Source organism: Phoenix dactylifera, unplaced genomic scaffold, assembly GCF_009389715.1.
Source record: "Phoenix dactylifera cultivar Barhee BC4 unplaced genomic scaffold, palm_55x_up_171113_PBpolish2nd_filt_p 000182F, whole genome shotgun sequence".
NCBI classification, from domain to species: Eukaryota; Viridiplantae; Streptophyta; class Magnoliopsida; order Arecales; family Arecaceae; genus Phoenix; species Phoenix dactylifera.
This window is the reverse complement of record NW_024067712.1, coordinates 692,151-836,329: the sequence shown is the minus strand read 5'-3', so window position 1 is coordinate 836,329 and position 144,179 is coordinate 692,151. Positions and strand designations below refer to the sequence as shown.

General features: G+C 40.4%; 1 protein-coding gene across 2 annotated transcripts; it reads left to right on the top strand.

The window, feature by feature from the left end:
- The first annotated feature begins 39,449 nt into the window (after positions 1–39,449).
- On the top strand, positions 39,450–139,954 carry LOC103723150 (folate transporter 1, chloroplastic). Of its 2 annotated transcripts, XM_008813971.3 has the most exons (11): positions 39,450–39,702; positions 39,777–39,853; positions 46,580–46,656; positions 63,539–63,632; positions 76,920–77,010; positions 95,174–95,247; positions 110,898–111,008; positions 137,418–137,489; positions 137,657–137,677; positions 137,858–137,925; positions 139,627–139,954. In XM_008813971.3, the coding sequence occupies exons 1-11, from the start codon at positions 39,585–39,587 to the stop codon at positions 139,757–139,759; spliced, it is 936 nt and encodes a 311-aa protein (XP_008812193.1). In that variant the 5' UTR covers positions 39,450–39,584; the 3' UTR covers positions 139,760–139,954. The 2 variants fall into 2 exon arrangements, with proteins under 2 accessions (XP_008812193.1, XP_008812194.1); XM_008813972.3 differs by lacking the exon at positions 110,898–111,008.
- Positions 139,955–144,179: the final 4,225 nt, after the last annotated feature.

The following is a 144,179-nucleotide window of genomic DNA, read 5'->3' as shown; positions in this document are numbered from 1 at the left end:
TCTAGGGCATACATCTAACAATTTTGTGATTAGAGGTCATGATTCACAGATGATTGTTGTGGGCGGGCGGAGTGCTGATGAGCTCTCAACGATAAGGGCATGTTGCGAACCCGCCCATGCCGCAGAAAATTAAAAAAATTTCAGATGCAGCGGAATTGGCATAAGCGGGATCGACGTTCATCTTATGAACGTTGTTCAAAAACCGTTCGTAGATAGATTAGGATTAAAAAACTTTTAAAAATATTAGCAAGATCAGATCTTCACCTTGTGCGGGTAGATGATCTCCGCAAACTGAAGTTCGTGGTTTAGGAAGAAGGCTCGCTTGAAGCCGCACACGTATCCGGCCTCTACGGATATCCACACGAAGCAGAGGACCAATCCAAACGCTCCAATCTCCCCGGGGTGCTAGCTCCCTTGCAGAGATATGTTTTGATTGCTGATCACCTCCCTTTCAATCAACCCTTGATTGTGCTTGGGAGGAGGAAGAAGAAGGATGAAACTTGAAGAAGAATCAAAGCACCTTGCAGCCCTTTTCTTTCCCTTGCGTTGGATGAAGGAAGGGAAGAGGGAGGAGGCCGCCAAGACCTTTCTTCCTTTTCTTTTGCTTGCGGCTGAAGACGAAGGGGAGGAAGAGGGGGAGTACGGCCATAAGGAGGAGGGCTTCAATCCTTTCCCTAGGTGCCGCCCACATCCCCTTTTAAAAGCATGTGGAGCTCCTAATTTATTAGGAGCTCCTTGATAACATTCCAAGAGGGGCGCCGGCCCCTCTTGTTTTGCCGCACCAAGGAGGAAAAGGAGGAGGGCATACGCCCCTCCTTCTAGGTTAACCTAATCCTCCTTAGATACCTAATCCACTTATGGTTAGGTCCTAATCTAATTAGGCTTAGACCAAGGGTGAACCAATTTTGGGGTTTAAACAATGCTAGTCCTAATTCAATTAGAACTTGAATGAACCATGACTCAATTGAACTCTTCAATCCTAACCCAATTAAGAGTCATGTTAATTCATTAGATTAATAATTAATTGGGACTTAAGAAATCCTAATCCAATTAGGACTTATTTAATTTTAGTCCTAATCCAATAAGGACTCGACTTTGAATCCGAAGTCCTAATCTAATTAGGACTTCTAGGAATCCTATTCTAAGTAGGAATTCATATTGTATTCAAAATCCTAATCTAATTAAGATTGTAGGGATCCTACTCCAAGTAGGACTCCCAGTCCTAGTCCAAGTAGGATTTCCAGTCCTAATCCAATTAGGACTACTCCAAGTAGGATTCGTGTTTTAAGTCCAATTAATCAATTCTCATTATTCCTTTTTCAACTGATTATCAATCGAATTGATTTCTCGTGATTCATAATCACATTTTAACCATCGGATCGGTCAATACCTCTAGTGTGTGTGATCCCATAGGTTCTATTCTGACTGGTAGTGAGATATATCGCGATCTCTATCACAATATCATTGAAAACTCCTTTCAATGGGTGGGAACGATTCCAACTTTACTCATTAGGATTTATCGACCATCGAGATATTTCCTGTGAGTCTCACCATCCACCATTGACACCTAGCAGCATGTAGCGGCTATCCAGAAGAATGGAATGATGAACCTCTAGGTGCAGTTATCGTATGATACAGTCCTTCTACCGTAGATCCCTACAGGATGGAGGTCATGGACAACTCATCAAACCTCATCGTCTGTCATATGTCAAGATTTATTCGACTTAAGTTCGAGAGTGGAAAACTCTTTCTCCACTGTGTATACTGCCCCGGCCGAAGTCTTACGAACTCAGTCTTATAATCACATAGGATCTCTCTTTATCTATCAAGATCGATAGATTCTATATAGGTGCATACCTTACTCCTACAGTGAACCTACTGCAGCCAATCTACACTGCATGGACCCATATGTCTAGAGACCATGTATACGTGCAGTCAAACTACAATAACCTCACTGTGAGTAGCCGAAGCACCGTAGGTCAAAGGACTAGTCATACTACTGCAACATCAAGCAAGTCACTGACGAGTGGATAGACATCCAAGTGACTTCTTGTTTTGGTCACGCTCAGTACCCTTGTTCTTTAACAAGCATCTGCACTATTACTTCAGTGTCACCACACCGTGGACTCGAGTCTCGTCCATCCACAAGGAAAGCAATGTGTGCACTGAACTCATCGGATCGATCACCGTCCTCGTGATGTGGTGCTCTCGCAAAATTGCTCTCCCAAGTGCAGGAGAATCGCACAAGCAGTAAAACTCGAAAGTCCGAGGTCGATTCCTCAGGGAACGGTCTATGAAGTATCAGTTTAATTTCAGATTTAATTTTGGTAGTTTAGAGAAACTAATCAATAAATTAAGTTCGATAATATGGAGATGGCTAGGGATCCGGAATCCCCCCTTGACAATATTACTTTCAACAAATAAACTCGACGATTCTCGATTAAGGATCGAATAGATAAAATAGTTTTAATCATGGAATATATCGATTGAATACATGAACTCAATGTCTAAGCATTCATCGTGCTAGTTATGTTTACGACAAATCAATATCAGAGCGATACATGCATCAATAAATATAAAACATGATTAATTTATCTAATAAATAAATATGTGAGAATCATAATATACCAATGGATATTAAACAATTAGAATACAAGTTTAGAGTGTACTTGATGAAAGCAACATGACAAGGGTTCATCCATCACCCTTTGCCAAAGGAGTTAGCCTCCCATTACAAGCATCACCTCTTCCTTTATTCTATTTTTTTTCTTTTTCTTTTCGGAAACAGGGCATCCTCTGTTTCTCTCTTCTCTTTTTTATTTTTTCTTTCCGCTCCAGCAGCCCGGGTCCTCCCCTGTTTCTCTTCTTCTCCCAAAATGAGCCCCCTTTTGCCTCTCCCAGCCGAGAGAGCTATATAGTTAGCATTCAATCCCACCCTTTGCACGCGATGGAGATCGACGGAAGGGCTGCATCTCGGGCGATGATCTCGGGATGCTGGAAATGGGTGCGGAAGATCAAATCACGGATCCGGGAGCTAATTGCAGTCGGCTCCGACGCTAAGAACGGATGCTGGGACGATCGCGAGAATGGATCATGGAGGCTGATTCGAGGGAAAGAGGCAGACGCGGATTGAGGCTTGTGAATGGCTGGGAGGTGAAGCGGAATCGGTGGAGGAGGCGGACTGCTGGGAGGCACTGATCGCTGGCTCACGGATGGCTGCAAGCGGGATGGAATGCGTGAGATGCGCGGGAGAAGAAGATCGGACGCCGTGGATGCTGCTGGGTGGTCGCTGAGATGCTCACGAATGGCTGGAACGGAGGAAGAAGCGAGCGTTGATCTCGGCTGGATGCGGTGAAGATGGGGTGGCTGGGAGAAGCAGAATGTGGCGTGGACGGCTTGAAAATGAAGCTTGGACTCGCGGACGCTTGGGATTCGGATGACTGATTGCATGCGAATGGCTGAAGGAGTGGATTCCGAGAGATTGTGGATGCGCTCGGAAGATCACGATCGCTTGCATCGCGGGATCATCCTAGATGGCGAAGATGGAAACTTCACGGGATGCTGGGAGGATGTACACCGATCGGGATCTTTTCGCTGGTCCTCTGAACGGAAGAACTGGGTACACAGAATGTAGATCGGAAGGCTAAAAACATATGGATGCCACATGTCGCTTGGGTACAAATATACTTGATGAATGGTGAATTCGATCAGACCATGACGAGGTTGGGCATACGCGATCTGAGTTGTGCATCTGTCTAAGCCCAATCTGTACTGAATGCGCATTTTGGCCTCGATTTACGATCACCTACACTCAACAAAAATATAATATTAATTCAGTAAAATTAACATTATCTTGTTAGCAATAATACTAATTTAAGTGGTATGTAGATCGCACTTTTGTGCTCTCATCATGATGATCCATCGATCAGGAGTATTTAGAAATTAATCACCAATGATACATGGCTCAAATTCTCAATCCTTGAGAATATGCATCATCATCTTATTAATTCCTTGGACGATTCATAGACACATAATCAATATGAATGAAAAAGATGCCTTTTATTTATTCAATAATAAATAGTCAAGTACAAAATTATGTCCTAAAATTAACAATGTGTCAGCCAGATTGGCTTCTAGGGCATACATCTAACAATCTCCCACTTGCACTAAATCCAATCAGTCATATATCTAAGTCCCATTTTCTCAAGGTAGGCTTCAGTCTTTTGCTGACTCAGCTGCTTAGTGAACGGGTCCGCCACGTTGTCCGCGGAGTCTACTCTCTGTGATGAGAGCACAAAAGTGCAATCGTCAGACCATTTTAATTAGTATTATAATTAATCATTAATAATAAAATTAACTAATTAACGTTGTATTTGTGTTTGAGTGCAAGTAATCCAAGAGACCCAATAACATTGGGTTTGAGTCCAATGTCCGACAGCCCGAGCTCAACAAATTCTCCAGCTGCCATACAAGCATGAAATCCTGCGCCATCCATCAGGTCACCTACCAAATCAGTCCCGCATCAAGGCCCCGTGATCATCTCCTTCTCGGCCATCTGCCCAGCCAATCATCAACATCTCAAATAAATCCACTCCGTCCGCATCGTCAACGAGTCCTCCTAGCATCTCACGGATCACGCCATCATCACAGCCGTCCATCTCGTGATCGGATCAAGCTCCCACACATGTGAAGCATCAGCGCCTCACAAACCGCGCCCAGCTTCATCCTCCCAGCGATTGCGTCCGGCTCCTCCCACCAGCTCGCCTCTCAACCGTGGTCCAAAGAAGGAATCCCGAGCCGGAATCCCAGCGTCCCACGCCTGCTCCATCGATCACGGCTGACCCCAGCTCTTCCGCGATCAAGACTGCAACTCCTCCGCCTCAGCCAACGTCCCAGCCGTTCGTGAAGCACACCATCCCGTGATCCACTCCTTCCGACTGCAAGCATCCCATCCCTCCATGGCCCAAAGAACAAAATCCGGCTCCTTCCGTCCGTGATCCAAGCAACCCGGACGATCGCCTCCTCCCAGCGATCCCGTGTCCGTTACCTCCTTGCGCATGTCCGCCCTCTCCTTCCTTACGTCTGCCATCATTCACGTCCGAGTCATCAGGATCCATCACCGGCTGCAAGGGGTGGGGGCGATCTATAAAAGAGGAGAGGAGGCTCGGGGGAGGAGGGTGGCCGGCGGGTCCAAGGAAGAAGAAGAAGGAAGGAGAGAGCTCGGTGGGGAAGAGAAGAACAGAGCAATCCTCTGTTTTTGGGGAAGAAAAGAGTAAAAAAAAATATTTTATGTTCTAACGGGAGGAAGAGGCTTTTTGTTTTATTTTTTTTATGTTATTTGCAAAAGAGAAGAAACATTAGGTTTCCAATCTCCACTTTTATTTGTAATGAATTTTCTTTTTAGTAAATCTATCATTTCTCTTTCATGCAATCCTTGTTCTAGGCTTAGTTAAATTTCTGTTTTCTTTATGCAACCGTTTATTTTTTCTTTTTATGCAACACATCTAATTTTTCTTTATGCAATTTATGTTCTAGGCTTTCAATCTTACTAAGCACTGTTTTCATCCATGCCAAAGTTTTTCTTTGAATAGTTAAATATTTTATTAAATTTATAAATGCTCCTCGATTCCAAGTATCTGTCTTTTAGTTAATTTCAATTAAAAAAAATATTCTCCGGTAGACTAGATCATCCATCAACATGTTGGGAATCCGCCCATGCCGCAGAAAATTCAAAAAAAATTCAGATGCAGCGGAAGAGGCATGCGCGGGATCAACCGTTCATCGCATGAACGTTGTTTAAAAACCGTTCGTAGATAGATAAGGATTAAAAACTTTTAAATAACATTAGAAGATCAGATCTTCACCTTGTGCAGGTAGATGATCACCGCAAACTGATGATCGTGGTTTTTGGATGAAGGTTCGCTTGAAGCCGTTCAAGTGCCCAGCCTCTACGGGTATCCACACGAAGCAGAAACCGATCCAAACGTTCCAATCTCCCCGGGGTGCTAGCTCCCTTGCAGAGATATGTTTTTGATGGCTGATCACCTCCCTTTCAATCAACTCTTGATTGTGCTTGGGAGGAGGAAGAAGAAGGAGGGATCTTGAAGAAGAATCAAAGCACCTTGCAGCCCTTTTCTTTCCCCTGCGTTGGATGAAGCAAAGGAGGAGGGAGGAGGCTGCCGCCAAGCTTTCTTCTTCTCACCTTTTTGCTGATGGCGGCTGAAACCAAGAGGGGAGAAGGGTGGCCACGAGTTGGAGAGGAGGAGGGCTTCACCTATCATTAGGGCACCTCCTTTCAAAGCCTTTTAAAGGCATCTAGGGCTCCTATTTGGTTTAGTCCAAATCATAAATCAATTAGGTTCAATCTATGCTAGTCCTAATCCAATTAGAACTTGAATGAACCATGACTCAATTGAACTCTTCAATCCTAATCTAATTAGGAGTCATCTTGATTCATTGGATTAATAATTAATTGGGACTTAAGAAATCCTAATCCAATTAGGACTTGTTTAATTCTAGTCCTAATCCAATTAGGACTCTAATTTGAATTCGAAGTCCTAATCCGATTAGGACTCTAGGAATCCTACTCCAAGTAGGAATCCAAATTTAATTCAAAACTCCTAATCTAATTAGGATTATAGGAATCCTACTCCAAGTAGGAATCCTAGTCCTACTCCAAATAGGATTTCCAGTCCAAGTAGAAATCCCAGTCCAAGTAGGATTCCTAGTCCTAATCCAATTAGGACTCTACGAATCCTACTCCAAGTAGGACTCTTGTTTTAAGTCCAATTAATCAATTCCCTTTGTTCCTTCTTCAACTTATTATCAATTAAATTGATTACTTGTGATTCCTAATCACGATTCAACCATCGGATCGGTCAATGCCTCTAGTGTGTGTGACCCCATAGGTTCTACTTTGACTGGTAGTGAGATATATTGTGATCTCTATCACAATATCATTGAAAACTCCTTTCAATGGGTTGGAACGATTCCAACTCTACTCATTAGGGTTTATCGATCATCAAGATAATCCCTATGAGTCCCACCATCCACTAGTGACACCTAGCAGTATGTAGTGGCTACCCAGCAGAATTAGAATGATGAACCTCTAGGTGCAGTTATCATGTGATACAGTCCTTCTATCGTGGATCCCTACAGGACAGAGGTCATGGATAACTCGTCAAACCCCTTCGTCTGTCATATGTCAAGATTTATTCGACTTAAGTTCGAGAGTGGAAAACTCTTTCTCCACTATGCAATCTGCCCCGGCCGAGGTCTTACGAACTCCGTCTTATAAATCACATAGGATCTCTCCTTATCTATCAAGGTCGATAGATTCCTTGTAGATGCATACCCTACTCCTACAGTGAACTTACTGCAGCCAATCAACACTACATGGACCCATATGGCTAGAGACCATGTATTTGTGCAGTCAAACTACAATAACATCACTGTGAGTAGCCGAAGCATCGCAGGTCAAAGGACCAGTCATACTACTGCAACATCAAGCAAGTCACTGACGAGTGGCTGACCCCAGCTCTTCCGCGATCAAGATTGCAGCTCCTCCACCTCAGCCAACGTCCCAGCCGTTCGTGAAGCACACCATCCCGTGATCCACTCCTTCCGACTGCAAGCATCCCATCCCTCCGTGGCCCAAAGAAGAAAATCCGGCTCCTTCCGTCCGTGATCCAAGCAACCCGGACGATCGCCTCCTCCAGCGATCCCATGTCCGTTACCTCCTTCGCGCCCGTCCGCCCTCTCCTTCCTTGCGTCTGCCATCATTCACGTCCGAGTCATCAGGATCCATCACCGGCTGCAAGGGGTGGGGGCGATCTATAAAAGAGGAGAGGAGGCTCGGGGGAGGGGTGGCCGGCGGGTCCAAGGAAGAAGAAGAAGGAAGGAGAGAGCTCGGTGGGGAAGAGAAGAACAAAGCAATCCTCTATTTTTGGGGAAGAAAAGAGTAAAAAAAATATATTTTATGTTCTAACGGGAGGAAGAGGCTTTTTGTTTTATTTTTTTTATGTTATTTGCAAAAGAGAAGAAACATTAGGTTTCCAATCTCCACTTTTATTTGTAATGAATTTTCTTTTTAGTAAATCTATCATTTCTCTTTCATGCAATCCTTGTTCTAAGCTTAGTTAAATTTCTGTTTTCTTTATGCAACCGTTTATTTTTTCATTTTATGCAACACATCTAATTTTCCTTTATGCAATTTATGTTCTAGGCTTTCAATCTTCCTAAGCACTGTTTTCATCCATGCCAAAGTTTTTCTTTGAATAGTTAAATATTTTATTAAATTTATAAATGCTCCTCGATTCCAAGTATCTGTCTTTTAGTTAATTTCAATTAAAAAAATATTCTCCGGTAGACTAGATCATCCATCAACATCCTCAAAATAATGTTTTCCTTTTATCATTCAAAAATCAATTTCAAATTCGAGTGAACGTTCTAATTTTATGCAACTCCAATCGCCTCCCTGTGGATCGACCTCTTACAACCACTATTCTTCGAGTAGAAAAGGTAAGAGTAAAATTTATTTAAACTTTGTTTGTCGGTTCTAACAACGATCTGTTTAGCATATTTTTAGGTAAATAGGAATCGGACGAACACTCTGCACCTCGACATATTTTTTCTCAACATAGTCGCGTATGAGGTAGAAGCGCCGCTCTATATGCTTGGACTTCTGATGAGACCTTGGCTCCTTAGCAAGAGCTATGGCGCCATTATTATTGCAGTAGAGTGTTATGGCATCTGATGACATTACATCCAATTTCGCAATGAATTTCTTGAACCAGAAGCCTTCCTTAGCAACTTCAGAGGCGGCGATATATTCAGCTTCCATAGTAGAATCAGCAATGATCGGTTGTTTAGAACTTTTCCAATTCACCGTACCATGATTGCACAAGAACACATATCCAGATGTAGACTTTCTATCATCGATATCAGTCATGAAGTCTGAATCTATGCACCCTTCTACCTTTAACTCTGATGTTCCTCCAAAGATCAAGAATAAATCTTTAGTTCTTCTTAAGTACTTAAGAATATTCTTCACAGCTGTCCAGTGCTCTTCACTTGGATTCGACTGATATCTGCTAGTGACACTCACAGCAAGGGCTATATCAGGTCGTGTACGCAGCATGGCATACATGAGGCTCCCTATTGCTGATGCATAAGGGAGCTTGCTCATGCGTTGAATCTCTTCAGATGTGTTGGGGCTCATCTTCTTGGAGAGATGAATTCCATGCCTAAGGGGTAAGAGACCGCTTTTGGAGTTTTCCATGCTGAACCTTTTCAGCACTTCCTCTATGTATATTTTCGGTGATAGGCCAAGTATCCTTTTAGATCTATCTCTATAGACCTTTATTCCCAAAATATAGGATGCTTCCCCAAGGTCTTTTATGGAGAACTCTTTTGATAACCAGACCTTGACCGAGGTTAGTATGGGAATATCATTCCCTATCAAGAGAATGTCGTCCACGTACAATACGAGAAACACGACAACACTCCCACTAACCTTCTTGTAAACACACGGTTCCTCTTCGTTCTTGATGAAATCGAACATTTTGATTGCATCATTGAAACGAGTGTTCCAACTCCGAGATGCTTGCTTTAGTCCATAAATGGAACCTTTGCAGCTTGCAGACCTTGTGATCTCCATCACTGGAAGTGAAACCCAAAGGCTGCTCCATATAGATATCTTCATCAAGATATCCATTCAGGAAAGCAGTTTTCACATCCATCTGCCAAATTTCATAATCATGAAATGCTACAATGGCAAGCAATATTCGGATGGATTTCAGCATGGCTACAGGTGAAAAGGTCTCCTGATAGTCAATGCCTTCGCGTTGACTATACCCTTTCGCTACTAGCCTTGCCTTATAGGTCTCTATCTTTCCATCCGAACCTATCTTCTTTTTGTAGATCTATTTGCATCCAATAGGTACAATACCTTCTGGTGGATCCACTAAAGTCCAGACTTGGTTGGAATGCATGGAGTCTAACTCTGACTTCATAGCTTCCAGCCATTTCTCGGAATCAATATCTGATATAGCCTCGTCGTAGGTTTTGGGATCTTGTATATGTTCCCTATCTCCCATGAGGAACATTTCCTTAGTATCCTCTTCAAGCATACCTAAGTATCTATCAGGAGGATGGAAAAACCTACTAGATCTGCGAGGTGGAGGAACAACGTGTACTGGCTCTCTATGAACGGGTTCTATAGGATCCATGACTCGTTACTTTTCAGAGACTTTCTCTTCAAGCTCAATTTCCTCCCACTGCCTCTATCAAGGATAAACTGTTTTTCCAAGAAGATGGCATGTCGGCTCACAAACACATTGTGATCCTCTGAGACGTAAAAATTATATCCTAATGACTCTTTAGGATATCCTATAAAACGAGAACTTATGGTCCTAGCCTCTAGCTTGTCCGCCTGTAGTCGCTTGACATGGGCCGGACATCCCCAAATCTTGAGATGATCAAGACTTGGTTTCTTACCATGCCATATCTCATACGGTGTAGTAGGAACGGATTTAGAGGAAACTCTATTCAGTAGATAAATTGCGGTAAGTAAGGCATCTCTCCAAAGAAACATAGGTAAATCAGTGAAGCTCATCATGGATCGGACCATATCTAATAGAGTCTGATTTCTCCTCTCTGATACCCCGTTGAGTTGAGGTGTACCCGGAGGAGTCTATTGTGAGACTATGCCATTCTCCTTGAGATAGTCCCGGAATTCTCCACTAAGGTATTCTCCTCCTCGATCTGACCGAAGAGCCTTAAGGGGTCTTTCAGTTTGTTTTTCTACTTCATTTCTGAACTCCTTGAACTTTTCAAAAAATCAGATTTATGTCTCATTGATACATATATCCATACCGTGAATAATCATCGGTAAAGGTAATGAAGTACGAATAACGTCCCCTAGCTAGCACATCGAATGGGCCACACACATCTGTGTGTACCAGGGTAAGTATTTCAGTGGTCCTCTCCCCATATCCTACAAAGGGCAATCTAGCCATTTTTCTTAAAGATAGGACTCGCAAACTGGATATGACTCGGAAGTCAATGAGCCGAGAAGCCTATCTTTATCCATTTTGTTCATTCTATCCTCTCCAATATGGCCAAGCCTGAGGTGCCACAAATACTTTTGGTTTATCTCATCCCTGGATCTCTTGGATCCTTTGGCACTCACTTCTGCTCAAACACATTTACAAACACATCCATATGCAAATGGTAGAGACTATCAATCATAAAACCACGTGCGACTATTTTATTTCTGAAATAAATAGAACAGCAGTCTTTGTCAAATGTAAAAACATGACCTTTCTGTGCTAAGACATGAAACAGAAATCAAATTTCTGCTAGCAGCAGGTATATAATAACAGTCTCTAAGTAATAAACTAAAATCAGATGGTAGTCGCAGAGGGTAGGTGCCCACAGCCACAGCAGCAACTTTTACCCCTGTTGCCAACTCGAAGGGTTACCGCACCTTCTGCCAGCCTTCTACTTTCCTTTAGACCCTGCATAGTAGTGCACAAATGAGCACTAGAACCAGAATCTATAATCCAACTAGAAGTAGAGAAAACCATAAGGTTAGTTTCAATTACGAGCAAGTCTAGCATACCTTCTGAAGGTGTGTCTGCCTTCTTGTTCTTCAGGCTCTCGAGGTATGAAGGACAGTTCCTCTTCCAGTGGCCATCGACATTACAGTGGAAACATTTTCCTTTGTCATTAGCCTTTTTCTTTTGAACTTCCTTCTTTGGCTTCTTGTCTTTCTTCTGCTTCTTCGCAGGTTTCTTTTTCTTCCAAGTAGACTTTCTCTTGGAACCAGAAGTCAACTCAGCAGCAAGGACATTGCCCCTTGAACCTTTCAAGGCTCCCTCAGCAGTTACCAACATGTTTAACAGTTCAGTCTTAGTGCATTCAATCTTATTCATGTGGTAGTTACTATAAACTGTCCAAATAAATCAGGAAGGGATTGCAGGATCAGATCTACTTGCAATTCCTTGTGCATGTTCATACCGAGCTTCTCAAACTCCTCTAAGTCCTTGATCATAGTCAAACCGTGATCATGGACAGACTGCCCCTCGCGCATCTTTGCCTTGAAGAGTCTCTTGGACACTTCAAAACGAGCTGTGCGACTCTGCTCACCATACAACTCTTGCAGGTGTGCCAGTATGTCCCTAGCAGTCTTCATATTCTCATGTTGGCATTGGAGTTCATTGGACATAGATGCCATGATGTAGCACTTAACCTTAATGTCATCGTCTGTCCACTTTTCATGCGTCGCACGCTGATCAGCAGTCGGACGTGCTGGTAATGTGGGGATATCATGTCGAGCACATAGTCTATTTTTTCGCAATTCAGAATAATTTTGAGATTACTAAGCCAGTCTCTGTAATTGGTACCGATCAGTCGGTTGGTCTCAAGAATACGGGTCAAAGGATTTGAGGTTGACATTGTGATCTGCAGAGAGTAAAGATTCTAGTTAGATTTTGTACTTGATCCTAATTTGTTCTAGGGTCTTTTAGAACAAATGTACCTCCCACTATTTTCTCGAATTCCTCACACTCTCCTAGTAGGACAATGAAAATCCTACGCGACTAGGGTTTCTAGTGGATACTGCGGTCCCATCGATTTACATGCCACCTCACCTAACAGTTATTGGTGACACATAAATGGATGAGTGTACAACTCTTGTACAATGCTTCTTAAGCATGTTGCAGTGCTTCTTGGTCTCTAAATCATGAAGACCTCACCTAACAGTTATTGGTCCCATTCCTTAGTTAAGTCAGACCCACCTTATAACCGTAGAAATAAAGTTGCCATTGGGTCCTCACCTAACAGTTATTGGTGCCCAACCCCATCTTTATCCCTACAACATCACATGTCTATAGAGAGGTCCAGCCCCCCGATGCAACTTGCCCACTGTGTTCAGCCGAGACAAGTCAACACCAGAAAGACCTTAGCAGCTCTACTATGGTGGAAGACCTATGGACTTAATATTGGTTAATTATGTCTTAGTGTTTGCAACTTGAGCTCTTCATAAGAGGTAATCGAACAATTGGTCAGGTAAGCAGGTGGGAGGCTCCTCTTACTCAGAGAGTAAGGTCCTAATTAAGTAATCACCTTTCATGCTTTCCTAGACACCAATTAGATCAATTAATCTAATATGACTTGCTCATGTTGGTTCACTCTCGACTTGATGGAAGAAGTTTTAGTTTAGGTCTCATTGGAATTGGTCTACTAGATTGCATCATATGTAAATCTATCTACCCCGCTCACATTCACATCACATGCAAACGGCACATCGCAAGCAGTTATAATTGCAGCAATAAATAAAAACTGAATTTAGATAGGTGATGATCATGGATTCTAATTAGGTCATATTACAAGCACATGCACGTCAATCGTTCAACTTGTCTTCAACTCTTGAATTGGTCCCGAGCCTCCTTGATTCGATCCCTGATCAACTCTTGATCCAATTGCCATCAACCGCTCATCTCATGTACTGTCTTCGACTTGATCGTTGACGTACATTACATCACAGAAATACAACCAGATATATAATAATAAATTACATCCCTTTTAGGAGGCACGCAGGCCTCTCAAAACATCAAATAAGATGCATGCAAGCATCTGAAAAATTACATGACATTACAGATCACATCGCAGGTCTTTACATTTGATACCAAAAGGGTTTGAATCCTATGATCATCACCATATGCAGCAATTATAATTTTCAGATCCGAAATCTAATTGATTATGTCATGACATGGGTTGCTGATCATGCTAGACATGATTCTAAACTTTGTAATCCCTATTAACAATGCAATAGAATCATCAACTTATCTCATAAAAATCAGCATGCAAAAATCAGCAATCCCTGAAAATCTGCATGCAGAAAATTTTCAGCATGCACATCCTTTTAAATTTCAGATCTAACGTGCCTTTTAATAATTCATCCTTACCTTAATCTACGAAGCCTGGGCTCTGATACCACTGTTGGGAATCCGCCCATGCCGCAGAAAATTAAAAAAATTTCAGATGCAACGAAATTGGCATAAGCGGGATCGACGTTCATCTCATGAACGTTGTTCAAAAACCGTTCGTAGATAGATTAGGATTAAAAAATTTTTAAAAATATTAGGAAGGTTAGATCTTCACCTTGTGCAGGTAGATGATCTCCGCAAACTGAAGTTCGTGGTTTAGAAAGAAGGCTCGCTTGAAGCCGCACACGTGTCCGGCCTCTACGGGTATCCACACGAAGCAGAGGACCAATCCAAACGCTCCAATCTCCCCAAAGTGCTAGCTCTCTTGCAGAGATATATTTTGATGGCTGATCACCTCCCTTTTAATCAACCCTTGATTGTGCTTGGAAGGAGGAAGAAGAAGGATGAAACTTGAAGAAGAATCAAAGTACCTTGCAGCCCTTTTCTTTCCCTTGCGTTGGATGAAGGAAGGGAAGAGGGAGGAGGCCGCCAAGACCTTTCTTCCTTTTCTTTTGCTTGCGGCTGAAGACCAAGGGGAGGAAGAGGGGGAGTACGGCCACAAGGAGGAGGGCTTCAATCCTTTCCCTAGGTGCCGCCCACATCCCCTTTTAAAAGCATGTGGAGCTCCTATAAATTAGGAGCTCCTTGATAACATTCCAAGAGGGGCGCCGGCCCCTCTTGTTTTGCCGCACCAAGGAGGAAAAGGAGGAGGGGCGTACGCCCCTCCTTCTAGGTTAACCTAATCCTCCTCTAAGGAGGATTAAGAAGGCCACTTATGGTTAGGTCCTAATCTAATTAGGCTTAGACCAAGGGTGAACCAATTTTGGGTTTAATTAATGCTAGTCCTAATCCAATTAGAACTTGAATGAACCATGACTCAATTGAACTCTTCAATCCTAACCCAATTAGGAATCATGTTAATTCATTAGATTAATAATTAATTGGGACTTAAGAAATTCTAATCCAATTAGGACTTATTTAATTTAAGTCCTAATCCAATTAGGACTTGACTTTGAATCCGAAGTCCTAATCTAATTAGGACTTCTAGGAATCCTGTTCTAAGTAGGAATCCATATTGTATTCAAAATCCTAATCTAATTAGGATTGTAGGGATCCTACTCCAAGTAAGACTCCCAGTCCTAGTCCAAGTAGGATTCCCAGTCCTAATCCAATTAGAACTCCAGGAATCCTACTCCAAGTAGGATTCGTGTTTTAAGTCTAATTAATCAATTCACATTGTTCCTTCTTCAACTGATTATCAATCGAATTGATTTCTCGTGATTCATAATCACATTTCAACCATCAGATCGGTCAATACCTCTAGTGTGTGTGACCCCATAGGTTCTATTCTGACTGGTAGTGAGATATATCGCGATCTCTATCACAATATCATTGAAAACTTCTTTCAATGGGTTGGAACGATTCCAACTCTACTCATTAGGATTTATCGACCATCGAGATATTCCCTGTGAGTCTCACCATCCACCAGTGACACCTAGCAGCATGTAGTGGCTACCCAGCAGAATGGAATGATGAACCTCTAGGTGTAGTTATCATATGATACAGTCATTCTATCGTATATCCTTACAGGACGGAGGTCATGGACAACTCATCAAACTCCATCGTATGTCATATGTCAAGATTTATTCGACTTAAGTTCGAGGCGAACAGAGCTGCAGACTGGGTCGCTTCTTATGCTGTGCAGCACTCTAAAGAGATATGTTGGCCACATCAGGGGCTCCCCTTGCATTTGTGTCAGATTGTAGCCCTTGATTCTACTGGCTGCTCCTACACAAGAGTAAGATGAGCAGCCGTTGTACCAAAAAAAAAGAAAAGAAAAGAAATATAAAACATCAAAATCAAAATAGAGTAGGATAAGAATTGAAATGATCATTTGATTCGTATTTGAAATCAAAATCAAAATTCAAAAAAAAAATCAATACTATAGAAGGGTCAAAATCAAGTTTTGAAAAATTAGAGCAATTTCATTCTTTCTAAAATAGAAAAAAAATAAAAATTCTTCTAACCAAATGGCAGGAGTAGGAGTCACTTATTTTCATCACCCCAACCAAACATACCCTAAATATTTTCTCACGATTGCTAATAGTAAATAAATATTTTAATAATATTTGAAAATAAGGAGTCTAAGAGTTCCAAGATCTACTCTTTATATTATATTGAAAATTCTAAGAGTTGAATATATTTATAAAAAGTGAGGTCTTCGTATACCTTGTTTAATTAAAGGAAAAGTTTAATGATAGAGTACGTGTCCTATGCCCTTTCTTCTCCTGTATTTCCCTTTGCCACGTTTCTCAAAAGTCACATGCATGGCAAGTATAGTATACCAAGATGATATAATTGCACCAAGGAAAAAGATTAGATGAAGAAACTTGGCTTGCGTACCCAAAAAAAAAAAACCTTGGCTTAACTTGATTTGGTCCGGCCCTAATTAAAACCTAATAGGTATAAGTCTTGTTGATATTTCAAGTTAGATTTGTCAAAAGTGAAACAATCATGCATCTCCCGTTTGTGGCATGCCCCCGACCTGAGATCGCAAGCCAAGAGTCGTAATAATCGTCGCATACTTATAGAGAACTCTCTCCATAAACATGCAAATCATCTTAATATAATATCATATACAAGCAACAAAATAAATTTAAATAATCAACATTCAAATACTAGTTTAAATAACAAAATTAAAAGTCTTATAAAACTAATAATATTTCAAAATCTTGCATCAACTCTAAAATAAAATATAGTCTAAATTAAGATGAAAAATTTTTGTCTTTAATCGCTCTCTCATAATAAATCTTCGAGTCAAATTAATTCTTCAAATCTGTAAAAATAGTAAAAAATTGTATAATAAGCTAGACAATCTAGTAAATAATGAATATCTTAACTAGATAATTCATGTAATAACATATAATATAATAGTAAAACACAAATGATCATGAATCAATGTAAAGACATAACTAATTCTGCTTCGAAACATAAATCCATTAAGATTCATATCTTTCAAATATTTATATACATAATCATAAATCTGATTTGAAACAAATCATATTAACAGCTTTTAACTATGACCACACTTATACCCTATGGCTAGGCCAAAAATAGAATCACACTTATGCCCTACAGAGTGGGCTAGAATACCGCATTTATACTCTGTGGTAGAGCCAGAAGCAAAATCAATGAGCTCAATAATAATTGAAGTGCCAATACATAGGGGTGGCAAAATATGACCCGACCCGCCAACCCGACCCATGTTCGGCCCGCCATAAACAGGTTCGGATCGTAAACAGGTTACCCGTTTAACTTGTTTATTAATTGGGTCAGATACATATTTTAGTTGTTTGACCTATTTAACCCGTTTATAATTTGATGCAAACAGTATTTTTTTTTCTTCTTTTTCTTGTGGTCACTGTTCGCAAGCGTTTGTCAGCGATCAAGGTCCTGTGGAATTCCATCTACGGTTGAGTCAAGGTGATGGAATTGCAACTCCCCATCCTCTTTCGTTTCCCCATTTCCCCCTTCCTCTCTAGTCTCTACCCGAAGCTCCATGGCACCCTCCTCCTCCTCCTTAGTCAGCGATCAAGGTCCTAAGGACCCTTGGAAGGCTTGGAAGCCCCCCTCCATATCAGCTCCATGGGACCCTCCTCCTTCTCCTTAGTCAGCAATCAAGGACCCCAGGAAGGCTTGGAAGCTCCCCTCACCATCCTCGGCCCCGACGACCCTCGCAAAGCCCCTGGATGCCGCCGACCTGAAATCGAATGGCGGGGAGGACGCCGGAGATGAAGGGTACCGGGAGTTCGAGTCATTTGACGACCTCCGGGAGGGGGGGGGGAATCCGAGAGCACGAGGGCGGCAGCAGGGGCAAGGGTTAGGGTTTCATGCCCTCCCCTCTCTCCATTCTCCTTCTTCGGCCCTCAAGACCCCGAGCTAGAGATTGTCGTCGTCGAGCCAGAGATCGTCGTCATCGAGCCAGAGATCGTCGCCTTCTTCCAACCGAGAGAGTAGGGCCGGAAATCGTTTTCCAACCGAGAGAGTAGGGCCGACAGATTTGCGGGTTTGCGGAAGCATGGGAGGAAGAGACTGTAGGGCCGATGGATTAAACGGGTGGAGAAGAAGAATGAGTTCAGTGGGAAGTCTGGGGATTGGGGATTGGGGAGTGGGAACGAGATGAGAGAATTTTTTTTTATTAAACAGGTTAAACGGGTCGGGTCGGGTTACCCGTTTAATAAACAGTTCAGGTTCAGATTGTAATTTTCTGACCTGTTTAATAAATAGGTTGGGTTTAGGTTTATGATTTTTTGACCCGGCCTGTATCTGATCCGACTCGTTTATGTCCGACCTAATTCAATTGCCACCCCTACCAATACATAATCCCCAATTGGTAGGATCTCAAACATAGTTAGACTAAGAGTTCAAATTTGATACATATCAAAGTACTATTACAATATATATATATATATATATATATATATATATATATATATATATATATAATCCAATCAAAATATACACACATGATGTAAGATCAGTAAACAATATAACAATAGTCTGAATATTATTACTCCAAATTACAAATTAATTTTTCATTCAAAACACCATATCATAAAATTCTTAAATCATATATAAATCGTTTAACAATTTACTCAACATAAAAATAATAGTATATAAATTAAAAATCTAGAAAAGACAGATTATTACTTACTTTGTGAGCAAAACCAAACTACAGATTCAAATAATTTCAAAAACATCTCTCAGAACCTAAGACTTCAGCGAGCGCTCAACTAAAACCTTCGGTGAGCATAGTGAGCCCAGATCGTTGGAAGGAATTAACAGTAGTCTAGCTGTGGTGATCGGAAAAATCTGTCAGCAGTGAGGCGAAAGGAGGTGTATGGGTCTTTAAATAGAGGCTAGTTTTTCTAGTTTTTGTAGAAAATCAAGATGGAGGAGGAATCTGTTGAAAGTTATTCCTAGGTTCTTCGGTGTTTAGCATGCTGAATTTTTTTTTTTTTGAAAACCATGGCTGAACCTGATCGGGTTGCCTACGTACCCCTTCACAAGGGGAATCAAGCCACACGTAGTTCTTTTAAAGTTTCAAAAATACAACGGAAAAATGAATCAAACAATTTAATTCATGCATGCTTACAAGATCAAATCTAGAAATCAGCACATTAAGAACACATAGGATTATGCAGGAATCGTTTAAACAATTATCCTAAAACTTTTATGCATGATTAACTATCAGATCTGAAACTTAAGAACTCTATTCCAATTAATCTCCGAATATCCATCGAATGGATTCTGGAGATATCTCCGTGAGGAGCCCCAAAAGAGGGTAAAACCTCGGGGAATCGGACCTAAACCTTGACACCATAATAAATGATTAATGCTAGATTAATACCTTTTATGATGGATGAAAGTTGTGAATCTGATTCTTGACTTCGCAGCCACACACACGAATGGCCTCTACGAGAAGTACACACGAAGTCCTGAAGGATCTTCTTCCGCAACAGTGCTAGCAGCTGCAGAACACTTGAAAGTTGAAATCTGCCCGCCGGGATTCAATCAACTCTTGATCAATCGTCTTGAAGCAGATAGAGATGAGGTTTGTAAGAAAAGTAGAGGACTCAGATCTGATCTTGAATCTTCTAGATATTCACCCTGAAAACCCTATCTAAAATGGAGAAGAAGAGGAGGAGGAGGCGGGTGAGGAAGAAGGTTGCAATGGATATGTTTTCGATGCCCATGTTTGATCCCTTTTAATGGCCTCCGAATTTTCATTCAAAATTCAAAATTTATTTTTAGAAAACCTCCTATAGTTGGCGCATGCAAAGGAATAGGAACAACCCAAATTAGATCTCAACCAAATCTGATTTAAATTCAAATTTAAACACATGTGCAAGAGGGGAGGAATTTGAAATCCACGCAGCAGAATTTTCCTACCTCTTGTCGCATATATTTCATTTGAAATTTGAATTTAAATGATTCAGAGGTTCACACGCCAGCTAGAGAAGTTATTTGATGGATGAAATTATTTAATATATTGCTTAATATTTGAATTCAAATTCAAACAACAAACAATGTTGCCATGTGTCAAGCAATGGGTCCATGCGCCATGCAATAATTTTGGTTTATTTAAAATTCATGAAATCCAATTCCATGTCACCACTAATTGCCACATCATCTGAGCCTAATCCTTGGGTTGCACCTAATCAAATTTGGTCGAACCCGGATTAAAACAAAGCAATTTGGTTGAACCCAATCTAATCAGGTCAGACCCTGATTGAGCTCAAATTGAATCCAATTCAATTTTTGGCTCATCCATACTCAATCAAATTGAATTAATTACTTTGTGTTGGACCTAATCTAATTAGGTCAATCCCCAATTAAGAACAAATTAATTTAAAATTAATTTGATCAATTTAAGTCCTTTTTGGTTCTGACCTAATCCAATCAGGTCAAAACCCTGATTGAGTCCAAACTTGAATCCAATTCAATTTGGCTCATCCTTAGCACAATTACTCAATCAAATTGAGTTTATTAGTAATTTAATTACTAATTAATCCTTCAATAATTACTTTAATTATTTTATAAGATAATTTGCCAATCAAATTGACCAAATTACCTCTAAATGATTCTTAATCATTCATCAGCTTTCTTGATCAATCAGGAATCTTCTATGCGTGTGACCTCATAGGTTCGAACCTAAGCCGGTAGTATAGGAACAATTTCCTACACTAATCGATGTGACCGTCTAGCAATGGTACCCGATGTCCGGATAGGCCGAATATATGCGAAGCAAATATTCTAGAATCCTGAACTATGGTTACTATATAATTCAATCCCTTTGACTCCTAATGCCAGGATGACTTAGAGCTCACTGTCAACCCTATAATTAGTACATCTATTATGTGATTAACTTTAGATATCCCGTGACTCCTCACTGGGATTACCCTGGCCAAGGTTTTGCTAAATTAATCACAAGACATTATCTCCTGTTTTCAGGAGGGGTCAATTCCATCTTGACTCATAACTGACTACGCAAGTACTTGACTGCACCCAGTGACCTTCCGTCACTGAATTAGAAATTCAGGTAGTCCGGTACCAAAGTACAGTGAGTTGCTTGCTAGTCACACGTTGCGGTCTCAGGTCAGAGGGCCAAACTTATATCCATATCCACTCGAAACATCTCTCGACAGTAGAGCGTTCCGGAATTGGTCACGTTCAGTAAAATGTACTCCTACACTTCACCTGTGTGGCATACCAGTGTCTCCACACTCCTTGGTTAAGAGGACAACCAACGTATATGTCACACAACGACCTAATCTCGATAATGCTGTCGTCCTAGTAACAACATATCATTTGGTCGCGAACAAGTTTAAGGACTCAAAGATAAATCCTCCTTTATCGTAACATAAGTCCTAAGGACTTCATCATATAAGAGTTCATTTGAAGATGAAATGATGAATAATGCCAAATAACACTTTATTAATTTGTCAATTCATTTACAAAATTCAATCATCAATATGCTGACAATTGACATTTAGGATACAAATTCCAACAACTCCCACTTAGCCTAATGCCAATCGGCACAGTATCTAATACCCATCTTCGACTTATGTTCGTCGAACTCTTTGATGCCGAGGACTTTGGTAAATGGGTCAGCCAGATTTTTTTGTGTCAATCTTCTGAAGATCAATATCACCTCGATCGATGATCTCTCGAATCAGGTGGTAGCGACGTAGAATATGCTTGGTCCGCTGATGTGCTTTGGGTTCTCTTGCTTGAGCTATGGCCCCAGTATTGTCACAAAATACAGGCACTGGACCATCAATGGAGGGTGTCACTTCAAGCTCGGTGATGAACTTCCGCAACCATACAGCTTCCTTGGCGGCATCAGATGCTGCGATATATTCTGCTTCACATGTAGAATCTGCCACTGTATGCTGCTTGGAACTCTTCCAGCAGATGGCCCTACCCTTAAGAGTGAAGATATATCCTGACACGCTCTTGCTATCATCTTGATCTGACTGAAAACTTGAATCAGTATATTCCTCAAGTTTTAAGTCAGAATCACCATAGACAAGCCACTGATCTTTAGTATTTCTCAAATACTTAAGGATGGTTTTTACAACCTTCCAGGGGTTGCTACCTGGATCAGACTGGTATCTGCTCACTACTCCTAGTGAGTATGCCACGTCTAGTCTAGTACATGTCATGGCATACATTATAGATCCCACTGCCGAAGCATATGGAATTCTATCCATACTCTCTCTTTCTTGAGGGGTTGTCGGACAATCCCTTTTAGAGATGTTAATTTCATGGCCCATCGGAAAATAGCCTTTCTTGGAATTAATCATACTGAACCTCTTCAGTATAGTATCAATGTATATGGATTGGAATAATCCAAGCAATCTTCTAGATCTATCTCTATAGATCTTCATCCCTAGGATGTAAGATGCTTCTTCCAAATCCTTCATGGCAAATTGAGATGATAGCCAAACCTTTATTCCTTGTAATGCAGGAATGTCATTCCCGATTAAAAGAATGTCATCCACATACAAAATAAGGAATATAATAACGGAACCATTTGCCCATTTATAAATGCAAGGTTCCTCTTCATTCTTAATGAACCCATATGTTTTGATTACCTTATCAAAATGTATATTCCAACTCCGTGAAGCTTGCTTTAATCCATAAATGGATTTTTGAAGCTTGCACACTTTAGACTCATCTGCAGATGTAAAACCTTCAGGTTGTATCATATACACTTCCTCTTCTAAATCTCCATTTAGAAATGCGGTCTTTACATCCATTTGCCAGATTTCATAGTCTAAATGTGCTGCTATCGCAAGCACAATCCGAATGGACTTGAGCATTGCCACAGAAAAAAACGTCTCGTCATAGTCAATACTATAACGTTGACGATAACCCTTGGCAACCAAACGGGCTTTATAGGTCTCTACCTTTCCGTCTACGCCCCGTTTCCTTTTGAATATCCACTTACACCCTATGGATTTAATTCCTTCGGGTGGGTCAACTAATGTCCAAATATCATTAACCTTCATGGATTCCATTTCGGATTGCATGGCTCCAAGCCATTTATCAGAGTCATACCTCTGCATTGCATCCATATATGTGATTGGATCCTCATCGTTTTCATCAAGTTCGATAGGATCCCCATCCCGGACCAAGAAACCGTAGTATCTGTCCGGCTGACGTGGTACTCTACCCGATCGCCTTAATGGTGCATCTAATATGGGTTCTGGATCTGATCTAATCAAATCCGACTCAACTGGTTCAGTAGATGGTGTCAGATCCTCTACATATTGAACTTCTCTAAGCTCAACATTAGAGCTATTTGTTCCTTCACCAAGAAATTCCTTTTCTAAGAAAATTGCTCTATTGCTTACGAACAACTTTTGTTCTTCAGCAAAGTAGAAGTAATATCCTTTAGTTTCTTTAGGGTAACCAACAAAGAAACATTTGTCAGACTTGGGTTCAAGTTTGTTTGTCTTCAAACGTTTGACGTACGCCGGACACCCCCAAATCCTAAGGTGAGAGAGCATCGGTTTGCGTCCAGTCCACATCTCATGTGGTGTTTTATTTACAGACTTACTTGGAACCTTATTTAGAATATAGCAGGCTGACTCAAGAGCATATCTTCAAAAGGATATAGGCAGATTAGCAAACCCCATCATGGATCGAACCATGTCTAACAGAGTTCGATTTCTCCTTTCTGACATACCATTATATTGTGGTGTACCAGGAGGAGTCCATTAGGAGAGAATCCCATTTTCTTCTAGATATGTCAAAAATTCACTGGAGAGGTATTCACCTCCTCGATCTGATCGAAGAGTTTTAATACTCTTTCCAGTTTGTTTTTCTACTTCATTACGATATAATTTGAACATTTCAAATGATTCAGATTTATGTCTCATTAAATAGACATAACCATACCTAGAAAGGTCGTCTGTAAACGAATGAAATATGAATACCCACCTCTAGATCTGTGCTCATTGGCCCACATACATCAGAATGTACAAGGGTCAATAAATCACTAGCTCGTTCACCTTTTCCGGTAAAAGATGATTTGGTCATTTTACCAAGAAGACATGATTCACAGGTTGTCAATGATTCACAATCATTAACATCAAGGATTCCCTCTTTACTTAACCTATTCATCCTGTTCTTGTTAATATAACCTAGCCTATGATGCCAAAGGTAGATATCCGTGACATTATCTATTCTAGGACGCTTATTGGATTTATACATTACTTGAACAGGCTGTGACAAAATGTAAATGCCATTACTTAGAATTCCATTCATTACAACAACACCATTCCAAATGACATTACAATAATCCTTTTTTATTGATATTTCATAACCATTTTTGGCCAAAAGGCCTACAGAAATGATATTCAATAGAAAACTTGGACAATAGTGACAATCACTAAGCACATTTACATAAGAGCTGAATTTAAGTTTAAGAATTCTTAAAGCTAGAACTGGAACTGGTCTTCCATCTCCAACATTCAGGAACCTTTCTCCTTCTTCAAACCTCTTACTGACTTGTAGCCCCTGCAACGAATTGCAAATATTAAAAGGACTACCGGTATCCAATACCCAGGTCGAATTATCACAAATAGAAAAATTGCAAGGTGTTATCATATAAGTACCTTGATTGGCAACTGATTGCCCACTTTTCTTAGGCCGGTTCGGATGGAGGGATGCAATGTAAAGAGGACAGTTCCTCTTCCAATGTCCTTGCTTCTTGCAGAAGAAGCACTCCGCCTTGCTCTGATCAGCCTTTTTATTCTTTTTCTGACTAGGCTGAGCATGGTGCACCTGTTTCTTTTGGATTTTATTTTTCTTTTTCCCTTTCTTAAAGGAGCGACCCTTGGATGAACCTCCCACTAAGTTCACCGTCTTCTTAAGAAGTTGGTGATCATTCTCAAACGTCTATAGTAACCCCAACAATAAGTGATAATTCACTACAGGTTTCGTCATACGAAAATGAGTGAGAAAAGGATGGTATAATCCAGGCAATGAGTTTAGTATGGCATCCTTCCCCAATTGATCATGAAGGGGAAAGCCAAGAGAGCTTAGACGCTCGATCAACTCAATCATGTACAGTACATGATCAGTTACGGAGGTCCCATCTTTCATTCGGGCGCTGAAGATGGCACAACTAGTTTTGTGCTTCTCAACGTCGTCAGAAACGCCGAATGATTCATTCAACACTTGAATGATATCTTCCGGCTGCGTATTCTCAAAACCCCTACTAAACTCATCACTCATTGCTGCCAACATGATGCATCGAACAGTGATCCGGTCACTGAGCCACTTCTGATAAGTGTCTCTGGCCGATCTTGATGCATTAGCAGCGGGCTGCTCAGGTGCTGGATCCGTTATCACATAAAGGATCCTCTCATGCTCTAGCACTATTTTCAGTTTCCTATGCCAATTATTGAAATTTGGACCAGTGAACTTGTCATTGTCCAACAATGAGCGAAGTAACAAATTAGTGGTCATTTCTGCATAAAAAAAAAATTTGGCTATTAGTATATGAATTGACTAAACTCAATAGACTTGAACTTTAGTCTAAAGGTATTCCCACTATTTTATACAAATTGATAGCCTCTACCTCTAATTCGAAAAATTACTCCTAATTCTTTAGTGGGCACTAGAACCTAATAGATCACATATAGGCCCGAGTGTGGTTCGGCCAACCCATATGCACCTATTGGTAGGTTCTTAACCAATTGCTTCACCAAGCAACTTCTAGTGATGATTTTGCCCTAGGTTTTCCGGCAGGCGTGTGGCGCCTCCACCGAATACCCTAGTCAAGTCCAACCATTAAATGATAGGGTTAAGTCTAATCAACTAATAGACGACCAAGCCCGAGTGTGGCTCGGCTCACCTGATCGCCTATTGAAGGTACACTTAACTCATCATATATTGAATGACAATTTCAATGCTTGATAAGTACCAGGCGTGTGGCGCCTCCAATAATTATCAAAATATTGGACCCATTATCACCCAACTTAATGGGAGGCTATGACCTAGTTATCCCCATAACCATTTCATTTTAAGGACCTAATAATTTTAGAGGATTTCATAATTAGGATAGATGAGAAGATCCGGTTAGTCTAATTTCTCCCACTGACTTCACCAAATCAGATTAAACTCAAACCAGTTAAGGAGACACCTAAATCAGTCATACTGATTTTCCTTAAGGTATGGGCTAACTCGAATCATTAAGTGATCCAATCAAAATGTGATTGATCATGTCGGCCAGGTAAGTGAGATCGGTGGAAGGGATATGCCATTAACTCGACAAAGATGAATCAGTGCGAGTAGCTCCCAATTAAAAACCACCGGTCAAAACTGCCAAACTTACCTTAGACACCGACTGGTTAATCAATTTTGATTTGATTACTCAAATGACTTGAGCTACACCTCTGAGCCTAAATCAAGTTCCATCTTGGTCTAATCAAAGACATGGAATTGATCAATCTACAACTATTGTATTTAACCTAGAGTTTCCTTGACCTAATCTAGTTACTACTTAATTAGATTTGATCAATTAACTCTAATTAGACCATGTTTGATTCTAACCTTAGGTCTAACCCAATCCTAAGAACTTGATTCAAGCTAACCCATATGCCCAAAGAATTATGCAATGTCAATTAATTGAGTTACAATTTTATTTCATAACACTTAATTCTCAATTAAGTTTAGACTTATGAAAGTTTTGATCATTGCATATTTCCTTTTAATTACATATTAATTACAATCTTTCAGTTCTTAAAACACATTTTCAGATCTGAGTTTTTGTAATTAATCACATGTAATCAGATTTAATTCATGTTTAAGTCATTATGTTTTATGTTCATGCATCACATATACATAACAACATGAATTAATACAAACAACATACATCTTATGTATTTGTTTTTTTACTTTTATTTTCAGATCTGATTTGTTCATTAAAATCAGAGATCATATGAATCATAAACTTAATTTAGATTTAATCTAAACAATATTATGATTTCAGATTTATTCATGTTACTAATCCTAACACAAACATGCATCATATGCATCCAAAATTTCAGATCTACTTAATCATGCATAATCAGCAATTAAATCAATCATAAAAAGCACTTTAGATCTAATCTAAACATGTTAATGATTTCAGATTTAATTGCAAGAATTAAAACATAAAAGTTTAAACATAAACCTGGCTCTGATACCACTGAAAGTTATTCCTAAGTTCTTCGGTGTTTAGCATGCTGAATTATTTTTTTTTTTGAAAACCATGGCTGAACCTGATCGGGTTGCCTACGTACCCCTTTACAAGGGGAATCAAGCCACACGTAGTTCTTTTAAAGTTTCAAAAATATAGCAAAAAAATGAATCAAACAATTTAATTCATGCATGCTTACAAGATCAAATCTAGAAATCAGCACATTAAGAACACATAGGATTATGCCGGAATCGTTTAAACAATTATGCTAAAACTTTTATGCATGATTAACTATCAGATCTGAAATTTAAGAACTCTATTCCAATTAATCTCCGAATATCCATCGAATGGATTCTGGAGATATCTCCGTGAGGAGCCCCAAAAGAGGGTAAAACCTCGGGGAATCAGACCTAGACCTTGACACCATAATAAATAATTAATGCTAGATTAATACCTTTTATGATGGATGAAAGTTGTGAATCTGATTCTTGACTTCGCAGCCACACACACGAATGGCCTCTACGAGAAGTACACGCGAAGTCCTGAAGGATCTTCTTCCGCAACAGTGCTAGCAGCTGCAGAACACTTGAAAGCTGAAATCTGCCCGCCGGGATTCAATCAACTCTTGATCAATCGTCTTGAAGCAGATAGATATGAGGTTTGTAAGGAAAGTAGAGGACTCAGATCTGATCTTGAATCTTCTACATATTCACCCTAAAAACTCTATCTAAAATGGAGAAGAAGAGGAGGAGGAGGCGGGTGAGGAAGAAGGCTACAATGGATATGTTTTCGGTGCCCATGTTTGACCCCTTTTAATGACCTCCGAATTTTCATTCAAAATTCGAAATTTATTTTCAGAAAACCTTCTATAGTTGGCGCATGCAAAGGAATAGGAACAACCCAAATCAGATCTCAACCAAATCTGATTTAAATTCAAATTTTAAACACATATGCAAGAGGGGAGGAATTTGAAATCCATGCAGAGAATTTTTCTACATCTTGTCGCATATATTTCATTTGAAATTTGAATTTAAATGATTCAGAGGTTCACACGCCAGCTAGGGAAGTTATTTGATGTATGAAATCATTTAATATATTGCTTAATGTTTGAATTCAAATTCAAACAACAAACAATGTTGCCATATGTCAAGCAATGGGTCCATGCGCCATGCAATAATTTTGGTTTATTTAAAATTCATGAAATCCAATTCCATGTCACCACTAATTGCCACATCATCTGAGCCTAATCCTCTTGGGTTGCACCTAATCAAATTTGGTCAAACCCGGATTAAAACAAAGCAATTTGGTTGAACCCAATCTAATCAGGTCAGACCTCATTGAGCTCAAATTGAATCCAATTCAATTTTTCGCTCATCCAAACTCAATCAAATTGAATTAATTACTTTGTGTTGGACCTAATCCAATTAGATCAATCCCCAATTAAGAACAAATTAATTTAAAATTAATTTGATCAGCTTAAGTCCTTTTTGGTTCTGACCTAATCCAATCAGGTCAAAATCCTGATTGAGCCCAAACTTGAATCCAATTCAATTTGGCTCATCCTTAGCACAATTACTCAATCAAATTGAGTTTATTAGTAATTTAATTACTAATTAATCCTTCAATAATTACTTTAATTATTTTATAAGATAATTTGCCAATCAAATTGACCAAATTATCCCTGAATGATTCTTAATCATTCATCAGCTTTCTTGATCAATCAGAAATCTTCTATGCGTGTGATCTCATAGGTTCGAACCTAAGCCGGTAGTATAGAAATAATTTCCTACACTAATCGATGTGACCATCTAGCAATGGTACCCGACGTCCGGATAGGTCGAATATATGCGAAGCAAATATTCTGGAATCCTGAACTATGGTTACTATATAATTCAATCCCTTTGACTCCTAATGCCAGGATGACTTAGAGCTCACTGTCAACCCTATAATTAGTACATCTATTATGTGATTAACTTTAGATATCCCGTGACTCCTCACTGGGATTACCCTGGCCAAGGTTTTGCTAAATTAATCACAAGACATTATCTCCTGTTTTCAGGAGGGGTCAATTCCATCTTGACTCACAACTGACTACGCAAGTACTTGACTGCACCCAGTGACCTTCCGTCACTGAATTAGAAATTCAGGTAGTCCGGTACCAAAGTACAGTGAGTTGCTTGCTAGTCACACGTTGCGGTCTCAGGTCAGAGGGCCAAACTTATATCCATATCCACTCGAAACATCTCTCGACAGTAGAGCGTTCCGGAATTGGTCACGTTCAGTAAAATGTACTCCTACACTTCACCTGTGTGGCATACCAGTATCTCCACACTCCTTGGTTAAGAGGACAACCAACGTATATGTAACACAACGACCTAATCTCGATAATGCTGTCGTCCTAGTAACAACATATCATTTGGTCGCGAACAAGTTTAAGGACTCAAAGATAAATCCTCCTTTATCATAACATAAGTCCTAAGGACTTCATCATATAAGAGTTCATTTGAAGATGAAATGATGAATAATGCCAAATAACACTTTATTAATTTGTCAATTCATTTACAAAATTCAATCATTAATATGCTGACAATTGACATTTAGGATACAAATTCCAACATCTGTCTCCTACTTCAAGTCAAATAGGGCTTTATCCTTTTTTTTCATGTCCTACTCCACATCAAACAGGCCTCTATCTCCTTTTTTCGGTCTCCTACTCCAAGTCGAACAGGGCTCTATCCTTTTCTATCTACTACTCCAACTCTTACATCTGGATTGGTCAAATGGACTACGCCAAGTTCTTTATTAGCTGAGCTGGGTGTTATATTTTTCCTTCCTTAAAAGCAATTTGGTCCTTGAATTTTCTTTTACCCGAGTCGTCAAAGAGTTGAAGATGCTTCTCCCATATCAAGTCATAACACTTCTCAAATCAAAGTTAACATATTTGATGAGTTTCAAAATAATTCAATTCACCATGCTTTTGTTGTGCAACTCTAATTTAAACCATCAATATTCTCTGGATTTACTAAATATCTTTAAATGAAAAGACCTAAAAGTATCAAATAGATAGTGTACATTTTTTTTTCTTTATTTAGGAATTCTCGAATAAGATATCTGAATTCTTCAAATAATTTATTATGTAATCAACATGGATTTATATCCCAATATCCCTAGTGTCTACCTATTCACACTCATACTATGTCAAATTTCTTGTCTTAGAATTTATCCACTTATGCTCTAATGCCATTATAATTGTCACGCCCCTGACCCACGATCACAAGCTAGGGATCGCGACAACCACCACATACTCATAGAAAACTCTTCTTACAAGCATGCAAGGCATTTTAACATAATATTTTATACAAGCAGGAGAATAAATATAAATAATTAACATTCAAATTTTAATTTAAATAACCAAATTAAAAGTCTTACAAAATCAATAATATTTCAAAATTTTGTATCAACTCTAAAATAAAATCTAGTCTAAATAAAGATGTTAAAATCTTGTCTCTAATCATTCTCCCATGTTAAATGTCCGAGTCAAACTAATTCTTCAGAACTGTAAAAATAATAAGAAATTGTGTAATAGGCTAGACAACTCAGTAAGTAATGAATACCTTAACTCGATCATTTATGTAATAACATATGACACAATAGTAAAACACAACTTACCATGAATCAGTGTAAAGACATAACCAATTCTATTTTAAAACAAAAATCTATTAAGATCCATACTTTCAAATATTCATATACGTAATCATAAATCCAATTTAAAGCAAATCATATTCAACTCAATAGCTTTTAACTATAGCCGCACTTATACCTACAGCGAGGCCAGAAATAGAACCACACTTATACCATGCGGAGTGGGCTAGAATATTATACTTATACTCTATAGATTGGTCGAGAATACCATATTTATATCTTGTGGCAGAGCCAGAAGCAGAATCAATGAGCTCAATAATAATCGAAGTGCCAATGTATAACCCCTAATTGGCAAGGTCTAGAACATTGTCACGATGAGAGCTCAAATCTAATACCTACCAAAAATTCTTTTACAAAATACCTATTGTTGTGGTTCAAATTTGGCCCGAGGGTGACCACGCCGATGAAGTCGAGAGGGGCCGCCGGTAGTCAGAAGGAGAAGACGGGAGCCACCTCCTATGCGACGGCTGTGAACCTGCACAAAGCCTCACTGGTGTTTCCGGTGAGGGCCCTCCGACGATCAAGTTAGAGTAGGGTAAATTTTGTCCACCCAAAAGTCCTTTAGAAGTTATCTGACCGAGCTATTTATAGTCCCGGTGGAGAGGCCCAAGTAGAAAAGGCACTGTCAGCCCTCATAATAAGGGGGCATGGCTTTGAGCCGGATGGCGCACAGCTTACGCTGGTTGGTGGCATGTAGTACTGCCCGTTCTTGAAAACGGTAGGGTGTTGACAGTCGCAGCAAGGTATGGCCGAAGTAGTCAAGGTGCCGTCTAACTATTGAAGACTGGTTATGGAGATATGGCACGGTAGTGTTGTAATGTACGACCACGTAGGTGGGCGTAGGCACGCACATGGGTGTAGTCGTTGGCGAGGCCGAGCTCGTTGGAAGGTCGCATCATGCGTTTGACGAGGTCGGCTTGACGGGTGCTGAGAGTAGCTTGGCTTTCCGCATTCCGAGGTATGCTCGGTGGAGCATCCCGAGCTCGAAGGTCGGGGGGTACTGCTGAGGTAGGCGCCCCGAGCTTGGTCGGGACGGGTCGGTGAATACTGGAGGCGCCCTGAGCTTGTTTGAGGGAGTCGGCGATTATCTGAAGTTGGTGGAGCTTTTGGCGGAGTCCCAAAGTCGGACTGACTCGGGGCCGAAGTGAGAATTCAGCCGATTGGCGTTGACGTTTATTGGGCCGAAACTGGGCGGCCTTTTAGTTGTGGGTTGCACTATCCATTTTGTCCCCCATCATTTGCCCCCCACTTTCGAGGTCGAGCTGCCCTGCAGCTTGGGCGATGGAAGTAGGCAGACTCCTGATCATACAGTGCTTCAATCACGTAGGCAAAAAAGGATTGCATATCGAGCTGGGTATATCTCGGCGCATTTCATAGCTGGAAGCTCGACGTCAGGCTTGGAAGGTTTGAGCTGCCAGATTTTTCTGAGTAAGGTCTGCCGTAGGAATTTTTCAGTGTTTCACATGGGCATTCCTTTTGGGGGGGTTGCTGGAGTAGGTCGAGGAAGGTTTCGACTATTAATTCCCCATCTCCCGAAGCATTCCGTCCGGCAGAGTGCAAGAAGCCAGCCATTAATGTTACCTTCTTCGAAACATCTCATCTGGCAGAATGCAAGAGGCCAGCCATTAACGTTTCGAGCTCCGGAGTGCCCTCCATAATGATCAGCATTTAGTGGAATGATTCGGGAGGATTTGTTGAGGCCGTCTCATGGCCCGCCATGTGACAAATCCCAGATCGTCGGATCATTTAGGCTACTTGATTGGGGCGATGCAATGGCCTATATAAAGCCTGAAAAGGGGTCCTAGGATCATTGCTTGACCCTCTCTCGTTCCTTGTTCTCTTCCTTCAGTCGCCATTACCGTGGTGTCGGAGCTTTCTTCCGGGCATTCTGGGAGCTTTCAGTCAGCTGCTTTATCCTCCCGGTGGGCATTCTCCTTCTCTGTCTGTCCAGCCTTTCTGGCGAGCTTTCGGGTAGGCATTTTATCTCTCCTTTCGGTCGCTCGGAGAGTCTTTCGTCTTCCCCCCTTTCTATAATCTTAAGACCAAAGCAATGGACTCGTCGACAAGGGCATCGATATTTGATGTAGGTCCATTGTGAGCTCAGGCCTCTTCTGAGGTGGGAGAGGTTGAACTCGAGGTGGGCCCGAGTGTTGGGAATTGTGTTCCAAAGCTAATTTTTTAATTGTAAGAAATTGGTATATATATATATGTTTATTAAAATAAATAAAAATTTATTCTGGCATTTTTCTATTCATCACAAGTGTTACATCTTCAAATTGAACTCTTATGTATTATGATGAAGTTCTTAGGACTAATTTAGAGGATAAAGGAGGTTTTATCATTTAGTCCTTAAACCAGTTCGCAACCAAATGATGAGCTGTCAATTGGACGATAGCTATGTCAAGTATAGGTCATTGTATGCCATTTAGTTGGTTGTCCTCTTAAACCAAGGAGTGTAGAGACACTGTATGGCATACATGTGAGATGTAGGAGTACATCGTCACTGAACAGTGACTCACCTACGTAGCACTCCACTGTCGGGAGTTAGCTAGCAAAGCGTATGGGTATAAGTACCCCTTAGACCTGAGACTGTCACGGTGACTTGCAAGCAACTCACTGTACTTAGGCACTAGATGACCTGAATTTCTAATTCAGGGATCGGAAGGATGCTGGGTGCAGTCAAGTACTCGCGAAGTCTATGTATGAGTCAAGATGGGATTGACTGCTCCAGATTATAGAAGTTGATGTCTCGCTGTATTTCAATTCAGTAAAACTTTGGCCAGGGTAAATCAAGTGATAGGTCACTTGATTTGATTATTTAAAATACACTATGGATGACCGGATCCAGAGTTCGACAATCCACTCTGAGGTCATCTTGAGCATCGATGGTCATAGGGATGAATTATGCAATAACCATACGTCTAGGTTCTTGAATGTTGCTTTGCATATTTGACCTATCCGGACGTCGGGTATCATTGCTAGATGGTTACTTTGATTAGTGCATAGAGTAGTCCATGTACTACCGGCTTAGTGTTCGAACCTATCGGAGTCACGCATATTAGTCAAGCTAAGTAGGAAGGTCTTGACCCAATTTAATTAAGAATTAAATTATGGGTCATTTGGAATTTGGTTCTGTCTATGTTCAGCTAGCACTGAACATGAGGTACATGCTAAATTTCATGGATGAACAACTAATTAAGTCTGTATTCAGGGTCAATCAAGTTTCATTTAATGTAATTGAACTTCATCAGGACTCAATTGTTGAGATTGAGTTTGATTGGGTCTCAATTAGAGTAATTGGGCTCGATCATGATTTAATTGGGATTTAATTTCGTATTTGTTTTGATCTAAGTTGGACTTGGATCGAGCCGAGACTGGACCCAATTGAACCTTCTATGAGTCGGACTTATGTGGAATTTTTTTTTGGTCAAAAATCATTCAATTGGGCCATCAATTTGGTTTAGAACCAAGTAGGCTAACCCAATTGATTAAACTACTGACCCAATCCCAATTTAAATAACCCATGGACCCGTGGACCGTTAAGCTCCCATAAAGCTATGGACCCTTAAGAAGTGTCTGTGAGCCGCGATGAGAGAAAGCCAGGGAGAAAACAAAGGACTTTCCACCGATGCTTCAAAGCCACGCCATGTCTCCATCCAAACTCCATTTGGATTGCTGTTTGGACTGGAATGTCCGGTTTTGAACCGGCTACATTCCAATTCAATTTGATTTTTGAAATACGGCAGTTATCGGCATTAATCGCTGTTTTTTCCCCATGGTTGTTTTTGAAACAAACGTTATGAAATTCATTCATATTAGATAACGAATGAATACAATAACGCTCGGCCATTTACGCCTCTTAACTCCTTTCAGCATTGGCCTATTTGTAGGCCACCGTTTCCTCAAAGAAGGACAAGAAGAGAGAATTTTTTTCTTGGGAAGAAAACGTCAAACAGAGAGAGGTAGTCTTGATTCAGTGAAGAAGAAGAAGAGAGAGGAAGAAGTTCTCTCTCTTTGGTGGTACGGAGTCCGGCTCAGATCTGGCGTTCTCTCCTGCCTTCCCTCTTCCTTTGTGATCGGGATCAAACTCAGGCGTCACTGCTCTCGGGCGTGCCGTGAAGAAACGCAAGACAAAAAAAACAGTGATTTGCTGTTAGGGAAAAGGAAAACAAAGAGAAGAAAAGAAAAAAGGGAATTTCTTTTCTTCTAGGGTCCCTTTTGCAAAAGATGTTTTGCACGAATATCAAAGTCATCCTACCTTCCTACGAAGCTCGATGCGTGCGAAGTAGAGGGCCTGCAGATCCAGGCCTCGCAGAGCTACCTTCAGGGATCCAGATCTAGATCCAAATCCCGCATACCTCATCTAACTTCCGTTGCAGGATCGAGTTATGTTTTACATTTTAGTATGTTTAATATTTATAATTGTTATAAATAATAAACTTTAGTTTATCTAACCTAAATCTTGGTTAATTTAGCTCACATTCTAGTCTATTTGACCTTAACCCTAGTTTATCCAGCCCGAGCTTAGTCCATCTAACCTAAATCTTAATCAATTCAGTCTAAACTCTACCCTATCCAATCGGACATGATCCACACAAAATCGACCATATCTTTTTCAAATGTATCCAATTCAACCCTAGAACATACACAATATTGATCGATCAATATGATCATATCTAATCATGAGCAATCATGCCTAAACATACTCAATCATACTTGATCAAATCCCATCCCACCTGATCCGACCTTTTCTTAAGTCTATATCATGCATTCTACCTTAATTCACCCCTTTTTGAGGGCCAAACATAACACAAGCCTAATTTGCCCCTAATCTTATACTTGTACCAAAATTGAGCTTAATATGAATCCAATATAGGATTGCGTTAAGCTTACATCTTATTAGATTCCTTAATATCCTCATCCCAATATCCATACCTTCTTATCATGTGTGTACTAGAATAAGAAAATATTCGTACTTATAGGGTATGATAAAACAACTCTTAACCTACTATCCCTTTCTTCTTTTAGGACCACTGTCCAAGTGTTATCCCAAAAGATTTCCGCCTCAATGTTCTCCTAAATAACTTGATTCTTTCTTTACTCTTCTTTTTTCAAGTGTCCACCTTCACAAAATCCTCTCGCGCTCCCTTCCTTCCACCTAATTGTAGCTCCCCTAAATATTAAGTTAAGATTCTTTTTCTTTATAACCGACCTTATCAATAGGATGTCAAATTATTAACATACATTAGTTTAATTTTGATGCCTCATATTTGACTCTCATATCTTCCCTAAAGGCCTAAATAACTCTAAATGTTCTCTCTAAATCAAATGATATTCACACCAATGCCATCATTAATCTAAATTACTGGATTCTTTTTTTTCTTCTCCTACAATATCCTAACCATTTATTCACCCTTCATACCACCTATTTCTATAAGGAGAGGAAGATCCAATCAAATTGCTCTTTCCAGCTCTCCTCCTGACTCTTAGGTTAAACTTTTTTTCTAATTTTAACCTTTCTTCATCTCCTCTAATCTTGGCCTTCCAAAAAAAAATATAACCAAATAAACACGCACCCCTTAAATATCCACCATTCACCTCCTTAATCCTCTTCATTTTCTCTCCAGCCAATAGAATCTTGCCATCTCAAATCCATCATAACCAGTAAGTTCTTTTAAGATTTAATCATGACCAACATAACAAACCCCCTCCTTTCTATGCAATCCCACCTCTCTAAAAAAATTCATTCCAAACAAATATACCCTCCTTAAATCTCTACCATCCACCTCCTCAATTCTCCCTACTTGCCTCCAACTAATGAAACCATACCATCTCAAATCTATCATGACCCTTAGATCCCTTAAGATTTAATCATGACCATCAAATCAAACCCCTTACTCTTTTTGCACTCCTAGTTCTCTAAAGAAACATAATCTAAACAAACACACCCTCCTTGAATCTCTACTACACACCTCATTAATCCTCTCTTCTTCCTCTCTAACAAGTTAAACTATGTGTAGATGCCCCTAGTCGTAGAAGAAATAATTTTCTCACATGATGATGGTAAATCTTAATCCAATATAAATTGTGCTCTATTTAGCTGAAACCTAGATCATCTAACCTAAATCCTAGTCCACCTAATCTAAATCCTAATCCACCCAATTTTAACCACAATCCATCTTGAAAAAATCCTAGTAAATAAGAAATTCTAGTAGTGGAACCTAAATCTTGGATCATTTGATCCGAACCCTGGTCTGTCGAGCCTAAACCTAGATCATCTAACCTAAATCCTATCCAAAACAAACTAACACTATCCTATCCAAATGCAAACCAATTTAAACCCCTAATATATCCAATCTTGACCAATCAAGTATGGTCGTGTCCATTCATAACCGATCATGTCAAAATATACACTCAATCATAGTTTATTGAATCTAATCCAGACTAATTCAACTATTTCTTAGACCTATATCATTCATAATATCCTAATTTATCTCTTTTTGAAGGCAAAATATAGCATATAAGCCTAGTTAATACCTAAGTTTTATACTTGCACTAAAATTAAGCTTGACAGAAACCCATATAGGATAGGATTAAGCTTAATGCCATTGGATCCCTAATATCCTCATGCCATGACCCATACCCCTTATCATGATTGCATTTGAAGAAAAGTATTATTTTCTTACTTATGGGGATGCGCTATGATAAAATTACTCCTATTTTAACCTACCATCCCTTTCTTCCTTGGGACCACTTGTCAAGTGGCATCCTAAGAGACTTCCACATTGGCCTTCTCTCTATATAATTTGGTCCTTTCTTTGCTCTTCTTTTGTTGTGTCTAATCTCATAAAATTCTCACAAAATGCTCTCATACTCCCTCTTTCACATCTAATCTTAGCTTTGCTGAATGACAAACTTAAGGAATAAGGAATGCCATTAGTGCGACATCTTGAAATACTATCAATATACATCCCTCACCCATAAAAATCAATGGGACACATTTCTTTACTATGGGCCCAACTTATGAGATATGATTTATTTTATACTATCAAGAAGGGCAAAAGTTCCACTAATGCATATGGTGGACACAAACATAAATGCCCCACTAGAATGAGCCATTCTAGTAAGAGTGGGAATTTTGAAGAATTTTTTTTATATTTTTTGTTAAAAAATATATATTATTTCTGTGCACGACATGTGTGGAATGCTAATCCTGAAAACTATATAAGCACAGGAATAACTATGTGAAAACTTTGATTATTCTCAAAATGCTCTATTCTGCAATACCTCTATAACATAATATTTGAAACTCTTAACTATTCTTAGCATACCTTTTAGTTTTGGAAAATTAATTTTTCTAGAAAGATGGACTCTACTTAACCATACCCAATTCTCTCTAGATGTTCATAATGCCCTTGTTCGAAACATCTGAAGCCTCAATATCATCATGTGGAAACATTTAATTTTCTAAAATAATCCTATTTTCGAAATATCTTGCATTAGATTTCTTAGGGTCTGTTTGGGAGAAACATCCGCTGGATCTAGAGGGCTCGATTGGAGAAGAAAGAGATGACATCGTGGAGAGCCTAAAAGGGTTGCTGTCAGGCCCACCAAGCATGATTCCCTTAGGATAAAAAAGTATTTCTAGAGATATTTTTCTTTCTTTTTTTAATCCCATGGGGCCCCACAATAACCCTCGCTGGCTTTTGTAGGCACCTATTTCATCTTTGGCTTTGCTTCCCCTACCGATCCTACTAGATTCAGTAGGGTTTCTCCCAAATAAGTCCTTAAATTTATCATTTCTCCAATATCTCCCAGTCTCAAAATAATCTCATATAAATGACTTATGAGAGACAATCTGGTCTATCTAAAGTACCTCCTTGGACTTGATCAATTTAGTTTTAAAGTTTTGATTTTTCTACATGGATAGTCTCTCTGATGACCTTAACTAACTCAATTCTCTCTGAACCATTCCAATGCTCTTGCTAATAGTATCTAATCAAGTATGTTCCAATGCTTAGCCCTTTGATTCGACAATCTCTTTTGGTCTTTAGGGAATTAAAACATCGGTTTGAAGATTCTTAAATTTTTTAGATTTACATGGTTCAACATTTTGGGCAAGCTTCTTTTAGGATCCAAGATATGTAAAAAGAGAGGTGGTATTAGAGCTTTTTCTAGCTAGGAGTGTAATTAAGCTGAGGTGAGTCGAGTAGCTAAAGGCTCGAGCTCGACTTAATTTTACATTTGACTTGAGATCGATCGAGCCTTAATATTCAAGTTCGAATTTGACTCGATCAAATATAAGCAATACTCGAGTATATTCTAGTTATGAAATATATTGATTTCTAAATATCATCACTTGAATCAAAACCAATCCAAAATGATGCTAAACAAATATATAATTTTTTTCTTAATTTTTTAATTTTATAAAATATATTTTTTAATTTTCTTCCATCAGCTATTAGATCTGGTACTTCTAAATGGGATCAGCCCTCCAATCGAACAAAATATGTGCACAGCGCGTGCCGGGACCCTGTAGTTCGGGAACCCTCGACGGTCGGCACTAAACGTATCCAGGCCATCGGGCGACCAGTCCAACTTTAACTCCTGGGACCGTGAAGTCGCTGGCGTCGATGCCGGCGATCGACACGGAGAACTGGAAGTGGGAGAACGCCGCTGCCGGGGCCGTCGCCGGCTTCGCCACCGTTGCAGCCCTCCATCCTCTCGACGTCGTTCGTACGAGGTTCCAAGGTCTCTCTCTCTCAATTTCTCTCGTTTGTTTACTGCTCGAGCTTCAGAAATTTCATTCATTTTTCCGTTCTCAGTAACCGATGGGCGAGTCACTAATTTGCCACTCTACAAGAACACGGCCCACGCCATTTACACCATTGCGCGAACGGAGGTTGGTTTCTCTGCTCCTCCCTTTCTTTTTCTCCTTTCAATTCTTGTATTCAATCACAAATTTAGTTAGCTCCAAGAGCATCTCAAAATAAAACCTTTATTGGTTATTGGCATTTTTTGTTAAAAATTTTTCCTTCAAATTACTAATCTGATAGTCCAGAGAATGATCAGCCGCACGGAAGATAAGGAAGCTGCTATCTGGAAGCCGGATGATTTGATTTGTTTTTCGTCATCCTCTCTGTTTGACTTGTGGTTTTCAATAGCAGCTTGATGATAAATAAGTAAATGAACTATAAACCATTCAAGTCTCATGTGGATGCTCAAGTCTCATGTCTAGTCATGCTAGGGAAAATCCTAATCCAAGCAACTTGTCAATGATAGGCTTCACTGTTGGAATTTGACACTGTATGGAAGGTTAAGTTGGATTAACAACCATATGCTTTTACACCATTTTGTCACCCTAGTAAAAATTAAAAAGGCTGTTTTTCGTACATTAAGATCATTTTGTTGTAGTCTGCACATGTTAAAAAAATATTATTCAGAGGTTCTCTATTGTAATGACTTTTACCTTCATACTTTAATTGACGTGGAATTTTCTGTTGCCAGTGATTTTTGGACCCTTTTTTGGGGTAAAACGGAAATATTATACCATGTGTGCATAGATACATCCATGGAAATCAGAAAATAAAATATTCAAAAATTAAGCCGGAAGATTAGTAACAAAATCCCATAATGTAGTCCCAATCTGGTTGGCCACATAAGCCGCCATTCAGTCTGCAGCATTATTAGCTTCTCTACAAATATGTGGTGCATATAGTTCTCCTGTAATCGTGTACAAAAGGATGAGATCTGGCATCTGCTGAAGGCATGCCAGAAAGCCATCGGATAACTTTTTTTTTTGACCCATTTAAAGATGCTTAGTTTAATGCCAGTTGCATCCAGTGGGCTTTCTTAAATTGCTGCCTCCACAATCATTGGGCTTAGTTACTTGATCCCAAGTAAATGGTTGAATCCTTTGTATTTTTGTGCTTGCCATTGAAATTTTGTCATATGCAATCAGCCTTCTTAAATACATACTTTCAATTTTTGAAGCTTCTATGACATGAACAGGTATAGCTTGATTATTGGATTCATAAATGTCATCTTGCTTCAGATAAGAGGCTTGACTCCCATTTGACTATTTCTTATCTTTCCTTTCCGAGACATAGGTGAAGTTTTTTCTTGTGATGCAGCCATATATAATATAGATAACATGATAACATCACTTTTAGTAGTTTTTTTTTTATTTTGATGAAGAATAAATTTTACAATTTCATCAACATGCAAAAATAATTTTTTTAAAGATGAAGATGACTATACTGGTCTTTGGCTGATAAAAATCGAAAAATGGACATACAAAAATTTGAGTTTTTGTTGGGATTCAAGAAAGACTTTTAGATGTTTACATTATTCTTGAAGCTTAGATGATAATTAATTTGTGAAACTTCTTTAATACCAAACTTATGGTTCTAATACATTACATTGAATTTATTTTAACATTATACACCCTTGTCTTGAATTTAGTGATAGGGGCTAATCAAGTCTGTTTAGCTTTGATAAAGTAAGTAGGCCGCATCAACTCCAAATTGAAATGTCTATGAACCCAAAACATAGAATTTCAGCCATTCACGACATGCCAAACCTACTCTTTATTTGGTTAGATCAAATTTAAGTTGAGCTGATGATTGATTATCAACCTGGTTGACTGCAATTTTGGCAGAAAATGATCCAAGCTTGATCTTTATGTGAATTAGATCTAAAATCTTAGTTCAAAGTCTAATGCACTTCCATTGGTTTGAACTTTGAACGGCAGATTTGCAGGTTTCTTTTTTAATTCATCAGACCTTTTGATTAGAACCAGGTCTAATGCACTTTTATTTGGTTTGAGCTGGGGTTGATGTTTATACTTGTTGACTAGGTCAATGGGACAAGAAGAAGCCAACTCCTAGCAGATAAGAGTCTAGGGAAGGTCTATAATATTGGATAGAATTGTTTTCATTCCTACTTAAAGATGTTTATTTTTTTATTGTAAATGGAAAATGTCATTATATATTTACTGCATGCAAAAAAAGGACGAATTTTGGAACTATATTAAAAGTGTTATAGTCAAAGAATATATGATCCCAAGCAAAACTTTAGATACTGGACATAGATATTACAATACTTATACATTGTCAGTGCAGTATTTACAAGTGAAAATTAGCAAGGTTGGATAAACACAAACTTTGAGAAGAACAAAGGTGGGGAAGGACTGAGATAGATTTCTTAAAAATTGACATGTATAACTTTTAACTGTAAATTTAGCAGTTTTAAAAATATTTTTTTTTGTTTCTAATGACCTTTTAAATCAATAATCTATTAAATTGCTTTCTTTGCTATATAAGAGTGTCCGTTGGTTGAATTAAATCCATTTTGTGTTAAGCATTACTTGGATGATAAAATATACAGCCATGATCAGATTCAATTCTGGAATCTTTGATCCATATATACCCATGAGTCAATCCCTATGTGTGGGATTTACAAGGTTTACTTCAGTTTACCGCAAGTCCATGAGTAATTCTCAACTTTGCTAGTTAGATTTTTTCCTCATTTTATTTTATATTTGGTTGTTTGTTGTATTATCTACACTTGTTGATTTACCCCCAAAGTACCCAGACCAAACACTTAAACATGGTATGGGTGTATCGGTTGTGTAAGGATCTGAAAGTCATCTGTTCTCTTTCCCTTTAAGAAGATGGTGCAAAAAGTTTCAAGATTAAATTTTCAGAAATCAGATGAACCACATGGCATCATGCCCTTGAGGACAGGTTTCCCAAAAACAAAAGTTAATCTATTCTTTATAAGAGTGAGGATGAACAAGTAGATTCTCATAATTATTAGTTGGAAGACATTGATGCTAGTTGTGAACCTTGACAATCAGCTTGTAGATATTTTGCTAAAATATCTAAGCTGTTATAGATATAATGGCACGCAGAGATAATGGCACGGAGAGGAGGACTTGGTCAACGACCTCTCTCCCTTTCTTGTGATTAGGTTAGGGATTTCAGCGGAATTTGAAACTAAGAATTGTTATAGATATTATATCTGATGTCTAATATATACTTTTAAATGTTTGAACTAAGCCTGGAGCCTACTAGCCTAGCACAGCTCAATTCCTAATTAGGCATTGAGATCTAGGCCTGACTCAACTTGCGGGACTAAAGTCCTTAAATAGACCCACCCACAACAGGGTTGGCAGATCATGCCTGAAATGCATGAGCCTACAGTATTGAACGAAGAGTTATATCCATGATGCTGGCTAATATGCCAGTGCTTAGAACATCGCGATGCTAGTGTAAGAAGTGTTGGTAGGGCATGAAAGACATGATATGTACCAGTACCACACTGGTTCGAGGGCAGTGTGGCACCGGCATATGAAACTTTAATTCTTGTCGTAACTAGTGGCTGGTTATGCATGCCCTTGTAGGCCATACAAGGGGTCCATCAATTGTCTCTGCCTAGGATTTTTAACAACCATTTGGATTATTTTGGATGTGTTACTTGACACCCATAGGTCATATCACATGTTTGAGTCTCACTCTTTCCTAAAATAGACTGGGCACCTTTTTAATTTTTGTTCATGTGCAAAGATTTTGACTTGTACATTCTGCAATACTTCTTGGAGGATTTAGAATTGTACTAGCCCACAGTAACAATGTATCTAGAAATGTAATAGGGATAAAGAAGGGGCCTTATAACGATAAACATTAGGATTTGGCCTTGTAGTGATTCTTGACTTCATAAACTCTCTAGCGTACATTCCAAAGAATCCATCACTATTTTTTTTCTCACTTATTCATCTTTCACTATAAATAGTATATTGGTTTTGTTTTATTTGTACAGCAACCTGGTTATTACAAATTTTTGTCTTTACTTTAAAGTGTTGGGGCAATAATTCTTGAAGTATAGTGACCCATGAACTCGGTAACTGATAGTCAACTTTAAAGACCACGCAATAGCACGTATCTGGTAGGATAGTGATTGCGGATATCGATCCACAGGGATTGGGGTACAGTTGTTTTCTTAAAAATATTTGAAAAAGGAAATTTGTAAAGACTATTAAATTAGGTAATTTAATAAGAAATGCAATTAAAATGATATCAGTTTGGGAGAACCTAGGGCAAGGAATTCACCACTAACATCAGAACAAGGATTAATTGTATTTTAATTTATTCTTGGATTAACATGCAAATTGGCTACAAGCCTAATAAGCATTTAAATAAAAATTTCACAAAAGTAATTTAGGAACATCCATCTTCGGTTGGCATGAAATGTCTACCCTAAACTAATGTGGCAGGACACTGCATCTTCCCTAAGCATGGGTGATCTTCTATTAACTTAGTGATCATGAAGAACAGTTGTATAAACATCATATTTAAAATCACAGAAATTAAATATGAGATAAAAGAGGATATCCATTAAAAACAATAAGTTCATACAACTCCAAGAATATAAAATTAAATACATAAAACCCGTATCCCTTTGTTAGGGCTGCATCCGGCCCTAGTGCAGAGCTCAGCCTTCCATGGTATGGGGGGTAGCAGCAGCGATGTAGAAAGCCTTCATCACGACTGGGTTCTCCCTCTTTTCTCCCATCGGCTTCCACTCCCTTTTGAACTTCATTATTTTTTTTCTTTGGGAAATCATTCCCAAAATACCCAAACTACTATCTCTCCTTTTATTTCTTCTTCTTCCCGTGGGATTTGGCCTGAGAGAGATGATTCCAAGGAAGAGATGCTTCCTCCTTTTATAGGCTGCAAACTCCTCATCCTCTTTCCTACTTCATGTTGAGATAAGGATGGATCATAGCGGAATGAAGCTTGATCTCTGGACGCTAGGATTTGTTGGATTTGGTTCTGATGCTGGAATGTATTGGATTCGGCCGGGATGGTTCCGAAACAAAGGAATCCGTGAAGCTCGGTATGCTGTGATTGAAATTTATCCCATGGATGTTGGCAGCTGCGAACGGGAGGATAGTTGGATTGAATCAGAAGAGGATATCCAGAAGATAATCTATGGAATAAATCTAGAAACACTGGGAGGAAAGCTGGAACTCATTGGGTTCATCTCGGTTGGCTGGAATGAACGTGGACTGTTAGCATTCTGTTCTGAAGCAGGGGAATCCGGAAGAAAATTTGATGGCTGGGAGCTTATCCGTGGAGGGGGAAGCGGTTGTTTTGATTCTTGATGAAGAGGAGATGATTTAGGAGTAGGGGATGTGAAGGAATCGGCTAATTAGTTGCCATTTGTTGGGAGTTTTGCTTTTCACGGCTGAAACAGGGGATTTGGTTTGAAGAGAAGATTACGAATGGGATGAGGGCTGGTTGCTTGATCTGCAGACGTGGAAGAAGTTTAGATGAATCTGGAACTTAATTCCGAAGCAAAGAAAGATGTGGAGGACTTTGTTCCGTTTGGGAGGATCTCGGAGGAAGGGGATCACGGAGAAGATGGGAGGAAGTTGGGACTCGTTGGATTTATCAGGCTCTGTTCCTTGGGATAAGGTTGCAAACTGGAACAGGGGAAGAATGAATCACGGACGCGGGGAAGATGAGCTGGGGCGTGATCCACGGAATGGGGAGATGAAGATGAACCGCGGGCTGGGATGCAGGGGATTCGGATAAGATGAAGCTGGCTTCATGCGGATGAAGGATGAGATGAAGATGAATCTATTGGATGCAGGGGATGCCGTGAAATCTGGGACTTGGTTCCGAACGGGAGGATGAGACGGAATGGTTGAATGCGAGTGGATGTGGCTTGGATCAAACGTGGACGTGGAGGGAGCTTGGATGCGGCTAAATGCTGGAATTTGAGGTTGATACGGGACTGTGAACGGCATGCAAATGGGATGGAGATAAGACTTGATTTTTGGAGAAGATATACTCTGGGAATCCGGAAGAAAAGAACATTGTGAGAATCTCGGTTTGGGATGCATGGGATGGCGTTGGAGAAGACTGGGAGAACGTTGGGTTCGGTTGAGGACGTGGAAGTTGAAACAGGGGAGAGAACTCATCCGTGGATGGAGTTGAACCCAGAAGAAGCGGGATGCTGGGGAGCTGAAAGATGAAGCTTGGCTTAGGGAAAGCTGGAAGAGGATAGAACGCGAGCTTATCCCGTGGATCCTGCAGAGGCTCTGTTTGGAATCCGGAAGAAGAGATTCTCGTGGCTGACTCTGTTCTGCTGGAATGGGGTGCACGTAAATAGGAAGATGAGACTTTCGGGAGATGATCTAATCCGTGGGTTCATGGGATTTGGGTTCAGGAATTATCCCAAATGAGTTCGAATCGACCTGCATACATTAGGCTCAATTAATAAATAACTAAATCAAACTCGAATTAATTTATTAAACTGCAATGATGAGGGTAACACATTTTTTAGTTGAATTTACAAAATATGTGAATTAAAATAATGATAAGTGCTATGAATAAGATATTAATTTATGCATTATTTAGCACTTATCAGTAACCTTTTAATCACTAATGATATCGATGACCATAAAATCGGTATATTTGGTACTGAAGTTATCCAGATGCTGGATTCTATTATTTTTCATACTTTCTGGCTGTTTCTTTTTTTCTAATTTTACAGTACTCATTTTCACAGCTTAAGACTGAATGATCTGACTTCAACTATTGTACTTACATTTTTCAAGGGTTTGAGAGGGCTCTATGCAGGATTCTATCCTGCAGTTTTTGGATCTACTCTTTCATGGGGACTGTACTTCTTCTTGTAAGTGATATTAGATCTCATGTTGGATCTTATTTTTCTATATACAAGATGCATCAGATAGGTACACTAAATGCTCATCCACTATATATGACAAACAAATTTTTCATGCTTCAAAAAATTATCGATTGTTACAAGTTAGTCTTTAAACATATAAAATTTATCATTCACATGTTAAGTTCAAGCTTTGTGGCTTCCCCTTTTTTTATCATCTTATCTCACATTCTGGTCCTATTTTTCTTGTTGAGAATCGACAGTTTTTTTATTTAATTTGGGTTCTGTGTTGGTTTTCTTTCAAATTTTCACCTAACCTGGTTCTTAAGTGTTATTGGTTGATCAAACATGACATTGGGCAACTAATATTGGGGTAGAGAACTAAAGTATGAACTATGAAGAACAAAGTTTAAAATCTGGGATAACTACTCTCTTGGGCCAGAAATTGGATAATCATGATTAGGCCAGACAAAACATCTCCCCAGCCACTTCCAATAGCATAAGCCCAAGTTTTGGCCTAAGTCCATATTGATGTGGTTGTAATTCATGACATCCAGCTTTACAAAATAAAGGCCAACTTGAAGTGGCTTGATGTAATCACTTGATGATGAACCATATGAATCAAGGTTTATATACCATGGGCCTGAGCTGTCTTGGTTTTTCCATGGAATGGGAAGTCCTGCATATTGACATCCGGGGTAGTGGATGTCTTGTCCCGCCCGGTCCATGTCTCGACCTATCCCATCCCAACTGTCATGTTCAAGATCCCAATTTACTCGAAATCCAACATGTGACCACCAAAATCAAACAAATTAAGGTTGAATCATAATCATCCTCAATAAATGCTGATCAAAATAACATGAATATTTAACATCCTTGATAGTACCCACATATTCAAATAAATCCAACGAAAAACCTATTTACAACCTCAAACCTATCATACATAATATTATACCTTCTAGGTACATACTACATACTGAGACATCGCTGACATCACTCCAATGATCATTAGATCTAAATGTTAAGTTCAAAATATCAAATCCAGTTCCTCTGATAAGTCCAGTAAAGTTCTCACCAACCACTCTGAAAAATTGCGTCATAAATAAAGTGAGCTACAAAGCTCATCAAGCAACTACCATGATCAAAGAACTTAAAGGTCCAAAGGAAACATGACTTGGAAAAGACATGTGATACAAACATCACTGGAATGTTCGAGTGAAAATTCAATGACATTATTTTGTCGCAAAATGCAACTTTAAAAGAGTCCAAAAGCTTGCATAAAATCAGAAGTTCATTATATATTCAAAATCAGATGGGTGATCATAATCTATTTGCAAAAGCTTTTATATTCTGCATAGTTTTATATTTTTGCACATAGTTTCATTTATGCCTCGTGGCCACATAATTCGTTGCTGTGGATGAGGCCACATAAAATCCCCTCCAGTGGATTGGACGAGGCCACATAAATCCTCATCGATCAACCAGTAAACTGCATGAGGCCACAAAATCTTCCTTGCTAATGTAGATGAGGCCACAAAATTCTTGTGCGCACGTATACTGCTTGGCCAAAGGTCCACATGTCTTCATCGATAATTCAAATGGGGCTGAATACTACCTAGAGATAAAGGGTCCAAACTCCAAAGAAATCCCCACTATAATTCATTTGGGGCCGATAGACCACCTGGCAACTAAAGGTCCAAAGAAATTGGTAATTCAAATGAGGCTACACGTACCAATTAGCCGGTAGTTCAAAGAAATCCTAATCTGTATTTTGAATGAGGCAGATATATCACTTGGCTAGGAGGCCAAATATATCTTTTATGTTTCTTACATTTTTAAGTTACAAAATTTTATATATTCCTTGGAAAACACTAATGTTATACTCCAATGAAACAAATTGTTGTAGAAATTCAAAAGTAGAATTAAGTTTTGCAGTATAACACATGAACATATGTTTCCAAAATATCAATTTGAAATTCTATAAAATCTAGAGTTTCCATACTAAAATCAGAGCACAACTTTGGGTTAATATAGTACCAGATTCATAAGAAAGAATAAGTCAACACCTTCGCAACAACTTATAGGTTTGAATGCCAAAACAACTTTAAAGTGAAAGCCAATTGAAGAATCCAAAATATCGAAGGAAAGACTTAATCTTGATGTTTAGAAGCCTTGAAACAACACACAAACTTCAAATTGATTCAAAATTCAGAAAATAGAAGGTAAATGCTAATCTTTTAGAGTTGACTAGGGTTTTATAGTTTAAAAATGTTACTTAGTTTCGAAGTTAAAATATTTTATTAAGAGACCTAGGCTTTCGAAATAAGAGAAAGCATAACTTGGATTGAAAATACAAAAAGGTTACTTATAAAGGAAGTCATAGCTTTTGAATTAGATCATATAACTTAAAACATTTTGAAGTCCATATATAAGCTTAAAACTGTCTATGGGATCAAACACTAGTTAAATCACAATAGGTTCAAAGACATGTAAAGATTTGCTTAATGTGCTTCTTGCAAGTTCTCATATTTAAATGGTGATCTCCTATTTCCTGCTTTTGGTAGATTTTAATAGCTAGTTCTAGCTTTCTGATAACATGTTGTATCTTGCAGTCACTTTATAACATGTTAATTATGAGTAAGCCAAGTTTACTTGGAAGCCACTATATAGTAATTAGTCAAATGGAGTCTGCCATATAATCAAGCTACCTTTTTAATTTTTTTTACCTTTCTACTTGAATCCCCATAAGTAAATAGGGAAATTTAGATTATTGAAACAAAAATTCTATACTATGAAACTTAGTTCGCCGAACCATGTCGAACTGGCCGGTTCAGGACGTACCGAATTAGACTGGTCAGAGACTAGCATGGTTCAACCTCTCCAATCGAGATGGAGCTAGTTTGGCTATTAAAATTGCTAACCCGATTGGCCCACTTGCTAATTGTATTAAAACACCCCCCTCTCATTTTGTCCACTCGGGAGAATGTTCAAGACAGCGAGAGTGCCCCCAAGACCCCCCCCTCCGGCCGCTCACAATAGTCCAAAAGTGCCGCCGGTACCCCCACTACCCTTGTTCGATGGTTTTCGATAAGTCCCTCCCTCCTTCCCTTTCTCTCTCTCGGGGGAGGGTTAGGGTTTCTCTCCCTCGCTCTCCCTCTTCCTCTCTCCATCCTTCCTTCCTCTCCCTCCCTCTCCCTTCTTTTGGATGGATGACGAGGGCTTTCAAACCTTCTCTCTCGGCCTCTATCTCTTCCCCTCCCTCTCCCTCCATTCCTCCCCCCTCTCTCTCTCCCCCTCTCCCCACTCCCTCCAAAGGACGACAAGGCCTTTTGAGCCCTCTCTCTCTCCCCCTCCGGCTCCGGTTCTCCTTGTTTTGGTACACCTTGAAATGACATGGCATGGATCTGGGTTGCGCCGAACCATCGCCGGCTGGTATGCCTTCTAATACTGGTTCGACGAACGTTGCTATGAAATGCTTAATCAAACCCTTACTTTAAACTGGTTGAAGTTTGAACTTAATAACAACCTCCTAGGCTTGGTTGAACCCAGTGTCTGCTGAACCAACCTGTACCGGTCGGTTCAGCCCGTATCGGACCGGTACAGGGGTAGAAAATGGTTCCGACCCAATTTGGGTCGGAACCGTTCGGTATATGGTTCGTACTGGTGCGAATCGACTCGGTTCGCACGTACGAGCTCGAACCGGTGCGAATCGAGCCGGTTCGCACTGGTTCGAGGTTTAAAATGAGTGCCTGAAAGTGCCACAGCGTTGGCCAGAGGCACTTTGAAATTGCCACAGCGCTGGCACTTTCAAAAGTGCCACACTGGGGCACTTCAAAAGTGCCGCGCTGTGGCAAAATGTGGCACTTTTCAAAGTGCCACAGTGTCTCAACGGTTGGCTATAAAAGTCGAATAAATGCTAAAGCCAAATCCGTCAGCTTAGGTGAAGGAAAGGCAGAGAGAAATGAGGAGGAAAAGAAGAGAAAGGCAAAGACAAAGGCGTGAAAAAAATTTAAAAGGGTTGGAGAGCGTCGTTTTTCTTGAAGAAAAATTCAGCAAAAACTAAATAAGGTAAAATTTCTTTCCACTACATTGTTTTTTTAATATTTTATTTAAATTGCTTAAAAAAATTAAGTCAAAAATTGCCGAAAAATAGAAAATGATTCAATGATTCCATTTCGTCTTGAATTTTTTATATATTGTCGATATATGAACGATGTTAATGGTGATATTAACTTTTGTTTTTACAGAATTTATATAATTTATAATTTAATTAAAAAATTAAAAAAATTAATTTTTCATTACAAAAAATTAGAAATTGAAAAAAATTAATGTGGTTGTAGGAATGGAGCCATCAAGGAGAGGGCAACCCCAAGAGCGTAATATTGGCTGGGAGCATGGGAAGATGCTCCATGAACGACATCAGTTTCAGTGCAATTATTGCCACAAGTGCTTTAAGGGAGGAGGGGTAACCAGATTAAAGCAGCACTTAGCCGGTAATTCTCGTGAGATATCTGCGTGCTCGGAGTGCCCACCGAACATTCGTCTGCTGATGAGAAAAAATCTCGCTGAGAACAAAGCAACCAAGGAGGGCTGCCAAGCAGAAAGCGGAGGTGGAATGCCAAGCTGTAGAATCACCTTCCTATCACTTGATGGAGTCACAGGAGGTCGAGGGTACAGATGAGGAGGAGGCACAGATCCAGGCTGCCATGTGGGCGAGTCTGGATGATCGGTGGCAGCAGGAGGAGGTGGCGAGGCATCGGGCTCGATTTGGGCCCTCGTTTTTCAAGTCAGGCGCCGGTTCTGGTGAAAGCAGACAAGATCCAGAGTTTCAAAGAACAACCTCAGTCAGAGAGGGTGAGGGCAGAGGACGTAGCCGGATTGCATCTATCCTGGATGGTTTTGGTGGCCGAAAGAAGTCTTCCGGAGAGATTCCACTAGGTGCGTCAATCCATAATTCTTTTGCTGGTTTACATTCTTAAGGTTTTGTCGACCCTTTAGGACCGCAGCTCGTTGCTACACGATCAGTCAAGCTAAGCGAAGAGAGAAAAGCGGCAGTCCTTCCAATCAAACAAGCGACCAACCAATTCCGCATGCTTTTCCCAGAAGAGATTCGAAGCAGCAAAGGGTAGACACAATATGGAAAAAGGAGAAGAAGAAGGATATATGGCGAGCTATTGGATCCTGGTTCCACTTCAGCCACATTCCAGCGAATGCTGCAGAAAATACATACCACAAGTCTGCCATTTCTGCCATACAATCTGCCGGTCCTGGTGTCAATCCTTCAGGCCCGAAGGACATCTATGGTGAGCTTCTTGACAACAATAAGGAGGAGCTACAGAATTGGATTGGCTCATATAAGAGCAAGTGGCCCACATATGGGCTCACTCTGATGTGAGATGGTTGGACCGGTCCGACAAAGCGGGCCATCATCAACTTTCTGACAACTGTGATACGAAGACCTTCTTCCACAAGTCAGTTGATGCTTCGGATAAGGTGCACAACGCCTCATACATCCTCAGACTTATGGAGGAGGTAATTGATCAGATTGGAGAGGAGAATATCGTGCAGGTCGTCACTGATAACGGGCCACAATATAAGTTGGCCGGGCAGGTCTTGATGGAGCGGCGACCACAAATTTTCTGAACCCCATGTGCTGCACATTGCATCGACCTCATCCTAATGGACATTGGAAAGATCCGTAGGGTGCAACAGATGGTGGAAATAGCCCAACGCATCACCAGGTATATTTATAGCCATACTTGGGTTCTTTCATTAATGAGAAAGTATACAGGGGGATAAATTCTTAGACCAGGAGTTACATGGTTTGCTACGAATTACATTGCACTTGATAGCCTTATCGAGAAAAAAGGAGCCCTACGTCAGATGTTTGTCAGTCCCGAGTGGCAGGAAAGTAGATATGCCCAGGCCGGCACTGAAGGAAGCAGGATGGAAGACTTGATAAGCAGGAAGTCATTCTGGCAGTGGGCCAATGCGATAGTCAAGGCTATCAAACTATTATATGAAGTGCTGTGGGCCGTGGATAGCGAGAGGTACCCGCAGATGGGCTTTTTGTATCACATGATGGAGAAGGCAAAGGCTCAGATCATAAAGGCAGATGTAGCCCATGCCCAGGAGTACATCGACATCATTGAGAGGCGGTGGGGAGCCCAAATGGGTAAGGAACAGGTAAGCGATAATATTGATAATTATACTGATTGATATATTTGTATAATTATACTAAGATGGTGTCATCTATGTGCAACATACTACCTGAATCCCCGATTTCAGTACGAGAGTGGAATTGGTATGGATAATGAACTTCTTCATACTCTGCGTAATGTTATTTATAAGATGGAGCCTGATCTAGAAGTCGCCGCGTCATGTATAGAAGAGGTAACTATGATTTAGTAGCATATGTAAATATATCGGATCTTATATTATTGACATATTACAACAAGCTTTTTTTCACAGACCAAATTATTTAGAGAGGGCAGCCACAGCTTTGGACAGCGACCAGCTGTCGTGAGCAAGACAACTATGAATCCAGGTACAATACAAATCTGCAAGATATTTTTGCAGCTGAATTATCTTCAACTATGAGGCCATCATATATGTAAAATGTAATTATCTTCAATATTTTTGCAGCTGAATGGTGGATTCATTTTGACGGATCCGCAAAAAATCTTAAGCGGATAGCTATTCGGATCCTCTCTCAAACGGTCTCCTCGAGTGGCTGTGAGCGCAACTGGTCCACCTGCGGCCTCATCCACAGCAAACAGAGGAACTGTTTGATACAAAATAGCCTCAACGATCTAGTTTATTTGCACTACAATCTACGATTGAGGCTAAAATGTATTCAGGAGGAAGTGGAGCTCAAGTATGTAGATCCCATCTATAGGACTTTTACAGATGATGATGATAATCCTATGCTCGACTGGCTTGCGGCCCAGTAGCAGGAGCCCGAGCTTGATGAGCCAGGATCGTCTCGACGACCAGCCAGCATCATAGCCACCGAGGCTATGGTCGATCCACAACAATGGGCTGAGCGCAACATTCCACGCACTCCTACAGCTGATAGGATGTGGCTAGAGGGGAGTCAGTCACCGCATGACTGGTATGACGCTCCCGTTCAGAGAGATGATCCTCTCATGCGAGGACGAGGACGCTCTAGTACCCAGTCGAGTCGATCAGGAGGGCGTCAATCCCAGCAAACGAGAAAAGGAAAGGAAAGGGCCCCAATGGAGAGTGTCGAGGAGACTTGGACCAGCAGCGATGAAGGATCTGGTGGTGATGGATCTACTAGCCATGGAGGAAGTGGAGGACAGTATGGTACTACTTATGAGACACAGCCGGAGGGAGGTTTTCGATACACCGGTGAGTCTCAGTTTACACATGCTACACAAAATACGGATCATGGTAGGCCGTCTGATATAGGCCGGTCGGATACCATTGCATATCGAAGAAGAGCTCCTCGAGGTCGTTCATGAGGCTAGGATGCAACTGCATATGACCTCCCATGTGGAGTCAGATTCATTGATGTATCAAGTTACGAGTCTTCCTATTATCCGCGACCTCAACCACTCTATGGATATGGTGCATCGGAGTTATCTTCCGGTGGCTACTATCCTGCGCAGCCCAGAGTGTCTTACGGGTCGGATTTTGGTGCCGGCATATTCGGATGGGCCCCTTCACAGCTATATTATCAAGACACCTCTCAGAGCCAGAGCTTCAGCGAGAGATCCGAGAGTTCTTATGACCCGACGCGCATTCCTCGAGGATTGAGCATAAAGACTACAACGCCGCTTGGTTAGAGGGATGGGTTGATCTGCCTCCATATTATGTTGATGATCCAGATATTGACGAGAAGCATCGCCACTCGATCCGATTTTAGATATCCGAGAGTGCTTAAATGTATGTAATTGATTGTATCTTAATTTGAAGATATTTTATGTTCTTCATCTTATTATTTGAATCATTTGGAAGTAATAAGTTACATCATCTAGTTTTAACCTTCAACCTAAACATAAAAACATCAAAAAAAAATTCAAAAGTGAAGGAACTCCAAAAAAAAAAAAAAAACGACGATGGGGTCGAAACCAGGCCGAATGTGCCCTATCGGTACGGTATCGGTTCGGCTCAGTTCGGCACTGGTACCGTACCGTTACCAGAGCCGATCGGTACATCGGTACGCTCGGTATCGCAAACCTTGGTTGAACCGATGAATCTCAAAAAAACGCTTCCAATGTAGGGAGTTTTTTATTGACTTTGAATAGATCCAAACATTATGTGAACTCTTGGTCTTGACCTTTTTCATGGTGGGTGCAAGGTGCTTCATACATCAATTTCTGACTTGTGAGAAGCCTGATCATACATTAAATACTTCTGATTACATGCAACCATGGTTTTAAATATAGGTACTGAACCCCGTATCTATGTCCATTGGAGCAATACAATATTGATATGGTACTGATATCGACTATATGCACCAAAGCTAACATATTTCGAAAAAATTAAAAATTATTGGTACTGACCAAGGTTCACCGAATCGGTACCGAGAGCTGTACCGATCAACGCCGGGTACTGTTTGGTACCGGTTTGGTACTGTACCAAACCGGTACAGATAGGGCATACCAGTTCACAAACTGGCACACTCAATTTTTTGGAGTATTTAAGAATATTTAATTGGCAATCACTCTTTTTGAACATTTTCAATTATTTTAAGTCTAATTTGATATTTTGTTAATATTTTTTTGATATTTTTTGATGCTTTTTGATGTTTCTATGATTCCAGTTTAATTTAGATGATGCATCTTATTGCTTTAAAATGATATAAATTATGAAATGAACAATATAAAATATCCTCAAATCAAGTAGTGATGTAAAAATTTTAAAAAATAATACAATCAATTACATACATTTAAAGTCCAACATGCATACTGATATCTAAAATCAGGTCAAGTGGCGATGCCTCTCGTAGATATTCTGATCATCAGCATAGTCAAATGGCACATCAGTCTACTCTTCTAATCAAGCAGCATTGTAGTCTACTCTCAGATCTCTCACTGAAGCTTTGACTCTAAGAGGTGTCCTTTAGCTGATAATAGGACTATGGAGGGATCCATCCGAATATGCTGACAGCAAAATCCGACTTGTAACATACTCCGGGTAGCATAGGATAGTAGCCATCATAAGATGCCTCAGACGCACCATATCCATATTTGTATCTGTATGGGTCATAAGCTACTTGTGGCTGTGGGTAATAAGATTTAATATACAACTCAGAATCTGATACGTCTATGGCTCTTACTTCACGTGTGAGGTCATCTGTAGTTGCATCGTGTCCTCCTAAATGACCTCGAGGAGTCCGTCTCTTATATGCAATCATATCTTTGCGTGCTCTATCAGATCGTGCACTGTGGTCCGTATTCTATATAGCATGCGTAAATTGAGACTCATCGGTGAATCAAAGACCATCCTGCGGCTGTCTCATACACAGTGGTCTTCTGTTCTGGTTGGCAGATTCAGGACCACCAGAATTATTATCGTTTTTGCTCTTAGTTTTTGAATCTGAGTGTACTGACTTTGTGAAATCCCGTGGATTGGGCCTGATCCACTTGATTGGCCCAGCCACATTTGGGCCATAGCACGTGCGACACACGTGAGAGCAGTGGGAGGAAGACTCCGGCTGGAGTCTTCTTCCTCCCCGATTGCGATGAGCTAGGGAGTTCATCGCGATTCGGAGACTGGCCGGATAGGGCCGGGGATCAGCTATTTAAGATCCCCTTCCCTTCGAATCCACCGAAGTTTGAGCTGCCAATCCCAAGCTTTTTCTCCGACATTCTTCCTCGTTTTGTCGCTAGAAGGGCTGCCAGAACCCTCACCGGACCGAGGTAAGCACTCCCTTCTTCTCCTCTCTCTCCTGATGTTGTAGGATGTTTGGCCTTGAATTGGGACGGCGACTCGCTGGAAAAACGCCGAAATAGAGTGTTTCGGTTTGTTTTCTCTTGCTGCCAGCCCTTGTTCGCCGCCACGGCTGCCGAGGTTGGCCGAGCTTGCCTCGCTGCCTCCTGTCGCCATTGGGGTTAGCCACCATGGCTGCCCTTGGATCCTATCGAGGAAGGGAGAGGTGGTTTCCCTTATTTTGGAGAAGAGAGTCTTTCTTCTTTCTCTCTTCTCTTTTTCTCTCTCCTTTCTCTCTTGCTTTTCTCTCTCTTGTTTCTCTCTCTTTTCCACTTTCTCTTCTTGACTCGTGGACCGGATATACTGATGATCCAGAATGGCGGTGTTATCGACGGCCAAACCTAGACCCCTGGTTGAACCCGAGCTGAGATTCTCTCTCCTTTCCCTCTTTCTTTCTTTAGAAAGGCTTAGGGATCCTAGTGTAAGTTTTGCTCTCCTTGTTGCTCGGATCCAAGACCCAGTTTGGAGATCCTGAGCTGCCCCGGTATCCGGACGGTAGACCGGCTCATTACTTCAGCCCCGGCTAGATCTTTCAAAATTTGGGCCACTATTGACTTTTACTAGGCTAGTTGAATTCTCCTTGCTTGGACCCACTTGGGCAGTCGTGAACTGCCACCTAACCGACCTGATTTGGACATGAGGCTGTATCCCCAATAGTATTTTGATTTTTTACTTTGCTTGGCTTTTAAGATATTGATAAAAGTTAATTATATTTTAATGATATTAAAGCAGGCGAATCTGACCCGTCTAATTGAAGTGGGATTTTGAAATGATAGGAGGTAAGTAACCTAATGTTTCAAAGTGTATTTTTCCGAATTTTTGGTAAAAAAATAAATAATTAATTAAATTTAATTATGATATATTTTTATACGTACTTAAATGGATCAGGCATGTTAATGTTATGATATTTTAAAATATATTATGTGCTATGTTATGAAATCTGGAAAATGTGACTGGGCAATTCATGGAAAATCTGTTTTATAAGTATGCATTTTCAGCACGACTATGATCTGATTTGGCTACGCCAATGGAGATTATTGATTGGCCCTGTCGATTTATAATTTGTGAGAAACTGATTTGTACACCGCACCATCGATGACTAGAATGGTGGTATTTGGGACATCGTGCCTCCGATGGTTAATAATAGTAGTTTTTGGCACTTTGTGCATCTGACCCATGCCACTGGGTTATGTGGCCATAGCCTGATATCTGGTTTCTGGTATTTCTTGTAAAACCTATAGTATACTTCAACAAAAAAATATGCATTATTCGAAAAATGATTTATTTTTCAGACAATATTTTATGCTTTTAACTAATTATTTGGCATGCTTTGACTCTATTTGGGCTATTATATTGCTTACTGGGTTAGTGTAGCTTATTATTATGTTTTCTCTATTTTTCAGATCTAGATGCATAATTGCTCGGGACTTGGGGAGTGCGCTAGTTCTTTTGAAAATACTTTCAGTCATTGGAGTTTTAGTGAGACTAGTTAGAACACTTTATTTAATTTATGTTAATAGTTAGCAAATGTTGATTTATGTCCCTTTGGAACTATTGTAAAAACCATTTGGATAAATTCTTGATTAAATAATTTTTTTAGAAATTATTATTGCTTTGATATGATCTGTAGCTTTGCATGCTTGTATGGTCCGCTATACAGGTATGCGACATTTGTTACGCTTTGGGTTCGAGGCGTGACAGATTCCTAAAGCGTAACAGATTTAGTGCTATCAGAGCTTAGGTTTTAGGATCTTTAGGATTCGTCGAAAAAGTTGAGAGATGGGTAGGAACTAGACAAGGAGATAATATTAATTGCTTTTGTTAATAACCTTGTGTTATTTTGTTTGAATGTTATTTTTCTTTTTTGGTGTGCTGGGCAGCTGTCTTCTTACCTTTCGTGCCTTCTTTGCCTAACTATGCTGGAAGGATGTAAATCGCTTTTCTGATCGAGTCGACCGGATAGTATAGTGGCCTCGTCTAAGCGTCTCTTGATCATATCTCTAAAAGGATGTCTCGGATAAGGAGTCATGTGGTGACTAGTTCTCTTGTGGCTATGACTGATCAACTGAAAGAATACGTGAAATATTGCGCTCAGCCCATTGCTCTGCATCGATCCTAGCCTTGCTGGCTACGAACTGGCCAGTCGTGGAGGCGATCCTCGCTCATCAAGCTCCGGCTTTTGCTGCTGGCACACAAGCCATCTGATCATGGGATCATCCTCATCATCAAGGAAAGCACTATGAATCGGATTCATATACTTGAGCTCCACTTCCTTCTGAATGCACTACAACCTCAACCTCAAATTGTAATGAACATATACAAAGTCGTTAAGGCGCTTCTATGTCAAACAGTTACTCTGCTTGTTGTGGATGCGGGCGAAGGTGAACCAATTGTGCTCATAGCCACTCGAGGAGACCGTCTGGAAGAGCATCCGGATAGTTAGCCGCTTAAGATTTTTTGCGGACAACCCAAAATGAATTAACCATTCAGCTGTATAACACCTTGAAGAAAATTATATATAAGATAGTACCATATTAGTAGCCATCTAAGGCTAGGTAAATGTCTTTCTGATGTGTAACATTCCTGGATTCATACTTTTTTTACTTGCGACATCTATTGAGACTCCAAAGCTATCACTACCCTCTCTAAATATTTTGGTCTGTAAAAAAAAGCCTTGTATTATGTTAATAATAGAAGATACCAATTAACTTACACATGTCACTTAAGTTAACTTACCTCTTCTAGACATAGGGTCACAACTTCTGGATCTTGCTCCATCTTGTAAATCATATTATAGAGAGCGGCTAGAAGTTCGTCATCAATATCGATTCTAGTTACACTTTACTAGACTGAGGGTTTAGGTAGTATGCTGCACATAGTGTTAGTTATTGTTAGTAAAATTATACAAGTATAGGAGCAGTCTAATTTTCAATGTTTTTGCTTATGTGCTAGATACAAGTTCCTACCTATTTGGTAGTCCCATCGTCGCTCAATGATGTCTATGTACTCCTAGGCATGCATCGAATCTGCCTCAATGTCATGCGTCCTTGCCCTCTTTATCATATGATACAGGAAGCCTATTTGGAGATATCTCTTGCTGTCCATAGCCCGAAGCATTTCATACAATGGTATAATAGCCTTCACTATCGTAGAACTAGGATCCAATGGCTCGCCATATATACTTCTTATCCTTCTTCAGCATTGAGTCAACCCTCTGCTGCTTCAAAACTCTACTGAAAAAAGCATGTGGATCTAAATCATTGATTGTTGCTGTTGGTGGAATCTCTCTAGATGACTTCTTTCTGCTACGAAAAGTCTCCAATATAGATGCAATCCGGCTACCGCCTCAGCTGACGACCTCCTTGACTTAGGTGGTCCTTTTGAACTCTGGATCTGTCTTGTTGCTCGCAGAACCGTAGCACGACTCATAGTACGAGGGCTCAAATCGAGCCCTATGTTTGGCTACTTCATCCTGCTGCCACTGATCATTCAGGCTCGCTTGCATGGTAGTCTGGATTTGTGCCTCTTCGTCATCTGAAGCGGATGCCTCCTCTGACTTCCTGGAGTGATAGGAAGATGGCTTTGCCACTCGACGGTCCACCTCTGCCTTCTTTTTGACAACTCTATTTTTCGCTGCTCTGAAATCAGTGAAGTGCTTCTTTAGCTGCCAAATCTCCTATGGGCATATCTGACAGATACATTGGGGTAACGACCACTTAAGTGCCGCTTCAACCTAGTTACCCCTTTCTTGAACTCTGTGTTGCACCAGTTGCACTTTTAATAGTGCCGGCCCGAAAGCATTTGCCCATGATCCTAGCCAATATCACGCTCTGGGTCCTTTTTCTTTGATGGCTCCATTCCTGCAGATTTATCAAGTATGTCAGTTTATTAATTATTTAAAGATTGCAAAATTAATTTATGATGAAGTTAATTTTTTTCTCTTAAAAAATATATTAGATTTGTTTAATACATAACCCTAATTTATTTATTTATTTATTTATTTATATATTTTTAATAATTTTTAAATCTAAAAATATGTTTAAATATCATAAATTCAGAAAAATATGATTTCTATCTCAGAAATTACTTTTGAATTATGTAATACGTACCAAAAATTAATTTCAGCTTAAATTTGTGTTGAATCCAACAATTGATGCTACATATATTTTTCTAGACCCTCGGGCATGCATCAAAGGCTACTGATTTCTCAATTTTTTTCAAATTTAGGCCTAGGCCACTGTGCGCATGATTGTATCAAAACTTGAATAAATGGACACCACAATTCTCGGCTAAAGCCCTTTCTTAAGGCAGTTCAGTCGCTTTGAGATGAGCCCACAATGCCAATAGACACCAAATTTTTATGGAGAGTAGCTCGCCGACCTTGCCTGCTGGAGGTATGATTCCGATCTTTGTGAATCGAATTTGATCTTTTGTCTTCAAGTGAGGGCGGTGGTTGGGGAAGGAAGCTTACGATTTTTTTAGTGTGTGAGGTGGCCCCGAGAGCTGAACCAAAGCCGGCCGTTGCGAGACCAGATGCCTATTCACAAACTGAAAGACAGTCGTTGGGCGCCGTTATAGCGTGATTTCGTCTAACAAGTTATACCTTAAAATGACACCTTTTGTCATTACAGCGCATAGAAGAATTTTTTATGGAAGAAGAACAAGTTATTTTATATTTTTAATATTTATTTATTTTTTAAAAAGTTATTTTTTATTCAAAAATATATTTTTAATTTTTAAAAATTATATATAATCTAAAATTTTTAAATTTTTATGCCAGCGTATAGATCGTCCATAGATCTACAATATATAAAAAAATAAGTCCAAATCGAAAATTTTGGCTCGATGCCTTTTATTTTGCCATTTTTGAGCTATTTTTTGAAGTCCTTCCAAAAAAGGAAGAATGAGATAGGAGAGAGGAAGCACACCTTTTATATTCTTAGATTTTTCTTTTGATAGCCTAAATCGGTGTTGTTTTTGCTGTATTTGAAAAGCGAAAGTGGCAGAGAGACTCGCCACTTTCAAAATATTGTTAGGAAGGCCAAAGGCTTTCCCAACAGACATCTGCAGTCCACAGTGTCAACTCGGTTCGGAACCGGTTTGACTTGGTGCGAATCGGCTGGTTCACACCGAGTCTGTACTGAGCTGACCGGTTTCGGCCGGTTCGGACACTTACTAGCCGGTTCTGGTCGGTAAAGGATCGGTTCCAGTAGGCTCAGTAGAGGTTCCGGTTGGTACGGGGCCGGAACCGAATGTATTAGGCAAACCAACCCGATTTCGCACTAGGTTAGTTTGGCCTGGTTCGGCAGATTGGGTACCGACCGATATGGTTGGTGTGGTACCACTAGTACACCAGTGAACCAATACAATAGGTACATATTGCTACAGTTGTTTCTGTATCATATCGGTGTTGATTTCATGCTGGAATGGCATATTACTAGTTGTACCATCTATTTCAGTGGTTTTTGAAATCATGCATGCAACAGTATTATATAATTGCTAATTGATCACCAAAGACATGACTAATCTACCTTGTAAGGAGTAATTTTCATATAATTGTTAATCTTGAAATAACATATTGGTCTCTTGACATTTCAGGCCATTTTGATGTGTAATTGATCTAGCATAAGCAAGGTTCGCCATACCGGTACCGATAGGCGGACCGGTTCCCGTAGGCGGACCGGTACAGTTCCGGTTTCCGTAGGCGGACCGGTACGGTTCCAGTTTCCGTAGGCGGACCGGTACGGTTCCGGTTCGTACACGAACCAGCCGGTACGAACCGGCCAGCTCTTTCCTGCCGGAGCCGGAAAAGAAGGGAATGAGAGCGCGTGAAAGAGAGGGAGGAAGGAGACTTGTGGCCGCCATCAAAGAGCCGCGGAGGGGCGACGGAGGCCGAGGGGGCGCGGCGGAGCCTGCGGGGGGGCTAGGAAACCTGCGGGGGCGCGACGGAGCCTGACTCCGCTGCCGTGTCCCCTGTTTCAAAAGAAACATAGGATGCGGCCGTGGCATCGGGCTCCACCACCGCCCCTCTGTGGCTCTTCGATGGCGGCGACAGGTCTCTTCCCTTCCTCTCTTCCCCGCGCTCTCTCTCTTTCTCTTCGTCTTCTTCGTCTTTGGCACAGAACTGGCTCTTACCGGTTTTCACTGCTTCGCCGTACCGGTAGCTGGCCGGACCGATCCAATACAGCCGGAATCGGCCGGTACGGCGAACCATGATCACAAGCAATAAGAGTCTTCATGCTGGTGATGAAGTAGGATAGGCATTTTGATTAGAAAAAAGAAATTGAGCTCTTACAATATAGAAGCCAGTATACTCTATCCTAAGCATAATCTTAAAATCTGAGCTTAATCTAAAGCCAGAAAAGTTGATACACGATTCTATACCGAATCGGACGGTATGATGCATATGGTACCTTACTGGTTCAGTACCGGTATGCGATACAGGAGGATTACTGATACTCGATACACTGAGCCGGCCTCTGTACCGAGCGTACCGAAATAGTGACAAGGTGGCACCAATACGGGGCTCTGTACCGAGATGACGTACCTTGCAGAAAACAAATATGTACGAAAGAATCTGATACCTTTCTAAACTTGTTTCGGTACATCTTGCGGTGATTTTCTATTTAAGTTGCAATGGTATCTTTCTTTTGCAATCTTTCTCTTCTTTTGGGTGTCACTAATATGTGGGTCTTCTAACTTCTTGCTAATTATCATGTTCTTGATTCCAAACACAATTTTATTTTGATCTCTTCTTAAGGTACCATTCTTTTATTTTATTCTTACAATAAAAATATGATGCCAAAACGCATGCCTGTCAAACTGTTCAACTTAGATGTTTAACTTCATTTCTTATAAATTGCTGTCTGTTTGTTAGTTTGTTTTGTGCATTGAACAACTAACTGGACTTGAAGGGTTGTCTATTTTATAGCTATAGCAGAGCAAAGCATAGGTACTGCAAGGGGAATGATAGGCAGCTCAGCCCTGGATATCATCTTGTTTCAGCTGCAGAAGCTGGTGCTTTGGTTAGTACTTGATCTGCTCCTTTGTGATCCTTTATTTTCTGATGTCTTTCAAGATGTGTGTAGTATGATTATCAATTAGTCCTTCAATTAGTTCTGTGTCTCAAACATTATATACTTTTGATATTTACAGGTTTGATATGTCTAATGCCAGAGTAACTAATGTATTCCATCTTGTTTCTTCTTTCTATTATTGAATTTTCTGTTATTACTGCTGAATCTTCACATCATGTGTCTCTTGGAAGCTTAGCAACAACTCATTTATGAAACTGTAAGGTCTTGAAACCAAGGTCTGTCGTACCGGTACCGGTGGCGGCCCGGACCAGTATGTATCGGTCCGGTCTGGTCTTGTACCGTCTCGGTTGAATGGCCGGGTTTTGAGTTCTGGTGTTTTTTTTGCTTGAAGTTCTGTCTCTGTTGGATCTCATTTTGTGAAATTAAGTGAAGTTTAATGTTTTTTTATTTTTTTATGATTTTTGATGTTTCTATGTTTAAGTTTAGGGTTGAAGATAAATGATGCATCTTTTTACTTCCTTCCGTTTCAAATGTTACAAAATTACAAATGATAAAATGATACACAAATTATTTTCAAATTAAGATACAATCATTTACATACATTTAAAGTACTCTCGGATATCTAAAATCGGGACGAGTGCCGATGACTCTCGTAGATATCCGGATCATAAATATAGTCCGAAGAAAGCAGATCAACCCAATCAGAAGGAACGCGCGCCAGGTTATAAGAACTGTCGGATCTCTCGCTCATGCTCTAGGTCTGAGAAGTGTCTTTTGCTTGTGTAGGGGCCCATCCAAATATGGCGGAAGCAAAATCCGATGCACCATATCCATTTTCGTATGCCTGAGGCTCTAGATAATAGAATCCGTATCCGTATGCAAGCTCATCTGCAGCTATATCCTGTCTTCCGGATCCACCTCGAGGAGCCAGTCTTCTATATCCAATGATATCCTCGTGGACTCTATCAGATGGTCGACTGTGGTCCGTATCCTGTATAGCATGGATAAATTAGGACTCACTGGTGAAATGAAGACCATCCTTCGGCTGTCTCATAAGTATCATATTGTCCTCCGCTTCCTCAATGGCTAGAAGATCCATCACCACCAGAACCTTCATCGCTGCTAGTCGTAATCTCCTCCTCGATACTCTCCATTGGGATCCTTTGTTTTCCTTTTCTGCCCCTCTCTGCTTGACTATGTTGCCCTCCTTTGCTAAGCATCTCTCGATCAGCTCTCTGAGAGGGTATCTCGTACCAATCATGTGGTGACTGGCTCCTCTGTGCCTGTGGTTGTTCAGCTCTGGGAGTGTGTGGAATATTGCGCTCTGCCCATTGCTTTGGATCGATCCTAGCCTCGGTGGCTATGAAGCTGGCTGGTCGTAGAGGCGATCTTGGCTCATCAAACTCGGGCTCCTGTTGCTGGCCCACAAGCTAGTTGAGTACTGGATCATCGTCATCATCGGTGAAGGTCCCATAGATCAGATCTGCATACTTGAGCTCCACTTTCTCCTAAATGCTCTTTAGCCTCAATTGCAGATTGTAATGCACATAAATAAGGTCGTTGAGGTGCTTTTGTGTCAAATAGTTCCTCTGTTTGCTGTGGATGAGGACGAAAGTGGACCAGTTGCGCTCACAGCCACTAGAGAAGACCGTTTGTGAGAGGATCCGAATAGTTATCCGCTTTAGATTTCTCGCGGATCCGCCAAAATGCACCCACCATTCAGCTGCAAAAATATTTATGAAAATTACATATATGATTGTGCCATATTAGTAACCAAGTAACACCAAGTGAATGTCTTTCTGATGTGTGACGTACCTGAATTCATAGTCTGTTTGCTGACTACAGTCGCTTATCCAAAATTGAGCTGCCCTGTCTAAATATTTTGCTCTGTGAAAAAGAAGCGTGTTCTTCGATGTTAATCGTTAAAAATGTCGGTATATTTACACATGTTGCTAATTACTAAATCATAGTTACCTCTTCAAGACATAGGGCCGCGGTTTCTGGATCATGCTCCATCTTGTAAATAACATTACGCAAAGCCTCCAGAAGTGTGTCATCCATACCAATTCTATCTATGTTGTACTGAAACCGGGGGTTTAGGTTATATGCTGCACATATATAAGACTATCTTAGCATAATTTTACAAGTACATCCATCACTATAATTGTCAACGATCTTGCTTACCTGCTAGATGCAATTTCGTACCCATTTGTGCTCCCCACCATCGCTCAATGATGTTGATGTATAACTGGTCATAGGCTGGATCTGCCTTCATAATCTGAGCCTTTGCCTTGACCATCATGTGATATCGAAACCCCATCTGGAGGTAGTCTCGCTATCCACGGCCCGCAGCACTTCATACAATGATTTGATAGCATTGACTATTGAAGTAGCCCACTGTCAGAGTGACTGTCTCGTCACTAAGTCTTCTATCTTGCTCCCTTCACTGCTAGCATAAGAAAATCTGCTATCATGCCACTCAGAATTGACAAACATCTAACGTAAGGTTCCTTTCTTCTTGAGAATGCTATCAAGTGCAATGAAGTTGGTAGCAAACCGTATGATTCCTGATCTCAGAATCTCTCCCCCTGCATACTGATTCATCAGTGAAAGGATCTAGGTATGGTTATAAATATACTTGGTGATGCGTTGGGCTGTCTCCATCGTTTGCTGCATCCTACGGATCTTTTCAATATCCATTAGCATGAGATTGATACAATGTGCAGTACATGGGGTCCAGAAAATATGTGGCCGTCGCTCCATCAAGATCTTTCCGGCGGTCTTATATTGCGGCTCATTATCAGTGACGACCTGTACGATATTTTCCTCTCCTACCAGATCAATCATATCCTCCATAAGTTTCAGGATGTACGAGGTATTGTGCACCTGAGCCGAAGCATCAACCGACTTGTGGAAGGTCTTTGCATCACAATATATCAGAAAGTTGATGCTCCGCCTGGTTGGACAGGTCCAACCATCGCACATGATGGTTAGTCCATATATGGGCCACTTGTTCTTGCAGGAGTCAATCCATTTCTCCAGCTCCTTATTGTTGTCAAGAAGCTCACCGTAGATATCATTCGGGCCTGGAGGAACTACACCGGGATCGGCAGCTTGTATGGCGAAATGGCAGACCTGTAGTACGTATTGTTTGCCACATTCGCTGGGATGTGGCTTAAGTGGAATCAGGATGCAATAGCTCGCCACATATTTTTCTTCTTATCCTTCATCCACATTGAGTCTATTCTCTGCTGCCTTGAATCTTTGCTAGGGAGAGCATGCGGATCTCCATCATGGATTGTCGCTCCTGGTGGAATCTCTCTAGATGACTTCTTTTGGCTACCAAAACCACTCAGCATAGATGCAATCTGGCCATGTTCTCAACCGACGCCCTCCCTGACTGAGGTTGTCCTCAAGAATTCTGGATCTTGTTTGGTGCTCACAGAGCGGCCGCCCAACTCGTAGGTAGAGGGCCCAAATCGAGCCCTATGCCTTGTTGCCACCTCCTGCCACCGATCATCCAGGCTTGCCTGAATGGCAGCATGGATCTCTGCCTTCTCATCTAGATCCTCAACCTTCTCTGGCTCCCCAAAGTGATTGGAAAGTGGCTCTGCCGCTCGGCGATTGACCTCCGTCCTCTTCTTAGAAATCACCTCCTTCGCTTCTTTGACCTCAGCGAGATTTTGTCTCATCAGCACACGGATCTTGCTTGGGCAATTTGGGCATGTAGCAACCTCACCGGAATTTCCGGCTAAGTGTTGCTTCAACCTGGTTACCACTCCTCCCTTGAAGACTTTGTTGCAAAAGTTACACTGAAACTGGTGCCGCTCCCCGACTCTTCGCCCATAAGACCAGCCAATATCACGCTGTGGGATTGGTTTTCCCTTATGGCTCCATTCATACCATAAATCTACAACATATCAAAAAATTAAGCCAAAATAGTAAATTTTGGCATGATCTTTTTTTTGGTAATTTCTAAACTATTCTTATTAATGAAATTAAAGAAATAAAGAAATCACACCTTAAATAGTTCTGCTTGATTTTTTTGGGAAGGACTTGCTCCTCAATTTGTGGGCTATCTCTCAAATCTGCCCTTCTCTGGTTACCCTTCAGAGACTCAGTGGCCACTTCATTTATGTTGGATAGCTGAGGCTCTCATTCGGTTTTTATAGCCGAACGAGAGTGACAACCTTTTACTGCATCTGTGGGTTTTTTTTTTTTAACAGTCTGTCGCCGTTTCGGCGACAGAAACTTTCGGCCACACGCTTTGACGAACTGTGGCCGAAAGGGGCACAGCGCGTGGCCTTTCGGCCACAAAAATGTTTAAAAGAAGTGGCCTTTATCAGCCACTTCTTTTAAGTTTTAAAACTTTACTGTGGCCTTTCGGCCACAGTAAAAGAAGTGGCCGTTGTCGGCCAATTCTTTTTTTAAACCACAGCGCGCGGCGCTGTGCTTTTTAAAAAAAAAACTACGTACCGGTGCGAACTGGCCGGTTCGCACTGGTACGTCACCGGTACTGACTGGTATGGCATCCGTATCGGTCGGTTTTTCAAAAATAAACCTGCGGTATCGGATCCCACGCTGATCCGATACCGTTTTGCTTTCGGACCGGTTCGTACCGGCCTGTACCGGCCGGTACAGCATACCCTGGTTGAAACCGTATGCATTTTCATGTTTATTTACATGCGGCCAGCATACTAGAGTCTTGGAGGTTTGCTAAGTCAGACAATGTTCAGTCTATCTAGTGACCTCTCTTATAGCTCATTGCATTTTGTTTTGGCTGAGGTAAGATATCAGGTCGATAGTGTTCAAAATGCGAACAGAAACTAACTATGAAAAAGAAAATTCACTTGTTCGCACAGAATATAGAATGCCTACAATTTCGATGCCATTGCAAAATGAGGCTCCCACCCTACCTAATGTTTCCTAACATATCTCATATACATATCTTGTACAAGGACTTGCATGTCATTGGCATGGAATAGCTTGCCCTTGGTTTCCATGAAATGTGTGGTGCCATGCCAGTACTTCATGCTGGAGGGAGGGGGATTTTGAGAGTCCTTTTGGCACAGGACGAGTGGCATAGGTAGATACAAGCTGTCGCTTCTCGATGCAGTGAGCTTGCTTGGCAGAAATGGACTCTTACGTTGTATAATAAAAATAGTTTTACTTCTGTGGACTCTTTATAGTTTATTATTAAGCAGTCCATATAAAGTAACATACAGAAGATTGTGAAATGTCATCCTTTATTATACATTTTGCTTCTTTTCTTACGTACACTAAAAACTTAAAAAAATTATTTCTATTAAAATAAATTCATGATAAATTATGATTGTTGACAAATTCTTGTACCACTTCAAAAATTTCAGCAGATATCTAACAGGTAAATAGCAGATATGCATCCTAGGTTCATACATCTTTGATAATTGACGAGGAAGCGTGGATATTTGTACAACATAGAAATATAACAAGATACGGATATATCAATATGACAAATCCTGTAAAAATAAATTAGAATATAGCTAGGATACGGCAATAAATTAATATTATTTTTAATATATATTCCACAAATTATCCAAAAAAGCATGATTGGTTTTGTCATAGAATACCATATAGTCATATTCAACATCACAAGTTCTAAGAGAGTTCACGAAAATGTAAACTTAATAAATATTTAGCAAAATAAATCTAGTAAACATGTCTAAGTTAGTAGACATAAATGTAGCAAACATTCTTTATCCTTGAAATATAAAAGCATTGAGGCAGCAATGTAAAAGCATGCTAATGAGAATTTATATAGAAAAAATATATGATAATAAAAACTGTGGCAGCAAATATTCAGCGAGTCAGCTACAAAATTAACATAAATACGAAAGCTAGAATGAAATAAAAACAAATGCAGCAAGCCACAATACAATAAAAATCTATCGTCCAGCAACGCAAACAAAATGAGATTAGGGCACAACCCTTCAACTTTGCCATGTACCTGCCAATTTTGTGATACACATGGATGAGAAATACCAAAACTAATATTAAAGAAATGGGTCTCTAATCATGGTAGAGTTGAATGAAGGGAAAAAGCCAAAAGAAATGTTTTGAATGAAGAAGAGGGGAAAAAGGAAAACTAACCTCAATTAGGGCATCGAAGAGTAAAAGAGAAACTTACTTTAAGTAATTGCGCATCGAGACAAATCCAGGTTCAAAACATACTTGACCCAAGCCCAATAAACCATCTCTCCAATGGCCTTATATTGTGGCCCATTATCATTGATGACTTGCACGACATTCTCCTCTTCTACTTAATCAGTCACCTCCTCCATCAATCTGAGGAGGCACATGGCATCATTATTTGATCGAAACATCAACCGACTTATGGAAGAAAGTCTTCATATCACAATATATTAAAAAGTTGATAATGCTCCACTTGGTAGGACCAGGCCAACCATTATATATCACCATCGGTTCATATGTTGGTCACTTGCTCTTGTATGAGGCCATCCACTTCTCTAGCTTCTCCTTATTATTGTCAAGAAGCTCATCATAGATGTCTTTCGGTTCTGGAGGATTTACACCGGGACCGGCAGTCTGTATAGAGGAAATGACAGACCTATACTACGTATTGTCTGCCACATTCTCTGGAATGTGGCTGAAGTGGAAGCAGGATCGAATAGCTCGCCACATATCCTTCTTCTTATCTTTCTTCAGCATTGTGTCAACCTTTTGCTGTTTCAATATTTTTTGCTGGAGAAGGCATGCAGATCTAAATCATGGTTAGTGGCTCATGGTGAAATCTTCTTGGATGACTTTTTTATGCTACCTAAAGTCTCCAATATAGATGCAATACAGCCACCGCCTTTGCTGACGGTCTTTCTGACTGAGGAGGTCCTCCTGAAGTCTAGATTCGTCTTGCTGCTCTCAGAACTGCAGCCCGACTCAAATTATAAGGGCCCGATCAAGCACTATGCCTGCCCACCTCATCTTGCTGTCACTGATCATTCAGGCTCGTCTGAATGGCGGCCTAGATATATGCCTCATCTTTTGGAGTGGATGCCTCTGACTTTCTAGAGTGATAGAAAGCTCGCTCTGCCGCTCGGTGGTTCATCTCTGTCTTCTTCTTGGCAACCCTCTCCTTCGTTGCTTTGAAATCAGTGAAGTTCTTCATCAACTGTCGAACCTCCTGTGGGCATTTTCGTCATATAAATACGTCAGGATAACCACCAGCTAAGTGTCATTTCAACTGGATTACCCCTCCTTTGAACTCTGTGTCGCACCAGTTGCACTTTCTATGCTGTCAAATCCGAGAGCATTTGTCCATGATCCTAACCAATGTCACGCTCTGATTTTTTTCTTTGATGATTCCATTCTTGCAGGTTATCAAGTATGTTAGTTATCAATTATTTAAAAATAGCAAAATTTCGTTACGATGAAGATAATATTTTTTACCTCAGAAAATATATCTGGTTTATCTAATACATAATACTATTTTTTCATATTTATTTATTTATATATTTTTAATAGTTTTGAAATTTAAAAATATTTTTAAATACCATAAATTTTAAAAAAATATTTTTTATTCCAAAAATACTTCTGAAATATATATTACATACTACTAATTTTTCATAATTTTTGGTATTAATTATATATTTTTAATTATTTTTAAATTAAAAAAATCTTTTTTAAATATAAATATTTCAAAAAACTAATTTCAGCTCAGTTATATATTAAATCCAATAATGGATGCTACATAAAATTTTTCTAGGCCTCTGGGCATGCATCGAAGGGTATTTATTTCTCAATTTTTTTTCAAATTTAGGCTTAAGACACTGTGCGCATGATTTAATCAAAACTTGAATAAATGGACACCAAACTTTTCTAGAGAGTAGCTTGCGTGCCCCTAAATGCGCTTCGGATTTTACGGAAAATGGCACCGTCCTAATCATAATTCCCCGGATCACATTTTTTTAAAATTTTATTTTTTTATTTTTTATTTTTTAATCCAAAAATATATTTTTAATTTTTAAAAATTATATATAATCTGAAAATTAAAATTTTTTATGTCATCGTATAGATCATCCATAGATTTACAATATATCGCAAGATCAAGCCTAGATCAAAAATTTTTGCATGATCTTTCTTTATTTTGTAAATTTCGAGCTATTTTGGAGCCCTCCCAAAAAAATAGAGAGAATGATATAGGAAAGAGGTAGCATATCTTATTTAGGGTTGGATCTTTCTTCAATCGCACTGAATCAGTGTGATTTTGCAAATTAGGGAAAAGGGAGAGCCATTAGAGTGTAAATATTATAGAGAAGAGATGTTAGGAAGGCCTCGGGCCTTCCCAACATCTTCTTTTAACAAAAGAAGAAAAGGGGGAGGAGGTATGGTTCCGAACCGGGCCGGCTTGGTGCGAATCGGACGGTTCACACTGAGTTCGAACGAAACCGACTGGCTTTGGCCGATTTGCGACTGGTTCCGACCGGCTCAGTCCGATTCTGACCCTTTCTGGCCGGTTCGAGATCCGGTCCGGTCGATCGAGGTCAGTCCCAATTTTATTATGCAAACCGACCCGATCAGTCGATATGGGCAGAACCGGTTCGGTCCGGTTCGGCCAACCTTGCTACATACTTTCCTAACTCATTATTACATATCCCATTATTATTAATGCCAAGTGGTTGCGCATAGCTTGGCCTCATTGCGGCAAATCTTCTTCATATCACCTTCATGAAATAGATGTTGCACATTATTTGTGCTGGCAATGGTGTTTCATGCCCATAATGATGCTATACAACGCTTGTTGTGCATATGCTAGTGCTTATTGTTGGCATCCTGATGTTAATGCTACAAGCATAATAGTTACAATGTGTTCTTTAAATGTAAAATAATTGTTGAACCTTACTATGTATGGTAAATCTCTGTAACATATGCAATGCACATGTTGAATTGTGAGATATTTAGCAAGGTTCGCCGTACCGGTACCGGTCGGCGTATTGGTGGCGGACGGTACCGGTACAATACCAGTCCGTACTGGCCCCATACTGATTCGGTACCGGCCTGGACCGGTCCCGTACCGGTTCCGTTGAATAGCCGTTGGAGTTCCACATACCGGTCACGTACCGACCCGTACCGATCACGTACCGACTCTCCAACGATAAGCTTACGGTACCGGATTCCACGCTGATCCGGTACCATTTCAGGGTGGTACCGGTCCGACCGGTCCGTACCGAGTATAGCAGACCTTGATATTTAGGATAATTTATGTTGTTTTTTTTCTAAAGATTATTATAAATATTTTCTTACTATTTTAGAGCATATTTATACACCATTGTAAAACAGCTAAATTGGTTCATTGGTAGAAAAGGAATTGAAGGAAGCATCTCTTAATGTGCCAGTTACAAATCTTTGTTGTAACATGTGTGCTTTGTGAGTGCAAACCAAGTCCCTGCATGTTAGAAAATGCTCCATATATTGTGTCAATTCCTTACTAGCACGACATGGTACCAATGCTTTATTCCTTAGCCTAGATAGTATTAGTGAAATGTAACAAGTTTCTCTTCTTTTACTTTAATAACATGGCATGAAATACATACTTTATGCTATAAGAAGTGCTTAGTCAACTTATTGTAGTAAAGTGCATGCCAAGTGTGATGGTGGGAAAAATGGTCAAGTCCTATTAAGGACTTGTAGTTTACGTAGGTATTGTATATAAGAATTTTGTCCACGAGTTCCCATTTATCTAAGGTATATTTCATAATTTGAACTACAGATCTAAACATGTAAGGAAAACTCAAATGAACTATACTTATTTGGTGAGACCATATTCATCAAAGGGACATTGTCCAAATTTTGGATGACGGTCCCAATCATGGTCTGCCGTACCGGTCCGTACCGGCCGGTACGGGCCGGTATGTACTGGTCCGGCCTGGGACCGGTACCGGATCAGCGTGGAATCCGGTACCGGTAGTTTATTGTTGGAGAATCGGTACGGGTCCGGTTCGGACCGGTACGGGACCGGTTCGCGACCGGTACGGGCCGCCACTAGTATGCCGACCGGTACTGGTACGGCGGACCTTGGTCCCAATCATGAAAATGTGTCTCCTTCTAAACTAGGCATCCTGAATTAGAATAGAAATACCAAAATTAAGGGTACCTGAAGACTTCTGAGCCTTAAAATCAAAAGCACTCGTTAATTACATCTTATAAAAGAGGACCCTTGATTAAGGAGTTTGCTTATGATACATATAACGCATGCTGGCTAATGTACGTTAAAAAAAAAAGGCTAGCAGTCTTGGTTCCTTAGGCATGGAAGCCTATGGCCTTCACCTTCAGTGTCTTGAACAAATTATGAGAGTCTTCATGTTGAATATCTCTTATGTTGTCCTTGTTGTTGTCGCTGTTCCATCCCCCATGGCCACTGCTTCTATTTATAGTTGAAGAGCTGGTGATTATTTCCATGAAGTTACAGGTAGTTGGTGGAAGTTATCATAAGCTATCAAAGAGATATAAATCAGTGGTTGTCATAGGATATCAAATTGGTAGCTGCCGTAGGCTATCAAAGAAGTAGTTGCTATAAGCTATCAAAGTAGTAGTTACCATAGGCTATCAAGGAGTTATTTGTCATAAGCTATCAAGGAGAATTATCAAAGGTTGCATTGGCGATCAAGATAACTTGGAGTAATTATGATAGGTTGTCATTGATGCTGGTAAAGTTGTATCATTGCCGAGATTTGTCTGTCACGGACAAAAGAGATATCAGCAAAAGCAAAATATCTTGTCATGGACATAGTAGTGATAGACGACAGTCATGAATTCACCATAGACATGATTAGACGAAGTTGTTGGAGATGTCGGTTGTAGATGCGGCTACCGAATCCATGGATCACGATCTAGATTGCCAAGAATATCAGTTGTATGCAAAGATGTCGAAGTTGTTGGCCGGTCATCGAAGATGCAATTGCAAATGAAATCATCGATAGCATTAAGCATTGGCAAAAACTTCACTCGGTGCCAGTGAACGAATTCGTTAGAGACAAGAATTATGGACGAATTTGATGACATGAAGGTGGTTGTCAAAGGATGAGAGCATTAGAGATGTTGAACACTGCATAATATTGGAGACAGTAGCCATACTTATGGTTGCCGATCACGTTTCAAAGCTCTGAGGTTTGGTTCTTGCCGAAGTGATGCTGGCTTCTCATGAAATTGCCAAAATAATAGTTCCAAATGAAACTGATCTTGATTTGGCATGTGCAAGGTAGCACTGTATTGGTGGCCATGTTGAAATTATAGTGGCCATGAACCTCCTAGGGTGCAGATGACAATATACTTTGGAACATATCAAATGGCTTGTACAGGTACCTTGTGTGTTGCATGACTAGGAAACTTAAATATATAGCTTCGAATCAAACTTCTTGGATTAATGCTTGTAGAGTTTTTTTGATGTCTATAAAGTGCCCACTTGTTATGATAATATTTCATGCAAATACTTTTGGGACAGCTGGAGTGGGAAACATGATGCATCCTGTATGCCTTTATGTTTAAGCAGAGGACTTCATAGAAGTGGTGTTTGATTGAAAAAGGTCGCTCTAGGTCCATCTGTTTTTATGTAACATAGTTTGAAGTCAGCAAGAAAGTGGGAAACATCCAACAGCTTGGTTAACCACTGAAAACCAACAACCTATGTATTCCATTTACATGCTACTCTTATCCTCCATGAACTGACCTTGCAAAAGAATCAAATTTCACTTATGATGGCATAGGAGATACACCATTCACCGTACTTTCCTAGCCCACTTTGCTTGACCACTCAGCTCCAATAAGATATGCAAATTAATTGATTGTTATGTAGTACAAGACTTCTAGGTCAAGGAAAAGAATATTCAAAGAAGACTTTTAAGAGTTCTCTTCTACTGTGTGTAAAACTTGCAAATGGATGACACCAAGAAACTTTCGAGAATGGTTTACTGTACTTACCTATATTGGATGAACCATACTTTTGCAGTAAGGTATCTTTTAAGATATGGAGGCTCGGAATTGTATTGTACCGATACATTGTACAACTGTTGTCTAACATCCAGCAGCACACCATGTGTCCGGTTGGCGTTATACCATGCCAACTTGTACAATACTGATGAGGCACTGGTACGATGCCCAATATCGGCAGAACCAACCTTCCTTTCATGGAACCCACTTCTGTTATTTCTTGAAATTGCACTAAAACAGAAAGACCCTCAATGTGCAACAATTCCTTTGTCAGTGCTCTTTTAACATGTTCTCTGGGCAAGGTGGGTGACCTTTAATTTTCATGATCTTGTAGTTCTATAGCATTGCCTGAAGGTTGCTTTCTGATTGGGATACCCAAAATAAAAGGACTTAACTTTTGCTACTGACATATAAATTGAGCTTGATTTTCTTCATTTTCTTTTTAATTAAGTCACAAATTGGTGCTAGAAGATTGATTTAATAAAAAAATCCATATTGATTTTGCTTAGTTGCTAGACTCGACAAAAGATTTAGGTGCATAAGCATGACAGTGGAGCTCTCAAAGAAAAAAAGGAGGGGGGAGGGGGCGGGGAGATCCAGAAGAACCTATAAAAGCAATGTAAAATATCCATTTTTCATAATGTTGTTGAATTTCAAGGAAATCCTAAAGACATCCTGATGTAGCCAACGTTTCACTGCATCGTACTAACCATTTATGTGATGCCATGCCAAAACTTGGCATGCAGTGGCACAATATGCACCATGCTATGTTGCTGAAAAAAACATTACATTTGTGAATGGATAAGATCCTTTCTTTTATTTTGTGACAGATCAAAAATATTTGAACAAAGAGGCTTGAAAACCTTAGGAATTGCCCACTAGGGCAAGATATTGAAGAGGCTGTGGTACCTTGGAAATTCGAAGGTTTAGATCATTTGGGTCTTTGTGCTTTTCTAGAAATCTATGGAAAAAGGAAACATAGTAAGAGCTTTTTCTTGGAATAGGAGAAATTTAGTCTGTGTTCATGGTTTGTCAGCAAAGGAAATTTCTCTCTGTTTTCTGGAACCAAGGAAAAGGTACTAGAGAATAACTTTCCTTCATTTGCTGTTTGGGTTGCGAAAACTTTGATCCTCAAGAATGCTTCCTTGTTTTTTGTCCTTCTATTTATGGTGGTTAATTTGCTCTGTAGCAGCCTAATATAGTGATGATTTTTCTCACCTCTGTCATTTATCTGACCATATATTTCCAGGGTTATTCTATAGCATATAATAAGACAATTTTTCTTGACCTTGATAGGTATGCTTGTGTACGAATCCTATTTGGCTTGTGAAAACAAGATTGCAGCTTCAAACATCCCAGCATTATCAACCATATTCTGGGTTTTCTGGTATGTCTTTTATTTTTATTTTATTATTTTTGGCATACAACTTAGGATCATTGAATGTCAAGCTACCTATGATTTTCTTGGAATGATTGTCACCACTGCATATCTTTTCAGTGTGCTACTAAGTTTGCTAATAACTTGGCACATCCCTTATTTTGGTTAAAATCTTGATTTTGGCATTTCTAACAGTCTTGAAGGGAAACTATTTACAGATATCATAATGAGGCTGATGTCTTATATATCACATGAAGGTCTATAATTGAATTAAACTATGTAAGATCAATTGTCATAGGTGAAACTGGTGTACATTATTGGCTACCTAGTCAGCCATTCATGATTTGATTCATAATCTAATTTACATTTTTTTTAGTTTAGCATAACTATTAAATCTAAAATTGGAGAAATTGGGTAAAGCTCGTTGATGGCAAATTTCTGGTCATTTTATGGAGGGTGATGTGGACGTGACCTATTTCTCAGTTTAGTATGTAAGCTGAGCACTTGTTTAGTATTCTTACTGGTTTCATGTGAATAAGAAGTTGTTTATGAATAGGTAGGTTGACGGTTTTGCTGTATTTTTTTTTATTAAGGTATGGGGATGCCTTGGCTCAAACTAATGCTGCACTGGCCTCAACTAATGATTTCTTGGTCTTTGATTGAAACTCAATGCATTTTCTGGCCCTATACGTCACCAAATGTTGACGTATGTTGTATAGTATGGTGCCATTCCATGCCATTGCTTGGTACGCGCTAACGCAACAATGTGCCAAGTATTGGATGTGCTTGTATTGTTCTAGTGCCTTGTTGGTAAGGCATCGGCTTTATGCACATTCTGCTGTGCCGTGTCGGCCAGAACTTGAATCCATGACTTAAATGACTACTATCTATTAAAAAATGTTTGGAAAGTTTTATAGGATTTTTTCCCCCAAGGTAATAAACTGAAGTACGCATAGAGCAACCCTGTTGTTGTTGGATATAGCCGCCTTAACTGCAGCTATAGGGTGGTTGCTGCCTACCTTTGAATGTTGAGGTTGAACTCTCCTTTGAATCATGTTTATTTGGCTGCTGGTGGACATGAAGATGCTTGACAGACTAGTGAAGGGATGAGTAATTTGTTTCTCGTAAGTGTAGAACTGGCTGAGGGGTTTCGTTTTATTTTTGAGGGTTGCGACTTTAGGGTCGATCATTTGTGCTGCTGGTAGACATGAAGGTGTTTGGCAGATTAGTGAAGGGATGAGTCGTTTGTTTCTCTAAGAGATGTGCTGAGGGGTTTGGTTTTATTTTTGAGGGCTGAGACTTTATGGTGGATATCATTTATCTTGCACCTAGAATGCCACTTCGCCTTTCAGTTGACCATGGGATTTCTTGGATCTTCTCTAAATGTGTTATCCCCATGGTCGGAGTAGATATTACCTTTGCCTCCTGGATGAGTAGATCCTTTCGTTGATATTACTTTAAGTCCTTGCAGGTCTTTTTCTTGAGGCAGATTTTTGGTGATGGGTGGAGATGTGGGAGGGTCTAGAATTAAATCTTACACATATACAATCAACTATAGCAGAGAGTATGAATGGGGATAAGTCACTAATTCATAATTTGATTGGTAACTTAAATGATATATCTTTGGTGTTATTAACTTTAGCACAACTTTAAGTTTTAAAATTCAATAAGGCATTATAGAAAAAACTAATTCTCGATGTTTATACTAATGTTTTGTTAATTACATGGCTTTGAACATGTTATGTCACGTCCCCGATCTGAGATAAACTAACGTCTCATTGTCTCTAGTGTCTACCCACCTGCACTCATGTCTGATTCTATAACTTATGATTCATCCGCTTATGCTCAATACCATTATAATTGTCACGCCCCTGACCTAAGATCACAAGTTAGGGGTCACGGAAACCACCACATACTAATAAAAAACTCTCCCCACAAGCATGCAAGGCATCTCGACATGATATTATATACAAGCAGCGGAATAAATTTAAATAATTAAAATTTAAATTCTAATTTAAATAAGAAATTAAAAGGCTTACAAAACCATTAATATTCCAAAATCTTACATCAACTCTAAGATAAAATCTAGTCTAAATAAAGATGTCAAAATTTTGTTTTGCTCTCTAATGATAAATTTCTGAGTCAAGCTAATTTTTCGGATCTCTAAAAATACTAAGAAATCATATAATGAGTTAGACAACCTAGTAAGTAATGAACACTTTAGCTAGATAAATCAGATAATAAATTAAATAATTATTTACAGACAATAAGTATGTGAAACTCATCAATTTAAAACCAAATTTAGATATGCGATATTATCGAAACATTACGCATTTCAAATTCAATTATTCTCAAAATCTGAATGTCGTTCATAAATCAATTTTTTTCAAATCATCAAATTCAATTCGATAGCCAAGAACTGCGACCATATCAAAGTGCCATTGCATAACCCCCACTGGTAGGATATCGAAGTACCAATGTACAACCCCCACTGGCAGAGTATCGAAGTACCAACGTACAACCCCCACTGGTAGGGTATTGAAGTACCAATGCATAACTCTTACTTGCAGGGTATTGAAATGCCAAAGTACAACTCCTACTGATAGGGTATCAAAACATTGTCTGGCTATAAGTCCAAATCTGTTTTGAATCAAAACTCTTTTTCTCAAAGCATATTCAGTATTCTAAATCGTAAGATATATTAAAATTTTACAGCATCAAAATCAATCAAGCATGGTCAATACGTTCGATCAAGAATCATAATATTTTAAAAGAGACATATATAATAATAAAATACTATGCATCGATTCATAAATCAAGTATATTTGATTCAAAAACTATTTATCGTTACAAGCAGGGTATGCTGAATCGGTACCGGAAGCTGTACCGGTCGGCAACCGGACCGGTTCAACTCGTTCGGTACTGGCTCGGTACCGGGCCCGTACCGGAAGAGCCCAGCTGGAGCTGGAGCTGGAGGAGAGGAGAAATAGCGAGTGGGAGGGAGGAGAGGCCGCGGGGGCGCGTTGGAAGCTGTGGGGGCGCGGCGAAGGTCGAGGCTGCGGCCGCATCTCTTGTTTCGAAAGAAACAAAGGATGCGGCCGTGGAGAAGAATTTGGAGATTTTTAAGTGAAGACAAAGGATTTGCCGACTTCATTATTAAAAATCGCGAAATTAAAAAATTAAAATTTTTTAAGTAAAGTCGGCAAGTGATTTGCCGACTTCACTTAAAAATCTCCAAATTAAAAATTTTTAAGTAAAATCGGCAAGTGAAGACAAAGGCTTGCTGTTTCTCCCTTTCTTCTCCAGCTCCGGTGCGTATCAGTTTTCATGGTGGAATCGTACCGGTAGGCCACCGGACCGGTCCAGTAAGGGCTGAACCGGTTGGTACGACCCAGTTTAGCATACCATGATTACAAGTTAACATCTCTTCGGATTTCAGGACTTTAGATACATTCTAGATATGGGGATCCCAAAGCAGCCAAACTCTACCTCGAGGGCAAATTTTCTTAAAATTTGCCGATAAATTTAGAATAATGGTTACATTATTTACCTTGCGAGCGCAATCTAATTTCAGGTCCAATTAATTTTGAAAGTTCCTCTCAGAGCCTAATATTCAAAAATTATATTTTTCATTAAAATTTTATCATAATTATTTGAAAAAGAAAAAACCTAAATTTCAACACCCTCTTCGGACTAGCATACATATAGTTCAACAGAGATCGGAGGTGACCAAATCTAAAGCGTTTGGCAAGAGCCGGGTTGGGCTGGTACACCGCCCGACGACCCTGGATTTAGGACCCTTCACCTGAGTCAGTCTAAAAATCACGGAGGGGCATCCTTACGGAGTAGAGAGAGTTCGGGTAGAGAAATAAGAAAAAGGATTGGGAAGAAAGAGAGGGAACAAGGCCTCTCTCTAGCAAAGAAGAGGCCGCCCAATAGGTAGCCGGCGGTGATTGGTGGTCGGCAGCACAAAAATAGATAAAAAAATGGGGAGCGGGCTCTACAGCAGAAATTAGGCCCGATGGCTATGCCCAGGCCCGGCCCGGCCCGACTGTCAGGCTTAAATTTTTGTCCAGGCCCGACCCGACTTTATAACTATGGTCCCAGGCCCGACTGTCGGCCCAACCCCACAGGCTCGATTTTTTTTTGTTTGGAATCTGAAAATGGGTCAGAATGGCCTAACAGCTTAATGGGCTCTCTAAAACTGGATGTATTTTTCTACCTTTATTTTGTTTCTCCAATGGTTAATTTGGTTCAACACATGACTTGTGGTGCCAACTTTTTGAGACAAACATCTTGATTAATGCTAAGGATATAACTAGCCTATTTCAAATAGATAGTGTTGGTGGTGGTTTCAAACTTTGCAATTTGGATATATCTACAAACATTTAAAAAAAAAAATTCGCAGCTTCAAGCCAATAAAAATAAAATAAAATGTATGAAACATTGTTGTCCAGCTGAAAATTACAACCCAACAATAAAAACTACAAACGTAGACAATTACATATTTAGATAAAATACAAATTACATTGTCCCATTAACATTATAACAAACATGCATCTTTGTGCATTCAAAAGTAAATGTAACCATAATTCTTGAGGCCACTTCCATGATAGAAAACTGTAGAAGAACATCATTGCAACTTCTAACTCTCAAAACCTACCAACACAAAATTGAAACATTAGCAATTGTTAATGATTGAACATGAATAATTGTTAGAGTTATTAATAGAATATCTAAATGACTGAACCGTGTAATCCCTCTTCCATCTTTTCCTCGTCATCTTCATCCTCACTGGATTCTTCCATGTTAGCTCCTAAGACACCCGATTGTCCTAAAAAAATGTAAAAACAAATAAATATGAAACAATAGAAAATTAGTTTTTATTCAAATATATATTAGAGAAAAAAATAGAACAACAAGCAAAGATTTAAAGAATTACCTAATGAGAAGCCCTTTGCTCGCAACCAATCCTCATAACATGCAATAGCTTGAATTGTCTTTGGTAAAAGTGAGCTTCGCCAAGGATTTATCAACTTTTTACCCATACTGAAGGCAGACTCTGAAGGGACTGTTGATATGGAATGGCCAAAATATCACGAGCCATCGATGCAAGCTCGGGAAAACGACCTGAGGCATCTCTCCAATACACTAAAATATTTAAATTGATATGCAGCCCAAGATTTTGCTCCTCCAAGTAAACATCTAATTGTGACTTCCCATGATCAGGCTTTCGTTTTTTACTCAAAAATAATTCATAATCTTCAAAACTATCTGCATCACTCTTACCAACATCACTCCCACTAGAAGTTCCAATCTTGGGAGAAGAGACTGAAGTTGAACGCGGCATATACTCCTCAAATAAATCATACAAAGTATTCTTAATATTCTGAACCATCTCCCTTGCACTAATCTCCCCATAAAGTTTAGAATAACAATATTCAACTAACTCTAACTTGCAACGGGGATCCAAAACTGTAGCATAAGATAAGATTAAACTATACTCAGACCAATACTTGTTAAATTTAACTTGCATCTCTCTAACCATATCAACCATAAAATCATATGGGCCATTAGTGGTTTCTATCAATTTTCTATGAATCTCCCACACCCCCCTAAAATAAATGTTCGCTGTTGGATGCTTATTAGCAGAAAACTGATTAGTCACATCATAAAACACTTTCAAACTTATGAAGAATGGCTACTTTTTTCCACTCTTCTTCAGAAAGTGCAAAGATTCTAAATTCTCTATCACGCTGTCCCCAGTGATCTAAAATTGCCTTGAAATAGACAGCACGGTCCAGCATTAAAAAAGTAGAATTCCATCTAACACAACAATCAGAACGCAATCTTTTTCTAGTATTCAAATGAAAACTTTTTTCAACAATTTCATAAATTCTTCTTCTTTGGAATTGAATTTTTCAAATGCTTGGCCACATTTCTAATTTTACAAACAACACCATCAATGAGATTCAGACAAGCTTGCACAATAAGATTTATAATATGGCAGCAACAACGAATTTGAAAAAATCACCACCATGCAAGAGAGATTTATTTGCAAGAAGACGAATCTTGAGAGAAGTAGCCATGGTATTATTAGAAGATGCATTATCCAATGTCAAGGTAAAAACCTTACTATCAATTTTCCATTGAGCCAAGCATAAAGCAACCTCATTAGCAATAGAAAGCCCATCAAGGGGGGGGGGGGGGGGTTAAGGCTGCAAATCTAATTATTCTTTTTTGCAACTTCCAACTATTGTCAATCCAATGTGTTGTGATGCAAATATATTCATCTTGTGTGTTATCATTTTTCCAATTATCAGAAGTCAAACAGATTCTCCCTAGTGCTTGTGCTAACTCCTCCTTCACAACGTTCATTTCATCCATGTAATATTTCAATGCATCTCTCCTAATAGTATGCCTACTCATGGTTTTGTATTGAGGACACATAACAGATACCATATATTTAAAACCAGGTTCCTCACAAGTTGTAAAAGGATGTGCACCAGTAACAATAAACATACAAATAGCTCTACGAACTTCTTCCGGATCAAAGTTAGGATTTTTCAAATGCAAAGATGTGCTTCCAGAAGTTGTGGTTTCAGTTGAAATAGTGTAATTCCTTATGTCATGATGAAAACATTTAGAACTATCTTTTTAAGTGGTGCCATATATGAGACGTACCATTCTTAGAAGTAGCTGAAAAAATCTCCTTGCAATACTTGCATCGTGCTTTCAATATGTCCTCATCTTCGGTTGGAAGCTTGACCATGTGCATCCACACCTTTGATTTTGCTTTACTATCCTTGACATAACAATCCTCGTGCTCATTATGCGCCATAAAAATGGAATTCTTCTGAGATCTGTCAACCATGCTAGTTTCATACATTCTGAGGAATGGATGTAGTCATGTTAATGAAGGATGTTGGGATTTTGGTTGACTTTTGCATGTTTTTGAACCTTCATTTCTCTTTGCATGTTCCTTTTTTTTCAGTTGGATGGGGCTTTATTTTTATTATGATAAATACTACTATCCCAAGTATTGAAGGGATGGTTTGTTGATAGGATAATTCTTATGAACTGAATTTTTTGTATAATTAGTTGTATAATTTTTTGATAGGCTTATGTCAATGGCAAGCGAAAGTTCACCTACACATCAATACATGCACAAACAGAAGAAATAAGCTGCAAAGCACTCTGATCTAGTCCTCAAACAAAGCACAATTCTTTCCACTACTATGTCATACATTTTCAAAGTATAAAACACAATCATTTCTGTAGCCAATCAACCCCCAATTTGTTTCCTGCAGCTTATTCTGTATAATATTTCTCCGAAAGTGTTGTGCAGATTTTTTTAATTAGTAATCTGATATTTGTAAATTTTGGGTTCGATTCTCAAGCCAACTTCTATTGTCATTAATTTTTTAGCGCAGTTTCCTATACTTGCTTTGATAAATTCTAGAGGATTTGATACGATTCTATTTCTCTGAAACCCTAACCCTATCATGGAGTTTCCAAGCCTTGGAGAGGATTTGATACGATACTATGGAGTATGGAGTTTCCAAGCCTTGGAGAGGAAGAGGAGTGAAAGCCTCTATTTCCGAGCTCGGGCGAAATCCATCCAGGATCGAGCTCGAAGAGGAGGAGAAAAAGCTCCAATAAACTGAAAAAAATAAAAACCAAGACTTACCTGTGAGTAGGTGACCGAAGCCGCGGAGAGTTGCCGGCCGGTGGAGAAAGACGCGAAGAGCCGCCGGTCGGTCGTTGAAGAGGTGACGGCACCGAGAGGAGGCGGCGGCTATAGGAAAACTGGCGGAAAGGGGAGCGGCTCTCAGTATGGAGTTTCCAAGCCTTGGAGAGGAAGAGGAGTGAAAGCCTCTATTTTTGTGCTTGGGCGAAATCCATCCGGGACCGAGCTCGAAGAGGAGGATAGAGAGCCCCAATAATCTGAAAAAAATAAAAACCAAGACTTACCGGCAATGTCTGCTGAACCGACCAGTATCGGTCGGTTCAGCCCATACCGGACCGGTACCGACTGGCACTGGTCCGGTACGGGGGTGGAAATCGGTTCTGACCCAATTTGGGTCCGAACTGATCAGTTTTTGGCTCGTACCGGCTCGGTTCGCACCGGTACATGCTCGAACTCGGTTCGCACCGGTAGGGGGTGTGGGGGACAGCGCGTGGCCGTAGCCACGCACTAAGTGCCCGCACTGTGGCACTTTGAAAGTGCCACAGTGCCAAAATGTGGCACTTTTGAAAGTACCATGCGCTGTGGCACTTTCAAAAGTGCCACTATCATTCTGGGTGGTTTTTTCGGATGATTTCCACCCTGCCATGCACTGTGGCACCTTCAAAAGTGCCATAGCGAAGAGTAAATGGCAACACTCATCCGTGCCACAGTGCTGGCCGAAAGAAGAGGGTAGGGCCGGTAGGCGCTGTGGCACATACGGTGGTGCCACAGCGTCCAGCGTGGTTGTCTTTGCATTTGTTCAGCTATAAAAGCCGAACGATTCATCAGCCAAAGCCAGAAATAAGGTGAAAGGAAAGGCAGAGACGAAGGAGGAAAAGAAGAGAAAGGCAAAGACAAAGGCGTGCAAAAAATTTAGAAGGGTCAGAGAGCATCGTTTTTCTTCAAGAAAAATCCAGCAAAAACTAAATAAGGTAAAATTTCTTTCTCCTATATTCTTTTTTTAATATTTCATTTATATTGCTTAAAAAAATAAGTCAAAAATTGCCAAAAAATAGGAAATGATTAAATGATTCCATTTTGTCTTGAATTTTTTATATATTGTCGATATATGAATGATGTTAATGGTGACATTAACTTTTGTTTTTACAGAATTTATATAGTTTATAATTTAATAAAAAAATTTAAAATTTAATTTTTAATTAAAAATTTGAAATTTAAAAAAAATTAATGTGGTCTTAGGAATGGAGCCATTAAGGAGAGGGCAACCCCAAGAATGTAATATTGGCTGGGAGCATGCGAAGATTCTTAGTGAATGGCACCAGTTTCAGTGCAATTTTTATCACAAGTGCTTCAAAGGAGGAGGGTAACCAGGTTAAAGCAGCACTTAGCCGGTAATTCTCGTGAGATATCTGCGTGCTCGGAGTGCCCACCAGACATCCGTCAGCTGATGAGGAAAAACCTTGCTGAGATCAAAGCAACCAATGAGAGGGCTGCATAGTAGAAAGCGGAGGTGGAACGCCAAGCTGCAGAAGCACCTTCTTATCACTTCATGGAGTCACAAGAGGTCGAGGGTCCAGATGAGGAGGAGGTGTTGGAATCCCACGCACGTCGCAGAAAAAATCAGAACGCAACGGAAGGGGCATGTGCGAGATCCCGTTCATCGCATGAACATATTTTAAAAACTGTCGTTCGTAGATAGATTAGGATTAAAAACTTTTTACATGATTAGGAAGATCAGATCTTCACTTTGTGCGGGTAGATCACTGCAAATCTGATGATCGTGGATTTGTTGAAGGTTCGCTTGAAGCCGCACACGCGTCCGACCTTTACGGGTATTCACACGAGGTAGAGGACCGATAAAAGCTCTCGAATCTGTCCGGGGTGCTAACTCTCTTGCAGAGAATAGTTTTGATGGATGAATCTCTTTCTCCTTGCAGCAACCAAACCTTTGATTGCTCTCCCTTGAAGAAGAAGGATTGGAGAAGGAAGAATAAAAAGGAAGCACACTTTGCAGCCTTTTTATTTTGGTGGAAGAAGGAAGGATCAAAGAGCCACACGTCTTCCTTTTTTTTTTTCTTTTCTTTTGCTTGCGGCTCAAAGAGGAAGAGGAGAGGGCCTATATACGGCTGCAAGAGGAGAGGACTTCTTCACGTATTCTCTAGGGATTTTTTTTTCAAAAGGGGGCCGCATAACCTCCTTTATTTATCCCTATGCATGAGCTCCTAAAATTTGGGAGCTCATGTTTATCTTTAAGAAAAGAGAGGAGGGGCGTAGCCCCTTCTTTCTTTGTTCACGTAAAACCAAGGGAGGGGCGCACGCCTCTTCCTCTTATCCTCTTGTAATTCACGCCCCCACTTAATCAAATTAAGTGGGGGTTGGGGGTTTGGGGCCAATTTCAAGGTGGGTCTAATCCTCTTCCAAAGAGGATTAGGTGAACCCAATGCCTTCCCTCCAAATCCTAATCTAATTAGGATTCAATTGAACTATGACTCAATTGAACTCTTCAATCCTAATCCAATTAGGAGTCATTTTAATTTATTAGATTAAAATTAATTAGGACTTAAGAAATTCTAATCCAATTAGGACTTATTTAATTTCAGTCCTAATCCAATTAGGACTTTAGAAATTCTACTCCAAGTAGGACTTTATTTTAATTTAAAATCCTAATCCAATTAGGATTCTAGGAATCCTACTCCAAGTAGGACTCGTGTTTAATATGATCAAGTCCAATTAATTAAATCCAATTGATTCAATTAAATTGCAATCTAATTGCAATTATTCCTTTTTCAACTCACTAACTTTTAGCGGGTTACACCAATTATCAATCAAATTGATAATTATGAATTATTTGTGATTCTAAATCACAATTCAACCATCGGATTGGTCAATACTTCTAATATGTGTGATCCCATAGGTTCCATTCTGTCTGGTAGTAAGATATATTGCGATCTCTATCACAATATCATTGAAAATTTCTTTCAATGGGTCGGAACAATTTCAACTCAACTCACCAGGGATCATCGATCATCAAGATAGTCCCTGTGAGTCTCACCATCTACCAGTGACACCTAGCAGCATGTAGTGGCAACCCAGTAGAATGGAATGATGAACCTCTAGGTGCAGTTATCGTATGATACAGTCCTATCATGGATCTCTATAGGACGGAGGTCATGGATAACTCGTCAAATCCCATCGTCTGTCATATGTCTAGATTTATTCGACTTAAGTTCGAGAATGGAAAACTTACTCCACTGTATATACTGTCCCGGCCGAGGTCTTACGAATTTAGTCTTATAAATCATATAGGATCACTCCTTATCTACCAAGGTCGATAGATTCCTTATAGGTGCATACCCTACTCCTACAGTGAACCTACTGCACACCACAAGGACCCATATGGCTAGAGACAATGTATACGTGCAGTCAAACTACAGCAACCTCACTGTGAATTGCCGAAGCACCGCAGGTCAAAGAACCAGTCACACTACTACAACATCAAGTAAGTCACTGATGAGTATATAGACATTCAAGTGACTTCTTGTCTTGGTCATGCTTAGTACCCTTGTTTTCTAACAATTATCTGCACTATCACTTCAGTGTTCCTACACTGTGGATTCGAGATTCGTCTATCCATAAGAAAAGTGATCTATGCACTGATCTCATCGGATCGATCACCTGATGATCCATCGATCAGGAACATTTATAAATTAATCACCAATAATACATGGCTCAAATTCTCAACTCTTGAGAATATGCATCATCTTATTAATTTTTTGGGCGATTTATAGACACATACATAATATGAATGAAAAAGATGCCCATTTATTAATCAATAATAATAAAGTCAAGTACAAAACTATGTTCCAGAATTAATAATGTGTCAGCCAGATTGGCTTCTAGGGCATAAATCTAACAGGAGGCACAGATCCAGGCTGGCATGCGGGCGAGTCTGGATGATCGGTGGCAGCAGGAGTAGGTGGCGAGGCATCGGGCTCGATTTGGGCCTCCGTTTTTCGAGTCGGGCGCCGGTTCTGGTGGAAGCAGATAAGATCCAAAGTTTCAAAGGACAACCTCAGTCAGGGAGGGCGAGGGCAGAGGACGTGGCCGGATTGTATCTATCCTGAGTGGTTTTGGTAGCTGAAAGAAGTCTTCTGGAGAGATTCCACCAAAAGCGTCAATCCACGATGTAGATCCGCATGCCTTTCCGAGGAGAGATTCGAAGCAGCAAAGGGTAGACACAATGTGGAAGGAGTAGAAGGTTATGTGGCGAGCTATTGGATCCTGATTCCACTTCAACCACATCCCAGTGAATGCTGCAGACAAGAGATACTACAAGTCTGCCATTTCCGCCATACAGTCTGCCGGTCTCGGTGTCGATCCTCCAGGCCCGAAGGACATCTACGGTGAGCTTCTTGACAATAATGAGGAGCTACAGAATTGGATTAGCTCATATAAGAGCAAGTGGCCCACATATGGGCTTACTCTGATGTGTGATGGTTGGACCGGTCCGACAAAGCGGGACATCAACTTTCTGACATACTGTGATACGAAGACCTTCCACAACTTTCCAATGGAGCGGCGACCATAAATTTTTTGGATCCCATGTGCTGCACATTGCATCGATCTTATCTTGATGGACATTGGAAAGCTCCGTAGGGTGCAACATATGGTAGAGATAGCCCAACGCATCACCAGGTATATTTATAGCCATACTTGGGTTCTTTCATGGATGAGAAAGTATACACGGAGGAGAGATTCTGAGACCAGAAGTCACACGGTTTGCTACGAACTACATTGCACTTGATAGCCTTATCGAGAAGAAAGGAGCCCTACGTCAGATGTTTGTCAGTCCCGAGAGGCAGAAAAGTAGATATGCCTAGGCCGACACTGAAGGAAGCAGGATGGAAGACTTGGTAAGCAGGCAGTCATTCTGGCAGCGGGCTAATGCGATAGTCAAGGCTATCAAACCATTATATGAAGTGCTGCGGGCCGTGGATAGCGAGAGGTACCCCAGATGGGCTTTTTATATCACATGATGGAGAAGGCAAATGCTCAAATCATGGAGGCAGATGTAGCCCATGCCCACGAGTACATCGACATCATTGAGCGGCGGTGGAGAGCCCAAATGGATAGAAAATTGCATCTAGCAGGTAAGCGATAATATTGATAATTATACTGATGGATATATTTGTATAATTATACTAAGATGGTGTCGTCTATGTGCAGCACACTACCTGAATCCCTGGTTCCAGTACGAGAGTGGAATTGGTATGGATGATGAACTTCTTGATGCTCTGCGTAATGTTATTTATAAGATGGAGCCTGATCCAGAAGTCGCCGCGTCATGTATAGAAGAGGTAACTATGATTTAGTAGCATATGTAAATATATCGGATCTTATATTATTAACATACTACAACAAGCTTCTTTTCACTTTCCAAATTATTTAGAGAGGGCAGCCATAGCTTTGGACAGCGACCAGCTGTCGTGAGCAAGACAACTATGAATTCAGGTACAATACAAATCTGCAAGACATTTTTGCAGCTGAGTTATCTTCAACTATGAGGCCATCATATATGTAAAATGTAATTATCTTCAATATTTTTGCAGCTGAATGGTGGATTCATTTTGGTGGATCCACAAAAAATCTTAAGCGGATAGCTATCCGGATGCTCTCCCAAACGGTCTCCTCGAGTGGCTATGAGCGCGACTAGTCCACCTTCGCCCTCATCTACAGCAAATAGAGGAACCGTTTGACACAAAAGCACCTCAACGACCTAGTTTATGTACACTACAATCTGCGGTTGAGGCTAAAATGCATTCAGAAGAAAGTGGAGCTCAAGTATGTAGATCTCATCTATAGGACTTTTACAGATGATGATGATAATCCTATGCTCGACTGGCTTGTGGTCCAGCAGCAGGAGCCCGAGCTTGATGAGCCAGGATCGTCTCGACGACCAGCCAGCATCATAGCCACCGAGGCTATGGTCGATCCACAGCAATGGGCTGAGCGCAACATTCCACACACTCCTACAGCTGATAGGACGTGGCTAGAGGGGAGCCAATCACCACATGACTGGTACGACGCTTTCGTTCAGAGATATGATCTTCTCATGCGAGGACGAGGACGCTCTAGTACCCAGTCTACTCGATCAGGAGGGCGTCAATCCCAGCAAACGAGAAAAGGAAAGGACCCCAATGGAGAGTGTCGAGGAGGAGACTTGGACCAGCAGCGATGAAGGTTCTGGTGGTGATGGATCTACTAGCTATGGAGGGAGTGGAGGACAGTATGATACTACTTATGAGACAGCCGGAGAAAGGTTTTCGATACACCGGTGAGTTCCAGTTTACACATGCTACACAAGATACGGATCATGGTAGGCCGTCTGATATAGGCCGGTCGGATATTATTGCATATCGAAAACGGGCTCCTCGAGGTCGTTCAAGAGGGCAAGATGCAGCTGCAGATGACCTCCCATGTGGAGTAGGATCCATTGATGTATCAAGTTCCGAGTCTTCCTATTATCCGCGGCCTCAGCCAGCCTATGGATATGGTACATCGGAGTCATCTTCCGGTGACTACTACTTTGTGCAGCCCGGAGGGTCTTACGTGTCGGATTTTGGTGCCGACATATTCGGATGGGCCCCTTCACAGCCATATTATCAAGACACCTCTCAGAGCCAGAGCTTCAGTGAGAGATCCGAGAGTTCTTATGACCGGACGCGCATTCCTCAGGGATTGAGCATACAAGACTACAATGCCGCTTGGTTAGAGGGATGGGTTGATTTGCCTCCATATTATGCTGATGATCCAGATATCGCCGAGAAACATCGCCACTCGACCCGATTTTAGATATAGTACTTTAAATGCATGTAATTGATTGTATCTTAATTTGAAGATATTTTATATTCTTCATCTCATTATTTGAATCATTTGGAAGTAATAAGATGCATCATCTAGTTTAGACCTTAAACATCAAAAAAATATCCAAAAGTGAGAGAACTCCCCCTCCCCCCCCAAAAAAAACGACAACGGGGTCGAAACCAGGCCGAACCAGCCCCATCGGTACGGTATTGGTTCGGCTCGATTCGGCACCGGTACCGTACCGGTACCGGAGTCGATCGGTACGTCGGTACACTCGGTACCGCGTACCTTGCTTACCAGTGAGTCGGTGACCGGAGCCGTGGAGAGTTGCTGGCCGGTGGAGAAGGACGCGAAGAGCCGCCGGTCGGTCGTTGAAGAGGCGATGGCACCGAGAGGAGGCGATGACACCGAGAGGAGGCGGTGGCTACGCGGAAAGGGGAGCGGCTCTCAGCGAGTGAACGGGGGGTTTAGGGTTTCTTAAGTCTTAACTTTATATATATATTATCGGGCCGCTTTTCTTGCCCAGGTCGGACCCATAGGTCTTTTTTTAATGCCCAAGCCCGAAAAATTCCGGGCCGAGCTGGGCGGGCCAGAAGGCCCGTGATCAGCTCTAGTTCTAACCTCTTAAATCATGGAACAAAGGTATCCTTGTGGTTGGAACTGCGGAAAATCGGAGGGAGACCCCGACGACAAGCACCAGAGGCGGATACAACTAAAATCGAAAGGAAACAGGGTCGGTTTCCGAAAATAGGAAAAAACAGGGTGTTGCCTTTCTCGGCCAAATTCTGGCGATCACCAGCCGGAATCAAAGTTCTAAGGAATCCGAAAGAAAGAGAGGAAGGATAAATCAAGGGTGGCAGGGTCCTTACCGGTTTTCCGGAGGCTTTTATCCGCGGTGACAGTGTGAACGATGATCGACGCCCGGAGAGGAAAATCAAAGAGATCTCCGGCAAAGGGCTTCGATCAAGGCTGCAAACTCCGATGGGGTGGAAGAGGGACCGGGGAGGGTATCTAAATAACCTCGGTCGTGACCGGAATCCGACGTCGGATTCCGTCCGGTGATTTCAGGGAGGAGGAAGACTCCCATCGGGAGTCTCTTCGTAGCTCGCACGTGTGCAGCACGTGCATTTTTTTTCCTTTGTTTTTTTCATTTGGGCCAAAATGGCTGGGAAGGTCAAGTGGACCGGGCCAATCTACTGGGTTTTACATGTTATATGTATGATTTTAATTCAGATTCTTTTACAAATGACAGCCTACATGTCTCAATCCCCTTTTTTGTATTTTGTCTCTACCTATCCCGTGGATTAGTTTCTAGAAAAAGCATACAATAGAAATTTCTATAGCAGATGATAGAGAGACGGTCTCTCATCCTAATTTACTAATCACCTGAATTTTCTTGCCTGTAGTCATTGCTAAAATATGGTTTAAGGTTTTTCATCTTGCAATTACTCCATGCTCCATGCCTTCTTTTTCTTCATGAGTTGACACCATGTTCCATTTTTTCCCTAACTCTTATTTGGCTATTGGAGTGTCATTAATAGTCCAAGATAACTTGCGAACAAAGAAAAACAAAGGGAATGACTCTCCAAACATCTACATTATTCTGTTAGTTTTATGTTGGTTTCATTTGATTAATTTCACACTCCCATCTCTTGAAAGACCAAGGTACTTGTGGAAAGGGCAGTGTGAGGACCTATGCAGACGTGTGTTTAGTTTCTTATTGGTTATGTTTGGATAGATCTTAGGTACATATATAGGACTAAGAAACATAAATGATACCTTTTGGTTAGGCTTTTTGGACGAGACCCTGGATTGTTACAAATGGTATTTGAGCGGGCCCGACCTATGACCCATGTGGACTAAGGGACACTACAACATAGGCTTATTTGAGGTTGACTGTAGGCTGATCATAGTTCTATGATTGGGTTTGATGGGATTTAGACCCTTAGCCTGGTGAAGATGCCGGGGTTTAAATGAAAGGAGTGTAGGACCTACGCTGACATGTGTTCAGTCCCACATTAGTTATGTACTGGATAGATCTTGAGTACACATATAGGACCAAGGAACCCAAACAATACCTTCTAGCTAATCTTTTTGAGCGAGGTCTTGGTCATTATAGGCAGGCTCTTTATTTTCTCCAAATACTATTTCTTCATTTTCTAGGCTCTTATCCCCTCTAGATGAACTACCCATGCTTTTCATATGCATCTTATGCCTGATGGTAGTTTAAGTTAATAGATCAGTTGTTGCCTTGTTATTGATAGTAGATGTATTTCATAAGCGACATAAAATGTTAAAGAAGTCAAGGAATATGGAACTGGAGTGTGGAACAATTCTATGATTTTAAAAACTAGTGCAATGCGCATGCCATGCACGTGAAGGATTCTCCAATCTACACGTGTAGTGCACATGCCATGCATGTGAAGAATTCTACTATCTGTACCTTTCAATAAAGACAATCAAATTACAATAAATATTAGCTGTGCCAATCAATTTCTATGGAGCAATTAGATTTCTCTTTAAAATGACTTTTAGCTATTCACCATGATTTTAAGACCATGGTCTGCCGTACCGGTCCGGCCTGGGACCGGTACCGGATCAGCGTGGAATCCGGTACCTGTAGTTTACTGTTGAAGAACCGGTACGGGACTGGTACGGGACCGGTTCGGACCGGTACGGGACCGGTTCGGACCGGCACGCCACCGGTCCGGGCCGCCACCGGTACGCCGACCGGTACCGGTACGCCGACCGGTACCGGTACGCCGGACCTTGTTTAAGACAATATCACATAGTTCTATCAAATAAGTATTTATTAATACTTTAAATGATATGAGAATCACTTCTGTAGTTAATAATTTTGAATAAAACAAAGGAAAAAAACCGAATATTTTAAACGATTTTATTGAAGGGGAAGAATGGTTAGAGGAATAGATGTAGGAAAGAGAGGAGGCATTTACTGGATTTCACAATTTCACATTATTCTAGATTAATTAAGGATATTATGAAAAATTATGTAGAGGATAATTTAGTCAAATACATTGGTACAACCAAATCTGGGTACAACCAAACCCTCCTACTATTTGCTTTTACGAGTACTATAGATTGAAATATGTTTATATTTTTAAAGATTTGAATTCCTAATTTTCTGTTTCTAAAATTAGAGAAAAAAAAAAGAGAAAGTGATGTAAAATGGCACCTTTATTTTTTTATTTTCTCATTCTCTTTATATAAATGTAGCTTGATGCAAAGATGGGGAGGCCTATCCCCAATTTCTTTTGCATCTATTCTATTCTATTGCTTTGATAGTAGCCCTACTGCTTTTGATGCTTTCTCACCAGCTTCTGTCAAAACTTTAATAGTCTTCCATGTCAGCAAAATATGTACAATGGATTTGAATAAATTCTTACCTACTTCTCAAGAACCTATTGTGTATTATTTTCCTTTCTGGTTCTTTCAGTTCTTTTGGTCAAATAAACTTTTATACGCTTATATATGCTTGTGGCTGGTTTTGTTGGGGAATATTGAAAAATCTTCTGTTATTTCTTGAATGCTTCTATTTTTGCTTTTAAAATATTTAACGGTCATTTAATTGTTTACCCACATGCTATCTAAGGTCAGATGCTTTGAGAACCATTTTAAAAGAGGAAGGATGGCGTGCACTTTATAAAGGAATTGGACCTGGACTTTTGCTTGTATGTAGTACTATTCTTCTGTTTTAAATATTTAATTTTGTCTCAATTTTTTACATAAATTATTTTTCTATACCTATAACTGTACTTAAATTAACTTCATTTGTGACAATTAGGTTGGTGTACTGGATTTTAACTTGCCATTTGTTTCTATAAATGTGTAAGCACATTGCCAACATGTGCTTCCTTGAGATCTTTCTGAACTATTATATCATAGAGTAAGCTGCATATGTCAAATTTCGATCTGGGTCTGTCAAAATAAATTTTTTAGTGTTCTGCCATCATATCGGTACTACTGTGTAAACTATTTGTTCAATAGTAGACGACTGACACCATATTATTTATTCTATCCAGCTAGTAGTCATCTTAGAACCCAGGTACCAGAATATCTACAGGGAAGATAACAACATTTACGATGAATATATTATATTCATGCATCATAGAATAAGGTGCATATGTCAAATTTCCATCTAGGTATCTCAAAATAAATTTATTAATGATATTCTGCTTCAATATCAGTGCTATTATGTAAACTATTCGCTTGACAGTAGATGACTGATGCAATATTATTTATTCTATCCCTCTAGTAGTCATCTTAGAACACAAGTACCAGAATATCTGCAGGGAAGGTAACAAAACTAAAGACAAATATATTGAATATATTATATTGTTGCTAGCTCTAGGGATCATCTCTGCTATTTTTATGCATATTTCTGTACCTTCAACACCCAAGCCCCAAATTTGTAGTTGACAAAAACTCAGTTTTTTTTCATTTAGGAGAAAATACTAAAATTCAAATTATTTATCTGAATAAGAAGAGACATGTGGAGTTACAAATGCATTGTTAGCACATAGCAGCCTTCTGCAATAAGATGCTTGGATGGTAGGGTTTAAAAAAGTTTGATGGACTGAGGATTTTGTTGTTAGTAGAAACAGATCAGAAAGCTTTCATAATTCTGATCCCAAGTCAACAGGATGTGGTTTATCACTCATAGTGAAGACTGAAGATACAATCTATCTACTTCTCCTTTTGTCTCTTTTATTTGAGAATTTTGGCTTGGCATCATTGAATCTTTGAGAAAAAGCACCTCTCATTTTTAATGGTTTGTGTTATTGAGATTGTCTTTAAAAATAGAATATGTATCAATTAGTAAATATACTAATGACTGCATTTATTGACAATGAAAATAATGACTAGAAAAGTCATTAAATAACTTTTACTTTGGAATGCTTATTTCAAGCTGTTAGAAGTACAAAAATAATCTATTAATTTTTTTTTAATAGTTCCATAGAACATTTTTGTTTTTTCACTCTTATTGGGCAAAAAATTTCATTTCATATGCTATTCCATATTGCATAGACTGTAAAAATTATGTTACTTAGGAGCATGGCCTGTCGTACCACCCTGTACTGCCCACATAGTACCATACTGGGAGGAGACCAGTATAAAACTCAACTTCGAATTGATACACGCTCTGTACCGCCTCGTATCGAGGTGTGTATCGATCCTACCGAAGCATATCAACCTATATCGAGGCATACCGAGGTAAAAATTGAAAAAAAGGTTAAAGAGTTATTTTGATACAAGATGCGTACCGTATTGTACCACGCCAAACCGATAAGGTATTGATATGGTATCCGGTACCGAGATTTCAGACTTTGCTTAGAAATATTATAAGATGCAAATTGCTCAGTACAACTTGACATTGCCACAATTCAAATAGTGGACTATGCCAAGCAAGGTTCACCGTCTCGTTATCAGACCTCGTACCGATGCCACACTAGCACTGTGTTGATACGGTAGGTACGGGGCCTTTTCGGCGTATTGAGTGTCGGTACGCCATCTGTACCGGATACTGGTACCGAACCGGTTTGGTACAACCTATACCATCGGATTCGGGCCGGTATAGTGAACCATGATGCCAAGTCTAATTACATCCATCAACTATACAATGATGCTTTCAAGCCATGGAAGTACATTGCAATGTTAGATTCTAGCTGCATGACATTGTCATCAAAATTAATAATGAAGTTGGAGATTTGATATTTATGGATGGTCAGGTCTGTTTCAATATTCTATATTCTCAAAAAACTCTAAAATTCTAAATTGTTGTTCAGGCATGCAAAGCAACTCACACACATTTCACATCTTGATGATCCTCTGCCTACTATTCCTTATTACTTTTGTTTTTTATTGTTAAATAGTGGCAATATTATTTATATAACATGATTATTTATGCAAATATCACTTTATAAAAATATAAAACTTTGATAACTCGACATGTTATGCAAGATATAAACAAATGCTGATCAGTGGATAAGAGAAACTTAATGATTTTGCATTCAATTTTGGCCTAATTTTGGAAAAGAATATCTTAAAAATTTTGATGGAAACTTGTCAACAACATATCATAACCTCCTAGCATGCAAATGAAATAAAACCAGCATTTGTAATTAGACAACAAAATCTGAATATATCTCATTTGTAATGCATGAAATAAAATCTACTTTACCAAAAACAAGAGCTTCATTCAAAGTTTCAGACTATCTTAAGAGTTGAGAAAAGCGCACAAATTGGTTCTGTTTAGAAAGACCTCCACTTTTGGAATAGTTTTAGACACTTAATTGAATCCAAGGTTTGTCGTACCAGTCGATGTCATACTATACTAACCGTACCGTATTGAATTGATGCCGTACCATACTGAATCGGCACCATACCGTACAGGCACTCAATACACTAAACCTTACCATAGCTTACTGTGTACCAATGCTGTAATAGGATGGTACTGGTACGAGATCCGGTACCTAGACGGCGAACCTTGATTACATCTTTAATCAGTTTTTGAAAAATATTGGGTGATAAATTATCACAATTAACTGCAATTACTAAATGCTTGCAATGGAAACCAAAGATGAAAGAGTAAAAATGGATTTTGGTAGCAGAGGATGGTGAGGTATGTCCATCCTCTTCAAATGTGTGAGGAGCCTCTCATTATCATGGATTCTAGAAGTTCTTTTTTGAGAATACTTTTGTAACAAAAGGTTAAAGGACGTGCAAAGGGCCCTAGCATGATACTTTTGTGGATTCTAGTAGTTCTCTTTTGAGAATACTTTTGTAACAAAAAGTTGAAGGACATGCAATGGGCCCTGGCATGATACTTTCGCAGTGAAATATAACAAGAAGCATGGAATAGGATCGCTCTTTTTGATAGATTGCCATGAACATACAGACTACATGCATAATAAGAGAGCTATATACTTGTTAGAAGACACTTAGACCGTGAAAGGATGCGACCTCTCTGAGAAGTACTATCCTTTGCCACTTTAGTCCACATGTCTATTTATACTTTGCCTAGCTCTAACTCTCCAGCAATTGCAAGCCAACGTGATGCTCTGCTAGAAAAGCTTGTCTTACAATCCATCTTTTCTTCTCTCTCTATCTTTTGGAGAAGGAAAAATCTTAGCCCTATGGCTCTTTCTCTATGCGGTGTGTTAATTACTTGGAGAAACTCCTGGATGCCTCCTTTGCTTATAGAGGAGGGGAGGCGCCAAGGTGTCCTTAGGTAGCTCCTCAGAGTCCTTGTTGGACTCTATTAAGAGAGAGATAGGGATGAGGAGGTGGCATGCTTTTCAATGCTGCCTCCTAGGAGTCCTAGTTGGACTCCAGTTTGTGAGTATTAAGGGGTGCCGACCGCTAGGGGACACCTCTTTCTAGAAGTGCGCATGCTAAGCGCCTCTAGAAACCCTAGTAGATAGGGGGTGCTTTCCTTGGGGATGCCCCCTAGCTTCTACCTGCGTGTCAACTAGGAATGCCACAACTAGCTGGCAGTGGAAGCTGTCGCATTCTTTGGTTGGTTATCCCCACTTGGATCCTATCCAAGTGGCCGAAGGTTGACCTAAGTCTAATCTTACTCGATCGACCTAGTCTAATCCCTACACCCGGATTATTTTTTAGCCCAATTTCTTCTCCAATGAAATCCAAATCTTCTTTGATCCAGTTAGTGATAGATTAATCAACTAGAATCTTATTCTTATTGACTTGGAGACAAACGGTACATGCTAGATTGGTTGCTGGGATAGGTGGCCTTAGGTTCTTGCTTACCAAAGATCTTTCATTTCAGGTCTTCTTAGTTACACATTAGCTACATGGCCCAGCATAAGGATATGGAGCTCATATCGCATTACTGAACCTCTTGGCGAATAGGATGAAACCAGTTGGTCACAAGCTACGTCCTATGAATTTAGTCCCCTATCAATTCTATATCCCAATATGACCATTAATACTACACCGTAACCCTTAGCCATATAGTTTTGTGACCCATTGGAACCTTGGGTTGTGTCAGATATTTTCTTATAAAATAGTTCACGAGTCCCTTTTGAAAATAATTAATTATTCAACACAATTATTTTCAAAATCTTTCAAGTTACTGGGTGGCTTAGTCTAATATGTTTGATCATGGTTCTGTTCTATGTGGTACGGCTTGACTCTCATTTGCATCTAGATCCAATAAACCACTATGCTTCCTATAAGGACATAGTTCAGGGCATCATGGTCGATACACGGTCATGGCCACACATTTCCTGCTACTAAGTTCAGGTCATCATAATATTTCTTTTTGTATCTTCAACTTTGACTAATAATACATTTATAGTTGCGCCCTAATTGCTCAACTAGGTTATCCTCTCACTATACATCTCCCTCTTGTTTATTCTTATTGATATTGGTTTTCTCCAAACCATGGATGTATATCCTTTAGTTTAGTTCGGATACTTGGTTCCTTCCCCAAATACTTCTGATAAAGTTTGATGGCTATGATTATTGGAATACCTTGGCCTCTTTTATTGTTTGGTCAGTCAGCTATGGATGTCATCTTCCGCTGAGAGGTTACTAAAGGTTCAAGTATGGATAGGGCCTGGAAATTATTCTAGTGTGTTTTTGTATATCAACCCAGTGCATAATCTTTTATTTGTCAATCTGATGGGGACATCAGCTAGGTCCCCATCTTATTTGCATATTTGTTTATGTTATTTCTGGACTCATTTGCATTTTAGGGCTTATTTGTGGGTTTTATTTTGTGTAAGGGGTTTTATTTTAATTGTTCTTATTGGGCCCTATTTATAGGGAACTTTTATGTTGATTAGGGTTAATGAAGAATTAAGAATTTCCTTCCCCCACATTTTCATTTTCCTCTCCTTTCTCCTCCTCCCTTCTCCTTCTTCTCTTCTTCTTCCTCCTTCTCTTCCCCTCTTCTTCTGCTTCCATTTTAAATTTGGTTCGGCATCAACTTGGTATCAGAGCTTGGAGGGTTTTGCCCCTGCTGCCAAAGCCCCGATTCATCAGGGCCTTAGTTACTGTGGGCTGCCGTCAGGTTTTCCATCTCCCGGCTATTTCATCCAAACCGAGAGCAAAAAAAAAAAGAAAATATTCCCTCGCTCTCTCGGTTTCACAGGAAAGACAGAGGGGAACAACCCCTCGGTTTCAAAAAAGAAAAAACACACGAGGAACAGGGTTGTCGTCCCCGTTCGTCCGTCCGCTGCTACCATCGTCGCGGTTCCTCCGACGTACCCTGCCCGAGCCGCCGCTGCCCCACCACCTGCAACCACCGTCAGCCGGTGTATGGCCGAGCGTCGCCGGATTCCCAGATTTCTGTGGCCGCACGAGTACTACGCCGTACCTCGACCACGGACGCCGGAGCGTGTCGAAGGGCCACGAGCGGTTCCCGCCGCCGGAAAGAAGAAGAGCGTCACCGCTCTCCTTGCAGCCTTGTCCCTCGAACCCGCAGTCGCCACTGCGTCGGCCGCCCCGCCTGCAGCCGCCGGTCCGCCCTCCGTTCCGCACGCAGTCGCCGCTACAACCGCCGCCGCGTCCCCCGCCCCGCATCCGGTCGCCGCCGACCACGGAGCTGCGGCCGCGAACACCGTTGCCACGACGTTCGGCCATTCCGCAACCGCTGCCGTAGCGTCCGGAGCTCTCTCCTGAATCGATCGGGAGATTGAAGAAGCCAGGTAACGGGTAAGTCCTAAACCCGTTACCCACAACTCGGTAACCCGGTTCAGCGATCCATTTAAAAAAAAAAAAATTCTTTTGCACGTGAATTGCACGTGCTGGGTTTCACGATTATCGGAATGGGTTCCAACCGAAACCCGGACCCGATAACCCGAACCCGTTAAGGTTCAAAAAAAAAAAAAAAAAAAAGGAAAAATACTTACCTATGTTCTGCCGAGAGGAAACCCAGAGGGTTTCCGCCGCCGCCAATCGCCACCGCCTACGCCGCCGCCGTTGCCGAGCCGTGTCACCTCCGTCCGGACGCCGCCTACGCCGAGCGCTCCTCCGACGCATCCACCCGAGCCGTTGCCGCCCGAAGAACCTCCTGCACTGTTTCCAGCCGTCACGCCTCCGTAGCATCTTCCCGATTTCGGCCACCATCTCCGCCGTCACCTCCCTCATCTCCTCTCCCTCTCTCACTTTTCCCAAATTTCCTCCTCTCCAAAGCTCCGCCATCTTCCCCGGCCCTTCCACGCCGCCGACCACCCCTTTGTGTTCCTCCCATCCAAACCCCCCCCCCATCTCCCGTTTAGACTACACCCGAGCCCAACACCAGAGCCCCTCTTTTCCCCCACTCCACTCCAGCTACCCCATATTCACAGGTCCACCCGCTTAGCCATTCATCAGGCCCAACAAACCCGAAGCCCAACACCACAGTAACACCCCTCCTCACGGGCTTAATTCCTTAGGGCCGCGCCAACCTCGCTGCATGTTCCCCTTTTCATTACACGGGCTCAACTGCAGCCACAGGCCCGCAGACCTTTCAGGCTCATATTGTACAACTACTACAGGCCCACAGCAGCATCCTCTTAGTGTCCATTTCAACTCAACAGCTCGGATTCAGTAATCAGCCCCCACTGAGTGTCGGCACTGTGTCATCATCTCCACTGCTTGAGAAGCCACGAGCAAACGATTTTGGTCGACTACTTCACGACAGGTGATAGGTTTCTTCCTCCTTTTGTTATGTTCTAGTTCTCTTGCATGACAATCCTATTTTGAAACTTATTTTCTTGTCAAACTGCAAAACCTAGAACATTTAACACCACACCCGTCCTACCTACCATTTAAATCTAAGTATTAAATTAGCACACCTTAGCGACAGGATAGCCTCAACATCCATAGATCAGATTACTTTTGGACTTTGAATAACTGTAATACGTGTTTGCAACCTAATTTCTTATAGTGACTAATTTCCTGCCTTAATTCCGAAATAACCAAAGTGCAAATTAGTAATATTTAATTTTAAGTTATTTTGTGAAAATTTGCTGATTTCCGAATTCATAGTAGATTGCATTAGTAGGTTGTCCTGCATCACATTTGGTCAGTTAGGGTTCATTAGTAGCATTACATATCATATCACCAACTAGAGTAGTTCCTGCATGCCAACCCGTAGTGGTAGAGAGTACCTCCTCACTGACTCAGACCCCTTTACCCACCATGGACCCCAGAGTTCTACAAGATATTTTGGAACAGTTAGCTGCATTACGAGCTGATCAAGATGAATTCAAAAGAGAGATCCGTGCTCTAGTGCAACACCCTAGGACTCCTGAACCGTCAACCCCAATCGCAGCTTATCCCGAGTTTGGGTTGACCACACCACCTGTAGCTTTTCCCCATCCCCCTAGGAACCAACTTCCTCTTGATCACCAGCGTGATCTTGACGAGCGACTACTTCGTACCGTACGAGTAGATGCTCCCACATTTGCCCGAGTGTGTACCTTGATTGGAGAGCAGCCATGGATAACTATTTTGAGTGGTACGAGATGACTGATGATCGAAAAGTACGGTTTGCTAAAATGAAGCTTATTGGACAAGCTCACTGGTACTAGCATAACGTAGAACATAGGCGTGAGACCCAGAGGCTTTCACGTATCACCACCTGGGAGGATATGAAAGAAAAACTGAATGAGAAGTATCTGCCATTCTCTTACCGACAACGCCTTATGGATAGGTGGCAGAAACTAACTCAAGGAACTTCAACTGTTGCCGATTACATTGCACGATTTGAGGAGTTTCACATGAGGTGCGGTGTAATCGAAGAGGAGACTGTTACTCTTTCTAGGTTTCGGGCAGGACTCCGCGAGGAAATCCAGAAAGAATTAATCCTCCGAGAGATTACCACCCTTGGCCAGGCATACCAGTTGGCTCAAGATGTAGATAGTTTTTTACGAGTCCCTGTAGTGAGACGTACCGACTCTCGATTTTTACCTCCAGGAGCCCGACCTAATCAAAGCTATCTCCCGCAATCCAGACCACTCTCCAACCATCCTACCCAGCCCGGCTCTAGCCAAACACCGACTAGGCCGTCCCCGATGCCTGCTCAAAGTCCGTCAACTGATAAAGGAAAAGGCATATTAGGGTCCAACCCGCCCTCAAGAAGCCAAACTCAGTGTTTCAGGTGCCAAAAGTTTGGCCATATCGCGTCTCAATGTAATGCCAAGACTTATTTGATGACTGAACTGGAAGCAGGGACCCAGGAGACTGAATATGTCGAAGAAGTCTATGAACCAAACATCGAGGATTTTGTAGACAACTTTGGAGACGAACAGTCCGGGTTAGAGTTTGCCCAGCCTGCACCCCAATACGAGCCCACTGATCGGAATGAACAAAATCCTAGGCTTCATGTAGTTAGGTGTACTCTAGCCCAAACAAAAACTGAATAAGATTGGCGTAGAACCTCCCTATTTTACACGCTTATTAAGATCAATGGTAAAACATGCAAAATCTTATTTGATAGTGGGAGTTGCATCAACGCCATTGCATCTGGAGTTGTTTCTCGCCTTGGCCTGAAATCTACCCCTCATCCTAATCCATATAAAGTAGCCTGGGTAGATAAGACGTCCATTTCGGTATCGGAAAGATGCCTTGTCCCGATTCAATTTCTATCTTATAAAGACGAGATTTGGTGCGACTGCCTTCCGATGGACGTAGGTCAAGTCATTCTAGGAAGACCTTGGTTATATGATAGGGACGTCACACTTCATGGTCGGTCAAATTCGTGTAGCTTTATGTTCCAGGGTCGGAAAATTATACTGAATTCATTGCCTCCTAGAGAGCCTGGCCCTGAGAAGAAGGGTGCTACACCACGAAAAGACGAGTCACTTCACATCATTACTTCGAAAGAGGTAATAAAAGATATCGAGAGCCACTCACCTGTGTTCGCCCTTGTGGCTAGAGTTATCAATGGGGAGAAAAATGCCGAGCATCCGGCCGCCGTAGTTCCCCTGTTGGAGGAGTTTCACTCTGTTTTTCCAAATGATCTTCTAGCTGCACTCCCCCCGATGCGTGATATCCAGCACGTAATTGATCTCATTCCTGGAGCGTCATTGCCAAATCTTCCCTATCATAGACTCAACCCAAACGAGCACACTGAACTGAAACGTCAAGTTGACGAACTCTTCACTCGAGGGTATATTCGTGAGAGTCTGAGTCCCTGTGCTGTACCTGCACTCCTCACTCCCAAGAAAGATGGCTCTTGGAGGATGTGCGTCGATAGCCGTGCTATTAATAAAATCACGGTTAAGTATCGTTTTCCTATTCCTAGGCTTGACGACCTTTTAGACTATATGTCTGGTGCTACAGTTTTTTCCAAGATCGACTTAAAGAGTGGGTACCACCAGATTCGGATTCGTCCTGGGGATGAATGGAAAACTGCATTCAAAACCAAAGATGGACTCTACGAATGGTTAGTAATGCCTTTCGGATTAACAAATGCTCCAAGTACTTTTATGAGGGTGATGACACAGATTTTTCGACCTTTCTTGAATAAATTTGTCGTTGTATATTTTGATGACATCCTCATCTATAGTCAAACTCAAGAGCTCCATCTATCACACTTAAGGCAGGTCTGTGACGTCCTGCGGCGAGAAAGCTTCTTTGCAAACCCTAAGAAGTGTGCCTTCCTGACTGATCACGTCACTTTCTTAGGGTTCATAGTGTCTTCCAAGGGTGTCTCCGCTGATCCAGAAAAAGTAAGCGCGATAGTCGATTGGCCTGGCCCAAGACCCTAGCAGAAGTACGTAGTTTTCATGGTCTGGCTACTTTCTATCGTCGCTTCATTAGAAATTTTAGTTCGATAATCTCTCCCATTACAGATTGCATGAAGAAAGGAGACTTTATCTGGACTAAGTCAGCATCCCAGGCATTTAAAGATATTAAACATAAGATGACCGAAGCACCTGTCTTGCGCCTCCCCGATTTCACTAAGGTATTCGAGGTCGCATGTGATGCCTCTGGCGTTGGCATAGGTGGTGTGTTAAGCCAAGAAGGTCACCCTGTCGCGTTCTTTAGCGAAAAGTTAAGTGACGGCAGGTTGCGTTATTCCACTTATGATAAGGAATTCTATGCGGTAGTGCAAACTTTACGACATTGGCGACACTATTTGCTACCGCAAGAATTTGTCCTGTATTCAGACCATGAGGCTTTAAAGTATCTCAATTCTCAAAAGAAACTAAACCTTCGACACGGCCGATGGATTGAGTTTCTGCAAGCCTATACTTTTGTGCTGAAACATAAAGCTGGAGTTGAGAACAAGGCTGCTGATGCGCTCAGTCGACGGATCTTCCTCCTATCCGTGATGAGCACTGAAGTAATTGGTTTTGAAAGGATCAGGGAACAATATACCACCTGTCCAGATTTTAATGATGTATACCTGACCTTACGCGATGGAGTAGAGAGAGAGCAAGATGATTTCTTTTTACAAGATGATTATCTCTTTCGCTCCGACCGATTGTGTATTCCTCGAACCTCATTGAGAGATTTTCTAGTATGGGAAGTACACGCTGGAGGACTGTCTGGGCATTTTGGGAGAGACAAAACTATTGAAATGGTGGAAAGACGTTTCTTCTGGCCGAGTCTCAAGAGAGACGTGGCCAAAATTGTCGCTCAGTGTCGCACATGTCAACTAGCCAAACAACGTAAACAGAACACTGGGCTTTACACTCCACTACCTGTTCCTGATTGTCCGTGGCTTGATGTTAGCATGGATTTTGTGTTGGGGCTTCCACGTACCTCGACCAAACACGATTCCATTTTTGTAGTGGTAGACCGATTCTCTAAAATGGCTCATTTTCTCCCATGTTCTAAGACTTCCGATGCTTCTAGGATTGCGAAACTCTATTTTGACGACGTCGTTCGACTACATGGCCTCCCAAAATCTATTGTGTCCGATAGGGATGTTAAATTTATGAGCTATTTTTGGAAAACTCTTTGGCACATGATGGGTACCAAATCAAAATTTTTCTCTGCCTATCATCCCCAAACTGATGGCCAGACCGAAGTTGTCAACCGAAGTCTAGGGAATCTTTTAAGATGTCTGGTAGGTGAGCATGCTAGGACTTGGGATCTCGTGTTACCAACTGCCGACTTTGCATATAATAGTTCGGTCAATAGGACCTTAGGCATGAGTCCTTTTGAAGTGGTGCATGGATATAAACCTAGGCAACCCATAGACTTGATTCCCATGTCTCATCAACATAGAGTCTCTGAGTCTGCACAATCATTTGCTTCACACCTGCATTCATTGCATCAGGAGATCAGCAAACATATTCACTCTAATAACTTAAAATATAAATCCCTTGCTGATTTGCACAGACATTATAAAGAATTGAATGTAGGCGATTCTGTCATGGTAAGAATTAGACCTGAACGACTCCCTTCGGGGACGTTCAAAAAGTTGCAATCTCGTAGTGCGGAACCGTTCAAAGTACTAAAGAAAATCAGTTCGAATGCTTATGTTGTAGATCTTCCTGAAGACTATGGGATTAGTGCGACATTTAATATTGAAGATTTAGTCCCATACAAGAAATCAACATTCATTACTTCTGACCCTTTTGTTGATACCTCCACTGTTGTTGATCACCCTGATCTAGCACCTGCTAGTGAGCCTCCACCTCCACAGTTTCATGCACGCAGAGAACACATAGAACATATATTAGATGAGCAGGTTATATCTACCAGGAGAGGAAGCTACCAACGTTACCTTGTTCGGTGGAAAGGTCGACCCAAATCAGATGTGTCGTGGATTTCGCGAGCTGAGTTGCAGCGCCTTGACCTGGATCTTCTGGAGCAGTACGACAGCCGACCCGATCTACACTCGACGGGGTCGAGTTTTTCTCACCCGGGAGGAGTTGATGGGGACATCAACTAGGTCCCCATCTTATTTGCATATTTGTTTATGTTATTTCTGGACTCATTTGCATTTTAGGGCTTATTTGTGGGTTTTATTTTGTATAAGGGGTTTTATTTTAATTGTTCTTATTGGGCCCTATTTATAGGGAACTTTTATGTTGATTAGGGTTAATGAAGAATTAAGAATTTCCTTCCCCCACGTTTTCCTCTCCTTTCTCCTCCTCCCTTCTCCTTCTTCTCTTCTTCTTCCTCCTTCTCTTCCCCTCTTCTTCTGCTTCCATTTTAAATTTGGTTCGGCATCACAATCCCTCCCTATAACTGCTTTTGCTCTATGCTGTTCTATGCATCTTTTTGATTTGGTGTCCATTTAAAGGCAAATGGTTTAGTACTGGTTATAACAATTTGCGAAGAGAGGAAAGGGCCATATCTAGAGTTTTTTTTCCTTTCATTTTGGTAATGTTTTGTAACCTTGACCTGCTGTTGTTCATACTGTTCTCCAATGTATCTAGCACAAATAAGTGGTCAAACACTCAAATTGACAGTTTTATCAAAGAAGGTAGAATGTTAGAAGTTGAAATTAACAACCAATGTTATTGGCACTATGTGATTGGTTTAAATGACTCTGTTGCAGCCTAATGGTGAGCAACCTCTAACTTATGTTTCTGAAAATAGTGAAAAACAAATTCGAGGAGAGAAAATTTATTATATGGCATAAGCTTACTATTTTAATGAGACGACTAGAAATGTATTGGTTTGGCTAAGCAATTTGTCACATATCCTGCACCAAAGTCAATTGTTCCTTAGAAACCCCAAAGTATTGTTTTGACACCTATCTCAACTTTAAGGCTGACCAGGGACGGCAGAATCGTCCCGAACCGGATGGTTCCGGCCATTCCGAGCCGTACCCACTGGTATGGTTCCGGCAATGGAAACGAGACCCGTTGCCAGAGCTGGAGAAGAAGAAGAAAAGTGTGAGGACCCGTGCGGGCGTGTGTTTAGTCCTACATCGGTTATTCGCTGGATAGATCTTGGGTACTTATACAGGATCAAGGAACCCAAACATTACCTTCCAGCTAGCCATTTTGGGTGAGGTCCTGAGTTGTTACAAATGGTATCAGAGCGGATCCGGCTTATAACTTATGTGAACTAGGGGACACTGCAGCACGGATTCATTAGGGTTGACCACGGACCGATCGTGGTGTTTGTGATTAGATTTGAATGGATTTGAACCCTTAGCCTGACGAGGATGTCAGGGCTTGAACGGGGAAGTATGTGAGGACCCGTGCGGGCGTGTGTTTAGTCCCACATCGGTTATTCGCTGGGAGATCTTGGATACTTATACAGGATTAAGGAATCCAAACAATACCTTCCGGCTAGCCATTTTGGGTGAGGTCCTAAGTTGTTACAAATGGTATCAGAGCGGATCCGGCCCATAACCTATGTGGACTAGGGGACACTGCAGCACGGATCCATTGGGGCTGACCACGGGCCAATTGTGGTGTTTATGATTAGATATGAACCCTTAGCCTGACGAGGACGTCAGGGCTTGAACGGGGGGAGTATGTGAGAACCCGTGCGGGCGTGTATTTAGTCCCACATCGGTTATTCGCTGGGTAAATCTTGGGTACTTATACAGGATTAAGGAACCCAAATAATATCTTCCGGCTAGCCATTTTGGGTGAGGTCCTGAGTTGTTACAAATGGTATCAGAGCCGAGGACGGCTCTTGTCCGATGGTGGGAAGGGTGTGAGGCCCAATAGTCCCACATCGGAAAGACTCGTTCTAGAGCCTGGGCATATGAGGCGGGTGTCTCCTAATCCTGAAGACGCGTTTTGGGTGGAAAACAAAACCGGGGAGGGGTGAAGGACGCTTGCATGAAGCCCTAGAACTGGACAATATCTGGCAGGGGAGCCCCGTGTTCCCCCCTCATGTGGCCCCCATGTGGGCACTAGGTGCTTCACGTGCCTCGCAGAGGCGGGGGCGTGACAAAAAGAGAGCGAGCAGGGGAGGGAGAGGGAAAGGTTGGAATGCTGGTGGAGGCCTGGTTTGCTACGGAGTTCGAAACAGGGGAACAAGCTCCGCCGGCGTCCGTCGCATCCTCTGCCGGCGTCCGTCGCATCCTCCGCCAGCCTCCCTCCCTCTCCCTCCTCTCCCCCTTCTCTCTCTCTTTTTCTCTTTTCCACGGTACCGTGCCCTCCTCTGTCGGTATGGGCCCGACACGGCCGTACCGACTCGTGCCGCTGGAGAACCGATACGGTGCCTGGTACTGATTCCTCCGATCTTGGTTGTGAGCAAGGTTCGCCATACCGATACCGGATTTTATATCGGTGCCACACTAGCATAGTATCGGAACCGAGGGTCAGTACGCCATACCGAGGGTCAGTACGCCATCCGTATCGGAACCGATACAAAATTTTTTGGCATACCGAGGGTTAGTACGCTCGGTACCGTCCGGTACGGTACGGCGTACCATGGCTGGGAGTAAGTTGATTCTTTATGCTACTGAAATTATGAATGGGTGTGATGCGACTAAGGAGACCCAATATGCAACTGATATGTTGCTTACGTGCTTATAATTAAAAAGGTCAAGACACAGGCACCTAAAGTTATTGTGGACATTGTCCATTCAGAGAATGGGAATACAACTGCAGATTTTTGTTTATTGTTAGATTAGTGTGTCTACTTATCCCTGCTCACTATCTTAGTAGTTGCACTTCCTTTTACCATTTCTTTACTCTTTTCCACCTTGTACTGTGAAATAATAACAACTTGGGCAGGGTTTGGGGATTGTCCAACTACAAAAGTTTAAGTGCTTGAAATTCCTTAGATCATCGATAAAGAATTTATGACCTTCATGTTGACGCGTATACATTTTAAATAATTCTATCAGTTGGGCATGAGAATGCAAAAGTGGGTTTGTCACGTAAGTTCTGCAGGTGACATAATGGCCTTAAAATTATATGTTCTATGAAACACTTGTTGCTGAAATTCATATTACTCAAATGCTCGCCAAGATAAAAAATGAATGACATCTGAGTAACTTTGTTTTGTCAGAGATACGATTGCCTTATAGTGTTCTCATTAGACATCTTCAAATGCACACACAAATTCATCAAAATAGGGGGAAGTAGGGTACTTGAAGATCCATAGCTTGAACAATCAAAATAAAAATAAAAGAAGACAAAAAAAGAAGAAGAAAATTGTTTGACATTAAATTGTAGCAGCCGGAAAACAAACAGAATTTGAAGATTTGATTGTGAGAATTGTTAGAAATGTAGTAGCCTTATGTTTAAGTAGTAATCATGTAAAATTTTTCTAATATTTTCTATTTATTTTATTTTCTCTTTCTTTTGTGGCTTGGAGAGAGCAAAATGCAATTGAACAGTCAATGCCAAACAATCCTTCTGTTTTCGATGCCCTAAGCCTTTGAATCTATGTGAAGCTTTCATGTGCAATAGAGTATGCATTACTTTGTCAGGTTACTCATGGTGCAATACAGTTCACGGTTTATGAGGAACTCCGCAAATTTGCTGTGCACTTCAAGGTTAAAGAAGGAAGGACAAACCTCATTAATGGTGATAATTTATTGGTATTGTGATATAACCCATACAGAGATTTAATTATTATTTGTTGAATATTTATGGTTGCCAACTGAAGGTTTACTGGTTACATTTGTGCTTGACTTACAGCTGTACTCTTAAAAGCTTGACTTACACAAGTTCTGTAACCTATATAAAAAGTGCTAGTGGACCCAAACGTTGACTGTTTTAAATTTTGAAAGTATATGGCCAAAACCTTTTATCATTTTGGTTGTGGTGAAAAAACATTTTCTTAACTCAAATTAGTCTAAGTTGTAATCACACGTATATTTATGTTTGAACATGGGATCAGATCTTATGTTCTCTAAATGATGAGATAGATGTAATATTTTGTTGCATTATTTTGGCTTCTTAGTTCTTGCAATTAGTTTATATGTTTTTGTTACTCCAGCATGCAATTGTCTAATGTTCATGTGCTTTGGCATTTGATGTCTTCTAGTCAGCATATAATCGTACATTATGGGATTGTGAAAAAGCTGAGCTAGTTTTACATATTTGCTGCTGAGTTACGTCCCGTTCGATGCGACGTTCACAGCGGAATTCGAACGGAACGTCGTTCATCGTATGAACGTGCCTCGGATCGTAAAATTCAAAAAATTTTCTGGATCCAAATCCAGAAGATCTTTGAACTCATTAGGGAGGGAAGAATAGGATCTGAGGAGGGTTGGTTAAGATTCATAAAAATGAAACAAAAATCAGAAGTTATAAATTTGAAGATCTCATCTTCAAAAATTCTGCAGGTGTAGAACACCGCAGTCTGATGATCTTTCTAGGCTCCTGGTTAAGCCGCTTATGTGTCCGGCCTCTACAGGTATCCACACGAGGATCTAATCATCTGAGATAGGGTCTTATCGGAGTGCTAGCTCCTTGCAAAGACCTCTCGTGACTATCATGATATTGGAAGAAAAATCAACAACATACCTCTTTGAAGAAGAACCCTTTCTTCTTCAACCTTGCTCGCAATGGAGGAAGATGAGGGATGAAGCTTTAAGCGTGGATCTTCCTTGCCTTGCTCCCGTGGATGAAGAGGAAGACGAGGTCCCCTTGCTGCCGTGGAGAAGGAAGAAGAGAGGGCTTGAGGCGTGAAGGAAGAACCCTTTCTTCCTTGGCGAGTTGATCTCTTCTCTTCCCTTGCTTCCTCTTTCTTTCAACACTTTGGAGAAGGAAGAGGAAGATAACCCTTGCTGCCGTGGGAAGGGAGAAGAAAAGAGAAAGGGAGGCGTGGAGAGGAAGAGGAGAGAATTACTACATGATGTCTCTCTTGCTACCCTTTTATAAATTGGGTTTAGGGCTTCTCCTAATCTTATTAGGAGTATGGGATAATAACTCGCCCTTGGATTAATGCCAAGTGTCCAATCCTTGTGCTCATGGCGCCATCAAATAGATGCATGACATGTGTCCGCTTAATCAATTTCCTAATCACATTAGGTCTTGATCAATTTCCTAGATAAGCCTAATTTCTAATCAAATTAGGACTTAAGCTAACTCCTAATCACATTAGGATAATTAATTTGGGAGCATGCATCCTACGACGCCATGTAGACTTTAAAGTCCGGATAGTGCGAACACGACTTAAGTCATATTCATCCTACGACGACATGTGGACTTTAAAATCCGCACAAATCCTGGTTTAATCAAATTGATCCAATCATGAATCCGAATCAATTTGGGTCGAACCCAATTTGATTTGGCTCATTAAATCAGTCCAATTGCAATTCAATTGCAATCAATTTCATTTAATTCTTCTTCCATTAACTCACTAACACTTAGTGGGTTAATTCAATCACCAATTATATTGATGATTGATTTTTATTGTGATTCCAAATCACAATTATGATAGTCTGACTAATTAAATTCTCTATGTGTGTGATCCCGTAGGTTCTATTCTAACTGGTAGTGAGACATATTGAGATCTCCATCTCAATATCACTGAAACTCCTTTCAGTGGACTGAAACGATTTCAGTTCTGCTCTTAGGGTTCACTGATCACCAAGTGAATACCTTCGAGTCTCACAATCCACTAGTGACACCTAGCAGTATGTGGTGGCAACCCAGCAAAATGGAATGTCTGAACCTCTAGGTGCAGTTAGCGTATGATACAGTCCCTCTATCATGGATCCCGACGTGACGGAGATTATGGATATCTCGTTAAATCCCATCGTCCATCATATGTCAAATTTATACGACTTCCAGTTCGAGATATGGAAAACTCTTTTTCCAAAATACCTGATCAGGAATTTATCAAACTCAGTCTCATAAATCACATAGGATCACTCCTAATCTATCAAGGTCGATAGATCCCATCTAGATGCAACCCTATTCCAAAATGAATCTACTGTAGTCAATCCGCACTATAAGGATCCGAATGGCTAGGGCCCAAGTTCACATGCTCGTCAAACTACAGCAACCTCAGTGAATACCTGAGGCATCGCAGGTCAAAGGACCAGTTATACAACTGCAGCATAAATAGTCACTGACGAGCAGATAGACATCTATGTGACTAATATCTTTGGTCACGCTCAGTATCTTGTTCTCTTACAAGTACTTGCATAATTACTCCAGTGTCTCTACACCGTGGACTCGAGACTCGTCTATCTGACTAAGTGATATATGCACTAATCTCAACAGATCAATCACTGTCCCTCGTGATGGATCCATCGATCAGGATCATTTAGAAATTAATCCCTAATGACACATGCCTCAAATTCTCAACTCCTTGAGAATGTGTCATCATCTATTAATTTCTTGGACGATTCATGGACACATACAAACATGAATGAAAAAATAAATTGCCCAATCTTATTTATTAATAAGTATCAAATTACAAATTTATGCCCCAGATTACAAATATACGTTAGCCACGTTAGCTTCTAGGGCATACTTCTAACATTTGCATCATGTTCTGGTACATAAAATGCAAGACATGGATAAAGACTATTTAGCACAAAAAATAAGAAACTTTTTGAATTCATAAAACACCATGTTGTTGAAAATCTAGGTTGAAGATCCCTCTGTATAGTGAATCATGAACCAGCAGTTAGCAAGATTATTTACTATTATGGAGGTGCTAGTTTAATCTATTAACTCGCAAGGGTTTGCCGGTCACGGGTTTAGTATGGTACCGGTAATTTACCATACCAAAAATAGGGAGAGGGAGGGGGGGAGAGGAAGGAGGAGAGGGAGGTGAAGGAGAGGGATAGAGGGGAAGAGAGAGGGAGAGAGAGAGAGACATACCTCTTAGGCATTGGTGACCCTAGCCAATGAGTTGCCTTCATCATGGAACTAACTCTAGCCAATGTCGTCGTTGTGAAGTCATCGTTGTCGAGCATCAAGGGAGGGGAGAGGAGAGGGGAAGATTGGGAGAGGTGAATTGAGAGAGAGGGAGAGGAGAGAAGAATCGAAAGAGAGGGATAGGATCAGGATTTCAGGAGGGATTTATATATATATAAGAAAAACAGGTTCAGTCTGGAATCAAATCAACTGGCTAAATTGTCCTGTAATCGACCTGTCATGCCCCCTACCCATAATTGCTGGATAGGGATGTGGCAACTGTTGCATACTAATAGGACACTTTCCTACAAGCATGCAAAGCTTCCATTATGATATCATCAATAGCATGGTGGAATAAAATCTAAGCAGCTAAAATCCAAATTTTAATAATTAATAAATCCATAACACAAAATACCTAGAATTTTTTGTTCACAAGTCTTACATCAGCTATTCTCCAAACAGTAAATCAAAATAAGAAACCTATAAAAATGTTTGCAACATTAAACTATGAAAGCGATACTAATTCTAAGCTACATTGGTACTTTTTGCTCTCGCCTCTAACCACATGCCCATAGCAATACCCAGTTAGTGACTATTCTTTGAATCTTTAAGGAAAGAAGAGACCAGATAATGAGCTTAACAACCTAGTAGGTAATGAATACTTTAACTCGATAATTTCTATAGTAAATTAAATAAGTTTTCTTCCAATAATAAGAATATAACAAAATCATTATATTTTAACAAATCTAGAATATTTGGTATGCTCAAATATTCATTTTCATATTTCTAAGTTCAATTTAAAAATATTATGTTTCAACTAAGCAATCTTTTTGACTATGATCACATTAATCCAGTGACAGGGCCTAAAGTACTACATTTACCCCCTGTGGAGTAGGTCCATATTATCGCACTTAACCCCTGCTGAGTAAGTCATTATATTTTAACAAATATAGAATATTGCTTAAATATTCATTTTCATGTTCATAAGTTCAATTTAAAAATATCATGTTTTAACTCAAAAACTTTTTTGACTATGACCACATTATCCGGGCCCAAAGTACTGTATTTAATCCATGCGGAGTTGGTCCATTGAACCGCACGTAACCCTCGCGAACTAGTTGCATAGTGATGAAATCTCAAGATGATCAAATACCATTGTATAACACCACCATGGGCAGGGTCCAAAAAATAGCCAAGCTAGAAGTTCAAATAAAAAATGTTTCAAAACTTTTTGCAAAGTCATATATATTATATTCCAATGAGAATATGCATATTCGATCTAAGATTTATAAACATCACGCATAATTTTTGTTAATAAAAGAATTTACTTCTGTTTTATAGATTTACTTTTGTCATAACACAGTTTCATAAAATTCATAAATAGCATATTAATCATGTTATAATTTATCTGATATCAAAATCTATTCATATTAATTTAATAAAGCAAATCTAGAGAAGATGAATCATTACTTACTTTGTGAGTACATAGACAAATCCAAATAAATTGTGAAAATTTTCCTATAGAGACCTCGATTGAAAGACTAGTGTAATACCCCCTTGTTGGACTTGTCCAGACAATTCCATCACTATATAGAATGAACAATAATTAGAAAAGATGGCAAGGGAAATACAAGCAATTGTAGAAAAATGGGAGATAGCGTTAAAGGAAAGGAATAGGGCTAGCCGAGTAGCGGCATCTGACGGGCCAGGTTGGTTTGATTTGGTAATCCAGCTGGTCAAATTATGAAATTAGAGTCACATCCTGGTAAAGATAAGACGATAGCACTATTCAAAGTGGGGCCCAATGGTGCCTAACGAAGGCCGAGGTGGGGGTCGACACAATGCGCAGTCGCTAGTGCTGTTCAGGACCTCTTTTCTAGGGTTGACAAAAGAACACATAGGAGGGAACCTCTGCTGGGGTCTGCCTAACACAAGAAACAGACTGAGAGAGAGAGAGCGAAAGGGAGGGCGAAGCAAGGTATCTCGAAGCATCTCTTGAGAAGAAAGAAGAAGGGAAGGGAGGCGAGCGACAGCATCCGGTGGTGGTACTGGGTGCAGGACTGGCGACAGATGGTGGTAGGTGATAGCAGATGGCCAGCGGATGACCAAAAAAATAAAAGAAAAGAGGGGACTGTAAAAATAAGGCTTGGCAGTGTGAAATGGAGCCTCAGCCCAGTCGTCGATGGCTAGAGCTTTGACATTGACCACAAGCCATCAAGTAGAGATGACCATAGAGGATTGAAGCTGGTGAATAGCAGAACAAGGTATGTTTCTTCGGTTTGATTTTCAGCAATCCCTTGTTGGAATCTGATCAACGACAACTCAGGAAGGGAAAGAGAGAGAGAGGGAGAAGAATGAGGCACTATAATCTTATCTTTGGTAAGGTTTGGTCGCGGGCACGATGTGCACAATCATGGGGGTTGACGTTGGAAAAACTCAAGAAAGAGAGAGAAGAAGAGAGGGAGAGAGCATGAGGTGCAGTGCACCATAGGGGAGAGTAAGGGATTTTATACCTAGAGGAGCTCCCCACTTCCTCGTCGGAGTTTGTGGAGGAGTGGAGTCTGCCTTCTCTAAGTTTGATTCGAACAAGGCTCTGCCTTGCTACAATTGGTGTAGGCCGTTCTAGGCCTCACTCTAGCTCTAGGTTGGGCCAAAGGGGCTAGGCATTGCCTAGGACAATCAATAGACCATGCTTGGCCTCACATAGGCTAGGCTGATCAATAGCCAGGCTGGGACTCACACGACCAGTTTGGTATAATTACACCTTGAACCATCTAGTTAAGGATACTTCTGTGGCCTGAGGTCTACCGAAAAAGTAAGAATAATTGTAATTTACCCCCTAGATCAAGATTCGCTATCTCGGTACCAAACCCTGTACTCGTACCATTTCTATTACAGTGTTGGTATATCTGGTTCGAGGGCCGGTTTGGCATATTGAGTGTCGGTAAGCCTCCTATATCGTGTACCGGTTAGTACCAGTATGGTATGATATGGTTGGTACGCATTGGCATCGATGGTTGGTACGTATTGGCATCGATCGGTTCAATAAACCTTGCCCTGGATTGATTATCTCACTCTATGTTTATTCCTTGTTGACCAAATACTTTTTACTAGGTCCTTAATTTTGATGGCCATTTTATGTTTCATTCATGGCGTTGTTTGTAAATGTGTACACCATTTTGTGTGTACAAAACAAAGATGACTATGCACAGAAACGGTCCTGTGTATAGGGACTAAACTTAAAATGATAAATTTGTGAGGCTAAACATCAAAGGATGATAAAACAAAGGATCGTGTGTTAAGATCCCTTAAAAGATATTAAATGGTTAGAGAGAGAAAATTTCGAACTATTAAGGAAACATATAGAATAGCAACAAGGATTTACTAGTATATATCGGTAATACCACATACTACTATAAGGTATCGGTATAGGTATTTTTTTGGGTACTATACCATACTAATATGTGGTACATCACCTCATTTGTCCTATCCTAGCATCAAGGGGCATATTCTGTGTTGGTACCATACCATATCATATCCGTCCATGTTGGTATAGGTATATGTACCAGGTATTAGTGAATAGTAATAGATAATTTTTTAAATAAATATTTATAATCTGATTTTGATCCGTTAGATTCTACTTTCATGTTCTGAGCTATTGTTGCAATTGGTAGGCTTGTTTTTTTGTCATGTTGGCCAATCTGATCATCAAAATCCAATATGCATTTTCATAATATTCTAGGCACCTTTAAGTTCCATAAACTTTTATGAAGCTTATAATCACTCCTTATGGTACATAAAATTAAGGTCTGCTTTACCGTTACCGAGCACCATACCAGTTGCCTGGCGGCACGAGTCGGTACGGATCCACGTCATGCCGTGTCGGGCCTATACTGACACAGGAGACTGTGGGAAAGAGAAAAAGAGAGCGAGCGGGGGAGGGAGAGAGAGGGATAAGGAGGGAGGCCGGTAGAGGACAACACTGGTGCGGGTGGCGGAGGCCACGGCCGAACCCCTATTTTGAACGCCCTCCACCACCCTCCGCCGGCCTCCCTCCCTCTCCCTCTCCCTTCCTCCCCCGCTCTCTTTTTCTTCTCTTTCATTCTCATTCTCTTCCTTTGGCGACGATGTTTCATTTTCTTTGCTGGAACCATCTTGGTAAGCCACCGGTATGGCTCGGGACGCTCTGAACCGGGCGGTTTAGGACGGTTCCGCCAACCTTGCATAAAATATTAAACAAGGAATTAAGATTTCTATGTGTACAATTGCATGATAGTGTGGTATTTATAATTTAAGTTGCTTAGGTCTACTGATTTTTTTTTCTTGCGGATGTGCTTTTTCATGATCGGGTATTGCTTATCTTCTCGACTTCTGGATTGAAAGCAATCGTCACTACCCCTACTTGAGCACGGAAAGTTTCTACTTTTCCGTAGTTTTACTGAAACAGTAGGATTAGTTTCTAGACTTTTTTTTTTTTTGAACAACATTGATCCCTGACTTGCAACAAACTTATATTTGAGTCCGTCATTGCCATTTGATTAATGACTGGCACATGGTGTTGTCAGAGCTGGTGGCTAGGCAAGCCAGATCACCTGAGCAGTGGCTTTCTAGGCATTAGTACAGATATATGTATCTCTTTTTCTATTTTCTACTTCCTTGCTTTACATTACTTTCACTCTTGTTGGAAATGATTTGGGAGTGAAAATGACAATTTATGTTATAATTTCCAACATCTCATCTGCTATCTTGCTCAACGTTTCTAGCACCTCCCTTTCCTAATGCCAGGGCAAGGAGCAAACTCCATAGCCCCACCCATTTGCCTATGCACCTCCAACTTCAGGCCCTTGGTGGCCCTTCAGTAGTCCTAGCTCTGTAACTTCGTTTTTTTTTTTCCTTTTTTTATTTTTCAGGACTAGTCAATTTGTACTTTCTAGCTGACTTCTAACATTTTCTTTTGTTACCATTTATTGGTCTTTATATTTGACTTGGCGATTGATCATGCCTTGGTTTTGATTTATTGGTACTCCAATTATGCTATACTGGTTTATTATATTATTTTATATATGATTTAGAAAAATAAAAACGTCAATTATGTATGTTTGTTTCTTATATTGTTTGTAGCTTTTTGTTTTTAAAGATGGATTGCTTGTGTCACTAGGCACTCTTCCACTGCCTAGGTACCTAGGCAGCGCCGAGGTGATTAGGAGTCCCTACTAGCTGGGAGTCTAGCCACCTGGACAGCCTATTTTGGCATAAAACGAATATTCCCCTCAGGTTACCTTTACTAATGGGAGTCTAGCCACCTGGACAGCCTATTTTGGCATAAAACGAATATTCCCCTCAGGTTACCTTTACTCATTTAGCATGACCGTATCTTACTGTTCTTTTCTTTCACTGATTACAAACACTTATTCCCTCCTAAACCCAGACCAGCTGAAGATCTCCCTTGAACCATTGGACAATGGTTGAACCCTCAAACTAGATGGTCTTTCTACCTTGTTTGGTTTTTGGACAAGCCCTCTGAATCAATTTTAGTTGCCTCAAAGTTGGTGGTTATTACATTGAATTCAGCTGCAGTGCTTCAAAATAGAGATCGATGGTATTCTTACAAGATTTATCACAATTCACCTAGATGTTTTTTCAGATGTTATGAAGAAAAGGAACCCTGTTAAAGAAGTTGAATAGCAAAAGAAAGGAAACAAAGAAAGGAAGGAGAAAACATTTAAAGCACGAGCAGGCGGTATTGCTTAATTGAATAACTTGTAGCTGCTGCTTAAACTTCCTAATAAGTATGTTAATAAGATATAGATGAAATTGACTTCTAGACAGTTTAAGTTGATAGAGTAAAGACCTTCTCATCATCTTCTTAAATATTCCAATCTTAACCCAAAAAAGAACTCTTATCATGTTGCCCAAGGTGACTAGCCAGGAGGGGGGGGGGGATGAATTGGTTTCTCTTAATTTTTACTATCTTACTTCTGTCAATTGATGAGTGAGTGAAATTAGAACAATGCACAATACAAACACACAAGAAGTATAGTGGTTCGGTGCTCTCCTAAGCACCTACGTCCACTCCCCAAGCGACCCCTTGGGAATTTACTATAATCCCGCGGATTACAGTTGGATTGTTTTCCGGGCTCACAATCCAAAAACCATTACACTTTGGTTTTCCGGGATCACCAAGAACCTATGTTGGTTTTACGGGCTCACCAACGAACCTTCACAATTGGTTTTACGGGTTAACCAATAAACCTACACCGTTGGTTTTGCGGGCTCACCAACAAACCTTTACAAGGTGATTAATAAAAAGAAAGAAGAAAGTTGAAGCTCCTAGATGAGCAAATATAACATATATAAGCTACAAAGAAGAGTTTAGAGAATAGTTATCGCTTGATGAGACTTCTCTCTTCTTTGTCAAGAATGCTTCACTCTTCAAGGGTGGATGGAGCTCTTAATATCTCTTGGAATCTGCTCAACCACTTTCTTTTGACTCTTGAATGAAGCACTTGGATGAAGAAGATTAGGGCACTTGTCTTTCTTGTGTAAGCTTTGATATTTTGCAAAAGGATGTTTCCTCTGATGAATAGTGTCACTTTAAATAGTTTCCTTCATCCATTGGACAAGCCCCAATGGTTAGAATTCAAAAACTAGCCGTTACTCACTGTTGAGAGGTCTGAAAGTACTTCTGCAGAACTAGCCGTTATGCTTCTGCCCGTGCTTGGGTCGACTCAACTTTTACTGGGGTCGACCCAACTTTCACTTGGGTCGACTCAAGCATCATTGGGGTCGACCCTCTCAGAAACCACAGAACCTTGTATTTCAGCCTTCCTTCACTTGGGTCGACTCAACACTTTTTGGGTCGACTCAAGGTTCAGTTGGGTCGACTCAACTTCCACTTGGGTCGACTCTCTCAGGGTTTCCAGAGAACCTATTTTTGAATGTCATTGCCTTTGGGTCGACTCATGTTAACTTGGGGTCGACTTAAGTTTGGGTCGACTCAAGTTTCATTTGGGTCGACCCTTTCAGGGTTTCCAGAGAACTGTTTTCTTGAGGCTTGAGGATTGGGTCGACTCATCCTTTGCTTGGGTCGACCCAAGTACTGTTCATCCGTGCCATTTTTGCAGAAGTGTGCCAGATGGTTTCTTGATGTGCCGGGGTCGACTCAATTCACACTTTGCTGCAACTTAAGGTTAGATTCATCCATATAATCAATGAAATAACCTTTAAACAATTTTGAATATATGTCATGGTAGTGCTACATACTCCAAACAATGAAAATTACTATTGTCCACTTAAGAGTATGTTTCACTTGAAACTTTGCCGAATTAGAATTTAGAATTTACTATCCCTTTCCTATCACAAATTTTATCTCATTAATAATCATTGAAATACATCTTAATCTCATTATACTAATGTATCGAGAGTGACAGACTTATTAATGATGTATCGAATTAACTTGTAACATACTCTTAATCATTGTATTAATCATCAAAATACCACTATCATCCTCAATCTTTCCCTTTTTGATGATTACAAAATATTGAGTATGAGCCTATTGATACTTATCTTAGAATTAGTTTTAGAAGGGCTCAAGTTGCTGAATTTTAGCTTTTCAAATTTGAGAGTGAAGTCTCCCCCTATTTCATCCAAATGTTTCCAATTTGACCTTTTGAATTACTCTCCCTTTCTTTTATATTTCATTAAAGATGAAACTTCAAAAATTTGAGATAAAGCATGAGTTTCAGATTATGTATCGAGGTGTGAAAGGTATGTGCCAAATTCTGAAATTCTATGTGCCAAATTCTGAAATTCGATTTAAATCTTAGACTTTAACATTTTCATTGTTACAAATTGCTCCCCCTTAAATGTATACCCTTTCCTATTATAATTTTCAACTTGTTTGTCAACTTATTTCTCTTTCCTTGCTTCTCCCCCTTTTTGTTATCATCAAATAGGTGCATGGGAATAGATAAGTAGACACAATAATTAACAAATATTTCAGTTTCATTGATCAAAATGGAACATTGTAGTACAATAATGCCAAAACAAAATAAATACAATGTTCCTCAATCAAAGTACAAAGTACATGATCAACACAAAATACATATGAGAACTAGATACATATCCTAGGCTCTAATCATAATGCTAATATCAGCCTAGGGGGTATCTAATGGCTGTGATCTAGTCCTCATCCTCCTAGTATAAGTGGCGAGGGGAGATCGAGCCTGATGGGACTGAGTCTGGCGTGGAGCTCGGTGAGCTGGATGACTCTGTGCCGAAATCTCTGACTCAGCTGCCTGGGGCACAGATGGTCCATAAGCCTCTCTCTCTCTGTAGAGCTCCTATCTGCTCTCTAAGATCGCTAATCTCAGCAGTCATAATATCCAATCTGCTCGTCAGTCCATCAGTGATAGTCCTCACCTGAGCTGACATAAGCTCAGTCATCCTACTCCAAAATTCATCTGTGTATCCCGCAGGAACAGATGACGAAGGTCCAGCCTCTGAAGGTGCTGTAGGATGATCCGTAGGCTCCTCATCCTCAGGGATGGGGTCTCCAATCTCTGGTGCATCACCCTGAATCCCAGCTCCTGCATGTACCCACTGCCCGTTCACCTTCTCATAACCCATGCGAATAGGGGATCGTGCAGTGTATGTGTCAGTGAATAGTAGATGCCTGGAGATCTCTCCCTCTACTGATATATCATGCTGTCGGAAGATCAGGGTGAGTATCATACCATAAGGCAGGGAGACTCTTGAATTGCATATGACCTTTCTCATCTGCCTGAGTATCATAGCTGGGAGGTTCAGGGGAATGCCCTGAATAATGTGCTCCATGACGACCAGGTCTCGCTCAGAAATGAGATCAAATCTCCCGCTTTTCGGAAACAAAATCCGACCTATGAAGTTGTGCAACAACCTCATTTCAGCTGAAAGAGAGCTTGCTATTACATTTTCTGAATAATCAAAGTCTTCATTCTCAAGAATCAACTGCAAGGCTCTCAACTTATTTTCGGGCTTTTCTAGAGTTGCTCCTTCGCAGGGGAGATGAAGCAACTCACTCAAACTCTCTTCTGAAATCCTAACCCTTACCCCTCGGACTTCAGATATAAGCCCTCCCATTCCAGTTTTCAGGAAGGCATAGAACTCACGAACCAATCCTGGGTAGATCACCACATCTAGGGAGCAAAGATACTCCTATCCTTGCCTTCGGATCCATTCCCCCAAACGGAACCCTTCTTGATCCAAAAACTCGGAGTGGATCCTTCTCCCCGTGGTAATCGGTCTCCCCGCAAATTTCGCAAGTTGGACTGAAGGGGGGGAGGAGGAGGAGGCTCTACACGTGTCTCACCTTGTGGAGGCACTGTAGAAGGCTCTGTAGCAGCTCTATCCGCACGGGTGGTCCGTGAAACCCTCCCGGATCGCTTGGCTACGGCTCTCTTGGGTCCCATTTCTTCAAGATCTTGATCTAATCTACTGTTTGGAGATGATTGGAAGAGATTTGAGAGTGGGGAATAGGGTTTTCGGAAGAGGACAAAGAGAATACAGTGCCCTAGATAGCTCACGGGTCCCCCTTTTAACAGTGGGGTCCCGTCGTTGGGTCGACCCTAGATTTTTCTTGGGTCGACTCAACGTTGGGTCGACCCCATTCTGGGTTGGGTCGACCCTAGTTCAGAAATTTTTCTTTCTCTTCCTTTTCCCTTTTTAAAAATTTTCCTTTCTTCCAATCCTTACAAATTCTTACTGGGACAATGATACATGAGTTAGAAATCTATAGATGACTAGTTTGACTAATGTTTCATGGGTTTTTAGAAATGGGAGGAGAGTATCATGATACAGCTTTCTCCTTTTTATATCTCCTCAATCAAAATCTATCTTCACTCAAAGGTTTTGTGAATATGTCAGCTAATTGTTTCTCAGTACATATATGCTCAATACAAATGTTTCCATTTTGCACATGATCTCTAATAAAATGATATCTTATTTCAATGTGTTTGGCTTTAGAGTGCTGAACCGGATTTTTAGTAAGGTTGATGGCACTAGTATTATCACACTTTATAGGAATGTTATCTAGTTTAATTCCATAGTCCTCTAGTTGTTGCTTAAGCCATAATACTTGAGCACAGCAACTGCCGGCGGCTATATATTCGGCTTCAGCCGTTGACAGTGCTACTGAATTCTGCTTTTTGCTAAACCATGATACCAAATTATTTCCTAAAAATTGACATGTTCCACTAGTTCTCTTCCTATCTAATTTGCATCCAGCAAAATCTGCATCAGAGTAGGCAAGCAATTCTAGACAGGAGTCGCTTGAGTACCATAATCCTATGTTTCTAGTCCCTCTCAAATATCTAAGGATTCTTTTAACAGCACTTAAATGTGACTCCTTAGGATCTGATTGGTATCTAGCACATATTCCCACACTAAATACTATGTCTGGTCTACTAGCAGTAAGGTAGAGCAAGGATCCAATTAATCCTCTATAAAGCTTCATATCAATATTTTTTCCTTTCTCATCTTTGTCTAGCTTACTAGTGGGATTCATTGGGGTGCCTACTCCCTTATGATTTTCATTCCCAAACTTCTTTAATATTTTCTTTGTATACTTAGTTTGATGAATTAAGATACCTTCTTTAGTTTGTTTGATTTGTAACCCGAGAAAGAAATTTAGTTCTCCCATTAAACTCATCTCGAATTCTCCTTGCATTAAATTAGCAAACTCTTTGCAAAGATTGTCATCTGTGGCACCAAAAATTATGTCATCTACATATATTTGTACCACTAGCAGATTTTTGTCTTCTCTTTTAAGAAAAAGTGTTTTGTCTACATTTCCTCTACTGAAATCATTATTCAGTAGAAATTTGCTTAGTCGATCATACCAAGCCCTAGGTGCTTGTTTTAGTCCATATAATGCCTTATGTAGTCTAAACACATGATTTGGCAATTCATGATTTTCAAAATCAGGAGGTTGCTCTACATATACCTCTTCCTCTATAAAATCGTTTAAGAAGGCACTTTTTACATCCATTTGATACAACTTGAAATCCATGAAACATGCAAAAGCTAGAAGTAACCTAATAGCCTCTAATCTAGCCACGGGAGCAAATGTTTCCTCAAAGTCTATCCCTTCTTCTTGATTGTATCCCTTAGCTACAAGTCTAGCTTTATTTCTTATAACTACCCCATTTTCATCTAATTTATTTCTAAAGACCCATTTTGTTCCAATTACAGAGTTATGCTTTGGTCTCTCAGTTAATGTCCATACATTACTTCTTTTGAATTGATTTAATTCTTCTTGCATAGCATTTATCCAATTGGTGTCTTTTTCAGCTTCTTCATAAGTCTTAGGTTCTAACTGTGAAACAAAAGCAAGATAATCATTTAAATTTCTGAGAGAGGATCGAGTTCTTACCCCTTGAGATGGATCACCAATGATTAAGTCTTTAGGATGTCCATATGCATACCTCCATTCCTTTGGCAAGTCTTGAGATTGTGGTGGCACGCGATCATTTTTCTTATCTTGATTTGGCACGTCATCAAGATTCAATTTTTCAAAGTTAATAATTCCTGCATCATCATCAAGGATATTTTCTTTCCTAGCAGACTCACTATCAGACTCATTAAATATGATATTAACTGACTCTTCGACTACAAGAGTTCTTTTATTAAACACTCTGTATGCCCTGCTAGATGTGGAGTATCCTAAGAAGATACCTTCATCTGACTTGGCATCAAATTTACTTAGATCCTCCTTGCCATTGTTTAAAATGAAACATCGACATCCAAATACTCTTAAGATATTTAGCGGTTGGTTTCTTATTCTTCCAAAGTTCATAAGGAGTTTTCTTGGTTATAGGTCGTATTAAAATCCGATTTAGAATATGGCAAGCAGTGCTTATAGCTTCAGCCCAAAAGTACTTTAGAAGATTTGACTCGCACAACATCGTGCGTGCCATTTCTGCCAAGGTCCTATTTTTCCTTTCAACAACCCCATTTTGTTGAGGCGTTCTAGGTGCTGAAAATTGATGTGAGATACCATTTTCATTACAAAATTCTTCAAAGTGTTGATTTTCAAATTCAGTTCTATGATCACTTCGAATTGCTATTAAAGTGAGCTTCTTTTCATTTATGATATTATTATAATATTTCAAGAATGCTGAAAATGCTTCATTCTTATGTGCCAAAAATGAAACCCATGTATATCTTGAAAAATCATCTACTATAACTAGTCCATACTTCTTCCCTCCTAGACTCGCAGTTCTAGTGGGTCCAAATAGATCTATATGTATGAGTTCAAAAGGCCTAGTTGTTGATACTATATTCTTTGATTTGAAGGATGATTTTGTTTGTTTTCCTAATGAGCATGGTCCACAAATTTTGTCCTTTTCAAAGATCAATTTTGGCACATCTTTTATTAATTCCTTCTTGACTAGTTTTGATATTAAATCCATACTAGCATGTCCTAGTCTACGATGCCAAAGCCAACTTGTTTCATTTTTCTTTTCTTCATTAGTAATTAAACATAATACATTTTTCTTGCCTAATTCATGAAGATCTACCATGTAAATATTTCTTTGCCTTTGTCCTATAAGTACAATGCTATTATCTTTAGGATTTGTGATTATGCATACTGATGCTTCAAATGTGACTTTAAACCCTTTATCACAAAATTGACTTATGCTAAGTAGGTTATGTTTCAAACCTTTAACTAATAAGATATTTTCTATGAAGGTAGATGGAGTAATGAAAATTTTACCCTTTCCAATGATATACCCTTTTTCATTGTCTCCATAGGTTACTACTCCACCCTTCTTAGACTCCAAGGTGACAAATTGGTCTACGTCACCGGTCATGTGTCTTGAACAGCCGCTATCTAGATACCATCGTTTATTCACCTTATTAGCTGCAAGACACCCCTGCAATCAAGATCAAGAATGAGCTTTAGGTACCCAAACTATGTTGGGTCCTTTAGGGTTAGTACTTGATGTTCCTTTTGGAACCCAAACTTTCTTGGATTTAAGCTTATAATTGTTACTCAATTTGTTGTAGCTAGACTTTCTATAGTTACATTCATATGCTTTATGTTCTAATTTATTGCAACAATGACAAGTTATGTTTTCATTTTTAGCTTTTACAAATATGCTCTTTAAGTATTTTTGTTTCCTATTTGTTTTATATCCTAATCCAGCTTTATCATATACAGCTTTTTGACTATCAAGAATCATATTTAATTTGGTTGAGCTAAGTGTAAACTTGTCTACTAAGGATTTATATTTTTCAGCATCTTCTTTTAACTTGACATTTTCAGCAATTAGATTCTTGGTTTCATTTGTGAGTCTCCTATTTAATGTTTCATAATTATTAGATAGTTTCAGCTTATCTTTGATAAGAGATTGATTTTCTTCTTTTAGAACTTTATTTTTATTGATCAGTTTTTTGTGTTCTTCCATGAGTTCTAAAAATGCATCATGTAATTCATCAACAGTAAAATCACATTCAAGTTCAGAATCTACCTCATCGTCATTGGCCATATGGCAGATTTGGGCCGTCTCTTGATGATCTTCCTCTTCCGAACTTGACTCCTCACTTTCACTCCATTTAGCCATGAAGTTCTTCTTCTTAAGTTTTCTTGCCATCCACTTTAATTCCGGGCAATCTATCTTAAAATGCCCGGGCTTGTTACACTCATAACAAATTGGTGTTTCCTTTTCTTTCTCTTTGTCCTTACCCTTTTCTTTGCTTGAGCTACCTTTGAAGAAGGGTTTCTTTTTATGAAATCTTTTCTTACCTCTAATAAATTTCTGAATTTTCTTCCAAGCATAGACATTCCTTCTTCATCAAGTTCATCATCATCATCAGATTCTTCCGATTCAATTTCTTGTTTTGGAGTGGTAGACTTTAGGGCAATGGTCTTTCTTCTCTTGACCTCATCTTCTGAATTTTGCCTCATGGTCAACTCATGGGTCATGAGTGATCCTAGAAGTTCCTCCAATTGCAGTGTATTGAGGTCCTTTGCTTCCTGAATTGCGGTTACCTTGGCCTCCCAAACTCTTGGTAGAGACCTGAGAATTTTTCGCACCAATTCAGAGTTAGTATAAGACTTTCTATAGTCTCTTTAGCCCATTTATGATTTCCGTGAAACGAGTAAACATTTCAGTTATGGACTCAGTGGATTCCATTTTAAACAACTCATACTTATGTACTAATATGTTTATCTTTGACTCCTTAACTTGATTAGTTCCTTCATGTGTGACCTCAAGTTTATCCCAAATTTCTTTTGCGGAGATGCATGTAGATATTCTATTGAATTCACTTACATCTAGTGAGCAGTAAAGTACATTTATTGCTTTAGCATTTAATTGTGCTAGTCTTCTATCATTCTCATTCCAATCCATTTCTGGTTTGAGAATGATAGTGCCCTCTATACTAATTGTGGGTGTGTGAGGTCCTCTAATTATAATATACCACAATTCATAGTCTAGAGCTTGAATGAATATCCTCATCCTAGCTTTTCAGTATGTGTAATTAGTGTCATTAAATAGAGGAGGTCTATTTGTGGATTGCCCCTCACTCATAGAACATCCCACTTGGGTTGTCATGATCTTTGTCTCTTGATTGTGAGATCAACAAATACTATATGAGAACCTTGCTCTGATACCACTTGTTGCCCAAGGTGACAAGCCAAGAGGGGGGGTGAATTGGTTTCTCTTAATTTTTACTATCTTACTTCTGTCAATTGATGAGTGAGTGAAATTAGAACAATGCACAATACAAACACACAAGAAGTATAGTGGTTCGGTGCTCTCCTAAGCACCTACGTCCACTCCCCAAGCGACCCCTTAGGAATTCACTATAATCCCGCGGATTACAGTTGGATTGTTTTTCGGGCTCACAATCCAAAAACCTTTACACTTTGGTTTTCTGGGATCACCAAGAACCTATGTTGGTTTTACGGGCTCACCAACGAACCTTCACAATTGGTTTTACGGGTTCACCAATAAACCTACACCGTTGGTTTTGCGGGCTCACCAACAAACCTTTACAAGATGATTAATAAAAAGAAAGAATAATATTGAAGCTCCTAGATGAGCAAATGTAACATATATAAGCTACAAAGAAGAGTTTAGAGAATAGTTATCGCTTGATGAGACTTCTCTCTTCTTTGTCAAGAATGCTTCACTCTTCAAGGGTGGATGGAGCTCTTAATATCTCTTGGAATCTGCTCAACCACTTCCTTTTGACTCTTGAATGAAGCACTTGGATGAAGAAGATTAGGGCACTTGTCTTTCTTGTGAAGCTTTGATATTTTGCAAAAGGATGTTTCCTCTGATGAATAGTGTCACTTTAAATAGTTTCCTTCATCCATTGGACAAGCCCCAATGGTTAGAATTCAAAAACTAGCCGTTACTCACTGTTGGGAGGTCTGAAAGTACTTCTGCAGAACTAGCCGTTATGCTTCTGCCCGTGCTTGGGTCGACTCAACTTTTACTGGGGTCGACCCAACTTTCACTTGGGTCGACTCAAGCATCATTGGGGTCGACCCTCTCAGAAACCACAGAACCTTGTATTTCAGCCTTCCTTCACTTGGGTCGACTCAACACTTTTTGGGTCGACTCAAGGTTCAGTTGGGTCGACTCAACTTCCACTTGGGTCGACCCTCTCAGGGTTTCCAGAGAACCTATTTTTGAATGTCATTGCCTTTGGGTCGACTCATGTTAACTTGGGGTCGACTCAAGTTTGGGTCGACTCAAGTTTCATTTGGGTCGACCCTCTCAGGGTTTCCAGAGAACTGTTTTCTTGAGGCTTGAGGATTGGGTCGACTCATCCTTTGCTTGGGTCGACCCAAGTACTGTTCATCCGTGCCATTTTTGCAGAAGTGTGCCAGATGGTTTTTTGATGTGTCGGGGTCGACTCAATCAATCTTAGGGTCGACTCAATCAATCTTGGGGTCGACTCAATCCACACTTTGCTGCAACTTAAGGTTAGATTCATCCATATAATCAATGAAATAATCTTTAAACAATTTTGAATATATGTCATGGTAGTGCTACATACTCCAAACAATGAAAATTACTATTGTCCACTTAAGAGTATGTTTCACTTGAAACTTTGCCGAATTAGAATTTAGAATTCACTATCCCTTTCCTATCACAAATTTTATCTCATTAATAATCATTGAAATACATCTTAATCTCATTATACTAATGTATCGAGAGTGACAGACTTATTAATGATGTATCGAATTAACTTGTAACATACTCTTAATCATTATATTAATCATCAAAATACCACTATCATCCTCATATCAGATACCTGCAGATGCTTTAGGATGATGGCAATAAAGCCTTAATCCTAGAAAAATAAATTTTGGAGTTTCAGGTCGAGCTTGACTCCCAAACTCTACGACCCTCAGCGGCTAGCTGTTAACATAAGAAAGAATAAAGCATCTTTTTCTTAGGGATGATCATTTGCTGAACAATATGAGTGGAAGTTGAAAAGCTATTGATGGGTTTGTTAAAGAAAACATATAAATGGGTAGAAGCTGAGTTGTGAATATAATAATAGTGTATCTTTTGGGTATGATCTTTTTTCTCCAGGCCACCTAGCTCTTCTCTCACCTCAACTTTTTGGAGGTTCATCACCATGCTTGGGCTAGAATCATTCATGCATGCTTCCATCACATTCTAAGGCAGCAAAAAAGGGTAAGAAGTGGAACAAAGGTCAAAAGTTGGGCATTAGGTGTCTGAAAGGTTGGGTCTTTATCAAGATTTACTATAAGTTCAAGCGTCCAGTGTCAGTAACATATGTAACACTTCTACCAAGGTTTGTTGGACCGGTGTTGGGGCACATACCGGCTGGTGACCCATTCGGTACTACGGTCCGTATCATACCGTACCAAGGCATGCTGAACAGGAAGAGGGAGGGGGAGAGGGACGAGCGGGAGGAAGAGAGAGATGAAGAGGGAGGAGGAAGGGATAAGGGGAGGGAGGAAGAGAGAGAGGGAGGGTGGGAGAGGGAGGGGGGCTCACGGAAAGGGGGAAGAGGGAGGAGGAAGAGAGGAGGGAAGAGAGAGGGAGGGCGGCTCACAGAGAGGGGGAAGAGGAAGAGAGGGAGGGAGGTAGGGGGAGAGAGAAAGAGGGAGAGACAGGGGGCTTACCTAGGAGCGATTGGTGTCAGTTGGTGTTGAAGAGTGCGAGACAGGCATGAGCAAGACGAGCAAGAGTGAGAGAAAACGAGAGAGAGTCTCGACATGAGAGCGAGAATGAACCTCATAAGTTGTTTCGAGGAATCGAACCGTCCCGTTTAGGGACCGTTCCGATAAGGTACACCCTAAATTGATCTATTTGGGATGGTTCAGCGGTTCTAGACTTTAGCTATTGTTGCCGAACCCCTCACTCATGGAATGCCGTACCGGTCCGGTCCTAGACCGGTAACGGAACGGCAAAAAAACCGGTATTTTCCGGTTTTTTATCCGAACCGGCCGGTTCGGGCCCGTACCGGCCGGTTCGGAGCCCGTATCGGTGCGAACCGGCCGGTTCGCACCGGTACGATTTTTTTTTTTTAGAACCACAGCGCCGCGCGCTGTGATTTTTGAAACCACCGCGTACCGTACCGGTACCGGCCGGTACGTACCGGACCGGACCGGTACCGGCCGGTACGTACCGGACCGGACCGGTACCGGCCGGTCCGTACCGGACCGGACCGGTACCGTACCGGTCCGGCCGGCCACCGGTACGCCGACCGGTACCGGTACGGCGGACCTTGCCCTCACTTGCTCGGACCACTTTCCTCTGCTCATCTCCATTGAAGAGAGTTTTCCTAGACATCCCAGCCCTTTCCTTCTGGCAATGTGGACTTTGCATGACAGCTTTATGGATGTGGTGAAAGAATCCTTGAATGAATATTGTCTTATCCTCTTTCATTTCATCTTTTTCAAAAGAAATGGAAGGCATTCTCCGGCCATGGAATAGGGAGGTTTTTGGTGACTTGTTTCAGAACATCAGGCGAGCTGAGGATGAGGTTCTGAAATCTCAAGTTGGGCTAGAACTATCTTGGACTTCTGACAAAAAGACTGCCCTTAGCAAATCAGAACCTAGATAAACCTTTTCTTCAATGAACCAAGTACTCCTCTATCTTCAGGCATAGCCAAATTTTGATGTTAGGATAGTCTCAGATTTCAAGTTATACCACAAAGTCCAAGCCAAAGCCCCTCTTCTAGAGACAACATACACCCACTTCCATCTCTTCTATGGTTGTCCTATCTTCAGCCTAGACAAAGCAGCAAGCTATTGGTAGAAAAAATGGAGGATGGGAGTTAGATTTTTTTTTCCATTTCTATTTTTAGCTCACAACTGGAACTTATAAAAAGTGGAGGATGGTTTCTATACCAAGGCAACTTTCAAGCCAGAGGAAATAAGCAGATCAGCATGAAAATTATAGAAGGATTCTAGTGGGGTCAAGAGGTGTAGGGAGGACCAGGCAACTTTCTAAGAAGAGGAGACTAAAATGAAGAGAAGTCAGATGGCTTTTGACATCAGAATGTCTCTAGTAATATTGCAGTATGGTCATCTTGATACTTTGTTTATCAGAAGTAGGATATTGTTATGTTGCATTTTCATCCAATTTAACACATATATACCTTCCTACGCCAAATGAGCTGATACTTTTGTTTCCATTTGAGGTGACTATGTTCATGTTGATTAACCATAAATTTAAGAAGGTGGAAGAGAATTTACTGTGTTAGGGTGAGGGAAGGAGCTTTAGAAATTAGAAGAGAGAGAGAGAGAGAGAGAGAGAGAGAGAGAGAGAGAGAGAGAGAGAGAACCTGCAAGGGGATTGAGATGCTGAAGCAAAGGAAAACAGATAAGGTGTCAGAGATCAATGTTGTGCAGTCGGGAAAAGGAGACTTTGAAGATCACCAGTCATATTAAATGAATAATCAGTTGCTAAAATTAGAGAAAAGAAGCATGCTGATGGTTGAAAGAGACTATAGAGCAACTGGATGTACCCAGTAAACCTTAAAGTAGGTCAAATTTCATCATTCGAGGAGAATGTGGTTGGATTCACACAGAACCGTGTAATCATCCTTATGATATAATTTGGTTATATGAGGTGATAGGAGAGGTAAATGTTTGTGACTTAGCAGTGAATGCTGAATATTATAGCTGACTAGTGTATAAAATTGTGAGTTCCAATTTAGTTTCCCCCTTCTGTAGGGTAGTAAAAAATTGCATCAATCAGTTTATTAAGTGCTAAGTATGCAGTATCATCAGTTTTGAAAGTGTTCACAAATGTAAGTCTTACAAATGCCCAATCATGCTAGGCCTGATCCTGGCATAAGCTTGGGTTTCTTATTGGTTGAGCCAACCTCAAAATAATGCAATACTCTTCTTATGCTTTGACGTACTAAGGTCCTCATACTCGAGCCTTGTCACAGATTTCTGTAGGATTGGTCCTCAGTTTGTTCATGCAAACTCAATCCATTGACATCCCTAAATACGGATTCACATTATGAACTGATTTTGTGTAGTTCATCGTAAAACTATGTTTACATGTTAGCACATCGTAGGTGTTGCATATTTACTACTATTTTTAGGAAGGTCATATTAGTCATGTGCCACTGCTGTATTGCCTCACCCACTCCATGTACTCCACAACATTGGTTAGAGAACTAGACATGGAGCACAGTGCGGTCTTGAGTGCCACGAGTCATATCTACTATGGGGGATTTTAACAGTAAGTGGTGCTGTTATGCATATTCATTGGGTGTTTATTGGCTGTAGTGGTCTGAGACTATCTACCCTCGTTCTTTGAATCTTGTATGAACGAAGTAGCAAAAGTCGTTTATTCAAAAAACTATCAGATGATGGCAAAGATCTGCAGATCTTCCCTAATATTGTGGTTGATCATACCGATACTCCTGGTCTCTAGTGAGTCAATAAAGTCCCTTCCTAGAAGTCACTATCCTTTAGGATATATTTTAGGAGACTCGAGGGATTTGGACCTATTAACCGCTCATGCCATGTTTTGTTCGATGTCCATGGTTGAATTTTGAATGAACCCAAGCAAAACATTTTCCAAAGAATACTTAAAGAAAGGTCACCATTTTTGGAGCATTAGATGCCATGTATTATGGAGATTCTCATTAAAAAAAGAGTTCTTTAAATTCTCATAAAAAATAAATTGAAAGCCAAGAAATTCCATAGGAAAGGTTTTAAGTGTCCCAAACAGAAACAAGACCTTTCGAGATGATGTATTGTTCATTATCAAAGAAATATATACAGATACGCATTAATATACAGTGACAAAAGTACTCACAAGAGGCACAAAGGTATGCACCTCTATTGCATTGCCCATAACTTGATGAGGCAGGATATATTGTGAGACACAACATGTAGATTGACACCTGAGCCCTTTGGCTTTACTTTACACATCTCCATATTGAAAAATTTGGAGCACTTTAAACCATAGGTCTTAGATGCATTATATTAGATTCTATTTATACAATTAGCGCAAGTCGTTTCAACCTTGAATTTCATATTGTTTAAGTAGTTAAAACATTTGTTTTTTATTGAAATCTCCCTACGCCAATGCCATCTTCCTGCACCGCCTAGCCTTCTTCCAAGTCAAGGGAATTTTGGACTATTGCTCCATGGTTGAATGAAACTGAGATACATTTAATATGGTAGGTCTGTCTTCTTCACCAACTAGTCTTGCAGTAATTATTGAAGATCAGCTAGCACAGGATGCAACAATTGCAGAATCATTGCAGAATGCATCTAGATCACCGTTCAGATCAATACAGGGCTCAAATCATAATATTGTAACTGATCGCTGTATTTTTGGACCTCATACAGCTTCTAGAAGTGTCATTGCAGCATATTGAAGCTTCAGATGTGATAACTAGTTAAAGTTTGGTCCAGTAGAAGATGTTACTAGCTATCCAAGTTTTTGAGGAGAGCTTTTAGAGATGTTTTAATGATGTTAAGCAATTTTTGGGAGTTCGAACTCATAATATTCTTTTAGTTGTTGTTTGGAAAGTTTTGGATGTAGTAGAGTTGCAAGTTGATTAGCAATTATTCTTGGAGTCAGACTATGTTGACTAAGTCCCTGTACATAATGGTTTAGATGATAGTCTATTTTGAACAAGGAAATATTGCTTCCATGTTGTCAGCTCTCTTTAAACTGGGGTACATTTGTGGTGACGAAATTTCAAGAATTGTTCAAGCTATTTTGATTTTAAAAAGGTCTTGGCTAGGTCTGGCTGCTTCCTTTTCTTTATCTATTCTATTATTTTGCTCTTTCTTTTATCTTCTTTACACCTTTTTCATTATTATATATTTCCATATTGCTGCAATGGGTTACATTCCTGATGTTTCTTAGTTTCTATTTTCATTATAGAGGCCATAACCCGATTAAATGAACTACTGCACCTTCCCTCCTTCCATTTGTTCTTTCTCATTAATTATTCATTGACTATGCTGCCTTTGTTTATGTTTCCTTAGAAACCAGCCATTGACACCTCCGATATACTTTCTATGGGCTTTTTGGAATCCTGTAAAAATTTAACATCTACTTTCCTAGACATCCTTACGAAGGTTTTAAATACTATGTGATAGGGTTGTCCTAGTTTTGATGTGGAATGGGATGTCTCGCATCCCATCATTTGTGTTTGTTGTCGTGGAGTCTCTTTCACACTACTTAACGGAACGGGCATGCTAGAACTTTTTGGCATGAGCCGGGTGGTAGGGATATGATGTGTGCACGGGTGTGCCAGTGGTGTTAGATCAGCCAGAAAGATGATGATCGAAAGGAGGATAGAGAATAGTATGTGTGCACGGGTGTGCCAGTGGTGTTAGATCAGCCAGAAAGATGATGATCGAAAGGAGGATAGAGAATAGTATGAGTCCAAGTGTCTTGACCTTTAAGGACTTTTACCACCGTCACACCACCATTTGAAAAAGATGGATCTGAATAAGGGATATGGTTGTAGCACTAGGTTGCATTAGTAGACATTTCTAAGTTACAGCTACTCCTAGGGTAGAAACTATTGGTAGATTAAGAGCTAGGATAAGATAAAATGCATTGATTTGGATTATCGAAGGATCCCTCATACAGAGTATAAATCTGTTATTTATAAATGTGTTATTTATATTAAAGTGTAACAACTGTTCACTTTGATACTTACTACTCACGTCTGGCCTTCATCTCTAGCAATTCTAGTAACTAATGCTAGTCATCCTCCCAGTCCACACATTCATCAGAGCAATCTAACCTTGTACCATATGTCAGACCGATAGTTACGCTTAGTTGAAACTCTTGTCACATCTTCATGGCCTACTTTTTTGTATGTATCTAGCCTTTGGTATGATTCCTTGGTCAACTCCCATATGGCATCCATTTGGGCTCAGCTCTTGAGATATTTCTGAAATCCATTGTATATGTTCTCACTCTACCATGCAGCTAACTTGGCACGTGTCTCCCACATGTCACTTTGAGCATGGATGTGGTGTAAACAATTCAGGACGGTGAATGTTTCATTCTTGTCCTGATCCATTTCCCAATTCGTACTATCCTGACACTTGAGATAGTGTCCCGTCCCATCACTTAGGATGGTGGGACACTCTGCTATCCCACTGGCATTTAGAACCTTGTTATAAATCCTCATATCCGATTTCCAGTTTCCGGAACCACATTGGATTTTTTTTCTTCCCTGTTTTCCATAACAGGACAGAAAGGTGATCAGATCTCTTCATTATGAATTTGGTATTTTTCAGAGGCCTCCAGATTCTTAAGATGGCGGTTTGTTTTAACTGGCCATGATGGCCAATATTCTGAGATTCATCTAGGAAACTTTTAAGAGCTTCTGTTCAGTTTTGGAAATGCAAACTTTCTTCTTTATTTGCATTCATATCATTAATTCAGCTATATCTATAAAATGTTAATGTTAAACAAGAGAGAATATAATGTTAAAGCTTTGTCACTTAAGGATGTAGTCCACTGCATTGTTAACACATTTTAGATGTTTATATTTAGTTAGACAGCTGGATAAATATATTGGCAGTATGGAGGCATTTCTTGTATTGTATTATTAATGGTTGATTTTCTTTTTTTGGTCTTTTCCCTTCCAGAATTCTTTTGACTATGCTACACTTGGGGCTTCCTCTAAAATTGGTGCCATTTTACTCACATACCCCTATCAGGCAAGCTTGTAATCCAAACTGTATCTTATGCTTTTACATCATTTTTTGTTGAATTAGCTTGAATAACATTAGGGGCTTCAGCTTGGCTGACTCTTATGTTACTTGATATGGTTGATGCCCATTACTTTCAAACACATTTTAAGTGACCATAGTGATTCTCTTTTCAGGTCATTCGGGCCCGATTACAGGTAACAGATGTTCCATTTTTCTCCTTATTAATTTATTTATGCTTGTTAATATTTGTGGTCTGAGAATAAATAGCCTCAGCTTTTTGAGAACAGATGGCAAATTGGTGCTCATCTCCTTGTATAGTTTTTACAGTTTTCTTTCTTTTTCTAGCGTCAACTGACAGTTTTATTTCTCTGCAGCAAAGACCTGGTAGTGATGGAATCCCGAAATTTAGGGACAGTTGGCACGTGGTAAGGGAAACTGCAAGGTAAGCAACACTTCCATTTAGCTTTTCAAAATTCAGTTTTTTCTTGCCATCACTGGTTGTACTAAATAGTTATAGGCACAAATTCTGTTTTTTCTCTCAATATCTGATTGTTTGAACTTTAGTATGAAGAGCATAACTAGCTTAGGGACTATATATAATTTTATCGAGAATGATCTATATATTCTTTAAACTAGTAATGTATTTGCGTATGTGTGAACAAAGAGAAGTAACTTTTCTGTATCTCAAGAGCATCCTTAGTAGACAGAATAAATGAGACTGAATAGTTGTAGAGAAAGTTGCAGCATGTGTATAATCTCCATCCGGATTGGTGTCCAAAGTTCAAGCACTCAAGGCATTACTATACCAAGCAAGGTTTATCGTACCAATCGGTACTGTACCATACCAGTACTGAAATGCTAAGTGGTACCATATCGTACTGACACTCGGTATGCCGAACCTTACCATACCATACCACGTACCGATACTGTAATAGGATAGTACCAGTATGGGTCCTGTACCGAAACAACGAACCTTGATACTAAGTTTTTCCTCGTTGTGCAAAAGAGCAAAGTGACCATTCTTATTCTTTCACCTAGTTTGACCCCTGTTACTAAGTGTTGCTTATTTCAATTTCCATTCCCTCATGCTTGTGATTATTATAATTTATGATGATTAGGTAGCAAAATAAGCAGAACATAGTGGGGCATCTCTCATCATCCTCCAGCATTGGTAAATCTGATCAATGCACAGGGTGGTTGTGAATGGGTGGGATGGAAGTGATCCTGCTCAGTACATGGTCAGCTCCAGGCAATCGATTCAGTAAAAGACTTTAACACCATGGTTTGTAATGGGAGTAGTATGGAAAAAAGCTCACTAGCCCTATGCACATTGCTGCCGTTTGGTTAGAAAATTTTGGTCTTTTGTTCCCCCTGGTGGGGTTCCTCACTCAGGGAGCGATGACATTGACATGATGTTTCCAGTTTTTAGATGGTTTGTTCATTGTATATAGTTTATATTATGAATACATTCTTCTCAGTCATTGTCTGTTTACTCTGCTTTTCTCTATGTTTCTTCCTCTCTTTTGGCTTGCTGCTTTGGGTTTCTATCCATCCTTCCCAACCAGCCACCTTGGTGAGCAAACAACATTGTGGCTCTTCTGAATTGATGGTGGTCTATCTGATTGATGGTTCTTTTCTGGAGGAAAGATTTTAGTCCACTGGTCTATGCTGGCCTAGTGAAAGATTTTAGTCCACAATGGTCATGTATGAGCGATGAGTCAGTCAAAATTGTTGTTGAATAATATATTTATCAACTAGTCGAAATCTGCTGTCTCTTAGAATAGGATCTAGCAAAGCACTTCGAAGCTCAATGTGGGGCATTACTTCCAGTGAATATGAAAGGAAAAAAAAAACAATTGATTCTGTCACAATGGGCTTATGTGAACTTCAGATCTTATGCAAGTGATATTGTTGCCTCTATTACATTTTCTTTTTCCTCTTGTTTTCTTGATTAGCTTGCTAGTCTGTCTTGAATATTCCTATGAATTCTAATGCAGTGGATTTAAATAATGCCTTTTTAGTTGTTGTCAAACCAACCAGGGTTGAATTGAAAGTGTAATGTATTGCTTAATAACTTGTTCTGCACCATCTATTGCCTATGGAAAAATAAATTGATTAAAAATTTGCAAAACTTGTGTTTCAGGTTTGAAGGCATTCGCGGGTTTTACAGGGGCATCACATCGAACCTTTTGAAAAATATTCCAGCTGCTTCCATAACATTTGTTGTGTACGAAAATGTACTCAAACTACTTAGGATAGCCCAGGGACAGAATTGAGTTTTATTTATTAACTGTGTTTCTTTCTATAATGTGTTTTTCTTTCAATTGATATTTGCATCATTATAAATTGTATACGAGATATGGATAGGGAATTTTTTCTTGGTGATATTACTGACTACATCAAGAAAATCTCAGGTGTTTCAACTACTTCAGCCGTGTATATTTAGTTGTGCTAGTTTAGTTCAGGTGATATCCATATTCTGACCTGCCTTTCTTCGCCATTTGCTCTCACCATCCTAGAGTGGTGGGATTGGTTGTAGGGGTAAAAGTGTATCAGGTAATATCCATTCAGATCTATTTTCGTATCCAAATTTATCCAAATATATTGTGCATACGACTAATATCCATATTTGTATCTATATCTATCAAAGCTTCAGCTAATATCATAGAGGCATTGGGTGAGATCTAGATTTGAAGGCTAGGATTGCTGTGAGACCCTGGAACTGGGCTCGGTCCACTTGACCGGCCCAGCCCTAAGTTTTTGGCCTCACGTGCGTCGCACGTGAGAGGGCGTGGAGAAGGGGAGATCCGAAGAAGCTGGGAACACCTGGTTTTTTTTTAGGGCTTCTTCCTCCTCCCTTGAAGCCATCCGAAGCAAAGCCGCCACGTCTGGTTGGGGGTTCTTTTTCCTTGGGCTGCCGGCTGAGAGAGAGAGGGAGAGAGCTATTAAAATCGGGATAGCTTTGGCACGGGTGGTCTTCCTCTTCCTCCATTATCGTCGGACCTTCGTCGAGGCCGAGGTAAGGGCTCCTAGCTTTCCTCTCCTCCTCTTTGATGCTTATCCATGATTTATAAAGGTTTTGAGCTGGCCAAATGTCGGGATTGGATTCAAAAAAAAAAAGGGGAGCTCTATTTTGGCCCGAGATCTCTTGCTGCCCGCATTGTGCGCCGCCGCCAGCCGCCGGGGGTGGTCGCACTTGCCTCGCCACCCCTTGCCGCCGACGGGGCTGGCTACCGCGGCTGCCCCTGAGTCCGACCGAGAAGGAAGGAAGCGGGGGTTTGGGTCCCCTGTTTCGCCAAAGAAGAGGGAAGTCGGGAGAAGAGGGAAAGGGAAGAAGAAAAAGAAAAGAAAGAAAGAAAAAAGGTAGGGGGTGGTTTATGGGTATAAACCCGAATCCGAACCGAACCCAGGGTGCTGAATACTTCTGCAGGGTCGGTCCTGGGAGAATATTAAAATTTAAGTTTTATATATATTGTGATGAATTTTTAAAAAAAATGATTTTTGGATATTAGGTTCTGCGAGGAATTTGTGAGATTAATTGGATTTGTTGTGGATTGCGTTCGATGTAAGTAATGAACTACCTTTTCTAGACTCTTCATTTATATAATATTATTTTTGCATCGAATAAATTGTTAATTGAATTTATATGTGAATTATGAATTTTACGAGATGGTGATTTGAATGAAAAATAGATATGTGAATTGAAATAATATTTTTCAGATTATTGTTATATTTACTATTCTTCGTATATGCATATTTAAATTGGATTATGATATATCTATTGTGTTACAAAAAGAATTTTGATGTGCATCTGATTTGGAACTCTCAGCCTGACTATGTTCTGGATCCTGCCAATTGGGGGTTATGCATTGGTAATTCTGGCCCCACCACAGGGTATAAGTGTGGTATTTTGGCCCACTTCGCAGGATATAAGTGTGGTATTCTGGCCCACTCCGTAGAGTATAAATGTGGTATTCTGGCCACTTTGCAGGGTATAAGTGCGGTTCTATTTCTAGCCTAGCCACAGGGTATAAGTGGTCGTAGTTAAAGGCTGTTGAGTTGAATGTGATTTGTTTTAAATCGGATTTATGATTATGTATATGGATATTTGAAAGATACGGATTTCAATAGATTTGTGTTTGAAAAGAAATTGATTATGTCATTATGCTGATTCGTCGTAATTTGTATTTATATTTTATGTTATTATATGAATTGTCTAGTTAAGTTATTTATTACTTACTGGGCTGTCTAGCTCATTATACGATTTCTTACCGTTTTTATAGATCCGAAGAATTAGCTCGATCTGGGGTTTTACAATATGGAAGAGCGACTAGAAGAATTATGGCACAAATTATCTTAGATTATGGTTTATTTAAATTGATGTTTTATCTTAGACTATTGTTAGAAGTGTGAGACATTGCAAGGTTTTGTTAGTTAAAGAAATAAATTTTTGCATGTTAGTAGTTTCTGGTTTCGCTGCATATTTAAGAATTGTGAAACTTTATAACTTGAGTTAGTCATTGAAATAAAATTACATTTTTATTTAGTTGAATTATTTTAGATATATATATATTTGAGATATTTGGTTAAGATGCCTTGCATGCTCGTGGGGAGAGTTTTCTACGGGTGTGCGGTGGTTAGCGCGACCCCGGCTCGCGATCTCGGGTCGGGGGCGTGACAATTGCTATAAACACTTGGAGGAGGTAATGGTTTTGATTGTCCTGCCCTCCAACGATGGACCCTCCAATGATGGATCATTGGACTTGGTGATGCTGCTCGCAAAGTTGTTCCTTTGCCGTAGATAAATCTCATCAGCTCACAACCAATTTGCATCGAGAAGCACCATCCCCATTTGGCACGCAGCGCTTGATTGAATGCACCAAAGCTCCTCCTTGAGTTTGCATACCACATTCCACTGAGCAGGTAGCTGAAGGCGTTGATCTCTGGATTTTGTCAATTTTAAGCCAGTCAGGCAAATATGGAGAGGAAATAAGTTGGGAGGGCCCAGAGCGCTGAGTTTAGAAGAGTAAGCCTCTCATTAATGGAAGTGCAAACGTGAGTAATTTATCAAGAATTCTTTGCAGTCCTTGGTCATATGCTTGGTTATTAGGTTGTTTTCTTGGGTGTATGGTTATCAAAAGCAATCAGGATCCTATACAGTGCATGGCCGCACCGCATAGCTCTTAATAGCTGCCGTCAGATGATGGACAACCATTAAACAATGTGTACCGTGTACGACGGACTATATGCTCGTGCACCATCTTGTTTGATGGTTGCAATCTTTTGATGGTGGCCATTGAGGGCTACACAGCACTGCAGTGCGGTCTGCATAGTACGAAAGATCCGTGCCCTATCAAAAGAGTAAAAAAAAACAAAAAAAGGAAAGATGCATACTGTGTCATCCACATGACATAAAGACTATCACAGAAAGGATTTTACGACCAGTCTTAACAGATCATCGCACTCACTTGACATGGAGGGGGGCTTCTCTTATTTTTCAGAACATCATAGGAAAATGAAAAACAAAAACCAAAAGAGGAAGATAACAAGTTCCATGCACGTAATCTTAATCTAATGAGGCTAGCTATTCTACGGACGGGCATGCATGAAATCATTAATCGTTTGCCTGCAATACTATATTAGATAGTTCTATTTCTAATAAATAATTACCTTTATTTTCTTGAGAAATAGCAGCACTAATTCTTTTGATGAATTCTCCTCATTCTGTAAGGCCAGAGAGCTGATTGAGAGGAGGCATATAGCAAGAGCTAAATTTCACTGATAATTGGTGGGGCAAGCCTTAGGAGGAGAATCTCCTGCCTAGGTTCTTCCATCCATCGATCAATCTAAAAATCCCACAAATCTAGATCACGAGGAATGCTGGTTCCGCAGGCCATCCTTAATAACCGGATTCTTTTTCTTTTTTTCTTTTTTTTGGTACATCGGCGACTCACACACAGCGAATGTGAGTGTTGCCCATAAAGTCAGAAAGTAAAAGAGACTACAGGGGAGATGGGATAGAAGCCCGGTCTACCCAGATAAATTCACCTGAATGATGAGCCGCATAGAATTCCACCCAATCTGCTACACTATTGACCTCTCTATAAACATGAGTAGCCCGATAGAAGATGCATTCACATAACAGACGGCGAATATCGTGGAGCAGTCACATCCCCCCATCAGCACTCCTAGGACCCTGATCCCCTCAATCACCATAGCGGGATCTCCCTCAAGGATAATGCAGTTTGCTCCCAACACCCGTCTTATATAGGAAACTCTTTCCCATGCTACTCTAATCTCGGTACTGTTGACAGACTGATCGAAGATACGCCGACCTCCGGACGCTACTAATTTGGCCTGTTAATCTCTGATGACAAAGCCGGCGCCGCAACATCTACCCTCCTAGGCATTGCCGTCGATGTTTATCTTGAGGAAACCATGGTGTGGGGGCTCCCAGGAGACGAAAACACATCTGGACACTACACGAGCGAAATGAGAGCTCCAGATTTTTCTAGCCAACCCAAGGGACGACGACACAGTGATATCAAGGACCTTTGCTGCATAAAGTAAAATCCTGTCTACCACAACTCTCGGATGCGTATCGCTGTTCTTGAAGACTCGGGCATTCCTATTTAGCCAGCAGTAATAAGCTAGATAAGCTGCTCTAATCTCCAACTCTAGTAAGCCAGGCTTCCG

Excerpts from the sequence above, each read along its gene's own strand:
- LOC103723150 (XM_008813971.3), top strand. The coding sequence starts at position 39,585 with ATGCCGGCGATCGACACGGAGAACTGGAAGTGGGAGAACGCCGCTGCC. Across the intron at positions 77,011-95,173 it reads ACCATATTCTGGGTTTTCTG|ATGCTTTGAGAACCATTTTA; the intron begins GTATGTCTTTTA and ends ATCTAAGGTCAG. Across the intron at positions 137,926-139,626 it reads GTGGTAAGGGAAACTGCAAG|GTTTGAAGGCATTCGCGGGT; the intron begins GTAAGCAACACT and ends CTTGTGTTTCAG.